Source organism: Dama dama, chromosome 16, assembly GCF_033118175.1.
Source record: "Dama dama isolate Ldn47 chromosome 16, ASM3311817v1, whole genome shotgun sequence".
Lineage (NCBI taxonomy): Eukaryota > Metazoa > Chordata > Mammalia > Artiodactyla > Cervidae > Dama > Dama dama.
The window spans coordinates 31,786,999-31,908,894 of record NC_083696.1 but is presented as its reverse complement, the minus strand read 5'-3'; the positions used below and the strand labels follow the sequence as shown (position 1 = coordinate 31,908,894).

General features: G+C 42.9%; 1 protein-coding gene across 4 annotated transcripts; it reads right to left on the bottom strand.

Moving 5' to 3' along the window:
- Window positions 1-4,802: 4,802 nt before the first annotated feature.
- On the bottom strand, window positions 4,803-59,758 carry GOLM1 (golgi membrane protein 1). Of its 4 annotated transcripts, none has more exons than XM_061163729.1 (10): window positions 59,551-59,758; window positions 48,706-48,855; window positions 46,495-46,674; window positions 29,675-29,729; window positions 26,304-26,406; window positions 18,002-18,131; window positions 14,676-14,835; window positions 13,626-13,895; window positions 11,997-12,110; window positions 4,803-7,099 (listed from the first exon to the last, which is right to left on the bottom strand). In XM_061163729.1, the coding sequence occupies exons 2-10, from the start codon at window positions 48,832-48,834 to the stop codon at window positions 7,023-7,025; spliced, it is 1,218 nt and encodes a 405-aa protein (XP_061019712.1). In that variant the 5' UTR covers window positions 48,835-48,855; window positions 59,551-59,758; the 3' UTR covers window positions 4,803-7,022. The 4 variants fall into 4 exon arrangements, with proteins under 4 accessions (XP_061019712.1, XP_061019711.1, XP_061019710.1 ...); XM_061163728.1 differs by lacking the exon at window positions 59,551-59,758 and adding an exon at window positions 59,249-59,401 and having other exon boundaries at window positions 14,685-14,835; XM_061163727.1 differs by lacking the exon at window positions 59,551-59,758 and adding an exon at window positions 59,249-59,399.
- Window positions 59,759-121,896: the final 62,138 nt, after the last annotated feature.

Sequence of the window (121,896 nt, the reverse complement as noted above, 5' to 3'; positions counted from 1 at the left end):
CTGTTTATTCAGGAGTGGCTCTCCCTAAGAGCAAAGAGTGTTCCTAAGTTTCAGCTGCAGGTTTCTAATCAGAAAAGCTGAAAGTTGCCTTTTTCAGGACTTTTTAGAAATCTACCATGCAAGGTGCAAAAAAAAAAAAAAAAAAAAATGATGGGGGAAATAAGACTGTCTCTCCCCTCAGAGATCTAATAACCGTAAGAATGCAGAAAAATCAAGAAGTCTTTATTATGCCCTGGGGAAAATGCAGTGTGCTGGTGTAGGAGACCCACCTCACATGATTAATGGAGAAAGTCACCATCTCATCCAGGTCCCAAAGGTTAACGATGATGCACTAGCTGAGCCCCTTGACAGGGACACAGATGGGCCAGGCCTGAGGTGAGAAGGTGGCAGTTGACTCAAGTATAGAGCAGGACAAGGGACTAGAGAGAGGAGCTGGAAGGAAGGGGAGACTGTTGACTGATGTTGGTGGATACTGCTGGAAGATTTGAATCAGGTAAGCAGCAGGATCAAATCAGATCTGCTTGCTCATGATTACTGGTTCAAAAGGCTGTAGGCAGTGAAGCTTGTTAGGTGAGAAGAAATGATGGTTGGTCTTAAGGTAGTGGCAGAGGGAACAGAGATGAATGGAATCAAAAGATCAGAGGTACAGGACTTGGGTGTTTGTGGGAATCAAGGGTGATGATTCATAGGTTTTATGGCTTTGACTACTAGATGAATGTGGTGCTATTTGCTTATATAGGCAAAACAGGACACAAGGTTCAGGGATAAAGATTGTTTTAGATGTTAAGATGTCTTTTTTTCTTTTGGGCTGTGCCACTTGCGAGGTCATAATTCCCTGACGGGGGATTAAATTCAGGCCCCTGGCAGTGGAAGCATAGAATTCTAACCACTGGACCACCAGAAAATGCCTTGTTGAGCTGTCTTTGAAAAACATCCTAGTGAGAGTGGCAAGTAGTTTGGTGTGAAGCTGAAAGGCACATTCTTGGGTAGACATGAACTGAAGACTTAAGTGGCTGCAGAGATGAATTGTAAATGGAGGCCTGCACTGGGGGTTGCCGGAGAAGGCAATGGCACCCCACTCCAGTACTCTTGCCTGGAAAATCCCATGGATGGAGGAGCCTGGTGAGCTGCCATCTGTGAGGTCGCACAGAGTTGGACACAACTGAGCAACTTAGCAGCGGCAGCCCCTGGGGGTTGCAGTTGCTCAGGGACTGAGATTGGTCCCAAGGAAGAGTCAGGATAGCCAAGTTCTAAGAGTGGGCCAGGGAAGAGGTGGGAGAAAGGAGCAGGTAGGAAATGAAACAAAAGTGAGCACCTTAAAATCATGCCGTGCCACCCTCTGACCAAGTTTCTGTCACTGGTTTCATAAAACTCTGGCCTTCTAAGAAATCACCTTAATTACTGGTCAAAAAAGCACCCATTTAGAAAAGTTTAGGAGAGTTTTTCTCTGGCATGAAAAGGAGGTTTAGCCAGAAAATAAGCAGTGCAGGGCCACATACAGCTAATAGACCTAAGATAAGGACCAAAATGGGCCCACTGGATCTGACAGGTTGCTGGCGACAATAGTCAGAACCTTCTTGAAGAGGAAGGGCAGAATTGGCACGTTAAAGTGTTAATGAGTGGGGTGTGAAATAATGGAATCATTCTTTAGAACTGACTTCTCCACATTCATCCTTACTCCATCCTGTTCTTGGAGGAGCTGGTATGATCATAAAAGATCAACTATTCTCTGGTTAATGATAGTCTTCACTAAGCGAAACGTGGTTTGGCCACTTCATTTCTGCCCTCTCCCCTTGGCTTCTCAAGCTGCATCTTATGTTGCTTTTCCTCTGACCAGCCAACCTCTTCTCTTGGACAGCTTCTCTTTATCCTTCAAGTTTCTGAAACATTACATCTTCAGAGAATGCTCCTGTATCTTCTGGTTTAGGCCAAACCATTTAAAAGTGCTTAGCATTTTCAGTTCAGTTCAGTCACTCAGTCATGTCCGACTCTTTGCGACCCTATGAACTGCAGCATGCCAGGCCTCCCTGTCCATCACCAACTCCCGGAATCCACCCAAACCCATGTCCATTGAGTCGGTGATGCCATCCAACCATCTCATCCTTTGTCATCCCCTTGTCCTACTGCCATCAATCTTTCCCAGCATCAGGGTCTTTTCCAGTGAGTCAGTTCTTCGCATCAGGTGGCCAAAGTATTGGAGTTTCAGCTTCAACATCAGTCCTTCCAATGAACACCCAGGACTGATCTCCTTTAGGATGGACTGGTTGGATCTCCTTGCATCCAAGGGACTCTCAAGGGTGTTCTCGAACACCACAGTTCAAAAGCATCAATTCTTCGGCACTCAGCTTTCTTTATAGTCCAACTCTCACATCCATACATGACTACTGGAAAAACCATAACCCTGACTAGACGTAACTTTGTTGACAAAGTAATGTCTCTGCTTTTTAATATGCTGTCTAGTTTTGTCATAGCTTTTCTTCCATGGAGCAAGTGTCTTAATTTCATGGCTGCAATCACCATCTGCAGTGATTTTGGAGCTCCCCAAAATAAAGTCTCTCACTGTTTCTACTATTTCCCCACTATTTGCCATGAAGTGATGGGACTGGATGCCATGATCTTAGTTTTCCGAATGTTGAGCTTTAAGCCAACTTTTTAGCATTTTCAGTTGTAGTTAATTGTTTCTATCTTCCCAGCTGTAGTATAAACTTGAGAAAAAGGCCTTCATCTTTGCGGAACCTGCTCACTCAGTTAATAAGATAGCCTGGAGGCAATTAGTTGTAAAACTGAATGAAGGTTAAAATCAAAGCCTCCAGGGCAGTAGGAAGGCTCAATTTGAGACACTTGATGGTGAGAACACAGGACACTTAAGAATGCTAGGGGAGTTTTGAAGTAGGAACCTGGAAGTGGTCAGTTGGAGTGTGGTAGCCTTGCCCATAAATGGCTTGCATCAACTGAAGAAATTGGTTGCACTGACTTAAACTATAGGAATTTTTTCTGTAGTCCTCTGCTAACAATGCCTTCTATTCTTTCCATTTAAAAAGAATGTATCAGCTTTTGGAGGACCACAAAGTTTATTATGCAAAACTGAATTTCTAAACTACTGCTAAGATACAGATGCAGTATCTGCAACCATCTGTGTAGAATTCAAACGTTTTAGGCCAAACCTTTAAGCCAAGCCTAAAGGAAAGTGTGGTGCTTTGTTTTGATCAGAGATGTGTAATCTGTTGACTTCCAGAATAACTTTTGAATGAACCCTTCTCAAAAAGCCAGAGCAAGGATGTTATTATAGCAGAATTGTCCTTCACAGGGTAAAAACTGGCAGCTGTAGACTGGTGGTTAAGGTCACAGAACTACTCTTTTAAATGATATTCAGATGTGAAATAATAATTCACATCTGTGGCCGCTTTTTTGGTGTGAGTTAAGACGTTCAGGTGAAGGTTTGAGTTCTGGATAAAGGCAGATATGTTACATCATACTGGAAGTTCCACTGTCATTTTACTACTAAGAGAGCCACATTAGTAAAAAGCAAGCTCTAACATTAGGAGCTCCTCCACAAAGACTCTGGTTTACTTCTTTTTTAAAAAAATATTTATTTATTTATTTTTAATGGTGCTGGTTGTGGCACATGGGCACTTGGGTGCTGCACATGGGCTTTGCTAGTTGTGGCCTGTGGGCTCAGTAGTTGTAGCTCACAGGCTTAGTTGTCCTGTGGCATGTCGGATCTTAGTTCCTGGAACAGGGTTAGAACCTGTGCCTCCTGCATTGGCAGGCAGACTCTTAACCACTGGACCACCAGGGAAATCCCTCTGGCTTATTTCTTAAAGCCTGAGTTTTCATCCTCATTCTTATGTGTCTATTAACATTCATTCTAAAAATGCATTTGTTTCCCTAAATCTGTTTATGAGGGTTCTAAAAGGCAAAACTTCAGTTATATGAAAAATTAGGTTACCTAGGACCACATCTCTGATCACTCAGTCTTTATTTGAACTTTAGTCAAATTTACCAAGCACCCCTCGCAATATTAGAATCTCTGTAAGGATATGAAGTGTAAGCCTGTGTCACTCAACTCAGGATTTTTATTCTACTTTAAAACATTTAATTTTATTCTAAGGAGTAAGGATTTAAAAAAAAAAAACACAGGTATTTGTCTCAGGGCCTTGGTGTATAAAAAAAGTTTATATATAGTTTACAGATGAGAATGTCTCAAGTCATATCTCTTTCCCAGAGATGAGTTTCACAGGCACATCAACAAGCACAGTGCATGGGAAGAGACCTACTTCTGGGTAATCCTTCAGTGTGCACATTACCAGAACCTTACAAACTTAGTTAAGAAGAGTGGCTTAGTTAGTACCCTTAAGAAAGTGTTGCCCTCTGAGCTGAAATAGAACACAAACATTTAAATACACAAGATAAGCCATTTCCCCAACTTTCTAATACTAATATTTTCAAAATCTAAGATGACAATGTGAAAAAAATATTAGTATAACCCAGAGTTAATGGAAACTTTAAAATTAAATATATATTTTCAAACTCATTTCAATGGCAAGTGTTAGAAGTGGACTGAGTCTCCTATAAACTATCCTTAATCTATAATCATTAGTAAAGATTACCATCTCTATTAATGATTAATTATTATTAATCATTGATAAAGATTATAATCTTTTAAGCTAAAATACATAATGAGAATAGACCAGTTCCCCCCTGGACCTTAGAAGACTCTGAAATTACAATTCTCTTCCACCATTCCAAGTTCTGTTATGAATAGATAACCACCTATTACCAAGTAAAACAATTAACGCCAGTTATCAACCTAGTTATTTAATGACACCACAATGACTTAAACAGGCAATGTTTTTTCAAATTCCATCACACAAAAGTATGCTAGGTGCAATGATTAGAGTATTCATGAAATCTAATCCAAAGCTGCTATGGCAATCTTCATCTGCAGGAAGAAAGATCAAATTAATCATCACTCCTTGTCTACACACCATTTGAAAATATAGAGGAGGGTGTGAATCAGTTTATTAAAAATTGGACTAGCTGCTGATTTTAGATGAACCCAAGACCACGTTGTCTGATAATCTATTTGATGCTTATTACACAGGTTTTATTTTTTAAATAGCTGTGGCATCTCTAGATTGTTCCTTGGAATAGTTGATCCCAAGGGAAGCCAACAGCAATAAAGCATGACTGCCTGAAGAAACACCTAAAGTACACACCTCCTGAACAAACAGCTTTCAGGTGCCTCAGTACAGGGAGATTAAATCACGATTATCTTTTATTTATATCAGCATCTCATTCCACAGAAAGGTTTAATTAATAAGGCAAACGACCATCCTTAATCCACAGTTTACAAGCTGATTCCTTAGGGTTTCAACAGCAGATGAAGGGAAAACTGAAAGCAGTTTTAAAACCTGAACAGTTTCATTTCTCAGCAACTCTAGGCACACTGATTAAACATGAGATGAATAAAGGCTAATATGCAAGACATCAACCCTAAGACTGATTGAGACTTAGACACTGGACAAGGACCTAGATGAGTATCTTATAAAGCTACTTTCACACCCTTCAGTTGCCTTTTCTGGGTGGGAAGTTATAATCTTAATGATTAGGTAGGAAAAATACCACACAGCATTCAAGTTGGAGATCATAACCTGAATGCAGACCAGGCCCCGCCCCTCAGTGGCAGCAGGAGTCCACAGCTGGCGGCGAGGCAGGCACTCTGGCTGGGCCTGGAGAAGCTTCAGAAGTCCTCTGGGCCCCAGGCTCTTCTCTGTTAATCAGGGGGTTATGTCACATGACCTGAAGCCCCTGCATCTCAAGCCCTATGACTCAGAATGCTGATTTAATAAGCATCACCACCCACTTAACCCTGCAGGGAGCCTTTCTAAAGGTCACTAATGTGAGTCTGCCAGTCATTCACAAGTCTGACAAGAGCCTGTTTATTTGCAATGTTAAGAACCAACTTAAACCTGATGTCACTATTATGACAAATTATGATTAGTCATTTTCAAATTAACTTTTGGTTTTTAAATCAGTTTGTGATGTGGTCCTTTACCACAGGGTACATGTGTAAACTGAAAAAGACAACTACTGCGTTTTTTTTTTTACTTTCTAAACTTTTCAAATCTGTATGCTGTGTGTCTCCTTCATCATCAAATTTCTCTTCTTCTAGCAGTGAAGTAGGCAGTTTGTCCACAGCACACCCAGCCACAGCGCGGTACCGCCCTCTCTGCCACACGTGCCCAAGGTCAGCCCTGCTTTGGCCCCCGATGTGTCAGAAGTCTAATCCACACTGGCTTTTCTTGGTAATGCTTTGCCCACACACACTAAGCAAGGCAAGTAGATCACAGGTATTCAAATTACAAGTCACTTATAAGCATTTTGTACATTAATGACAAGGGTTACTGTACAAGTAGCAGTCTTTTAAAAAATCCTCACACAAAACACCTCTGTGTTTAGACTTGTTTAACACCGTTGCTAGTGATGTTCATGTTAACAGTCAGTGCTCTAGGCCACTGATTGTCAGAACCAGAAGTGAGCACAGAAGAATAAACCAAAAATCACTCAGTGCCGACTGCAGGGCTGGTTCCTGTCTCAGCACTGCACGTGGCGAAGAGAATGACTCCACGTGGCGAAGAGAATGACTCCAGAGGGAACTGAAGACCAGCTCTGTGAATATGGGAGTCCCCTTCACATCAAAGGTTACACTTCACAATATGAATCCTGCTGTTGCCGCACTTGAAGGAGAACCTGTGTTCTATTTCTGGTGTTGCTCTTCTTATGAAATACCTATTAGCCAACAAATTTCAACAATTTTGACATCTCAATATAAACACTTCAAAAATACCTCTAAAACACTGTCTCAAAGACAATCTCATTTTCCTACATTGTAAATACAAACTCCACAATAATCATCTTTAGATATTTTACTTGGTACATTTCACAGTATTCAATCCCTCGTGACTATTGTAGTGATCTCTGTTCGATTCTGACACAAAAGAATGTGATTCCAGTTTGATTCAGAGTGTGTGATTCCTCTTTTCACGCTGATCAAGTAAATTTACTGTGTCTCCTTTCTGATTTTCAGCGTTAAGAACTAAAAAGGAAAGAAAGAAAACAAAATGTTCTAGTATTAAACATTTTGAGAAACCAGCCCAGGCAGGTCCCATCTGACTTGTGTCTATAGAGAGGACTGTCTCCCAGGGTAACATCATAATGTGGAACTTCATTACTAATCAAGGACAAGATAGCAAAAGAGTCCGTATGTACAGGTATCAAGAACTGTGAAATAGTGAAATGATGTTCTACAAAATGGACAGTATGAAATGTACTCATAGAATTTTTGACATGATCATGACCCTCATGCGCTGCATGAATCTGTTTACTGCACCTCTAGCAGGAAGCACACTGCCTCCTAAAAGCCATTCACAAATCAGGTTAGCTTTTGTGACTCCAAAGCTCTTCCTTTACAGAATGGATGTCTACATGTGGTTTCCACCCTCTTTATCCTACGACACCCAAAGGATGTAAAAAGACACATCACAAATATAACCTAAACCCAAGATCCTCATTTACAACTACTGCACATCTTAATGATTTTATTAAATAAATGACTGTCTTAAGTTCTCTAATAAAAGTTGGAACTAATGCCTTTTTCTTCTAATTTCCCTGGAGAAGACAGGGTCTGAAACCATCTTGATGACATAATTTTAAAATGACATTTCTTCAACCTAAAATTCTTTCTTAAAAGAGCTGACAGAACCATTTCTCTACTTTGCTCACCTCCTCAATTTGTTTAAAAACCTTAGCAGGTACAAGGTCAAATCCTTAGAAGGACACCTGGGTGTAAAGAATGAAAGATCCCAAGGCTTCACTGCAAAGTCACACACCTAACTTGTATTTGCTTGAAATTCTGACTCCTAACATGTTCATCTTTTGCATTAAAAATAATTAGCTAAAGAGTCTATGAAAATAATTTAAAAATGAACTTAAGACTTTCAGTTTTAGAAACCCCAAGCAACTCTGCCAATTGTAGTAAGTGACATGCTGGATAAAATACGAAAGACTTTTTAAGGATGCACTGCTGAATCAAACTGAACTTTCTACCAAACAACTGGCCAAAACACTTAGAAAATTATCAGTGCTATAAGTGATAAAGACAGAGGGTTCCAGGTTAAAAGACACTAAAGAGATATGATGATAAATGCAATGTATGATTCTGGATTAGATCTTGAATCAGAAAGGGGTTATTAGTTGGACAATTTAAGAAATCTGAATAATGTCTATAGATAATAGCATTATGTGACTATTAAATGTCTTCATTTTGATAACTGTACTATGGTTACATAAGATGTTAACACTTGGGGTACCTGGATGAAGGTTTATGGAAATTCTTACTAGTTTTGTTTAAATTATTTCAAAATGAAAAGTGAAAAAAAAAAATATTAAAATGCATTGCCTCTGAACACTAACAGGAAGATCAAAAATGGAGTGGAAATATTAACAACTGAAGGTAATAAGCATCAATGCCAGCTTTTGTCCTGAGGACTTTTGCTGAAGCCTGAAGACTCCGAACTCCCCTCACAGCTTCAAAAGGCCCTAAACACGAGGGCTCCCCTCAAGATGGGGAGTGAAGAAAGGGATGCCCATATAAAGGTGAACCCTAAAGTTTCACATCCTTGACTTAAAGGCAACAGGAAATAAACCTGCAATGGAAAGTCTCATGTGGTTAAAAAGAGCATTTTTAACCACATGAGATGATCGTGCAGGTGTATAATTCAAACTCTCATTTTTCTATGTGATCCCCAAAAACCCTAAAGGTGACAACCTACTTTATTAAAGGAGTTGTGAGTTTGCAGTACCCTCCTTGGGACTGGCAGAGGCAAACAACCTTCTCTCTGTAACTCAGTCCTCAAAGACTTCCCACAGATGAAGTTCCAAGGAAAGTAGTAGCTCACAGTTAAGCACAGAATACACAAACAAGGTACTGTGGAGAATCAGCAGAAATGAAATGAAACCCCACAAGTTTTCAGATACTACAACTGGAAAGCAAGGCATATGAAATAATGTTGACGGAGAAATTGAAAGCATGAGCAAGGAATAAGGACCCATAAAGAATGGCCAAGTAAGAAGTTTAGAAATTAAAACAGAGCAAAGAAGGCATAGATGAAAGAAAAATTTTTGAATTGGAAGATATTTCTGAGGAAATTATTCTCAACACAGATCAGAGAAGCAGAAATGCAAAATATGAAAAAGAGGACACAAGACATGAATAGATTGAAAAGATCTAATACACTTCTAATCTGAATTCAAGGAGGAGCCAAAAAGGAAAGAAGCATTATTCAAAGAGATGTTGGCTTGAATTTTCCAGAGAAAGTAGACTGGCTAGATTTAAAAAAAAAAAAAAAAAAAAAGCTGCTATACTTAGAACAATGTGGTACACTGTGAATCAAGAGAGAAACCAATAGAACAGAAATAGAAATTCCAAAAATCAGAACCAAGTACATATGAAAATCCAGTGTTTGATGATGGTAGCACCTCAAATCACTGACTATGAGATGGTGATCTGAGATGGTGTTGGGCCAACTGCAAACACCTTTGGAAAAAGAAAACCGGACCCATATCTCATGCCCATATACTTGAAAACATTTAGAGTGAGTCACATGAATCAAGAGATGTAAGTTACGAAAATAGAGGATTCTGGAAAGATGGCAGAAACAGTGGCGGTTTTTGAACCTCTCAGAGTCCTTATATAAAGCAGCTACTAAATTTAAAAACTCAAAAACTAGAGACCATTTACAGCAAAACTAGCTGAGCAGGAGTCCTGCAGACCCCAAAATACACACAGTCAAAAGTAACCCATGGACAGCAAACCATACACTCGCAGTGTCTGGAAAGAAAACAGAGGGAAGCAATGGAGCCTCTGATGGACCTGAGAACAACAGAAACCCTACCAACCAACAGGTTACGCCGGAAAGCACCTGGGCCAGTGGGGGAGCTGCAGCTGGGAGGGGCAGTCTCTGCTACTCCCACAGCAGGTGACCACCGAGTGCCCGTGGAAGACGAAGGAGCGGGCGGAGGTCCCTGAGACACGCTGGCAGCGGCTCCTCTCTGGGTTCTTCCCAGGCAGAGCCCCTCACAGAGAAAAGGCACCGTGTGGAGTGAAGCGGTGGCTAAGCGGGACGAAAGACTAAGGAACCAACGGTTCACAGAGAAGTGGGGCAAACCTCACTGGCCAAAGGTGGGACGATGTGAACTTCAAAAAAGATTATAAATGCAGCTGAATGAAACCCATCAAAAAGGCTTAAAAGTTTATATTTTCAAATGATCACCTTCAAAAGGTCAAAGGAAGTAATTCCTTATTGTGAAAACTGGTAAAGAGAAAGAAGCATTTATCCTGCCTATGCTATATGAACAATACCATGACTTTTCTATTTACAGAATATTTCAATTAAATGAAATAGGAATGGCTGAATTAAAATACCGCCTCCAGATATCAGCTGGTGATCTGCATGAAATAAATAGGGAGGAAAGAACACACTAAACCAAACCGTGACTAGAATCATGAATACACAATCGACACTCCCCAGACTGTGATCAAATAGCAATGGCTGGCTGGCTGAATGGACGGATGAAAGAAGGAAGGGAGAGAAGACTTGTAAATTGAGACTTAAACTCATATCAAATATAAGAAAATGGGCAAGACTAAACTATGGCATCCAGGGATGCCCACTTGGGTGATAAACCCGTAAACAAATTCAAGAGAATGCCGAATGGAAAGGTGAGGACAGGTATTGCAATACAGGGAAGGAAGGTGTTTCCTGATCAGGAAGGCGGGGTGCAGTTACAAAATGTTTAACTTCTAACAACTCGCTTGTTTTGTGTGCTTTTCTGAATCTGATTTATTTCATAAAACCAAAAGAAAAATCTGAAAAGTATACTGAACAACAAAAAAATGGGTGAATTCAACTCTAAATGAGAAAACTGTGACTCCGTATCTATAGGCAAGAAAAGACATAAAATTTTTTGAAACTTTCACATGGCAAAAAACCATAATCAAAATCAAGATAAACTGCTAGGTAGTATTGGCAATCCACATCACAGATAAAGGCCAACCTCCCCAGCATGTAAAGAGCTCTTAAAAACTGAGAAAGAAACAGCAAGAGTTTGACGGAAGAACGAACGTTAAGAAAGGAAACCTTGAGTCTACAGTGAAACTAACACAAGGGAGAGAGTATGTGTGCCTGTGTGTGTGTGCAAATGTATACACACTGGGGGTGAGGGAGTCCTTAAAGAATGACAGCTGACCATCCAGACAATGGTTTTCAATGGACAACAAAGTCACACCACTGCACAGCACCCCCTCTGGATGACATGTTAGTTACACAGGGAAAATGGACCTTTGCGGCAGAGAGACCTCGTGGGTACCACCTTAACCAAGGATCAGCCTGCCACCCTGTGCCTCCTGGTGTGAAGCTAGAAGAACACAACAGCAGCTATTAAAAAAAAAAAAAAAAAGTTCAACCAGAATCCAATCACAAGGAGACAAATCCAGAATCTGACCATCCCATAGGCCTGGACTCTTCAAAAGTTCAAAATAACAGTAACACAAAGTAACATGGAGCGCTACTATAAAAACTCGCCTGTGTACACATCACGGCATTTTGACTGGTGCTATGAAATGATCGTGCAGTGATCTACTGTTTTGAAGGGAAATTCCTAAACTTCACTGAAGCATATCCGCACTGACCCCTGAGGGGCTGATGCCCATGTTCATGTATGCAGACTTTCTGAAAGGTCCTTGTTGTGGCTTCCTGAAACCGTCACCTCTCTCCACTGCCCCTACACTCCAAGGCTTCCGGAGAAAACAGTCTTCTAATGAGGGATTACTTACAACATTATTGTTGGGATTCAGTATACAGTCATACCAAAAGTGAAGGACCACAATCAGACATGAAAGGTGACCCCCCCCAACCACCACCATTGTTAATTACCATTTCTGTTTTTATCATTCCCCGCAAGGGCTGCCTGCTTGTCTGTTTCAGATTCTGCCTCATTCTCATCCATGTTGTAGTCATCATCAGCTCCCAGTTTCTGCTGATTTCTCCCTGAAAAATTAGCACAGAGCCACAAAACATAAGCTACATCATTTCTCTCTCAATGCCATGGGAACACCAGAGCTCAGGTGCTAGGGTTATCCCAACCCTGGTTTAACAATCAGCTCTTTCTGCTTCCTCTCAGGAAATGACAGGGACACATGTGCTTGTTCCTGGTGCAAAGACCATGCAGGATTTCTCTACTTATGTATGCCCCACTCCAACTCTGAATCTATTTAAAACATGGCCCTAAATAAAGAGCTTCATTCCAGGCTGGAGTCAGGGTAACTAGTTCACAGGTTTCTGGTTAAAGGCGGTATCTCCAGAAAAGGTTCACTGCCCTTAGAGAAGGAAATGGAATGGCTATTGTGAGTCAAAGGGTAAAATTTTTCCATCAAACATACAGAATTAGCTCATTTATCACTGCATTCATCCCCAGAGAGAAGAGCAACCAGAAAAGATCAGGACAGGATGCAATCAAGAGACATACTCGGAGGGTTACTGTAAACATTTCCTATCTGTATAAACAAGATCTTCTGTTGAAAAAGCATGCCTGGAAAAGGCAGTTCTAGTTCTGTATTCCTGCGCTAACTGCCTGGAGAGGAAAGAATGCCCAGGCCTGTGTGCCGTGTGGCTTTATCCTGCTAATCAGACCGTTAGAGCTGACCTTGAACAAGGTGTGACACACAGGCGCCCGCAGTAGCTCAGGCCTACTGGCAGCTGTTACGCCCTGTGACCAACTGCGGAGTAAGCTGAAACTAGACTGCCACTCTGATCAGCCCCCAGAGTGTCCTTTTTTTTCTTTTTTTCCTCCCCAATTATTTAATTGAAAACTTGTGAGAACACACTCTTCAGAAAATCGGGGTAACTTCTGCCAGTAAGTCCTATCCCCGCCTTCTGTCACTTTATCAGGCTCAGCACACAGGTGTCTTCTAAGTGCCCCTGGCTTGGCTAGGATTAAAATGTTTTCCGTCTTTCAGAGACCAAGATACATCCCAGAATATTCTGCTCATCTCAGTTTCCCACACTTTTCTTTAAAAAAGAGAAGTCAACCAAACCAGGAAGGTGAGATTCCCATGTCACTTTTTGTTTTCCTGCAACGCTCAAACACACATGACCCTCCATCTATCTGATCCTTCCATCTGTCCTTCCTCCCTCCTTCGGCTCACCAGGTACTACCAGTGAGACGGCAGGAGGAGGTGAGGGGACAAGGAAAACGTGTGGGGTCTGCCTGCCAGGAGACCCATGTGGACTCTGCGCTCAGCTCCCATCCAAGGTCTTCCACCTGGCAAGCCCCCTAGGCTCCCTGTGAATATGATTTCTACAAGTTCCAAGTGCTAGGAGGGCTTGGCCCTTCTGTCTTGTCTCCTGCCTGACAATGGAACCAAACAGACAGAACAGACCACCAGATGGCGCCCTGCGGGTCGGGCACCTTCGTGGCCGCCCATTCTGCATCGGGAAGGACGTGCACGGGCTGGCGCCTGGTGCAGAGGACCGAGCGGGCAGTCCAGGGAGCCTCTCACCCACCTTCCCCGTCGGCGTCCTGCGCCGCCTCCTGTCCGTCGCGGATGACGAGCTGGTCCCGTTCGGGGCCCTCCGCCTCTTGATTCTCCTGGCTGGCCAGCAGGGCGGCTGGGGCCTGTGCAACTTGGCCCAGCTCTCCGGGCTCTGCATTGCCTTTTCCGCCCACTTGTCCGTCTCCTTCCACCGCCTGCCCTGGGCCTGGCTCCTTCGGCAGCGCCAGGCTGTCCCTCTGAGGCTCCTCCTCGCTGACGACCTGAATCTCCTTGGTTTCCTCTGGGCACAGGACACAGTTTGCTGTGACCTCACCATACAGAACAGAAATCCTCAGACCACTCAATTCCCAGAGCCTTCCCAAGGACTGTGGGTGGACGGGGCAGCCGATCATGTATGCCGTGGCCTAGCAGATGGCATCACTGACTCAATGGACATGAGTTTGAGCAAACTCCGGGAGATGGTGAAAGACAGAGAAGCCTGTTGTGCAGCAGTCCGTGGGGTTGCAAAGAACTGGACAAAACTGAGCAACTTAACAGCAGCAGACTCCAAGCCTCTCTGTGCCTGGAGTGTATCTTCAGAACCATGAGAGAGAGGAAATGGTTCAGAAAACAAATCCAGACCAAGTCATCTGGATTGAGCGCATCCTGCAAGTGGAGGAGTCTGTAATGCCAGGCTTATCTGATGGCCCTACTTGAGGCCAGAACCTGGGAGCCAGTCACAGCCACCCAGGACTCAGCCACGTCCCCTTAACTAAACAGTCCCACCACTGTCCTGAATAAAGGCACACCTAGACCTGCCTTTACCAAGCTGCCAAAGAATGAGGAAGTTTACAAGGGTGGGACATCAGGAAGGCAGATAAAAGCCCTGTGGCCCCGAGTCCAGGTGCCCAGAGAGACACTCACTGCCACCTGCAGCCCCACTACTGGGCTCCCCAGAAGCAGCGCGCTCTGCTGTCTGTATGGACTGGGCTGTCTGTATGGACTGGGGGCAGGAGCTGCCGCTGTGCTTTTTGTTGGCACAGGGCCCTGAGACAGCACGTCACTAGCAAGCTTCACTTACCCTTCTCACCTCGTCTCTTCAGATCGAAAGCCACCTCGGAGCTAGGGGCTGGTGTCTGGGGCTCCCTGTGGCTGGGCACGTTTCCTCTTGCTTCCGGCACCTCTGCCTGGGGCGGGCCTGCCTCCTGCGGCCTGGGCTGGGGCTCACTGGGGGCTCGGGGCTGAAACAGGAACACAGGTGGTCAGGGCAGCAGCTCTGTGACCATGAACCTTCAATAACCCTGAGCAGTGCAATGGACCACTGCATCCTTCTGATGAACAAGAACACGGAAACCCTGACTAATGCCATACCCTACCCTGGTCGTGCCCTACCACCTGGCATAAAGCAGAGATCTGAGCTTGGGCCCATATCTCCCAGAAAGAAAACTTTTAATAATGGATTAACAAGTAGGCAGAAGATCAGCAAGTAAAGAGAAGGCTTGAACAACATGACAAACCACCCAAGCAGACATCTACAGAGACCCAACCCAACAAGAGCAAAATACACACAAATGTGTATTCTTCTCAAGTGCACATGGACTGCTCTCCAGGACAGACAGATGCTGGGCCACAAAACGAACCTCAACAAATGTTAAATGACTGAAATCATACAATGTATGGTCACCAATCACAATGGGATGAAATTATAAATCAGTAACAGAATGAAGTTTTTTGAGAAATTCACAAATATTTGGAAATTAGACAATACACTCCTAAATAACCAGTGAGTCACAAGAAGTGAGCAAATGCTGTTGGAAAAAAAGGAAGCCAATATATCTGCTCAACACACATTTGCCACAATCCTTCAATGTGTAAAAAACACAAACATCTGTGAAGCACAATAAAATGAGGTATGCTTGCACAGTTAACATCAGACTTGAGAGTAAAAGAGTTAAAAGCTTTCCCCCTATGATCAAAAAGAAGACAATGATGTCTATCCTCACCACGTTAACATTTAACATTATACTGGAGGTTCTAGCTAGGGCTATTAGGCGATAAAAGAAAGAAAAGGCATCCAGATTGGAAAAGAAGATGCGAAACTACCTCTGTTTTTAGATGACATAATCTTGTATTCAAAAAATCCTAAGGAATCACAAAAAATACTACTTGAACTAATAAACAAGTTCAGAAAGGCTGATACAAAATCAATATAAAAAATGAATTATCTACACACTAGCAATAAACAGTTGAAAATGAAATTAAGGAAACAATTCCATTTATAATAACATCAAACATACTTAGAAATAAATTGAACAAAAGAAGTGCCAGAATTCTGAAAACTACAAAACATAATTGAAAAGATTTTTAAAGGACTTAAAGAAATGGAAAGAAATCCCACATTGACACATCAGAAGACAGGAGGGCAACACTTCCCAAAGGGATTTACAGACTATAATCTCTGTCCAAATCCCAGCTGGCTTGAAGACACTGACAAGTAGATCCAAAGATTCATATAAAAAGTCATCCAGTGCAGAATAGCCAAAATAATTTTGAAAAAGGACAAAGCTGGAGCAGTCAAAGCTGCTGATTTCAAAGTTTATTACAAAAATACAGTAATCCAGACTATTTAGTGCGGACATAAGGATAGAAAAAGAGATCAAAGGAACAGATGGAGAGTCCAAAAACAGACTCTCATCTTCACAGTAAACTGATTTTTCTCACAAGGATGTCAAAGCAACTTAGTGGGGAAAAGAATCATTTTTTTTTTCCCCCCAACAAATGGTGTTGAGACAACTGGATATCCACACACAAGATAATAAAGTTGAACCACTACCTCACATCATATGCAAATTAACTCAATATGAATCACAGGACTAAACAGAAGAACTAAATGCTAAGAACTTTACAAGTCTCAGGAGAAAAAACAGGAGTAAATATTCATGATGCTAGGTTAGGCAAAGCAGTTTTAGATATAACACCCATAGAACAAACAACAAAATAGATAAACTAGACTTAAAATTAGTAACTTCTCTACTTCAATGAACATCAAGAAAGTGAAATGATAACTCACAGAATGGGAAAAAATATTTGCAAATCATACAACCAATATCTCTATATGAATATATAAAGAACTCTTAACAACTCAATAATAAAAATAACTCAATTTCAAAATGGACAGAGGATACAATTTACAATTTCTCCAAAGAGAAATTACAAACAGCCAACAAAGTTACATGAAAAGATACTCAGTAACATCAACCACTGGGAAATGCAATTCAAAGCCACAAGGAGATAGCACCACATACCTACCAGGATGGTTACCATGGGAAAGACAAATGTGATAGCAAGAGTTGGCAAGGATGTGGGGAAACCGGTACCCTCATAAACTGCTGGCAGGAATGTAGAAGGGTATGATCACTTTCCGAAACAGTATGGCAGTTTCTCAATATATTGCGGAGAGTTACCACACGATCCAACAATTCCACTCCTAGGTATATACCTAGAAGTAATGAAAGCCTATGTTCACACAAAAATGTGTGCACGAGCATTCACAGCAGCATTATTCATAGTAGCCAAAAAGTGGAAATAACCCAAATGCCCATCAACTGACAAATAAATAAATCAAAATACAGTACAGTCATACAATGGAATATTACTCAGCCATATAAAGGAAGGAAGTACTCATACATGCTACAACACGGATGAATCCTGAAAGCTGTATGAAAATAACTGATAAATGTTATTGTCAGTCATAAATAAATGTCCAGATAAGGCACATCTATAAGACAGAAAATAGATCACAGCTCATCTAAGGCTCCAGGAACTGGAAGTAAAAGGGGAGTGAGCTAATGGGTATGGGATTTCTTTTGGGCGTTATGAAAAGGTTCTAAAATTGACTGTGATGATGGCCGTATCACAGTGTGATGATGATGACTTCCCATTTGTGAATATACTAAAACCACTGAACTGTAATTACATAGATGACTCTATGGTAGGCGAAATATCTCTCAATAAAATGGCTATATTTAAAACAAAGACCCCCCAGAAGGCTGTGGGCAGCACTTCCATAGGCGTGCTCACATAGGCGGCAGTCTGACAGCGTGGCTCGGATCAGCTCCATCACTGACCAGGTGCGCTGACCTTGGGACAGTATTTGACCATCTCCATGGACCTTGGTGCCCTCAAAACAGGAAAACAAAAACAACCCTCTCCCAGGGTGGCTGTGAGCTTTAAATGAAGCCTGGAGCACAGAGGTTGGGGTCAGAGGCCAGCATACTGAGTCAGAGACCCCACACCCTGGGACCAGGCTGTTGACTCTCAGGGAACTTGAGCAAACCGGACAGCAGATGCCTGCAGAGAGGGCAGGAAGACCTCTGGGAGATTCTGGCAGAAAAAGCCCAGGACTACCTGCTGGCTTTGGTCCTTCTGTTCATTGAGATCTCGGGAAGGCAGGGCCTCATTCCCCTTCATGGTGACTTCTTGTATTCGCTCTTCACACTGCTCCTTCACCTCTTTCATCTGACTGATGCACTGGTTCCTGTGAAGGTGGGAGAAAGCAAAAGAAAAGGACAGCTGTTCAGAGACACTATTTAAGCTTGGCCCTGCTGTGATGGTGAAATCCAATCCCCAGACAGACACAGCTCATTTCTTTCTTGCTTCCTGCACTTCATCTGAAAAAGACACTGAGTCAGGGCAACAGTATGTTATTAAATGACATGAAAACTGGAGTCAACTGAAACTTCCAAAAAATACATCATATTGTTCTAAAATAAATGACTTATCTGGTTAAAAAATTTTTTTAATATAATCTGTAGCATAATAAAAAAAATATATATATGTGGTCTTTGTCCCCAGCTATTGTCACAGAGCTCCTACAACCCTTGGCGTTTCCTGAGTAACAGTGTCTTCTGCTATGCATCATAAGCCCCTGCATATCATACCTGAGTTTATGCTAAGGAGCTGACTTACTGGGAGGAGCCTACACAGCTTCAGGATGGGGGCTGGTGGCCACGGCAACCAACTGTAGAATGAGAGGGTTGGAACTCACAGCCCCATTTTCTAGGAAGGAGGGAGAGACTGGAGATTGAGTTCAATCATATGGCCATTCAACCAGTCACGCCTATGTAATAAAACCTCAGATAAGCACTCTAGATCATGAGGCTTGGCGAGCTTCCCATTTGGTGAACATCTCTGTAAACCAGTAAGGAGGCAACCCAACTCTAACAGAAGCTCCTGCCTAACCCCTACCTCCACCCCAGGCCTTGCCTCATGGGTCCCTACCATTCCACTCTTGCTAAGTTGTATCCTTTATAATAAAACTGCAATTGTAAGCACAGAACTTTCCTGAGTTCTAGAGAATTATTGATCCTGAAGGGGTTGTGGCAGGCCCTGAATCTGTAGCTAGCCAAGTAAAAAGTACATGTGGCCTGGGGCCACGAGAACTTACGGCTAGCATCCAAAGGAGGGGCAGTCTTGCGGGACTGAACCCCGTAACGTGGGGTTTGTGCCACCTCTTGGTGGTGTCAAAACTGAATTGGACTTCCATTTAGGGAAGACAGAATAGATGTATTTTTCACTATTCCTTCACGAAGCACAATTAGAACTCTGGAAATTATATTTTCAACAAACAGAAGATGACTCTGAAAGATGGAGTGATGAAGGCAGACTGGTTAGGGACCACAGGATCTAGAACAACACAGTGGTGTCCCTGGAGAGTACACGGAAAGTCTGCGTTTCCACCCAACTCTGACACTAGCGAGGTCCCCCTCCATCTCCCCAGGCAGTGATGTCACTGAAGTGATGTCAGTGAAGAGCCAGGCTTTCACCACCAACTGCTTAGAGGTGTCCAAGATCATTCATCTTATCAAGAACCGGAAGATCTTAAATTGAATGGAGAGAGACAACCAACAGATACCAAACCAACATGACAGAAGAGTTGAAATGATCTGACAAAGATTTTAAAGCAGTCACTTCATTAAAAATGTTTCAATGAGTAATTAAAACATGCTTGGAACAAATGAAAAATTTAATAGTTTCATCAAGAGAAGATATAAAGAAGAACCAAATGGAAACTTAATGCCATAACTAAAATGTTAAAACTCAGAGTAGGTAAAGAACCAATGAACTGGAAGATACAATAGACATTACCCAATCTAAACAGAGAGGAAACAGACTGAGGGGAGAAAAGGACAAAGCTTCATGGACCTACCTGACAATTACAAAGGACCTAACATTCACGTCATCAGAATCTGTGTAAAAGGCTTTCTCAGCAGGTCCACATAACTAGTCACTTTCACACTCATCCTTAAGATACGACTATTAACTTGCTACCCTCCATGACTATATGATACTATCTGCCCTGCCCAGGTCACTCTGACCTCGCCAGGTTCTTTCTCTCCTAATTATCTCCTCATCTTCCTTCTCAGCTCCTTATTGCTTAGGACTCAATTCTCAATAGCCTCTCCTAAGAAGTCTTTTTTGGAGGGGTAACAGATAAGCATTGATGAAAATGATCTAGGTTAAAAAAACAATATTTAAACAGACAGGCACCTTCAAAAAGTACGTAAGTTAGCTTCAGGTTTGGCTAGGTGAAACAAAAAGGCCAAAAGATTACAATTTATATTTTCCTCACATAAAAGTAGATCAGGGTTAGTATGGCAGCTTGGAGTCATCAAAAACTCAGGTTTCTCTTTTGGTTTTAAAATCCTAGCACACCCAAAAAAAAAAAAAAAAAATCCTAGCACTGATTTCTATCCCCCATGATTACCTCATGACCCAGAATGGCTACAAGTAGTCCAGCCATCTTGTGTGAAGCCCAGGCAACAGGAAGGAAGGAGGAGAAAAGGTAAAGAAAAGGGATGTGCACTGAACTATCCTCATGTTCAGAGGTCTTCCTATAAGTCCCACCCCACAATTTCCTTTCCCCACTGGCCAGAACTTAATCACCTGGCCATACCTAACTGCAAGGTGGGACTAGAAATGTAGTATTTTTCTGGTAAAATGATAAATGGATGGATAAGCACTGACCAGTCTGTGCCACTGAGAGCTTCAAAATGTTTTGAGTTACAAAACATTGATAAAATAATTGAAGAGTATCCCAGGTTAAGAACACAACCAATTACATACTATTATGTTAATGTACATGGATTAGAGTTGAAGATAGCAGTACAGATTTATGTTTAATTTAAATACAGATAGACACACACACAAATATTTATCAATATATAACACAAGTTAGTACACACACATATATATCTCTTTGCTCCATCATCTGAGAGGACCTAGTAGCAATGATATCCTAGTAGCAAAAAGCACACCTAATACCCAGATCTTGGTTTCTAAAATACCATTCTCCAGTAAAGAGAACAAGGACTCCATGGAGAAATGGTTGACTGGATGATTCTAGGACTGGGACAAGAAATATATTAAAATAATTCTGAAGCATCTTTTGGTGCCAGATACAAAAAAGTAATTTAAAAGGGGGTTGGGACTGTTTATAATAGCCAGGACATGGAAGCAACCTAGATGTCCATCAGCAGATGAATGGATAAGGAAGCTGTGGTACATATACACCATGGAATATTACTCAGCCATTAAAAAGAATTCATTTGAATCAGCTCTAATGAGATGGATGAAACTGGAGCCCATTATACAGAGTGAAGTAAGCCAGAAAGATAAAGACCAATACAGTATACTAATGCATATATATGGAATTTAGAAAGATGGTAACGATAACCCTATATGCAAAACAGAAAAAGAGACAGAGATGTACAGAACAGACTTTTGGACTCTGTGGGAGAAGGCGAGGGTGGGATGTTCAGAGAGAACAGCATTGAAACAAGTATACTATCAAGGGTGAAACAGATCACCAGCCCAGGTTGGATGCATGAGACAAGTGCTCAGGGCTGGTGCACTGGGAAGACCCAGAGGGATGGGATGGGGAGGGAGGCGGGAGCGGGGATCGGGATGGGGAACACATGTAAATCCATGGCTGATTTGTCAATGTATGGCAAAAACCACTACAATACTGTAAAGTAATTAGCCTCCAACTAATAAAAATAAATGGAAAAAAAAAAAAGAAAGAAAGTTAAAAAAAAAAACGGAGGGGGGGCTGGGAAGACAAACCCACAATATCACAAATATGTCAACTGGATAAAGGAACTAACTGAAGAAGTTCCCAATGGCCAAAGCTGAAAAATTTAAGAAAAATAAATAAATTAGTATTGGATTATAACGTAAGTATAAAATAAACATCCACTAATCCATACTGATATCAATCATTAGACAAACAAGAAGAGTCACATCTCCTGTGCAGGAAAATTCCAGACAACTTCATGCAGACACTCCACCCTCAGGGAAGTGGAGCATAATTTCCCAATCTTTAAGCATGGTGAATTTCTTCCAAAGATGAAAGGAGAAAAAACAGAGTAACTTTACAATGAAAAAAAACCTGATAAACATGACCTCAATCAGACGCTCAACAGTGATAAGTCACACTGATGCATGTACCCTTGATGTGAAGCCATGAGAATGGCATTTCACCTCTGTGGCCTTCCCCTCAAAAACGGGCTGCCCTTGTCTCACCACGAGAAAAAACATGAGATACATCTCAATCGAAGGACTTTCTACAAAACACCTGGACAGCACTCCTCAAAACTATCAAGATCATAAAAAAATAAGTAAAGCCCGATAAAACATGATAAATACAGCATAATTACCACACTCTCTGCCTGGCATATAAGAAAAAACCTATAAATGAGCCATGCCATGATTTGTGTGCCTTTTTATTAGTGAATCTCAGTTTTCATGCTGACATGTTAGACTCCTTTTATATTATGTAATCCAGGAAGTAATTATATAAGCTTAGATTAAAACAACTATGCAACTTGTTACATTGTAAAAGACTTGTGGACTTTGCCAATTTAATAATGCCACTTGTAAAGTTAGGTTACACCTAATTAAACAAATAAATTCTTGAAAGTTAAAAAAAAGTAAAGCCTGAGAAACTATCACAGCCAAGAGAAGCCTAGGAAAACATAACAGATCAATGTAATGTATACCTGGAACAGAGAAAGGACAAAACTAGGGAGAAACTGAAGAAACACTGAGTAGAGATGAACTTCAAGATAAAAATAAGGCGGATATATTGGGTAATCAATCACGACAGGTGCTTCATCCTAACGTGAAATGTGAACAACAGGAATCTGGTGTGGGTTGTACAGGAGCTTCCCGTACTGTCTCTACAATAAGGCTGTAAATCTAAAGCTGTTCAAAAATTTTTAATTTATTTTTAAAAATTAAAAATTGAATTGGAGAACATCCGACTGGTGTCAGAAAGTTATTATTGGGACATATAATCTAATTCAGCCTGAACTCCCAATTAGACACTTCAAGACATCACTTCAGCTTCCTGCCTGGAATTTATTTTACGAATATTTCAAGTATCAGAGCTATAAAGTAATTGAATTACCCACTTGTACAAATAAAAAAGACAGAAATAAACAATGTAGGTGAGAGTGTGGAGAAAAGGGAACCCTCGTACCCTATTGGAGAAGGAAATGGCAACCCACTCCTGTATTCTTGCCTGGAGAATCCCATGGACAAGAAGCCTGGTGGGCTACAGTCCATGGGGTCACAAAGATATGACTGAGTGACTAACACTCATACCCTATTGGTGAGAATATAAATTGGTGCAACCACTACAGAAAACAGTATGGTGGTTTCTCAAAAAACTAAAAAGAGAACTACCATATGACCAATTTTACAGAAAAAAACAAAACCATTAATTCAAAAAGACACATGCACCCCAATGTTCAAGTCAGCATTATTTACAATTGCCAAGATACGGAAGCAACCTAAGTGTCCATAAATAGATGAATAGATAAAAAGTGTGATACATATATGTGTGTGTGCGCACACACAGGAATACTACTCAGTAATAAAAAAAAATGAAATTTTATCATCTTCAGCATATGGATGGACTTGGAGGGCATTATGCTAACTGAAATAAGTCAGAGAAAGACAAATACCATATGATACCACTTCTATGTTGAATCTAAAAAATACAACAAGCTACTGAATATAATATAAAAAGAAGCAGACTCACAGATATAAACTAGTTACCAGTGGGGAGAGGGAGAGGCAGAGGGGAAATATAGGAGAAATATAGTGTGGAGAGAGAGGTACAAACTATTGGGTATAAATAGGTATATATTGTACAACACAGGGAATCTAGCCACTATTCTGTAGTAACTATAAATGGAAACAGTATTGGATTATAATCCAATTCTACAATTATAAAAATTATATAATTTTTTTTAATTTAAAATTATTCCCAATATAAGAATACAGAAAATACCAAAGAGAGAGATAAGAATGTGAGGATTCCAGGAGTAGTTTTGTTATACATTTGTTTGGAGTTTCAGACAGAGAAGCAAGGGAGAATGGGGTCAGAAAGCAGTGTAAGACAGAATGGCTGGAAATTATTCAGAATTGATAAAAAAGAAAAAAAGATCTCAACAGACTTTAAAAAATAAGTATTTCCCCAAATAAAGAAATAGCAATTAAATAAATATATATACACCTACATACATACAAATAAGGAAGCTAGGAGGTGATCAGACCGACCCTGACCAGGATCACAGAGACAGAAAGCGGTAAGGCTGAACCCAGAAACCAGACTTGGGGCTCCCAGACTCCCTCCCAGAGCAGGGCTCTCTCTATCCCCTGGCTGCCTCTTTGGAACTGCAGGTATTTCAGAGCCAAGTGTAACTGTACTCAACCTCTAACTCTTGTAACAACCCTTTAGTTCAAAGGACTTACTGGGTCTCAGAGTACCACACACAGAAAGGCATCAGAACTGCAGAAAAAAAGGGAAGACAGAGCATCTGACCTTGGACAGCAATACAGAGATCAAGGAAAGACCTGGTGAAACATTCATGGAAATAAAATTCACATGAACATGCAAGCCACAGGAGGTGGACAAGTGCACAGTAGCCTAAACGGAACAAACAAAAAGATGTCTGTGTAAGGAAAGAACAAAATGTGTGCAATTCATTGTGATCAAACAACTTCCCAGAAGCTCAGGATTGGCAAGGAGCAGGTGCACAGCCATTTCCAAACCTGTAAATCCACAAAAGGGAAGCACTGTTCTCACCTGCTCTCAGCCCTTCCGAAATCAAGTACAAAGAGTCTTGCACAAGATCACGGCATCCAGTCCCATCACTTCATGGCAAACAGAAGGGGAAAACACAGAAGCAGTGACACATTTTATTTTCTTGGGCTCCAAAATCACAGGATGGCGACTGCAGCCATGAAATAAAAAGATGCTTGCTCCTCGGAAGGAAAGCTATGACAAACCTAGACAAACATCACTTTGCCGACAAAGGTCTGTATAGTCAAAGCTATGGTTTTTCCAGTGATCATGCACGGATGTAAGAGTCAGACCAGTGAAGAAGGTTGAGCACTGAAGAACTGTTGCTTTCAAACTGTGGTGCTGGAGAAGACTCTAGAGAGCTCCCTGGACTGCAAGGAGAGCAAACCAGTCAATCCTAAAGGAAATCAACCCTGAATATTCACCAGAAGTTCTATTACTGAAGCTGATGAAGCTCCAATAACTTGGCCACCTAATGTGAAGAGCTGACTCATTAGAAAAGACCCTGATGCTGGGAAAGATTAAAGGTAAAAGGAGAAGGGAGTGGCAGAGGATGAGATGGTTGGATGGCATCACTAACTCAATGGACATGAACTGGAGCGAACTCTGGGAGAGAGCAGAGGACAGAGGAGCCTAGAATGCTACAGTCCATGAGGTCACAAAGAGTCAGACACAACTTAGCGAACTGAACAATAACAACACTTCAAAGAAAAAAGAGGGCTGGGGTCATGGGCAGCTGGTTGTCTCTGAATCCCAAATTTCCTGTGTCTGGGGTATACTGTTTCTGTGAAGGAAAAGGGAGAGAAAAGTAAACAGACTATAACTTTATTCTCTACCCTCTAAATTGGTTTTTACTATCTTACTAAGGGGTTTAGCCAAACTTTTAAAATGTTTATTGTTTTCACCACCAAAGTACTCTGATATATATAAGTATAGAGTTTTTATATGCTACTGAAGTCATTAGCTTAAAACAGACTGTCCTAACTATATGCTGGAGATCTAATGTATGGCACGGAGACTACAGTTAATAACAATGCATTTTAGACTTGTAATTTGTTAGATCTTAAGTGTTCTCACCATACGCATAAAAGTAAAGACAGGGGGTTATGGATGACTGTGGGCATCATTTCACAGTGTATAGGTACATCAAAATATCATGCTTTTATGTCTTAAATACATGTAATGATTATTTATCAACCATAACTTAATAAGTTAAAAAAAAAAACCTCCATTCTCACTGTAAAAATTTGGAAAGACACTTAAAAGCCTCAAGAAAACAAAATGTCCACAATACCAATGCCCAGTGATAAATTACATTAATATTATACCAAACTCCTTAAAGTCTATGATTTTGACTTAGGTCACATCTGAGCACTTTTGGAACACATTTTTAAAGGCTTTCGATTACTGATTTACTAGAACACCTGCACTTCATAGAGGTTTCAGTTATGTATTTTAAGGTGTATGGAGTTAGTCATTTCCTGCTAAGGAGAACTGCCCTCTTGCATGATGGCTAACAGCCCCTGAGCAGTGCACACTTGATGCGGACAAACTTACAGGTCGTAGGAGAACTTCCTCTCCAGGTTGGTCTGGTTCTTCTGAAACTGGAGGACATCCTGTTGCAGCCTGCCGTAATTCTTCTGCAGGGCCTTTAACTGGTCTAAACCAAGAGGAGCACACGAAATGACTGGGGTCGCCGACATGGCCATCCCGGGCACAGCAGACACACCAACCGAACCAGGGGAACCCAAGGGGCTGGGGCAGCAAAACAAGGCAGGGAAAGAGGAAGTGATGCAGGCCCCGCCCCAGGAATGCCCCCACCCTGATCCGGGAAGCAGCCCAGAAGGTGTGTGACCCCATAGGAACCAGCACCCTGATTCCTTCCCACACATCTCTCCTAGATGTCCTTTTGACCTCCAGCCCTTACAACGCATCAGGAGGTCCTACCACCTGTTTCCCTCCTAGACGTCATAAACCCTGAACTGCTCACCACGCTGCTCTCAGCAGCTCCATGGCCTTTAGTCTGAAAAATCGACTCCGACACCTGGTCAGACCAGCAGCCTCTCCTACATCATCCCTCCACCCCCACCCTCAGCCACCAGGCTACCTGCCAGCACCCTTCTCCTGTCATTTGCTCACAGCCCAGTTATTCTCTGAGGCCCCCTGTGCACTCAGTCACCCGGCCCTCCTGCTTGGGAAACAACAGCTTTCTTTGAGGAGATCCATCAGCCCCACGGCTGTAGCCCTGGCTCATCAAAGCTCTGCAGAAACAGCAGCAGCTCACTGACCAGCAGCCCAGTTGGGGGCAGAAGGAAAAAGTGCCACAGAGGTGACCGCAGAAGGGGCTGCGGGCAGCGACAAGGGCCTGGGACGCAGCCCTGGACAGACACCTGGCTCCCCAGGGCTGGCCTCACAGTTCGGGACCTGTGAGGTTCCTGGGTTAGCGGGGAGAAGGGAGACGGGTGTGTTGGGGGAGTGGCTTAAAATTTTTAAAAAGTGAGAGACACCTTGTACTGCTGATACACACTGCAACATGGATCCATCTCGAAAGCATATGACACGCTTGAAAAGACAAAACTACGGCAGGAGAGAATGTTTCACTGGGTGCCTGAGGCCAAAGTGAGGGCGGTGGGGGGAGGAATTCCTGGAGTGGGACATGAGCTATGTCTTGACTTTATGTCAAAATACACTGAAAGGTACACTACAAAGGGTGAACTTTATTGTGTAAAAATTATACTTTGATAAACCTAACAAAAAATAAAATTTGTATCAAACCAAGCCCAGGACGATGGAATACTACTCAGCAATAAAAAGGAATGGACTATTTACTGCAGCCCCAAGAGCATGGATGAATTTCAAGATAACTATGCCGAGTGAAAGAAGGTTCACAAAAAAAGGGTATATGCCATCTGAATCCATATATACAAAATCATAAAAATTACAGACTCATCTAGAAGGACAGAGAGCAGATCAGACGGGGCCTGGGGAGGACTATCAAGGGGCCCAAAGAAGCTTCCTGGGGTGACAGATATGTTCGCCGTGTTGATACCATGGTGGTTTCCTGAAGAGCCACTTATGTCAAAACTAGTGGGACTGCACTTTAAATATGTGCAGGGGACTTCCCTGGTGGTCCAGTGGTTAAGAATCCACCTTCCAATGCAGCGGACGCAGGTTCGATCTCGAGTCGAGGAACTACATGCCATGGGGCAAGTAAGTCCATGTGCCACAGCTAGAGAGACCTTGCACGCTAGAACAAAGACCCAGTGCAGCCAAAATAATTAAATGTGTGTAGTTTATTATATGTAAATCACACCTGATTAAAGCTGTTTAAAATACTAAGTATAAGAAAGGCTGCAGGCTGTATGCCATACTTGAGGACAGACCAGCAGGTCATCAACTCTGAGAAACCGTGGCAGTCAACTAACCCATTTAACTTAGCATAACTCTGCGTTTCCCCTATAAATATTCTTAAAAGCTGGTTTGGAACTAAAATTCTAGACCAGCACTGCTGAAAAGGACAATAATAAGCCACACAGATCATTTAAAATTCCCAAGAACCACATTTTTAAAAAGTAAATAAAACCAGGTGAAATTAAGTTTAATAATATATTTCATTTAACCCAACAGATCCAAAATATGATCACGGCAACATAGAATGTAAAAAAATATGAATGAGACATTTTATACTCTTTTTTTTAATACTAAGTCTTTGAAATCTGGTGTGTATTTTACAGTTATAGCACATCTCAATTCAGATGTTAAAGAGGAATTGGGACTTCTTGATCTGAATATATACAGTTATATATACATACATAATATATGTATATTATATATACATAATATATAGTTAAAATAATATTGGTATAAGCAAGTTGTCCCAAAGATACTTAAGCTTCCCAATAACTGAGTCAAGTATCAGTTTTCATTTTAAATTGCAGAAAAGCACACAAAAATTAAAACTCCAGTTCTTCTGTCCCATGAGCCACATCACAAATGTTTACTGCCCACATGAGTCCCACATGGTGGGTCTCAGGGCTAGTATTCTGGAGCCGAGTTCTAGATTGATCTTCCCATCTTAGAGGTGGAAACTGAGGCTGAAGGCGCTGAATTTCCTAACCAGGGGCACAGGTGAGACCAGGGTCAGGTCAAGGATCACAGGACCCCGTGCTCCCTTCACCAGGTTGTAAGGCTGCAGGGGACCCTCTGGTCACACCACACAGAGGGGCTCACCCCACCCCACCTTCCCCACTGCTGCAGAAGGGCCCAAAGAAAAACAAACTCTGGCTGCCAAACTGAGTGAGAGCAGCAAAAATACGGAATTAAACTGGGCTGCATCACTTTTATATAAATTTCATGAAGAAAATCTGAATTCAGGATAACCCAATGAAAAGAGAGCATACGTATATCATATATACATGATATATATATATATATGTAAAATGGACAACACATGTATCATATATGTATTTCTTAATGTATCACAAAATGGGAACCTGAAATCTCCTCATAACAGCTTGCAATGTATTCAGTAACACTGTAAAAAGGTAAAGAGATACAGCTGGAAAAAGAATAAAGATTACTTAATTACTCCAACACTACCCATCATTACGGCTTCCCTGGTGGCTCAGTCAGTAAAGAATGTGCCTGCAATGCAGGAGACCTGGGTTCGATCCCTAGGTCAGCAAAATCCCCTGGAGAAGGGAATGGCTACCCATTCCAGGATTCTTGCCTGTAGAATCTCATGGACACAGGAGCCTGGCGGGCTACAGTCCATGGCGCTGCAAAGAGTTGGACGTGATTAAGCAACTAACACTTTCACTTTCTACCCATCATCATATTTCGATAAGAGACCCCAGAATAGGACGGAGGAAAGGTGGGTTTTTCCTACCAAACCTGACACGTGGGGTAAGGTGGGGAGTGGAACTCACCTTGCAGGGTTCTGATGAGCCTCTCGCCGGTGGTGATGTTATTCACTAAAACGGCCTGCAAAGAAGATAAACACATAAAATGAAACACTGACAACCTGACAACTTAGAAGAGCCCTGACAAGACGTGACTGTGGGAGAAAGGCTGGGGAGTAGCCCCTGCCCACTCCCCGGGATGAACTTGGATGCCCGGGTAGGAGCAATATCGGTGTCCCAGCACCAGCCTGCAGCCCAGGCAGGGGGGGCGGCTCCTCTGGCTGTCTCCACTCCATGCCCGGAGGAACAGCAACCCCACAGTAACTGCGATCTTTCTCTGGGGGAATCCAGGTACAGCCCGTCTGAACCAGAAATTAAACTGGCTGGGGGCGGGTGTTCGGCGACTGCTCCACCTGTGTTATTAGTCAAAGCTGTGGTTTTTCCAGTAGTCATGTATGGATGTGAGAGTTGGACCATAAAGGCTGCTGAGTGCCGAGGAACTGATGCTTTTAAACTGCGGTGTTGGAGAAGACTCTTGAAAGTCCCTGGACTCCAAGGAGATGAAACCAGTCCATACTAAAGGAAATCAACCCTGAATACTCATTGGAAGGTCTGATGCCTGAAGCTCCAATACTTTGGCCACCTGATGCGAAGAGCCGACTCACCGGAAAAGACTGATGCTGGGAAAGACTGAAGCAAAAGGAGAAGAAGGCAGCAGAGGATGAGATAGTTAGATAGCATCACCGACTCAACGGACATGAATTGAGCCAACTCCGGGAGATAGTGAAGGACAAGGAGACCTGGCATGCTACATACAGTCCATGGGATTGCAAAGAATCAGATACGACTGAGCGACCAACCACCACCACCACCTGTGAAGCCACCTGATCCTTTCTAACTTCCAACATTCCTCCTTCCATCCAGACTGCAAGCTCAGGGGATGGACGGATTCACCCCCAGCTAGCTACACAACGTTGGGAATGCCCACAACAGAGGACAAAGAAGCAACGGAGGCCTCAGGCAAACAATGAAAAACACAACAAAGAAGAAACGTGACCGCTGCGCTCAGTGTAACCAGCAGCCTGTACACAGGCACAGAGTCATCACCCTCAGGGGCCCCAGGGCGCACCACACCCTCAGCAGAACACAACCGCACTGTAGGGGATAGGAAACTGAGGCCCCGGTGGCTTCAGAGACTCGATGTCACGTGGCCTTCTCAACAGCAAACAGGCAGAGCCCAAGTCCGAGCCTGGCAGGCCTGCCCCAGAGGTGAAGCTCTTCCTCACTGCATGCCTGCCAAACTGGGATCTGACCCCAGGAGGACTGCGATCCAGTGACAAATGGGGACCCAAACCCCAGCAGGACAGTGATCAGTGATCCAGCGACTGTACCCGGTGCTGCCCCTGAAGGAGAGGTGACATCAAACACCAGTGTGCGTCACGCAGGTAAGTGATGTTTTGTACACAGAGCTAGGTACTGGGCCACAAGACGAAAGTTTCTTACTGTGTCATAATCAACAAAGTTTTTCGACCTGCTGGCCGTTACCTGGAGACCGGCTTCTGCCCCATTCCTGGGTAAAGGAGGACGACGACGCCCTCCCGGCACCCTTCTGTGCTTCCATTTCCCGTTGGATCTCTCTGTCCGGCCCTCAGTCTTTCTTTGTCCTGGGCTGGGCTTTCTAGAGCAAGGTGTTTATGAATACAGGGATGCACACCTAGAAACAAAATCTGGCCAAACGATTCAGGAGGTCTGGCACAACAGGAAACAAGTGACAGTGATACCATCTGTACAATTAATCTGTCAGGGAGGGAACATCACAACCATGGCCCCTGACCTTCTAGGTGGGCCAGCGGGGAGTCATATTCACACAGCTCATAGCTCCTGCTCCTCTCAGAAAAGGCTTGCACATGTTCTATTAAAATGGCAAGAGATGGCCCCAAGGCCCCACAGTCCCACTTCAGGATATATACTCAGAAGAACACAAAGCAGGATCCTGAAGATATATCTGCATCCATGGTCACAGCAGCACCCCTCACAACAGTCAAGAACTGAAGCAACCCAGGTGTCCCTCAGTGGATGAATGGATAAAGGAAATGCAACATATACAAACAATGGAATAGTACACAGCCTTTAAAAAGAATGTCACATGCTACAACATGTGCGAACCTTGAGGACATGCTAAGCCCGTGACTAAGTACAGACACTATGGAGAAAAGCATGGAAATTTCTTTAAAAACTAGAAATAGAAATACCATACAACCTAGCAATCCCAGTCATGGGCATGTATCTAGAGAAAACTATAATTCAAAAAGATATACGCATTCCATTACACACTGTAGCACTATTTACCTGACCAGGACATGGAAGCAACCTAAATGTCTACCAACAGAGGAATGAATAAAAAAGAGGTGATACATATACACAATGTAATATCACTCAGTAATAAAAGAGAACAAAGTAAGGCCATCTGCAGCAACCTGGATGGACCTAGAGATTGATATTGAGTGAAGTAAATCAGACAAAGAAAGACAAATATCATATGATATGGCTTATATGTAGAATCTAAAAAAAGAGGTGCTGTTTTTCAGATGTTAAGTCATGTCTGACTCCTTGTGACCCAATGGACTGCAGCACACCAGGCTCCCCTTCTCCCAGTCCTTCACTATCTCCCAGAGTGTGCTCAGATTCATGTCCATTGCGTCAGTGATGCTATCTAACCATTTCATTCTCTGCTACCCTTTTTCCATTTGCCCTCAATCTGTCCCAGCATCAAGGGCTTTTCCAGCGAGTTAGTTCTTCCCAACAGGTGGCCAAAAGCACTGGGAGGGATAAACTGGGAGACAGGGACTGACGTATACACACTGCTGTATATAAAATAGGTAATAAGAACCTGCTCTACGGCCTAGGGAACTCCACTCAATACTCTGTAATGGCTTATGTGGAAACAAATCTTTAAAAAAAGAGTGGCTATATGTGTATGTATAACTGATTCACGTTACTATATACCTAAAATTGACACAACACCGTAAATTTTAAAAAAATTTCAAAGAAAAAAACAAAAATGTAGCACATACATACAATGGGATAGTACACTACACACCCTTTAAAAAGAATGTCACATGTCACAACCCTGAGGACATCATGCTAAGCTAATCAAAAATGGGCAAGCACCATATGATTCTATTTATATGCAGTGTCTAAAGCAGACAAAATCATGAAAACATAAAGCAAAAAGGTGGCTGCCAAGGGCGAGGGGTGAAGTAGGTTGGACAGACTAGTGTTTAATGGGCACAGAGTCTCAGCGTTGCAAGATGAAAAAGTTCCAGATATTTCCTGCACAACACTGTGAATATATTTAACACAGCTGAACTGCACCCTTAAATCTCTACCCTGCATAAGTAACAAAACCACCTTCCCTTTGAATATCAGTGATGAAAGAGGACAGGAAAAGAAAAGGTGCACTTAAAAGATTATATGCTGATAATCTCAAAAGCCAACCTCTCTTGGGCAAATCATTTCTACAGCAATTACAGCAATCTGACTTGCCCCTGCTCCATTCACTACCCTTAGTTCCACCCCAAAAAAAAGTTCTTATTAGAGTTTGCAACTGCCTGAGGGTTTAGGAATTGTTGCAATTTGATATATCTGAAGATATTTCTGTCTCCCATGTGACTTTATTCTTCCAAAGAAAATATATTTTAGTTATCTCCCCCAACCTACTTCCTGATGCATGGAAAAACAGTCTCCATTTAAGTAAATGAGAAAAGGATCATAAAACACCACTGAGAGCTTTATGTGTGCAGTTTTATATTTACTGAAAATCTTGTTGAATCGCTTTCAGGAAAACTATGAAAATGCTTTTAGTTTTTTGAGGGGTTCAAAATAAAGGGGAAAAAATCACCAGCATTAAACAAAACTATGTTTAAATTAATTACATATTGTACCCTAAACAGCCCAGATGATTTTCGAATTTTGGTAAAGCGTGACTTTAGGGGAGCTGGACTTCCTGGTCTGTGTGACCTGTTTCCTGGGAATTCTCAGCAGCAGACAAGGAGGCAGCAAGTGCCGCCAAAATTCAATTAGACACTAGCTCAGAAGGCCTTAGAATGAATCGCCCATAAATGAATGTATCATAGCTATTCTATTCCAGAAACAAGTATAATTGATAAAACTATTTCTCCACTAGATTCCTAAGAAAATAACCTCAACATTTCATAGTAAATTTTCAAAGCAATAAATCTACAACAGCTTACCATGTTCTGAAAACCTGAAACACATACACCAGGATGGTGACAAGTTAAAGAAACAAACAAAAGGAAAATAACAAGCAAACGAAACTGACAAGGATGTGGAGAAACTGGAAACCTCCCAGCCAGTTGATGAGAATGTAAAATGGTGAAGTCGCTGCAGAAAACAATTTGGCAGCTCCTCAAAAAGCTAAACAGGGGGGGAAAAAAAAAAAAGCTAAACAGGGGCTTCCCAGGTGGCTCAGCGGTAAGAACCCACCTGCAATGCAGGAGACTTGGCAAGAGATGCAAGTATGATCTCTGGGTTGGGAAGACCCCCTGGAGAAGGGAATGGCTACCCACTCCAGTATTCTTGCCTGGAGAATCCCATGGACAGAGGAGCCTGGTGGGCTACAGTCCATGGGGTCATAAAGTGTCAGACATGATTGAGCATAGCACACAGCCTGCACAACAATGAAGACCCAGCACAGACAAAAATAAATAAGTAAAAATAGGGGGAAAAAGCTAAATAGTTATTATACAACCCAGAAATTCTCCTCCTAGGTATACACCCATGGAGTCTGTCCATGGAATTCTCCAGGCAAGAATAATGGAGTGGGTTGCCATTCCCTTCTCCAGGGGATCTTCCTGACTCCGGGACTGAACCTGGATCTCCTGCATTGCAGGCTGATTCTTTACCACCATCTGAGCTACCAGGGAAGCCCAGGTATATACCCAAGAGAACGGAAAACACATGTCTACACAAAAATTGTCCACAAATGTTCACAGCAGAATTGTTCTTCACAGCCAAAAAAAGTGGCAAGAACCCAAATGTCCAAGTGATGAATTAATAAATAAAAGTGGTCTATCCATATAATGGAATATTATTCACTCATAAAAAGAAATGAAGGAACTTCGCTGGTGGGTCAGTGGCTAAGACTTGCACTCCCAATGCAGGGGGCCTGGGTTCACTCCCTGGTCAGGGAACTAGATCCCACACGCCACAAGTAAAGATCCTGCATGCCACAACTAAGACCCAGTGCAGCCAAACAAATAAACAAATAGATATTTTTAAAAGAAAGAAAGAAATTAATTACGGACACACTATAAAATGTTATATGCCCAGTACAGGCATACCCATAGAGGAAGAAGGTAAATTAGCGGTTACTGGGGGGCTAGATGGAGGGAGGAATGGGTGAGGAGTAACAGTCCACAGGCCCACATTCCTTCTTGGGGTGATTAAAACGTTCTGGAATTAGAGAGTTTGCACAACATTAGTATGCTTGCACAACACTGTGCGTATATGAAAAACCACTGACCTGTACACTTTAAAATGATTAAAATGAAAAAAAATAATAATAATAAATAAATAAAATGATTAAAATGTGTGTGCTTTATGTTATGTGAATCTATCCCATTTAAAAGAAATCAATGAAATTAAATATTAACATTTCATCTACATATAGCCGAACTGTCATTTCAAGATGTAATCAACATAACAGCATTAATGAGATATTTTACTCTTTTTCTTTTCCTCTAACACACTTTTACGATTAAAGTGCATCTCAGTTGGGACTTCTCAGCGCTCAGCAGCCACCTGTCCGTGGAGACAGCACAGTCCCTGAGCAGTAAGAGGGGAGCAGAGAGTACGCCAGCATCAGGTAAGTGCCAGCCAGTTATTATTTATTTACAGCATCTTGACAGGATTACACACTCACACCAGCACCATTTGCCACCACAACAAGCTGCCGCCCAGACACTTCAAGCTTATGGTGCCTGTGGGCACCCTGAACACGCGTGTTCTCAGAGAAACCACGGCACAAGCAGTGAGGTGACACGTCCAGTCCAAAACCCTACAGCTGACATAAGCCACTGTTGTGATTTAAAGCATCGCGTGCAGAAATGTGAACACTGGCTGAATAGCTAATACTAAGAAATGATTGGGAGTTTTGGTTAGGGTAGTTACGAGAAAGAGATGATCCCACATCTTAGAGATACACATTGAAACAAGAACGATTCAAATAGCATGAGGTATAGTCACTGAATCTTGATGTTGGACACTGAGGGTCCATTAGATCACTCTACTTTTCATGTTGAAACTTTCTATGATTAGTCTACACACGGTACAGACTAAGATTAGTCACTAAGTCACATCCAATTCTTTAGCACCTGGTGGACTGCTGAAGGCCAGGCTTCCCTGTTCTTCACTATCTCCTGTATTCACTCAAACTCATGTCCATTCAGTCAGTGATGCTATCTAACCATCTCATCCTCTGTCACCCCCTTCTCCTGCCTGCAATCTTTCCCAGTATCAGGGTCTTTTCCAATGAGGCGGCTCTTCTCATCAGGTGGCCAAAGTATTGGAGTTTCAGCTTCAGCATCAGCCCTTCTTGTGGCACGGCCAATAATTAAAACTGAAAAGCAAACTTAAGAACAAATCCTTTTTTAAACTTTTTAAGTACAAGCCTGGTTTTAGTGGTAAAGAAAGATGAGTCAGATGATGCTGAGATGAAATTAACTTTTTTTTTTTTTTTTGCCATACCTCACACCTTGCAGGATCTCAGTTCTCTGACCAGGGATCGAACCCAGGCCATCACAGTGAAAGTTCCTAGTCTAACTACCGGACCTTCAGGGAATCCTGGAACTTTCATTTTCTGAGTGGAATCTAGGGAGGTTCAAGACCTTTTAGAGGTATAGATACTTCCTGTTTGTTACTTCTTACCTGTGGCCCTCTGTATCCGAGGGTGCCACACCCTCAATTGGTTGAACCCAGGATGTGAGGGCTGGCTGCATGCAGCCACTTGATACACACAGCCTGAGCACTGTGAAGACTGGCATCCACAGGGCGTGCAGGAACCAAACCCCCGTGGACACCCAGGGATGAATCAAATTTCAGTTCCCCAACTGAGTTGTCTTATCACAGTGTATACAGCTCCGCCAACAATTTATCAACTATCATAAGGATTTCTGGGGTGCATAAAGGGATAAAAGAGAGGAACGAGAAAGAAATAAGTAGAGAGATTGAGAGCAACAGAAAGAAGATAGGGGAGGGTGGTAATTTTTTTGAAGAAAATAAAAAGACGTGGAAGGAGATGGAAGGTTCTATGGATTCTGGTTTCAGGTCTGCTACAAATTTGCTTTATCTCTGGACACCTCACGTGACTTCTCCTGGCCCCAGCTTCCACAACTGGAACCAACCAGACGGACCTGCGACATTTAATGGGGGCACAGCATGCGCACGTGAAGGTGGGGCACTTCCTTATTTCACAGGGTCTCCCCACGGCAGCATCCTCTCCACCACAGGCCTCTGCCGAAAACCACAGCCCAGAGAGGCTCCAGGAGAGCGGGCAGGAAGCAAGCACCAGGAGGAGGCTGCACTTCCCCATGAGCGAGGCATGCAGAGAAGCCGCCCAGAGAAACTGCTGACTGACTGAGGGAGACGGATACTCATCCACAGCTCACGCGCATCCAGAGGCGGCAGGGCCGCTGAAGGGCCCCAGGACTCAGCACACCCGACCCGCCTGTGCAGCGTGGGGTCTGCACACGGCTGCCCCGGCTCCCCCAGCAGTGGGGAGAAGGCCAAGCAGGCCCCCCAAAAAAGACACGAGGGAGACGGGGAGAGGCGTGCAGGGGCAGGTGGGGAGCAGAAGGCGGCGGAGTCCAGACCACAGGGAGGAGCCGAGAGACAGACGGCACAAGTTAAGGCCAAGACCTACTCCTGGGGGTTTCAGAGACCCAGGTCACTACACGGTGTGAGAACTTGGGTTATTCAAGGTCCAGAAATGGTTTAGGGGCACATGAGGAAGGGATGAGTGAGTGCACACGTGTGCGTGTGGGAGACGTGGTGGAAGAATGTGAGTGCGCTGAGTGAAACAGCCAGACACCAGGGCACAAACACCGTGTGATCCTGCTGAGTGGGCGCTGTGAGCAGCCGCGTCCACAGACACGGAAGGCAGAGCCACAGATGCCACGCGGGGAGCGGGGACAGTCAGTGCTTCCCACGGACAGAACCTCAGGCGGGCAGACGAGAGAGCTCCGCGTGGGATGCTGGTGACAGTCGCGTGACGATGAGAATGCACTTGATGCCAGTGAACTGCACGCTGAAAAATCGTTAAAACGGTTGCTCTTAGATTAAGTACATGGCAACCCAACCCAGTATCCTGCCTGGGAAATCCCATGGACAGAGGAGCCTGGCAGGCTACAGTCCACAGGGGTCCAAAGAGCTGGACAAGAATGAGCAGTGAACACTTTCACTTTTTCTTTCAAAGCAGGACAAATGGCTAGGCTTCTTGACATTTGCTGCCTCCTTTTCAAGGGACAGAATCTTCCACAAGAGGCAACTCACAGAAACCACCGCTGCTGTGACTGAAGGGAGCAGCCGTCACCTCAGGTCCAAACAGCACACAGGGACAGGAGCCACGCGGCCTGGGGCTCTCACCACCCAACAAAACCTCTCCTACGCGTCACTTATGACAGGAAAGTCCTAGAAACGCAGGATATCTTCATGCCACACGCCTCAAATAATGCTTTCCAGAGCCTCCTCAGGCCCCACATCACCCGGCAACAGAGGATAAACCTGCGGCTCAGAGGCCGCCTCGAGGGGGACACAGGTCACACAGGCGAGTGACAACATGGGGCCAAGGCACGTGGGACGGGACCCGGCCTCCCTCCACCTCCTACTGCCTCTTCTATTGAAGCGTTTCTCTTCCTGGACACAGAACAGCTCACGTGTCGCCAAGCCCCCTCATCCTTCTTTCCACTTCACGTCTTTGTTAGGTCAGGACTGACACAGGAAGTGTATTTCCACCACAAAGGAAAGAAACGTTACTCAAACGATTTTCTTTGCACTATACTGGTGTTAGTCGCTCAAGTTATGTCCTACTCTGCGACTCTATGGACTGTAGCCTGCCAGGCTCCTCTGTCCACAGAATTCTCCAGGCGAGAAAACTGGAGTGGGTAGTCATTCCTTCTCCAGGGGATCGTCCAGTGTCAGTTTACATATATTAACAAATTAGTGAAAAATCTCATCATGTCATAGCAGATACATGACTGCAAGAAACCAACCTAGAAAGAATGTCACAGACAAAACTATGGAAAAGGAAACCACTTCTGACTCTCATTTTTGGCAAGTGAAAATGGACACAATGGCAGGAAGCTCAACCTTCCCTGAACAAAGTGCTACTCGGTAATTCAGGGCCTTCCAGACTCTTCCTCTAACCATCTCAGATATTAGGAAATTAGTACCTCAACTGCCTTTAGGACCACCACGTGGCTATGGGGCAACAACTAGTCAGGACGTCACCCAAGTTTTTGGTAAGTCTTCAGACTCACAAACATTAACTGGCTTTCTGACAACAAAATAAAAGAATGAATTGAGCCACTCTGTGCCATTCTTAATGGAGTGGACACAGATCTTTACAACAGAATCTCTGTTAACTTTTGCCAAAACTAACTAAAACCTGAGGCTCTGTTTCCAGTGAGGTCCCTTAAAAATCTGTTTTATATGTAAACATATATACATCTGTACAAAGAAAACAGTGTTTCACTGGGTGCTTGTGTGAGGATGATCTGTACCCAGACAAATGTGGTGGTTTAAAAATAACCCCTCAAGTTCCTGACACTGCCCCCCAGAATGGAGTCTAACTTCTACCCCTTCCACCTGGTCTGGCCTTAGTGACTTGCTCCTAACGAATGTACAAGAAGTAACCCTGAGCACGTCTGAGGCCTGGCCAGTGAAAGGTGTAGGGGGTTGATTAGTGTAACCCCGAATTTATGGCCACCCAGAACATGGCAATGAACCTGTTAACAACCTCATTTAGAATCAGGGTCTGAACAGATGTAAGTCAGTTGTAATAACGTCGGGGGGAGCCGAGAAGGGGGGTGGGCCCCAAATCAGAATGACTAAAGGGAAGAGGTGAAGAGACACAGACAGACACAGAGGGAAGATGGAGGCAGAGACTGGAGTAGTGTGTCTGCAGGTCAGGAGAGGCCAAAATCTGCCAGCAAACACAAGAAGCTACAAGCGCCAAAGCTCCCGAGAGCCTTCAAGGGAGCATGGCCCTGTTGACACCCTGATTTTGGATCTGGAGCCTCCTGAACAATGAAGGAGTACATTTTCATTTTAAGGCATCCAGTTCGTGGTATTTGTCTTGGCAGCTCTGGGAAACTCCTGCAAAAGATTATAGCTTCCTCCCCTTCATTGTTGGGATCCTCACCCGGGAAGCCCAGCCTCCATGCTTCAAGGAAGCCCCCAGCCATGTGGAAAGTCTCGTGTAGGTGCCGTGGCCTCACAAGACCCCTCTGAAGTCTCAGTTCCCTGACCGCGACACATGAGTGAAGGAACATTTGGGTGACTCCACCCCAAGCCTTCAAAGCACCCCGGATGTAGAGTGTGGAGTAGAACAAGCTGTTCCCTCTAGGCCCTCCCAAAGGGCAGGTTGTGAACAAAATAAATGTCTGTCATGGTTTTAAACCACTGTGTTTGGGGGCAATTTGTTATCCAACAATAAATAACAGGACAACACATATACATATAATCCTATTTACCTGACTCAAACACAGATCTTCAAAACATGGTCCCTTATGCCAATCAGATGTCAAGGCATTCTACAAAGGTCCCTTCAGCAAATATTTATGAAGAATCCTCTTATCTGGAAGTACACCCCTTCCTTCCTTCCTAGGGGAAGGTCACCTCAACATCCCTAAGATAACAATGCAGAATGAGCCAAGAGTTCCTGGGTCCCTTTAAATGGTGTGCAAAAACTAGGAGTATTCAAACACGTTTACCGTTTAAAGAAGCCACCTTATCTACAATGTTCATGACACAATACATTAATAAAAGTTTGAACACAATCATAATTTATAAATGCTACAAATAGATGGGGAAACGGTGAGAGACTTTATTTTTGGGGGTTTCAAAATCACTGCAGATGGTGACTGCAGCCATGAAATTAAAAGATGCTTACTCCTTGAAAGAAAAGTTATGACCAACCTAGACAGCATATTAAAAAGCAGAGACATTATTTTGCCAACAAAGGTCCATCTAGTCAAAGCTATGGTTTTTCCAGTACTCATATATGGATGTGAGAGTTGGACTATAAAGAAGGCTGAGCGCAGAATTATTGATGCTTCTGAACTGTGGTGTTGGAGAAGACTCCTGAGAGTCCCTTGGACTGTAAGGAAATCCAACCAGTCCATCCTAAAGGAAATCAGTCCTGAATATTCATTGGAAGGACTTATACTGAAGCTGAAACTCCAATACTCTGGCCACCTGATGCGAAGAACTGACTCATGTGAAGAGACCCTGATGTTGGGAGGGATTGAAGGAGGAAAGAGAAGGGATAACAGAGGATGAGATGGTTGGATGGCATCGCCGACTCAACAGACATGAGTCTGAGTAGGCTCTGGGAGTTGGTGATGGACAGGGAGGCTTGGCATGCTGCAGTCCATGGGGTCGCAAAGAGTCGGACACGACTGAGCTACTGGGCTGAACTCAAAGTGTAGTATTTTTTTTTTTAAAGGTTCTCAGTGGTTAATCTCCAAATGATGGAATTAGAGGTGATTTTTATATTTTCATAATTATCTTTTAAAATATTTTTGTATTTTCATAATTTTTATATTTTCATGATTCCCAACCCAGGGATTGAACCCTGGTCTCCTGCACTGTAGGCAGGTTCTTCACTGCTGAGCCACCAGGGAAACCTAATTGTCTATAATAAAAATATTTTGATATTTAAGAAAAAGACAACTTCTTTGAAAGTTACTGAAGACTGATGTATACAATCATTTCTTGTTTTAAAACAAAGCTGAATATCCCTACTAATAACATACAACTCAGGAAATGAGCTTCTACCCAGTTATATAAATACACATGAACTTGTGTAATTGCATTTATGCAATCAAACTGAATTAACCACACCTGAAATGGCAGCCCACTCCAGTATTCTTGCCTAGAGAATTCCATGAACAGAGGAGCCTGGCAGGCTACAGTCCATGGGGTTTGAAGAGTCGGACACGACTTAGCAACTAAACCACCATTCACGCAACAGGAATGCAGAAAAGAAAGAAAATGAAAATGACAATCCAATCTCCAAGGATCAGCTGAAGTCTCATCGGAAGTATTTACCATCAACCAATCAGAGTCTGTGGAATTTGGTTCAAATCACCAAGAGAGAGAACCTGACTGACCAGTCGCAGCCCTGGGAATGGGTACACTTCACTGACCCAGGCTTGTCCCTGCTTCCAATAGACTACGGCTCATGAAAATGGAACAAGCCAGCAAAGCGCAAAAAGGAAAAGTAACAGGACCACACTAGTGAGCAAGGTGGAAACAGATAATAAAAATGTAATAACACCATCCAGCAATTCAACTTTTAAGTTTACCTCTAAAACTCTTTTGACCATGACCCACAATGACAAATTTTATACAGTGCAAACATTCACATATGTATTATCTTTAATACATACACTGACACAATGATTTCACCAGAGAATATAAAACAATATAATATACTCTAATATTTTAAAATTTTTAATGTGGATCATAACCAGTAAATTATTACTCCCAGCTCATTAATGGGTCCCCAAACTGTAGTCAGAAATGTACTGCAAGCTTAGAGAAACTCACACATGTCAAGGGAGCCCTCAGAGGCAGTTAGTTCTCTGCAACAGCCAACACTAGAAACAGCTAATGGGCCCAGTGCAGAGGGTAGGTAAACTGCGGTACATTTATACAAAGAAATAGGGTACAGTGGTGATAATGGATAAACTAGATCTATATACCAATAGCCCCTTCATAGATCACAGCCATGTCCCACTGAAGGGGCCTATATAACTCAACGAAGCCATGAGCCATGCCATGCAGGGCCACCAAGATGAGCAGGTTACAGTGGAGAGTTCTGGCAAAACGTGGTCCACTGGAGGAGGGAACGGCAAACCACTCCAGTATTCCTGCTTCAAGAACTCCATGAATAGTATGAGAAGGCAAAAAGATACGACACTGGAAGATGAGCCCCCCAGGTCAGAAGGTGTCCAGTATGCTACTGGGGCAGAGCGGAGAGCGACTACTAACAGCTCCAGAAAGAATGAAGTGGCTGGGCCAAAGTGGAAATAATGTTCAGTTGTGGATGTGTCTGGTGGTGAAAGTCAAGACTGAAGCTGTAAAGAACAATATTGCATAGGAACCTGGAACATTAGGTCCATGAAACAAGGTAAATTGGACATGGTCAAGCAAGAGACAGCAAGAGTGAACATTGACATCTTAGGGATCAGTGAACTAAAACGGGTGGAAATAGGCGAATTTAATTCAATTGACCATTGTATCTATTAGTGCGGGTAAGAATCCCTTAGAAGAAATGGAGTAGCCCTCATAATCAATACAAGAGTCTGAAATGCAGTACTTAAGCGCAATCTCAAAAATGACAAAATGACCTCAGTTCATTTCCAAGGCAAACCATTCAACATCACAGTAATCTAAATCTATGCCCCAACCATCAATGCAAAAGAAGCTGAAGTTGACTGGTTCCATGAAGACCTACAAGAACTCTTGGAACTAACATCAAAAAAAGATGTTCCTTTCATCACAGGAGATTGGAATGCAAAAGTAGAAGAGATACCTGGAGTAACAAGCAAGTTTGGCATGGAATACAAAATGAAGCAGGGCAAAAAAAAAAAAACAAAAATGAAGCAGGGCAAAGACTAACAGAGTTTTGCCAAGAGAACATACTGGTCACAGCAAACATACTCTTTCAACAACAAAAGAGATGACACTACACGTGGATATCACCAAAATCAGACTGATTATATTCTTTGCAGCCAAAGATGGAGAAGCTCTATAAAGTAAACAAAAACAAGACCTGGAGCTGACTGTGTCTCAAGCCATGAGCTCCTTATTGCAAAATTCAGACTTAAATTACACAAAGAAGGGAAAGCCACTAGACCATTCAGGTATGACCTAAAGCAAATTCTTTATAATTATGCAATGTAAGTGACAAATTGATCCAAGGTATTAGATCTGGTAGACAGAGTACTTGAGGAACTATGGACGGAAGCTTGTTAACACTGAACAGGAGGTGGTGACCAAAACCATCCCAAAGGAAAAGAAAAGCAAGAAGACAAAGGGGTTGTCTGAGGAGGCCTTACAAATGGCTGAAGAAAAACGACAAGTGAAAAGCAAGGGAGAAAGGCAAAGATATACCCAACTGAATACAGAGGTCCAGAGAATAGCAAGGAGAGATAAGAAGGCCTTCTTAAATGAACAATGGATAGAGGAAAACAACAGAACGGAAAGACCAGCGATTTCTTCAAAAAAAAACCAGTGATATCAAGGAAACATTTCATACAAGGATGTGCACAATAAAAGACAGAAACAGTAAGGACCTAACAAAAGCAGAAGAGAGTAAGAAGAAGTGGCAAGAATACACAGAAGAACTATACAAAAAAATGTCTTAATGACCCAGATAACCACGACGGTGTGGTCACTCACCTACAGCTAGACATACTGGAGTGTGGACCTTAGGAAGTACTGCTACAGTAAAGCTAGTGGAGGTGACAGAATTCCAGCTGTTTTTAAAATCCTGAAAGATGATGCTGTGAAAGTGCTGCACTCAATATGCCAGCAAATTTGGAAGACTCAGCAGTGGCCACAGGACTGGCAAAGGTCAGTTCTCGTTCCAATCCCAAAGAAGGGCAATGCCAAAGAATGTTCAAAAAGAAAAAAAAAAAATTTAAAAATAAAATATAGAAAGGCCAGAGGCTCAGAGTAAAAAGTAATTCTTCCTAAGGGAAAAAAAGTCAGATTTCCAGGTAATAACAGATACACACAGGGGTGGAGAGGCAGGCAGAAAGGCACACAAAACATTCTTTTTCCTCCCTCCCTGTAGAAGGGAAACCTTGCTCAGGGTGGTTTCAGCCTGTCTGTCAGGCCCTGACAAACCACTAAACCAGCACGGTCCTTCCTACCTTGCCCGGTGCAGTCCAGACCTGATGGGGCACAACTCTGGTCTCTGCCGGGTCCCCTTTCTCAGTACAACACTCCCCAGGGCCCATCAACACGCCTCCTTCCTAACCCAGCAGAGGCCTGGGTGTCAGAGACCACTTCACGCACCCTGAAAATCCCACATGGAGTTTCTGCCAACTTCATCCCTTAAGAATAAGCCCTATGTCCTCCCAAAATGTACTTCAAGAAGTTAAGCATGTGAGAAATAGCAAGGTCATATTCTACACAGTTGAAGAGGATTTCGGGAGCACACACAGCGTCACCCACATATAAGAAAAATGAGGCAGCACCTTCCTACAACAGCATTAAAACTGGAACAATTCAGAGAAGAAACAGACATTTGTGACTATGAGAACGTACTCTTCAGATTTAAAAAAAAAAAAAAAATTTCTCACTCTTCAAACCAGTCACATAGGAGAAGTCTGAGGCCCTGTTTAGAAATGATTCATTATCTGGTAACTAGTAGGACTTTAAATAGATTTGGCTCATCTAAGCCACGTGCCTCTCTCTGGGAAATGCTTGATTTACTGGAAGGCAGTCATATCTTGAGATGTGTTATCTTGAAAATGGACTTGATTTTAGTACAAACTAGTAGCCAGGTCTTCAAAGAAATAAATGGTCATGAGTCTGCTGCCCTTTAGAAAAGAAGATATTAGTAACTCATACCATTACACAGTGTAACAAACAGGAAACCGGAGTCACACAGTCCCAAGCAAGCCAGAAAAAGCAAGACACATAAAGCTTCTCTCATTAGCAGAAGTCCCTTCTAAAATCTGTGCAGGGTCTAGTATTTTTTAAACATAAAACCCAGCACTTTCGGGTCCCCTACTTTCTTCGTGCATATTTAGTAGGAGGTCTGCATCTCCTCTCCCTGTGGGATACTCATGGGCACAACGCTGTTCCTTTGTGAGATACAAGCATCCAGCTCACAGCTGGCACAGAGGAGGTACTTAACACAAATTTGCAGAAAGTAAGAAAACAAGGTTAACAGGAGGATGAACCTGATGCTTAGACAGTTCTTTGGCATTTCTCCCTTTTATCACCACTTCAAAAGATTTTCCAACAAGCTCACCCAGGGACTACCAGCAAGATGCAGAAACGCCCAAAGCTTGAGCAAGAGGCTCATCCCACATCTGAACAGCCATGTTCTTTCACATGCAGTTTTGCACATGCGGTTTCTTTGCCCTTCCCGTCTGTGTTTCCAATTCCAGCTCATCCTTGAACACTCTACTTAATTTCACTTCTTATTGATGACCCCTCCCCACCCCAGTCAACAAAATTCACTCCTTCTAAGGGCTTCCCTGGTGACTCAGTGGTAAAGAACCTGCCTGCCAATGCAGGAGACCTGGGTTCCATCCCTGGGTCAGGAAGATTCCCTGGAGAGGAAATGGCAACTCACTCCAGTATTCTGGGAATCTGGATTCCCATCAGATTCATGGGAAATCTCATGCACAGAGGAGTCTGGTGGACTACAGTCCATGGGGTTGCCAAGAGTTGGACATGACTGAGTGACTAAACAACAGCTCACATAAACACACAGCTGCTTATCCTCCCATTGAGGAGAATTCAACAGGGTATAAATGGCATTCAGAACAGAATTAAGAGGAAAATCAAGCGGGTCTTGCCTTTTCGTCCTGGTACAACTTGTTGACGCTCTCCATCTGAAAGTTGTGGCTGGACTGGATTTTGTCCAGCTGCTCCCGCTGCTTTTCCAGCTCCCCCTGGAACTCATTCTTCTTCATCTCCACGGCCCCTCGCTCCGCAGCCGCCCTGCGGACCCTGCCTTCCAGCTCCACAATCCGCGTCTGCAAGGACACCGCAGCATAAGGACCATGTGAAGCTATCCTCAGACCAGACCGCCCCGTTCCCTCAGCAACACCACCCCACAGCCTCCAGCCAGGGTCAAGTGTGTTCACGGTGTATCCATTCACACATGGTGTGTGTCCAGGGCTAGATCTTCTAGGTGAGTGGTGCAGATGCTCCCACAGGCTATTCTAGAGGCTATTCACTTCTCTGAGCATCTGTGTGTCTACTGTGTGTCTCCATGGAAACATCATCACACTCCTCACAGGGACTCTGCCAGGCTTGCCTGAGGCAGGTATAGGCACACCTCATTTTATTGAGCTTCACAAGTATTGTATTTTTTAGAAATTGAAGGTAGGCAGCAATCCTGCATGGAACAAGTGCGTCAGCACCATTTTTTCCAACAGCATTTGCTTACTCCATATCTCTGTATCATATTTTGGTAATTCTCATAATATTTCAAATTTTTCATTATTATTATATTTGTTGTGATGATCTGAGATCATGATCTTTGAAGTTACTAAGGCTCCCTGAATGCTTAGATGATGGTCAGCATTTTTTAGCAGTATTTTAAGTTAAGGTATGTACTTTTTTTTAAGATATAACACTACTGAACACTTAATAGAGTACAGTACAGTATAAATATAACCTTTTATGCTCTGATAAAGCAAAAACTCACATGACTTGTTTTATTGCACTATTTACTTTATTGCAACAGTCTGGAACTCAATCTGTGATATGGCCAAGGTCTGCCATAAAATGGTCTGTACATAAAATGCTTTATGCTTTACCTGGTGTGAGCTGGCGCTCAAATATTTAGTTCCTTTTCCTCACTAACACAGCACTTAAACACTCTTTATAAGAAACAATTTCTGAAACAGATTGAGTTCTCTGGACACCAAAACCCCATCTGCCCAGAAAACAGGGGTCCACGGGAAACTCAGACAAAAGCGCTACAACTGCGTGGGGCAAGCACCAGAGGAGTCCAGAAACACTCCTAAGGGACGGGCTTCCTGAGGACTCAAGCTCTGCCACCAGGAAGACTGGGTTGGAGTCCCAGCTCCCCTTGTCCTTTCTCTGTCAAGTGGGGTGGGGAACAAGATCCTAGCCTGACAGAGTACAAAAGAAGGCAATGTATGCAACATACCCTTAAAGAAACATTATTCTGATACCTGTTAAAATGATAAGGAAAACTTGATTCAAGGCTGCTGCAACAGAGGTCATGACTATTGCAGTTGAGAGAGAAACCGTTCTCAATTCTGAGTACAGCAGAGACAGCTGAGGATTTACAGCCAAAGAGCAGAGAGAAGGGGTTGGTGGGTGGAAAAGTACCAAGAGGGTAGGAGGAGTCTTGCTAAAGGCAGGCCCATCAATGATAACGCATGAGGAGCTTGCTTGGGCATCACGGGTGGAGGAGTGAGTTAGCAGGATTCTCTGCTGAGCCTGGGCTAGGCAGGCCAAAAACAGGATGGGGGCCAGGACTGAAGCCTTCTCAAGAAGGGGGCTCCTCAAAGCCTGACTGAACTGTGGTCAAGGAGAGTCCTGGCCGTCGCTCAGTACTGCTGGTCCACGACGGGTGGCAATAAATAGGAAAGATAAAGTTATTAAATATCAGTAAATGATGCTGGTCAAGACTGGTACCTCTAAATACATTTCTCACACCCGCTCTCCATATACACTGCCCACACCTTCGGGTACTGAATGTGGAATGGAGGACCAGACGGGCTGTGGGCAGGGTACTTAAGTTGTTTTTCCAGAACCAGCCCCAAAGGCCTGACTAAAAATTGTTAGCTTACAGGAAGGGCAGACAGGCATCTCCCGGCAGCAAGCCTAAGAAGTCACAAGGGGGTCCTCTCCCACCCAAGAGCAGGGCTGGTGTGGGGCCAGGCCTGAGGCTGGGCGGTGGGCCCTGCAGAACATGCATTACTGTGCACAAAGCCTCAGGAGCGGATAAACCGCGAACTCCTCAGAATCCAGCACCCAGCAGCTCTAAATACTCTGTGACCTCCACACAAACAGGACCAAGAGAACACCTGGAGATCCACGCTCCGGGAGCTGGCGATCCAGTAGTTGAAGCCCAGGACAATGATACAGGCCACCAGGGCAGCCAGCACGAGCGGTGGTGACTTCATGCTCCGACGTCCGTTTCCCAATCCCATCATCTCAAGGGCCGGGCTGAGAACCTGCCGAGTAAGAACAGACACACAGGCCTCAGTACTTGGACTGCCATGCCCTGGACCTTCCACATCCATCATCACAACCAACAGGAAGGCGGCCTGCCCCGAAACAGAGGCTGATGTTTCCTCCTTGAAATGCGGCACTGGCAGCAGAGAGGACTGTACACGGCACACCCGGACCAGGTGATATGTTCCCCGGGCAGTGCGGCTAGATCCCTGGGACAGGCCTGTGGGAGTGGGCCCCGTCACAGAAACCCATCACACAGGCTCAACACCATGGGCAGGTCATAATTTCTCTTACGCCTCAGTTTTCCCATCTGAAATATGGGGATAACTATAGTTTCTACCTCCCAGGACAATTTGAGAAATCATCTCTATAAGCAGTTAACAGCAAATATTAGTGCTTCTACATCACATTAGAACAACTAGAACGACTCCAGGGACTTGCCTGGTTGTCCAGTGGTTGGGACTTCACCTTCCAATGCAAAGGGTGAGGGTTCAATCCCTGGTCAGGGAGCTAGGATCGCACATGCCTGACCACCAAAAAAACCCAGACATGGAACAGAAGCAAAAGACTTTGAAAACAGTCCACATCAAAAAGTCTTTTAAAAATGAAAGAAAGACTCCCTTTCTCATTATTCCCCAAAGAAGTCTTTTTGATCTGATTCCTAACAAGGGGAGGGATTTCTATCCTTTGATAGAATTGTCAGTGACACCCAATTACTGACATTCCCTGAGCCCAGCAGGAAAGCCTCCTGGAGGCGTGTGAAGCCAGGACCGGAAGTGCCCCGACTGCCTCAGAAAGAGGCACTGGCCCGGCTTCCTTTGAACACTGTTCTCTCCCTTCTGAGCCCGTATCTGTGCAGCACAGCCAAGTCAGGAGGAGACTTCAAGGGCTGCAGGGAGCAGCAAACTTCTGGAAAGAAACAGAAATACAGCCGACAAGGAAGGAGCCGTGTTTTTGCTCCTGGCCTTCAATCCCAAGCCCGGTCTGGCTGGGTCCCAGCCCTGCTCCAGGAAGGGTAAGGTTAGTGGACTGTTGCAAACGGCTTTCGCTGAGCCAGATCAACAGGGCCTTATCAGAAGGAAGGCAATGCACACATCACACGTAATAATGGTCTCCCTCACAACAGATACGGTTTTATGCCAAGTGAGGCCAGCAATGGAGGACGGGGAAGAGGTGGTGAGGGCAGAAGGGGAGAAGGAAACGGGGGAGGAGGGGAAGAGACAGCACCAGGTGTCTTCAGCTTCAAGGTGAAGTTCCTGCAGGTGAGGACACAGGAGAGCTGAGAGCCAGCCCTCCCCCAATGGTACTTGTAGCTGAGTCGTGTCCCTGGGAGACATCCTCTCTCTCTAGGTAAGGGTGTGGGAGCTGAGAAGGGGATGTAAGAGCAATCCAGTGGAAATCACCTAAAACAAAGCACCTCCAGAATTCCCACACATAGAACTGAGGGCTGAGTCCAGCCTCCACTGACTGGTGCCTTCTTCACTAGCTTCTGGTCTCTTGGGACAAAAGAGGAAAAAAAGTTTTAAATTTAACTGTCAGTTGCTATCAGCAAGCACTGTATGTACTAACAGACAGTGATGCTCAGAAATACTAAAGTTCCAGAAAATTCTATGGATCTGCTAAAAATGCATCTCCACCGCTTTATCATGTTTTTGATCACGAAAACAGTCTTTCTTTAAAAAAAAAAAAAATATATATATATATATATATGTGTGTGTGTGTGTGTGTAAGATTACAAATACAATTGGGGAGAAAAATCACACACAGTGAAGTGTAAAATTAAAATTAAAAGTCCTCCTCTTCCTACTCCACTGGCTATTCCTTCTATTCCAGCTGCTCTTAACCCTCAAAAGGCATTAAAATAACTTGGGACATTTCTTAAATTACCAACAAGTAGGCCCACTCCTCCTTTCTCTATGAAATAGTTTACCCGTAATTTTTGGCTATTGTTGGTGCTTTCAAAATAATCTAATCCCATCACTCTTTCATTGTTTCTAGATTTTGCTTTATTTTGAAAGACATTTCCTACTTTAAGTCTAGATATACATTTACCCATATCTCCTCAACATACCTATGGGTTTCATATTTATATTTAAATCTTTCATCCATTTGGAATTTCTTTTTGACCTAAGAAGTACAGAAATACAAGGAAAACTTTTTTTTTTTTTTTTTTGGAACGGCCAGCCAGTTCTCTGAGCACCCTCTTATGGAATAATTATTTTCACTCAGTTCTCTGAAAGGCCATCTTTGTCATATGCTTAAACCCTTCACAATACCCTTTTAGAAGGGATCCTCACTTGATCTTTTGTTATACCTGCAGATGTGAGTCAGGGTGGTTACTATAACTTTGAAAACAATGTAACTTAATTCTGACTTCAAGGAAGTATACAGATCATCATTTAACATTCTCCTTCCTTTAGCCAGTCAAAAAAGTTTAGTGAACGGCTATGACAGGACAGACTGTCGTGCTAGCAACAGGAAGCCAGGGAAGCATTAAGAGAACAAACTCAGAACCCAGTGGCCAGAGTCAGATTTGGCTCCACCTCTTAAGAACCACAGAACCCTGACTGTCTTACTCAGAGAGTTTACATGAGGAATATAGACCAGAAAAGAGAAGAGAAGTGCCTAGAACCACAACTGACACATAGTTTAAGTGGCTCAGGGAATGCTATCATATTAGAAGAGGCTTCCCTGGTGGCTCAGACAGTAAAGAATCTGCCTGTAATGTGGGAGACCTGGGTTCGATCCCTGGGTCGACCCAGCACTCGGCAGGTCAGTCGGGGTGCAGCCGCCCAGAGGGCACAATAAGGAGAGCCCTGGGCTCCCAATGGACAGAGGGCTGCCCAGGTAAGATGACCATGAAGGAGAAAGGGCCAACAGTGACCCTTCGTCCTGCAACATGCCTCACCCAAGACTTCCAGGATTGCAGAAACACTGCTGCCCAAGATGAAGGGAGTCAGGGCTGGGAAAATGCCAAAGCCTGATGAAAACTAAAGGCAGGCACTCAAAGTCAGAGTAGTCAAATGTTTCAAAGGCTCTACTCTCCTCCACTTTAGAATTTATACAGACTGGGGGTGATGGAAGTGGGTCAGAGACAGTCTGTCAGACAGATTAACAGTCATAATTTAGGCTTCAGAATGTGTTTTGTCTTATATTTGATTATAGTCACTTGACATACTGAAAAAGATTAACCTAAATCAGCTAAACTCTGTGAAATTCCAGGTGTATCTGCATTAAATGTTTCGTGGTGAGTTGGAAGAGTCGTTTTAAAAAAAATGACTGGCTTAATTAAGCAATTCAATCTACTGGTTAAAATTATTGTTGCCTTTTAAGCAAAAATTTTATAAGAGAACACAGACTTTTTTTGTTTTAATAAAAAGCGTAAGAAAATGGGCAACTGGTTAAATACACGAGCCCTTTGAACTTCCTAGTTAAATAGTCTTTCCGTTTCCTCATTTTCACATAGAGGTTTTTAATCACATAGGCAAATACACAAGCAATCAGATCAGATTGACTTGTTTGACCAATGTCATCACTGCAGGAACAATACAGCTTCTCCAAACAATGTGGGAGCTGCAGCTTTATTCCTTCTCAGAAGAAATGGCCTTACCAGGTGGGCGGAGGGCCAGAGCCGGAAGTGCCCTGAATGAAGCCGGAAGTGCCCTGGATGGAGTTCGGAAGCCACCTCAGTGAGCAAACAGATCGGAGGACGCCTCACTTAGCGCTGAGGTCTCAGGGTTGGTCACCAGCATTTTTTTGGAAGGTTCAAAGATATTCCACCCCACCCCAAGAATGTCTCCAAGGCAGGAGTCAGCATACTGAGGCCTAGAGCCATTAGCAGCCTATTGTGTAAATAAGGTTTTGGTGAACACAGCCATTCCCAGCCCTTTAAGTCCTGCCCACAGCTGCTTTCCGCCTACCAGGCAGAGTTGAACTATTAACATGGGGATTTACTCAGTTAGAATGAAGACTGAAGCAGTTAGATGTATTATTATCTGGCCCCTCTGGGGAAATCTGTAAACTCCTGTCTAAACCATTAGGGTTAAATGACAAGTCCATTGAATTCTTTTAAATTCTTAAATTCTTTTAAAAACTTACTAGGAAGTATACAATTCTCCTACTCCCACTTTCCCATCCCTCAATTTTCCCCCAATTCTAGAATCTGATAGTTTAGAAATAAAAACCTTTAACAGCATGGTAACTACAATAATACCATATCATATATCAGAAAGTTGTACGAGAGTAGATCTTAGAAATTCATAAGAAAAAAAACTTTTGTAACTATGTGCAATGATGATAACTAGATTTATTGTGGTGAGCATTTCGCAAAGTATACAAATAATGGATCTTTACACTGTATACCTGAAACTAATAGTGATGTCAGTTATGCTCAATAAAATGTTTTAAAAAGAAAAAAATGTCAAAATTCATGTGCCTATTTAGTGCTATGGAGTGAAAATACCAAAGAATGAGATGGATGAGTGAAGATGAATGAGGAGAACCAATTCCATTGTGTTTCTTCCAGCACTTGACTTTCTGCAGAAGGGCCAACTCCCCTGTGGACGCCATGGCTACATGATAGCAAGTGTTCCCAAATTCCTCCTCTTGTTAGGAGTCGGCAAGCTGAAGCCTCAGGGCAGAATCCTGCCAGCCACCTGTCTTTATACACTTTGAAAAGCTCAGGTTTCAAACTTTTTAATTGGAAAAAAAACAAAGAAGAATATTTCATAACATGAGAAGTAAGTGGAATTAAAATCTCACTGACATAAATAAAGGTCTGTTGGGACACAGCCGTCACCATTAATTTACATATTGTCATGGCTGTCAGGCTACAAGAATTGTGTAGCTATGACACAACCCACTGGGCCTGCAGAACCTAAAATACCATCTGGCTCTTTACAGAAAACGTTTGCCAACACCTGCTGTAGTTCAGTGGTTCTCAAAGTATGGTCCCTGGACCAGCAGCATCAGCATCACATGATTATAGTTCTCTGGGTGATGCTGATACAGGTCAAGATTGAGAACTGTGCCCTCCAGAGCTCACTGGACAGGTCTGAGAAGTGCCTCTTGTTCTGGTCGCACTCAATTTATTCTTAAGAAGCGGAAAGGCATGTTGAAGAGGGTGCATTGTTTATCTTCGGGGAAACATTTCTATACTGTTTAAACATTTCCATATTGTTTAAAGGTTGAGTTTGGATTCCCCAAATTTCCTTGGCTTTTGACTACAGTCCACCGGCCTCCTCTGTCCATGGGATTCTCCAGGCAAGAATACTGGAGTGGGCTGCCATTTCCTCCTCCAGGGGAGATCATCCCAACCCAGGGATAGAACTTGGGTCTCCTGCATTGGGGGCAGATTTTTTACCATCTGAGCCACCAGGGAAGCCCCAATCAGAACAAAGTGATCACTAATTCCAGAGCAACATGGCTTCTACAGGACCCTCCCTCACTGATACAGAAAACAGAGAGGAAAAATAAGGTATCATCTACCTGCTGCATGGATATAAATGACGGAGAGCATTTTGATGGGCTAGACCCTCCAGTTCTGGCAGCATCGGAATCAGAGAAATAGCTTAAATTTTTTTTTCTAAAATCATTAGTATATTAAAATTTTGTCCAAGAACTCACCAAGGCAATACTTTTAAAAACTAGTAATAGCAAATGAGCCATCCTGAAATTCCAGCCCAGCTGAGCCTCAAAAGACTGCAGTCCAGTCAACTCACAGAACCAGAAGCAATAACTAAACGATGGTTTTAAGCTTGCACAGCTGATCTGTTATGGAGCAACAGATGATCAAAACTTAAACTGTTACATGAACAAAGTTACAAAATAGTAATGTTCATATCCTATTTTTGTTGAAAAATTTTAAAAATATACTCAATAAATCAATACTTTTTCTATAATAGAAAATGTACAGCAAATGTTTATAAGGAAAGATATTTACAAGTTGGAGTAGGAGAGGAGGAAGTAGAGAGGAACAGAAAGACGACTTCATTTTTTGCTTTATATCTTTTTTTCCCTCAAGGAGCCTATCTTTAATGCAAAAGCCAAACAGTAACAATAAAAAATCAAGATGCTAGGAAGATATACAATGGTAACATTAGCAAGTTTCGAAGTTATATTTCTAGCATTCCCAGATGAAATCACAGTATTTTACAGCTTCCTCTAAAACAAAACAATGATACCATATGTATGCACTCTGAAGCAGAAAAACAAACTGAACTCATTCAAATACATTCCCAGCTCTCTTCTGTGCTGGCCCCCACCACCAGGGACACTAAGAGAACCGGGGTTCCTGTCTTGAGCCTGGGCAGGAAACTGAGAGGAAATTCAGGGCAGCCCATTTCTGACCTGGTGACGGGGTGGTTCCTCATTTCCCCCAATCTCCTGGGCTCCCCTGTGAAGGCTTATCCCTGTCTTCTAAGGCTAGTGTGAAAATTAAATGAGAGTACTTGTCACCAAGCAAATATTAACTGAAAAGAACTGCTTGGTATTAACCTTTTAAAGTCTAACTTTACTCATTAAAAAAAAAATGGGGAGTGCAATCAATTATACCTGCATTCACAGGGTGGTTCTGAGAATCAAAGGAAACAATTACCTGAGGCTGAAGTGAGAAAAACAGCTGTCTACCAGCAGGGCATATGCAGCCCAGAAGGTGTAAAAGATGCTCCACCTGGCCTGGGGGAAAAATCCTAGAAGTTACATTTATTTTTGTCCAAAAAGTAGAATAGCAACTACGTTTAGTAATGTAAATATTACACCAACAAGTTAAATATATTATGTGTACACTAATTACTTTACACTGTGTTACACTATACTGATTACACTACCCTGAAATACTAACAGTGCCAGTAAAAGCAGGGACTGTCTGCACCCTCACAAAGTCCCTTTGTCAAAAGGGTCACCTGTCACCAGCCCTCTGAGGTCCCTGACGCACTCCTCTGACTGGGCAAGCACATAATGAGATAGATGCACAAATTAAAACTAAGCTAAACCTCACAGAGGATATGAAGCTTTAAGGTTCCCATAAAAAGCACAGATTAAAGCTATACTAATAAACGCAAGCACAGGTGAACACAAGCTGGGGGTTAGGAATGCACTTCCCACCCCGAGTCAGCTTCATCTGAGCGACATCACCAATTAAAAACAATGATGATGTACTCAGACCTAACAAGATCCAGCCCAAAAAAACCTCAAAATTCAAGGAGTATTTGAAAGAGGGTTTTACCTCCACAATGAACAATGAACCCAGCCCTAAGTGTATCCTGGATCTTGAGCTACAACATTAGCACATGTAGATTAATTTATAATTAAGTAACAGACACACAAGAGGAGTGCTAAAAACTGGTCTTGATTGAGATACAATCGACATTATGGTGTACTAGTTTTAGATGTTAAAATTTTGTTTTACTAACAAGAATGAGCAAAAAAGCTTGGAAACCACAGCAAACTATTTCATTATACAGTAATTTTACATATGTGTTCTTCCTGTCAGGCACTAGTTAATCATCAAAATCTTAGTGAGAGGAAGTTTTATTAATGCAGTCTTGAAAGAGAATAAGATCACAATGTAAAAATCTGAGAAGGCGTGCATTTTCTTTCCTGAAAGTGGGGGACATTTCTTTGTGAAGCAAAATAGGCTCTCTGGGAATTTTGGAAATAATCCTTAAACTTCAAGCCAAGTCTCTCTTTCAATGTAATTTCATCAGTAACTTGAAAAAGTCTAGAAAGCAGCCACACTCTAAGACCATCTTGGGGGAGCAAGTGAAACACCATTCACACTTTGTTAGGGTGAAAGCCCCCATGGCCCGGCAGGCAAAGAATCTACCTGTCAGGAGATCAATCCCCTGGAGGAGAACATGACAACCCTCTGCAGCATTCTTGGAGGGGACAGAGGAGCCTGGCGGGCTACAAAGAGTCAGACAAGACTGAGCGACTAAGCACAAAGGTATATCAAGACCATTCCTTCTACTTTTGCGAAGTTTTAGAAAATAATGTTAACCACTTTTTTCTTTTAAACAAAAAAGTGATTTTTTTTCTTATCCCAGTTACAGATGTTGTTTCCCATTTTAAGTCATTAAAAAAGAAATCAACCTTTTCCTAAGGCAATTTACTATTTTTTTCCCTACAGAAAACAATAATACAACTGAATTAAAGCCCCAGGCACAGGGCCTCTACTCCAGTCCCCGCCTCCCCTCACAGCCCCTCCTGGACCACTCCAGGACTGTCTAAAAGCAGGGCCACACGACCTCATGTTCCCTTTCACTACACTGCCAGTGATGGGATCCGACCCTCTGCCCAGCGTGGCGAGTGGAAAGCGACACCCCACCTTCCAACTCTTCCCACACAGGCAGTTTCCCCAGGCTCTGCCTGGCCATCCTTTGTGCTTCATTCAAATGCAGAAAGCTGGCCTGCAACGTTCACGGAATCAGCAGTTCCCTCCTGGCTGGGGGAAGGTGGCCATATAAATGGACTGAAGCTGGCCCTGGGCCTGACACGGTCAACCATTCTCACTGCTGTTTCAGCCCCACTCCTGAAAAAACCAATATAAATGCAAAATGTTTTCATTCCCCCATCAATAACTGGACCAGCAATTGTAAAACAAATGGCATCCTTATTTTCTAATAGCAATGTTCCCAAATGCTGACCTCCACCCCTCACCCTCAGCATTCCTTCCTCTCTCTCTTCCTTGGTCTTTCACTTCTGAGCAAAACCAATGGGGAGAAAAGGTGATATCTTCACAGGAGAAGAAAATATGTCTTGAAGTGTTGTTTTCTTTAAACATCCTAAGAATTCAATGTCTTTTCACCACTGACACCTTAAAAATTCAGTTCTGACCTAAAAAACACAAGTCTTAGCAAGCTACTGGTTTCCATTTACAAATAAACTTATTCTTCACAGTAGCCTGCACTTACCTTAAGGGAGGGGGAGCTATGGATGGATGCACTAGGAGACCCACAAGTACCAACAAGGGATTCAACTTCTCAGGCCCCATACTACAAAAAAATTCAGAAATACTAAAACTGCCTAAATGTGAGTCAATCTCGTGGCCAGGAGCCAAAGAGTCACCGGAAAGCTGTTAAATATGTAATCAGGCTACTAGACTATCTTACTCTGCCCCTAGTAATGTCCCTCAATATTTGCATTATTTAGGGCAACTGGACCTTGGAGACCACAAACCAGCCAAAGGAAATCGCAAAGCCGTGAAAGTCACACAAGTTTGGTTTTGCATATTTGGAAACGGGCTATCTCAAGCATCCCCACGACTCGCTGAATACAATGATTCTAAAATTCCGCTGAAACGAACACTCATCGAAACAGGTTATTTTGCCTATTTTGTTTTACCGAAAGACAATCATTAAAAATACTAAGTAGGGTGTGCCATATAAAGAGTATGTAAACCCAGGAGACTATTTTTACGGCAGAGCAGAAGTTTTGTGGATCCTCCACGCCGCCAAAGGTGGGAAATACAGGTACAGAAGGAACCCGGAGCATCCCTGAGACGGGATTCGGAAGAGCTCGGGCAGCTCGCAGACCGAGGAGCCGGTGTCAAGCTCACCTGCCAGGACGCGGCCGCTGCCAACGTGGGCACCGCGGCGGCGGCCCGGGGCGGAGGGGGAAAGAGACGAGCGGCGCGGCCAGCCCGCCCTCCCCGCGTGCCGATCACGCCCGCACCGCTGCCACGAGAGCCACTTTGGGGATGCTCGCTTTTGACTCTGGATGCCGACGCGCGTGACACAGCTAAGAACAAAAAGAAAGGCCCCGCATCGCCCCAGACTGCCCTCCTCAGGGGAGCCCAGCAATGGAGCGGAGCCCGGGAGGCGGAACCCGGCGGGTCTGGGCGGCCCGGGGAAGGAGGCTCCAGGGCGGGGAGGTGCGGGGCCGGCCTCGAGCCCACTCCGGTAAAAGGCTGCGGCCCGGGCGCCAGGAGGCGGGTGTTTCCGGGGCCCGGCGCGGGGTCCTTGGGCGCGGGCCCGGGGCCGTGGAGGGACAAGGAGAGAGAAGGGGGCCAGGGCGACCGGGGGGAGGGCCGCCAGGCACGCGCGCCGCCTACTCACCTCCTGCCGCGGCTCCGGCGGCCGCTCGGCGCTGCGGGGGCCCGGCTCCCTGCTCGCCCGGGCCGCTCTCCCACCGCCGCCGGCCTCGTGCTCCCGTCCGCCCGGGGCAGCGTCCAGCGCCGCCGCGTTCGCGGCCTCCGCAGCGGCGAGTCCCCGCCTCTGGCCAGCGCCCGCGGCGCGCGGAGGAGACGGCCTCGGGAGCGCGAGGAGGCGAGGCCGGGACCGCGCCCGGACTCCCGGCCCCGCGGTGCGCGCGCCCTGGCCCGCGGCCGCTGAGCGGCGGGAGCTGGAAAAGCCTGGTCGCGCCCCCCTCTCAGCCTCCTCCCCAGCTCCTCACCGGAGGCTCCCGGCGCGCCTTCGGGACTGGGCTCCGACAGACCAGCAGAGCGGTCTCGATGCTTTCACAGGAGGTGAGAAGCGGCGGCGGAGAGAAGGGCCCCGGGAGACCGCCCTCCCCACCCCGCAACGTCCCCCACCTCCGGCCCGGAGGAATTTTCCGGAACCCAGAGCCGACCACACCCATCGTCACACTCCTGGTCTTGCTCACGTCTCCTCTGGTCTTGCTCACGTAGTCCTGGCCGAAACTGCCCAGGATAGAGGGGCCAAGGAAAAACAGGTATTTGGGGGATCTGTACTCACAAATGTGTCCTTTTTCTCCCACCAGCCCTGCCCAGGTGGGCTTGATCTCCCTCTAGCTGTTATCTCTCAGCGCTCCTTTGTTGAGCGTTGGGACACTCCACCTGTGTGCAGCAGAGGAACCCCGAAGGCTCTTGGATGCTGCCCAAGCGGGATCCTCTAGGACTTTCTCAGTATGGAGCTTGGAAATCTGAGTTTTAAACAGCACACAGGTGACCTTCTGGCACACGGAAGTTTGAGAAGCACTGTTGAGCCACACCTACCCGAGAAGATGCCACAAGATTAGTAACATATAGACTAACCATATGAGAAATGGAGTATTTCCTGCCATATCAGTAAATAAGACTGTCATAGTCATCAGCAGTTGCAGCCTGCCAACGTGAGCGTGTGTTCTAAGGGAACACAGCAAGAATACCAGCAGACTTCGGACGCTCCCTACAGTGAGCCCAAGGGAACTTGGGATGTGAAAACACAGAATCCTGGCCTGTATACATAGCTGAGATGCATATAGAAGGAATTATTTCAGTGAGCTGAGACTCTTGCATTGTCTCCTTCACAGAAAAGCACAAACTTCCTTAACGTGGGATATCTGCTTTCTTTAATTAACAATAATCTTCTGATGTTCCAACTAGCTGCCCTTTGTTGCAGAACTTCTATAAAACCTGGCTGTTCTTCTCACCTTACAGCAGTTGTCTCAGAGGCACTTGAGATACTGTCTCCCGGTCTTGAACTCCCCAGATGCCCACCAAATAAAACATAACTCTCAACTTTTAGGTTGTGAATATATTTTAGGTTGACCTGTACCAGGAAATCATAAAGCAGTGATTCTTAACTCTGGTAGCATGGGCCAGATGTTCAAATTATCGGGGAGATTTTAAAGTATCTAGATACTAGGGTCCCACCTCTAGAGTTCTGAGTCTGAACATTAGTATTTTTGTTTTAAAGCTTCTCAGATTGAACATGTGGCCAGGATTGAGAACAATTTTCCTACAGTCATCTCTTTTTGAACCTATCTAGCTCTAGTATCTGAGAAAAGAACCCCCTGGCTCACCCCTCCCAAACCCCAACTCCAAAAGACAAATGGGGACACACACAAACTCCTGAGGGAACTCTCACAGTCAAAACTGGTTTCAACCAGAACAGATTCCCCTTCAAAAAGTTAAGGTTCCTTACTACCCTCTGAGCATGCATCTCTTTAACAGCAGTTATGAGAGGTTTTATGAGTCATGAGCTGACAATAATAACCCCTTCAGAGTGATATTCTAATATATTCCAAAATGATGTTTTCATTGCCCGATGTTAGACTGCCACCTGGTCAAACTAAGTGTTCGAAAGCTGCGTGTGTGTTGACCATCAGCCCTGGCTCGTCCTTGGTCTTGACTTGCAACTCTTGCCCCCACCCACCTTCAGTGGCCATAGTCAGCGTTTTAGAACAGGCACAGTATCTTCCCTTATTGCTCTTTTTGGTTCTCCTAATAACACTTTTCCTTCTTAGACTGTGAACCATAGCTTCTGTCTCATTTGCCTAAGTATGTTCCCATTAGTGTCTGTGATTTATCAACAGCTAATTAGTCAGTGACTAAGCCAGCGATTCTTAAACACTTTATACAAGAGATCCATATGTCTAGGTACTAGGGAAGCTGGCTAAATTAACTACATCTTTACTGAGAGGGAATCATCCTTTCCAAGTTTCATGGGGATCTCTAAGGCAAAATTTGGAATTAAAGAGTAGTTCTTAAAGTTCTTTAAAGATGCAGTATTTATATATGCAGTGTTGCATATGTGAATTTGGATTTACATTGCTTATAAAGCGCTCTTCTATTTCCTCTAGGCTTCTCATCCTGAATGTTTAACCTAATCAGTTGCTCGCCCTAAAAATTCAAGTGCATAGATTTTGATTAAATAAGGGCTTCCCTGGTAGCTCAGATGGTAAAGAATTTGCCTGCCATATAGGAGACCAGGATTTGATCTCCAAGTCGGGAAGATCCCCTAGAGAAGGGAATGGCAACCCGCTCCAGTACTCTTGCCTGGAGAATCCCATGGACAGACCTTGGGGTCACAAAGAGTTGGACACGACTGAGCAACTAACACTTTCACTTTCAATGATTAAATAATATGCGAGGGGCGGTTGTGGTTGGTTGTAGTGTGCCTCTGTGTGTTGTCTGTTTAGCTTTCTTTCCTTCACTGGCTACGTTCATCTAGGAACCTACCTCCTACTCTCCAAAGGATACAGCCGTAGTTGGGCTGTCAGTCAAAGTGACTGTCCTCTCTAGCTCAAGGAATAGACCATTGTATCAGTTTTCTATTTGCTGCCATAACAAATTATCACAAACCTAGAGGGCTTCCCTGGTGACTCAGAGGTAAAGAATCTGCCTGCCAGTGCAGGAGATGCAAGTTTGATACCTGGGTCAGGAAGATCTCCTGGAAAAGGAAATGGCAACCCACTCCAGTATTCTTGTCTGGGAGATCCCATGGACAAAGGAGTCTGATGGGCTACCATCCATGGGGTTGAAAAGAGTTAGACACAACTTAGGAACAACTAAGTTGTTAACGACAACAAGAGAGTTAAGATGACACAGTTCTGTCTCAGGGAGTCAATGGTGAGAATCAGTGAATTCATATAAATTGATTTTCAGTCAGTTTGGAAAACCTAGATGCTGCAGTGGGCTAAGCAGCAGAAATCGCTGCAAAAGTGACACAGAAGATAGAGTGAGTTTAGTATATATGCCACACTGCAGCATCTGTAGGAAATACGCCCTCCAACTTACCCCACTTGTTTACAACATCGCTCAAGATACAAAGTGTCCAGAGGGAGCTTCCAGTTAGAGGGATTTGGTTCTACCCAAATCCCAGGCTAAATCCCATCTACCAGGCTAACTGGGACAACTCTGGTTTCTGTAGCTGGACATGGCCACTAATTCCTCAAAAGGAAATTGAGGTAATGCCTAAAAAAGAGGATTCTGGCAGACAAATAATCAGCAAATGTCCCCCACCAATATCGTAAGAGAAATTCAAAGAGCTGTGGAGCAAGCAGAATTCATGTCTGTCTAGGAAAATCAGGAAAGACTGAACAGAAAATGGGTGTAGGACAGGCTGTCCAACAGAAATAGATTTCAAACCATATATATAATTTAAAAATGTCCAGTAGCTGCATTAAAAAAGTAAAAAGCAAGTGAAAATAATGTTAATGTATTTTATTTAACCCACTATATTCAATATATGATCATTTCAACAAAAAGGCAAAGTGGTGTCTGACGAGGCCTTACAAATAGCTGAGAAAAGAAGAGAAGCTAAAGACGAAGGAGAAAAGGAAAGATATACCCATTTGAATGCAGAGTTCCAAAGAAGAGCAAGGAGAGATAAGAAAGCCTTCCTCAGGGATCAATGCAAAGAAATAGAGGAAAACAATAGAATGGGAAAGACTAGAGATCTCATCAAGAAAATTAGAGATACCAAGAGAACATTTCATGCAAAGATGAGCACAATAGAGGACAGAAATGGTATGGACCTAACAGAAGCAGAACATATTAAGAAGAGGTAGCAAGAATACACAGAAGAATACACAAAACAGATCTTCATAATCCAGATACCCACGATGGTGTGATCACTCACCTATAGCCAGACATCCTGGAATGCGAAGTCAAGTTGGCCTTAGGAAGCATCACTATGAGAAAGCTAGTGGAGGTGATGAAATTCCAGTTGAGCTATTTCAAATCCTAAAAGATGATGCTATGAAAGTGTTGCATTCAGTATACCAGCAAATCTGGAAAATTCAGCAGTGGCCACAGGACTGGAAAAGGTCAATTTTCATTCCAATCCCAAAGAAAGACAATGCCAAAGAATGTTCAGACTAATGCACAATTGCACTCATCTCACACACTAGCAAAGTAATGCTCAAAATTCTCCAAGCCAGATTTCAACAGTACGTGAACCGTGAACTTCCAGATGTTCAAGCTGGATTTTAAAAAGTCAGAGGAACCAGAGATCAAATTGCCAACATCCGCTGGATCGTCAAAAAAGCAAGAGAGTTCCAGAAAAATATCTACTTTTGCTTTACTGACTATGCCAAAGCCTTTGACTGTGTGATCACAATAAACTGTGGAAAATTCTGAAAGAGATGGGAATGCCAGACCACCTGACCTGCCTCTAGAGAAATCTGTGTTGCAGGTCAGGAAGCAACAGTTAAAACTGGACATGGAACAACAGACTGGTTCCAAATAGGAAAAGGAGTACATCTAGGCTGCCTATTGTCACCCTGCTTGTTTAACTTATATGCAGAGTGCATCATGAGAAACGCTGGGCTGGAGGAAGCACAAGCTGGAATCAAGTTTGCCAGGAGAAATATCAATAACCTCAGATATGCAGGTGACAACACCCTTATGGCAGAAAGCAAAGAAGAACTAAAGAGCCTCTTGATGAAAGTGAAAGAGAGTGAAAAAGTTGGCTTAAAGCTCAACATTCAGAAAACTAAGATCATGGCATCTGGTTCCACCACTTCATGGCAAGTAGATGGGGAAACAGTAGAAACAGTGTCTGACTTTATTTTGGGGGGCTCCAAAATCACTGCAGATGGTAACTGCAGGCATGAAATTAAAAGATGCTTGCTCCATGGAAGAAAAGCTATGACCAACCTAGGCAGCATATTAAAAAGCAGAGACATTACTTTGCCAACAAAGGTCCATCTAGTCAAAGCTATGGTTTTTCCAGTAGTCATGTGTGGATATGAGAGTTGGATTCTAAAGAAAGCTGTGTGCTGAAGAATTGATGCTTTTGAACTGTGGTGTTGGTGAAGACTCTTGAGAGTCCCTTGGACAGCAAGGAGATCCAACCAGTCCAACCTAAAGGAAAGCAATCCTGAATATTCATTGGAAGGACTGATGCTGAAGCTGAAACTCCAATACTTTGGCCACCTGATGCAAAGAACCAGCTCATTTGAAAAGACCCTGATGCTGGCAAAGATTGAAGGCGGGAGGAGAAGGGGATGACAGAGGATGAGATAGTTGGATGGCATCACCGACTCAATGGACCTGAGTTTGAGTAATCTCCAGGAGTTGATGATGGACAGGGAGGCCTGGCATGCTGCAGTCCATGGGGTTGCAAAGAGTCTGACACAACTAAGTGACTGAACTGAACTGCATGGGACATTTTACATGTGATAAAACATTTAACAGAAAATAAATACACTGCTTCAGTGTTTTTAATTTTTATTTATTTATTTTTGACTGCTCTGGGTCTTCATTACTGCCTGCCATTTTCTCATTGTGGTGGCTTCTGTTGTGTAGAGGGCCGGCTCTAGTGCGTGGGTTCAGTGTCCGTGGCATGCAGGATCTTCCCAGAGCAAGGACCATCCCATGTCCCCTGTGCTGGCAGGTGGATTCTTAACCACAGGACCATCAGGGAAGTCTGCTTTTTTTTTTTTAATTTCAGTATAAAAGTAAACATAAAGAAGTCAGTTTCTCCTTGACACCAGCTACATTTCAAATGCTCAATAGCTACATGTGGCTAGTGGCTACAACATTAGACAAGGAAGGTGTAGAAGGATGGTGTATCCACTTGGATCTTATCTAGAGAGAGACAAAGTACACAGTAATTTAAACAGGGTAAGTTTAAATATAAAGATTCTTTAACATTGCATCATAAGGGTCTGGCCGGTAAAAAGCAAAGAGAACTATAACTAATATAGAAACGGGGCTTCCCTGGTGGTCCAGTGGTTAAGAGTCCACCTTGCAATGCTAGGGACACCGGTTCAATCCCTGGTCTGGGATGACTCCACATGCAGCAGAGCAACCAGGCCCATGCGCCACAACTCCTGAAGCCTGCTTGCCTTGAACCTGTGGTCTGTGCAACAAGAGAAGACACCACAAAGAGAAGTCCACACCTGACATTGAAGAAGAGCCCCCCTCGCCACAACTAGAATAAGCCCATGTGCAGCAACAAAGACTCACCACAGCAAAGAAATAAAATTCTAACTAATAAATAAACCTTAAAAAAAAAAAAAAAAAAAAAAAGAATACAGAAATGGAAGGTGTTCTGAGGAGCTGTTATCATCTGCTCTCAGATCTGCCTGTCTCTCCGCCGACCACATGCATAAGATTGAGACCTCTGTGGAGAGGGCTGTGGCTTCCTGAGTGGCAGAGAGATTGCTGTGTTGTCAGTAGAACTTGCTGAAAATCTGCCCTCCAGAACTTTCTAGAAATCACCTTCTGAGCTGCCCAGGAAAGCTGTTAATGGGTCGGTTTCTCACTGGAGGTGCTCTCTTACAAAACTGCTCCGGGTGCCCAGGGAAGCTGTGGTTGCTTGGTACTTGTGCTGCAGAGGCTGGGTGCTGCAGGAGACTGGAACAGGCCTGGAAGGGTGGAGAAACACTCCAGCGTGACAAGACTGGAAAGAGAAAAGAGTGAAGCAGAACAACAGGGGACTAGTTCAGCTTGGGGAGTCATTGGAGACGGGAGGGCAGAAAAGAAATGTAAGATAGAAAGGTAGACCCAGGGGTTCTACCTTAGATGCAACAAACCATTCTATACAGTATTGTAATTTTTCCCAACTACCAGTCTGGTCACATCACCCCTCCCTTTAATAACTGCCCACAGCTTTTCCTGGCTCATATAGAATCTTAGCATTCTAGGCTATGTGTCCAAATTCCCTCAAACCAAGCCAGGCTGCATTCCACAGAGACCAGCTTTACTCTGCTATTCTGCCTAGAAGGTCCCCGTTCCCCCTTCTGTTTCTTACAACTCAGCCCGAAAGTCCCAGTTAGAACCAACTCTCGTGGTACCCACCACATTCTGCCCACCCCACAGTTGTCCTGTCCGTAAGTTCACAGTGGAAGGGACTCTCCTTTGTTAGCGTGGTCTCCGCCCCAGCACTTACACAGTAGGTGCTAGATAAATACTCCAGACTGACCGCAAGCTCCTGTGGGTAGCACAGTGCCCAGGACATTGGGAGCACTCTCCGAATACTAAATACATGAAATCAGTGGAATGGAATGGAATAGAAAGTCCTTGTTGTAAGTCTCTTGCTGTGTTTGCATTTTAGCATCCATTTTTTTCCTTCTTCAGGTACCTATTTCTCACAGACTTTTCAATCCTAAATGCCTGTAGTAAACTTAATACCCAAAAATGTATTTTGGTGTCCTAACCCTAATAATTTGTGAATATTACTGGATATGGCAAAAGATGTAATTAAATAAAGATGTTGAAAGGAGGAGCTTATTATGAATTATTCATTTGGGCCTGAAATGCAGTCACAAGTGTCCTTATAAGGGAAAAGCCGAGGGTGTTTGGACAGAAGGGAGAAAGAAGCTATGTGACCCACAGACAGAATCTGGAATGATGTGGCCACAAGCTGAGGAGTGCCTGGAGCCAACAGAAGCTGGAAGAGGTAAGCAATGGGTTCTCCCCTAGAGTCTTTGGAGAGACCATGACCTTACCTTCACGACCATGTCAGAACAAAACTCCTGTTGTTTGAAGCCAACCAGTTTTGGTACTTTGTTATGGTAACCCTGAGGAATTAATACAATGTCCAATTCCAGGGGTTATAGTGACTGGTTCATAGATGGGCACAAGACCCAGTCAGTGCAATGAGACTCTGTTACAGGACATTAGCTGGAGCTACTGGAAAACAGAGGGCTTTTTTCCACAAAGGCAACACATACTAGGAAAAGATAAGTCTAGAGCTGCTTGCAGAGTTGGACACAACTGAAGAAAGTAGGGAAAACCACTAGACCATTCAGGTATGACCTAAATCAAATCCCTTATGACTATACAGTGGAAGTGAGAAATAGATTTAAGGGACTAGATCTGATAGACAGAGAACCTGATGAACTATAGACAGAGGTTCATGACATTGTACAGGAGACAGGGATCAGGACCAGCCCCATGGAAAAGAAATGCAAAAAGGCAAAATGGTTGTCTGAGGAGGCCTTACAGATAGCTGTGAAATGAAGAGAAGTGAAAAGCAAAGGAGAAAAGGAAAGATATTCCCATTTGAATGCAGACTTCCAAAGAATAACAAGGAGAGATAAGAAAGCCTTCCTCAGCGATCAATGCAAAGAAATAGAGGAAAACAATAGAATGGGAAGACTAGAGATCTATTCAAGAAAATGAGAGATACGAAGGGAACATTTCAGGCAAAGATGGGTTCGATAAAGGACAGAAATAGTATGGACCTAACAGAACCAGAAGATATTAAGAAGAGGTGGCAAGAATACACAGAAGAATTGTACAAAAAAGATCTTCACGACCCAGATAATCACAATGGTGTGATCACTCACCTAGAGCCAGACATCCTGGAATGTGAAGTCAAGTGGGCCTTAGAAAGCATCACTACGAACAAAGCTACTGGAGGTGATGGAATTCCAGTTGAGCTATTTCAAATCCTAAAAGATGATGCTGTTAAAGTGCCGCACACAATATGCCAGCAAATTTGAACTCAGCAGTGGCCACAGGACTGGAAAAGGTCGGTTTTCATTCCAATCCCAAAGAAAGGCAATCCCAAAGAATGCTCAAACTATCACACAATTGCACTCATCTCACACGCTAGTAAAGTAATGCTCAAAATTCTCCAAGCCAGGCTTCAGCAATACGTGAACCTTGAACTTCCAGATGTTCAAACTGGTTTTAGAAAAGGCAGACAAACCAGAGATCAAATTGCCAATATCCACTGGATCATCGAAAAACCAAGAGAATTCCAGAAAAACATCTATTCCTGCTTTATTGACTATGCCAAAGACTTCGACTGTGTGGGTCACAATAAACTATGGAAAATTCTGAAAGAGATGGGAATGCCAGACCACCTGACCTGCCTCTTGAGAAACCTGTATGCAGGTCAGGAAGCAACAGTTAGAACTGGACATAGACCAACAGACTGGTTCCAAATAGGAAAAGGTGTATGTCAAGGCTGTATATTGTCACTCTGCTTATTTAACTTATATGCAGAGTACATCATGAGAAATGCTGGGCTGGAAGAAGCACAAGTGGGAATCAATATTGCTGGGAGAAATATCAATAACCTCAGATATGCAGATGACACCACCCTTATGGCAGAAAGTGAAGAAGGACTAAAGAGCCTCTTGATGAAAGTGAAAAAGGAGAGTGAAAAAGTTGGCTTAAAGCTCAACATTCAGAAAACTAAGATCATGGCATCTGGTCCCATCACCTCATGGGAAATAGATGTGGAGACAGTGGAAACAGTGTCAGACTTTATTTTTTTGGGCTCCAAAATCACTGCAGATGGTGACTGCAACCATGAAATTAAAAGATGCTTACTCCTTGGAAGGAAAGTTATGACCAACCTAGATAGCATATTAAAAAGCAGAGACATTACTTTGCCAAAAAAAAGATCCGTCTAGTCAAGGCTATGGTTTTTCCAGTGGTCATGTATGGATGTGAGAGTTGGACTATGAGGAAAGCTGAGCACTGAAGAATTGATGCTTTTGAACTGTGGTGTTGGAGAAGACTCTTGAGAGTCCCTTGGACTGCAAGGAGATCCAACCAGTCCATCCTAAGGGAGATCAGCCCTGGGTGTTCATTGGAAGGACTGATGCTGAAGCTGAAACTCCAGTACTTTGGCCACCTCACGTGAAGAGTTGACTCACTGGAAAAGACCCTAATGCTGGGGGGAATTTGGGGCAGGAGGAGAAGGGGATGACAGAGGATGAGATGGCTGGATGGCATCACCGACTTGATGGGCATGAGTCTGAGTAAACTCCAGGAGTTGGTGATGGACAGGGAGGCCTGGCATGCTGCGATTCATGGGGTCGCAAAGATTCGGACACGACTGAGTGACTGAACTGAACTGAGAAGCGCCTTAGCGTGCATGCATGCATTGGAGAAGGAAATGGCAACCCACTCCAGTATTCTTGCCTGAAGAATCCCAGGGATAGAGGAGCCTGGTGGGCTGCCGTCTATGGGGTCACAAGGAGTCAGACACGACTGAAGGGACTTAGCAGCAGCAGCAGCACAACTGCTTGAGGCCCCCAGACGGAGACACCTGCCTAATATGTTGAAAAAGACAGGCAGAGGCTAGCGTTGATGATATCATTTGATCTTCTGGACCCAGCCATAGCTGATGCCAGTCCTATCCCTGTACTTGTCAGTTATGTCAGCCAATTAATTCCCCATTTGACTTAAGCCAGTATGAGCTGGATTCCTGTCACAAGCAGCCCAAAGCATCCTGACTCACAGAGTCTTTTTGTTACCTGGGTAAGGTTGTCAGATATATATGAACTGTAGATAAACAATAGATGGGTTTTTAGTGTAAGTGTGTCCTATATACTGAATGGGTATGATACCATGTGCATATATATTTGTTATTTAACTGAAACTTAATTTAACTTGGCATCCTGTGTTTTTGGTTTGGGGGGTTTTATCTTTTATAAAAGTCTGGCAGCCCTGTGTGGGCAGAAGGGCTTTTATTGATCATCTGAAACCTCTGGAAGCCCAGCTGACTATCATACAAAGGAAGGTAGGGATCATCTTTATTCTAAGTGTGTTGTGCTTAGTCACTCAGTTGTGTCCATCTCTATGTGACCCCATGGACTGTAGCCTGCCAGGCTACTCTGCCCATGGGAATTCTCCAGGCAAGATTACTGGAGTGGGTTGCCATGTCCTCCTCCAGGGGATCTTCCCAACCCAGGGATCAAACCCAGGTCTCCCGTATCGCAGGCAGATTCTTTTTTTTTTTTTTCACAGGCAGATTCTTTACCGTTTGAGCCACCGGCGAAGCAGATGCCTCTTTTTGAATAACTGTCTTCAGTCTCCTGTATTGACCGGAGCTGTAAAACACTGTGATTATAGCCTCATCCTGTCAAGAACCTTAATATGATTTGAAATTGAGAAGGAAACATCAGTTTTTAGTAGCCTGGGCAATACTGAGCAAAGTCGTGGAAAGATTCCTGAATGGGTTGAGAGCCCAACAACATACTTTAAAGCTGATGCTCTTCCAGGGCTGCTTTTATGGTTTCCTCTGCTTGGTGTGATGTACCTGTTAGGGCGTGGCCCAGATGCAAAGGATTATGGGAGACCCAGCTGGAGGGGCGGAGGAGGGGGCCAGGCAATGCCCACTGAGCAGATGAGAAGTGCCCAAGCTAAGGGCATACTGAAATCTGGAGGCCAGCCTGAAGGCATGAAGTCTGGTATATATAAAACAGAACCCTAGCCCAGGATATACGAGAATAGTGCTGTGTGTTTTTGGCACCAAGACGCAGTGTTCAAGAAAAGGAGATTCTTCTGCTTCACTAATGCTTGCATGGCTTTGGTTCTCAAAAGCCCTTTCAAAAGACTTCCGAGGTAGATTAGTTCTCTAACCTTGAGATGTATGTCTAGAGTGAGAGACTGACAGTTTGTTTTAACTTTGCAGCAATGGTACGAATACTTGAAAACTTACAAACTTGAGAAGTTACCTGGCTCAATAACTCATCCACTATTGCTTATTTTTCAATGATGTTTGAGGATATTTCTTTAAAATACAGTTTGAAATGTCAATTATATTTCATTGATTTCTGCTTTAAAAAAAAATTTTTTTTGATTTACTTATTTGGCTGTGCCAAGTCTTAGTTGTGGCACATGGGATCTTTAATCTTTGTTGGGGCATACAGGATCTAGCTCCCCAACCAGTCATCAAACCCGGGCCCCATGCATTGGGAGCATGGAATCTTAGCCACTGAACCACCAGGGAAGTCACTCTGACTTTTGTTTTCTGTGAATTCTTTTTTTGCATACAAGTATGTGCTTGAGCAGGGTTTTCCAGGTGGCACTAGTGGTGAAGAACCCACCTGCCAACACAGGAGATGTAAGGGATGTGGGTTTGATCCCTGGGTCAGAAAGAGCCTCTGGAGGAGGGCATGGCAACCCACTCCAGTATTCTTGCCTGGAGAATCCCCATGGACAGAGGAGCCTGGAGGGCTAAGTCCATGCAGATGCAAAGAGACATGACTGAAGCAGCTTAGCAGAGCACGCACATGTGCTCAAGCACTGAGGAAGACAGTGCACGCATCCAGTCCCGCTGTCTTAGTGTCGTTCATATCCCCACTGACTTACCACCTTACCAGATCTGTCAAGTTCTCCACACCCAGCAAGATCTTCTCCCAACTTGTGTTAAGAACCACTTTGTTTCCTCCAGGGTGACATAGTGAGGTCACACCCTTGTGCATCTGGGAAAGGTCCTGGCCAGTGCATCCACTCCATGCGTGAGACTTCAAATTGCAGTTTGGGGGCGCTTGCTTGTAATCTCAGGCCACAAACTGACATCTTCATCACTTTGCACGCAAAAAGGCAGCTCTGGTTTTACTTTAACACTTTTACCACACTATTTATTTTATCTTGCAATTCACGGGATTTCATTAAACCCCAGGCAGCTGGCCAGGTCTTCAGGGGCTCAAGAATTCCAAGACCCACTCCTTCTTTTATCTAAAGTGCTGCCTGAGGAGCTGTGCTTAAGGGCAAGCATGGAATCTGGGCAGTGTCCAGGCAGATCACAAGTAAGATCAGAGGACTGCTCTGCTGCTTCTGAAGCCTGAACAGGACTTCTTCCATTTTAATTTCCCTCACAGTGGGTCAGTCTCCTTGGTCTGGAGCAGTGGTTCTCAGTTGAGGGTAGTATCCTGCATGGAGGGAGCATTTGGAAATGTAAGGAGACTTTTTTTGTGCTAAGTTATATTTTACATACAATGTTGTGTCAATTTAACATGTGCAACATGTTAATATGATTCACTTGTGTGTTGTAATATGATTTCCACTGTAGCAATTCGTAGCACCTCTACAATGTTTCGTAATTATCGTTTCTTTTTAGTAGTTGAAATAATGAAGTTCAGTCTCTTAGCAAGTTTGGTGATTGTAATCAGTTTTATTTATAATTCTGTTTTTTAACAATGACTTGGAGGGGTTGGGGAGCCATCTGCTATTGACCTTTAGTTGAGGATCCTACCCAGCAAAAAATGATCTGCCTGCAATGCAGGAGATACCAGAGATGTGAGTCCGACCCCTGGGTTGGGAAGATCCCCTGGAGGAGGGCATGGCAACCCACTCCGGTATTCTTTCCAGCAAAATCCCATAGATAGAGGAGCCTGGCAGGCTATCATCCATCGGGTTGCAAAGAGTCGGACACGACTGAAGTGACCGAGAATGCATGCAGCGCAGTGCCAATAGTGTGCCCACCCTGTCAGCTGAGAAACACTGGTCTCTGATGATCCAGTGAGCTATGCAAGGCTAGTCACTCTATGACAGGAACTCCTGGAAAAAACCTTTTTTCCCTGTAAGGTTCCACTCTATGGAATGTGAAGTTTAAGCCCATAAAGGGAGCTTTGCTTGTTTATCATTTTAGGATTAGGTTCAGCTGCTAGTGACAAGAAACCCAAATAGTAGTGAGTTAAACCCACAAAGCTTTATTCTCTTACAGGTAAGTCTTCAAGTAGATGGTCTTGGCTGAACTGACAGGCCTGCAGGGTCTGAAGGGACTTGGGCTCCACTGCTCCTAGGGGTGGCCTTCATCTACATGGTCCAGGACAGCTGTTTAAACTGAAGCTGTCACTTCCTCATTCCATCCAGATGAACGAGAAAAGGAGAAAGAAAAGCTTGTTCTTTTCCTTTGAGGATACCTCTCAAGAGTTACATATGACATTTCTGATCACCTTCCTTGGCCAGAACTTTGTCTCATGTTCATTGCTAGTAGCAAGGTAGCTGAGAAATAGAGGCTTCTATTCTGGTTAGCCATGACCCCAGATGTAGGTACCATTCCTAAAAAAGAAAAGGAAGAAGGGTTTAGCAATAGCAATCAGTTCTTCCATTCCTTCTAAGGAGGATTACCTACATCCAGAAAGTGAAGCCCCAGTATGTTATTAAAGCTGGATTTCAGTGGTCCAGCCTTGACTAAGTAGGGAAAGAAAAAAGTATTGACTTGCCTTGGCCCTAAAATTCCCTGACACTCCTCTCATTGAGACTATAGGCTGTGTCTCCTTCCCATAAAACTGGGTGGGGGTTTATGACTTCTCCAGAAAATAGAGTACAGCACAAATGATGTCATACAAGGTGACGTAGCTGCCTCTGGGTCTCTCCAGAATGTTCCCTGTTACACTCCAGCCATCACGCTGTGGGGGAGCCCAGGGCAAGTGGAGAGGCCACGTGTAGGTGTGTGACTGGAACCCCAGCTGTGGTCTCAGCCGACAGCTCCCAGAAATTGCCATGCACATGGAGGAAGCTCCAGATAACTCCCCCTCAACCCCAGAGTCAACCGCTTCTGTGATCTGAATGTGCCCCCACCAGATACCTAACCCCTGAGGCGATGTTAAAAGGAGAGGAGGCCACTAAGAGTGATGGCCTATGTATAGAGAGACCCCAGAAAGCTCCCTTCTCCTTCCACCATTGGAGGACATGGTGAGAGGTCAGCAGTCTGTAGCCTAGAAGCAGGATCTCACCAGACCCTGACCATGTAGGCCCCTGATCCTCTGACCTCCAGCACCCTGAGAAACAAATTAATGTTGTCTGTAAGCCCCCCAGTCTGTGGTATTGTGTTACAGAGGCTTGAATGGACTAAGACAGCCTTTGGCTTTTCCATCTGACTCTGACTGCAGGAGGGACTCTGCATGTCAGTCAGTCAGTTCAGTTGCTCAGTCGTATCCGACTCTTTGCGACCCCATGGACTGCAGCACACCAGGCTTCCCTGTCCATCACTAACTCCCAGAGTTTACTCAAACTCATGTCCATTGAGTCAGTGATGCCATCCAACCATCTCATCCTCTGTCATCCCTTTCTCCTCCAGCCTTTAATCTTTCCCAGCATCAGAGTCTCTTCAGATGAGTCAGTTCTTTGCATCAGATGGCCAAAGTATTAGAGTTTCACTTCAGCATCAGTCCTTCCAATGAATATTCAGGACTGATCTCCTTTAGGATGGACTGGTTGGATCTCCTTGCAGTCCAAGGGACTCTCAAGACCCTGCACGTGAAGTGCCCAGTTGCATCCAGTCAGCATAGGGGCTTTAGGAAGGATCACGGAATGTATATTGTCTCAAGCCCCCGCATTTGAGGTGGTTGGTTATGCAGCAATGGATAATCAGCACAGCCCACAGAACACTGACACTTCAGTACTGACTGGTTTTCCAGCACCTTCCTGAGGTTGGCAAGTGGAAATCAATCAGGGGAGACATCAAGGACACAGTAAATCAGGGCCTGGCGCGGCATGGTGGGGACAGAGGTGGAGATTGCAGAAAGAGAGGATGTCGCTTACGAAGCCATGCAGCTGCTCTTCATCACCAAGGGCATCTTCTTCCACTGTCAGTTTTGGTGGCGCTAGTTCATCACACAGTACATCCAGAGAAACCACATGATGTGAATCAAAAAGTTGGAAACTGGGAGCCAAAGAAAAGGAGAAAAATGCATTGTGTGCCAAGGGGCTATAACTGGAAGTAGAGAAAGACAGGAATCCAAAAAGCTAAATTATATTGTCCATTGTATATATTTACACCACATCTATTTTATCCATTCATCTATTGATAGCCATTTAGGTTCCTCTCATATCTTGGCTATTGTGAAAAAGGCTGCAATGAACATAGGGGTACATATATCTTTTTGAACTAGTGTTTTTGTTTTCTTTGGAAAAATACTCAGAATTGCTGAATCATACTGGTTTTCATACTGACTGCACCAATTTACATTCCCAGCAACAGTGCACAAGTGTTCCCTTTTCTCTACATCCTTGCCAACATTTGTTACTTGTGGTCTTTTTAAAAATAACCATTCTGTGAAGTGGGCTTCCCAGGAGGGTCAGTGGTTAAGAATCCACCTGCCAATGCAGGAGATGTAGAGACGTGGGTTCAATCTCTGGGTCAGAAAGATCCCCAGGAGGAGGAAATGACAACCCACTCCAGTATTCTTGCCTGAACAATCCCATGGACAGAGGAGCCTGGTGGTCTATAGTCCATGGGGTCACAAAGAGTTGGACATGAATGAGCGACTGAGATTGAATGCATGCATTCTGAGAAGTATGAGGTAATATCTCATTGTGGTTTTGATCTGGATTTCCCTGATCATGAATAATGTTGGGCATCTTTTCATGTGCCTTTTGGCCATTTGGGAAAATGTCTATTCAAATTCTCCAGTTTTTAAATTGTTTGTTTTTTCTGAAGTTGAGTTCTATGAAGTCTTGTATCTTTTGGATATTAACCCCTTATCAGATGTATCATTTGCAAGTATCTTCTCCCATTCAGTAGCAGCCTTTCCACTTTGTTAATAGTTTCCTTTGCTGTGCATAAGTTTTTTAGTTTGATGTAGTCCCATTTTATTTTTGATTTGTTTTTCTTACTTGAGGCATATCCCAAAAAAATGTTGCTCAGATCAATGTCAAAGAGCATACTACCTATGTTTTATTCTAATTTTATGGTTTCAGGTCTTATATTCAAGTCTTTAATCCATCTTGAGTTTGTTTCTGTACATTATGTGAGAAAGTAGTTCAGTTTGATTCTTCTGCATGTAGCTGTCCAGTGTTCCCAGCACCATTTATTGAAGAGTGTTTTTCTCCATTGTTTAATCTTGCCTCCTTTATCATAGATTAACTGACCATGTAAGTGCGGGTTCATTTTGGGGTTCTTTATTGATCTATGTGTCTGTTTTTGTGCCAGTGCTATGCTTTTTTGATTACTATAGTTTTGTAGTATAGCTTAAAATCAGATAGAATACCTCCAGCTTCGTTCTTCTTCCTGAAGAACTTTTTTGCTTATTCAAGCTCAGGACCACAAAATTTTCGGTAGATACACTTAAAAATTATTGATGACCCCAAAGAGTTTTCCATCATGTGAGTTCCACTATGAATATTTTAGAAATTAAAAAAATTTATTACCTTATTTAAAAACAATGAATTCATTACATGTTAATATAAATAATAAAATACAACCCACTGTGTGCAGTGTCACCTGGCATTCTTCACATGACTTTGTGTGAAATGAGGTTCAGAGGACCACCTTGAATGTTGACACCTCTGCCTACTCTTCTAACTGTGGCTTACCAACTGCCCTTTGTCTCCGCCTCAGGAGTCCCCTGTTTTCTCTGAGCATCTGTGACACCATGACATGCTAACTTATACCCTTCCGAGAAGAGAAGAACAGCTCTTCACAGTTGTTAACATAACCTCTAACTGAGACTCAGCCTGTTGTTTCAGTCACTGTCGCGTTTGACTTTTTTGTGACACCATTGACTTTAGCCCGCCAGGCTCTTCTGTCCGTGGGATTTCCCAGGCAAGAATACTGGAGTGTATTGCCATTTCCTTCTCCAGGCGATCTTCCTGACCCAGTGCTTGAACCCATGTCTCCTGCACTGGCAGGACTAAGCAATCAGGGAAGCCCTGAGACTCAGCATACTTTCCGTTTTAATGTGGCAATAGACTTCACTATATTCACGGTACCTATGACTTTGTAACCCAGAGAAAATACAGATACTTTGACAACATATCATAACTGTATCAAATGTCTCTAAATAACATTTATGCATGACAACCCTTTGAAATCAAAGTACTTGATCTTGTTGATGCATTAAACAAGTACATATATTACTATATCATTTGCTATATATATTACTACATGTTTGTTTTTTAATATATTAACAACTATATTTTAATATGATTGCTTTTTTTTTTCATTTTATTTTCATGAATTTAACATTTTTATTCTGAGAATGGGTTCATAGGCTCCCAATTTAGGCACTCTGTTTATTGCCTGAGGCTCTATATAGCACAGGAAAACCAGAAATAAAAAACATTTCAATTATGGGTCTTTGAATTTCCCAAGCCCCAGCACCGGGATGAAATGGAGGGATGCATGCTTGTTGAAAGAGATTTAGAAGAAATGCCTTGAAAGAAGTAAAGCCTTCTGTACCTGAACCTAGAGCTTCAGGGTTGGGGGGAGGGGATTGGGCACAGGGGTGAGACCGATGAAGTCTGGATGGGGGTACAGAATCTGAAGGGTGGATTGTACCTCCAGAGGCCATCAGCTTTCTCTTGACATCCAGGAGGCCTTATGTGGGCTTTTTCAGACCCACAGCCCACATGCTCTCCATCTGAGTGATCCTCAGAACTGCCTCACCTCAGTCTACCTTCTCAGAGACTGGCTAGGGCCCCCTTCCCCCACAGCCAGAAGCCCCCATGCTGTACCTTTTCAGCCACCAAATTGTGTTCAATTCCCAACAATCTACTTCTCCCTCTTTCGATAGCCCAAGATGCAAGCCTGTGAGTTGTAGGGTGGAGCTAAGCCCTTAGAAGGATGGTGCACTGTGGACAGAAGGTCTCCTGACCTATATTTTGGGTCATCCCTGTTTGGGTGAGGTGAAACAGAACCATCTTAAGATTTCCCTCTGGGTTAGAGAAAAACTCTATCATTCACAAGAGAGGAAAGAGGTATGGAGGTGAGTAGTAATTTTCCCAAGAGTTACTGTCTCCCTGTTTTTCAAGTCTATGAGCTGGGAAATGCGGAGTTGCCATTTTAGCCAGCCTGATGTGTCTGTGACCCAGATCCATGGTTGTGTGCAAGCATGCGATCTCCCTCTTTGTTAGTGCCGATTTCAGCAGTGTGCTCCTATTGCTAGGGTAATGAGCCAGGGAACCTTCACAAGCTGGCCAGGAAGAGCAACACAAGAACCTTCACAAGAGAAAGGATAAATCAGCGCTGTGCTATGCTCAGTCACTCAATGCATCTTACTCTGCGAATCCATGGACTATAACTCTCCAGGCTGCTATGTCCAGGGGTTTCCTAGGCAAGAATATTGGAGTGGATTGCCATTTCCTCCTCCAGGGGATCTTCCTGACTCAGGGATCTAACTCAAGTCTCTTGCGTCTCCTGCATTGGCACTACACCACCTGGGTAGCAAATCAGGGCTACAGTTTGACATTTGGAAAGGAGTAGAGTCAAGAGACATGAAAGTTTGAAATAATGATGGGAGAAACACAGCAGTGGGGCCAGCTTAACCCAGGGGAGGAGAAGGGGCACATTTTAGAAGGCTCAGAAGTAACTTGTCCTACTCCCAACTGTCTCCCTGAAAAAGCCAAACTGTCCTGGCATCTAACTTTGCAACGTTTGTACTGTATCTCCTTGTGTGTTTACTTGGTCCTCTCTCTAATGTGTATGTATTTATTTTTTGCTTTGTTTTCGTTTCTTTGTTTGTACCATGTAGCAAGCAGAATCCTAGTTCCCTGACCAGTGATCGAACCAGTGCTCCATGCAGTGGAAGACATGGAGTCCCAACCATTGGACCGTCAAGGAAGTGTCATATATGTGTGAAAGTGAAATTGTTAGTCGCTCAGTCATGTCCAGCTCTTTGCCACCCAAGGACTGTAGCCTACCAGGTGCCTCTGTCTGTGGAATTCTCCATGCAAGAATATTGGAGTGGGTTGCCATTCCTTTCTCCAGGGAATCTTCTCAACCAAGTGATTGAACCAGGGTCTCCTGCATTGCATGCAGATTATTTAATGTCTGAGCCATGTATTTTTAAGTAAACTCACCAGAGATGAAAAATACATATATCAAGACAGTAAGATGTGAAAATTGAGTTTTTAAAAAAGGTATTTCTCTTTTCCACCACCAGAATAGAGTATCATTCACATATGGATGGAGCATCTAGAAAGGTGCACATATGGCAAAGAGGGAAGTGGGGGAGAGAGGGAAGGGGGCATTGCTGAAGATCGGCTTGCAAATTGCCTAAGATTCCAGGACGAGTGATCAAGGGAAAAAATCACTGAGAACGCTGGCAACACCAAACGCTGACGAGGATGTGGAGCAACAGGAATGCTCAGTCACTGCTGGAGGGAATGCAAAATGGAACAACCACTTGGAAGACAGTTTGGTGGTTTCTTACAAAACAATATATCCTTCCCATAGGATGCAGCCACCGTGCTCCTTGGTATTTACTAAGAGAAGTTTAAACCTTATGATCACACAAAACTTGCATGTGAATATTTGCAGAAACTTTGTTCATAATTGCTAAAACTTGGCAGCAACGAAGCTGTCCTTCAGTTGTGAAATAGTGAGTGGACAAGGAATTTCCTGGTGGTTCAGTGGTTAGGGCTCTGTGTTTCCACTGCAGAGGGCACAGGTTCTATCCCTGGTGGGGGAACCAAGATCCCACATGCTGTGTGGTGCAGCCAAACAAAACAAAAGAAAATAGTAAGTAGATAAACAGTGGTACATCCAGACAATGGAATATTATTCAGCACTGAAAAGTAATGAGCTATCACACCATGGAAAGACATGAAGGAAGCTTAAATGCCTATTACTAAATGAAATAAGTCAGTCTAAAAAAGGTTACATACAGTGCAGCTGTGGAGAGAGTAAAAAAAAAATCAGTGGTTGACAGGGATTGGGTTTGGGATAGGATTAATAGGTGAGAAACACAGGATTTTTAGGGTAGTGAAAATATTCTGTAATGGTGGATACATGTCATTACACATTTTTTAAAAAAACCCATGGGATGTATAATACCCAGAGTGAACCCTAAGGTAAAACTATGGACTTTAGACATGATGTGTTAATGTAGGTGCATCAGTTGTAACAAATATATCACACTGATGGGGCTTAACAGCCCCATAGTCTCCCCATAGAGGAGACTATGCTTGGGTTGGGGGTGGGGGTGAGGAGGAAGTATATGGGAAACTTTGTTGTTGTTTAGTTGCTAAATTGTGACCCCCATGGACTGCAGCCCACCAGGCTCATCTGTCCATGGAATTTTCTTGTCAAAAGTATTGGAGTGAGTTGTCCTTTCCTTCTCCAGGGGATCATCCCAACCTAGGGATGAAACCCACGTCTCCTGCATTGGCAGGTGGATTCTTTACCGTGGAGCAACCAGGGAAACCCACAGGAAACTTTACTTTCTTCTCAATTTTACTGTGAACCTAAAACTGCTCTTTAAAACAAAGTCTTAAAAAATGATTTTAAAATGGTAGATTGTATTCTTAAAGTTAAAATGTTACTTAATCATGTTTCATCTTATATAAATTATTAAATACAAATTTGTATTAGTTTGTAAGCACTGCTGTAGCAGAGACATTACTTTGCCAACAAAGGTCCGTCTAGTCAAGGCTATGGTTTTTCCAGTAGTCATGTACGGATGTGAGAGTTGGACTATAAAGAAAGCTGAGCGCAGAAAAATTGATGCTTTTGAACTGTGGTGTTGAGAAGACTCTTGAGAGTCCCTTGGACTGCAAAGAGATCCAACCAGTCCATCCTAAAGGAGATCAGTCCTCGGTGTTCATTGGAAGCGCTGATGCTGAAGCTGAAACTTCAATACTTTGGCCACCTGATGCAAAGAGCTGACTCACTGGAAAAGACCCTGATGCTGGGAAAGATTGAGGGCAGGAGGAGAAGGGGATGACAGAGGATGAGATGGTTAGATGGCATCACCGACTCAATGGACAAGGGTTTGGGTGGACTCTGGGAGTTTGTGATGGACAGGGAGGCCTGGCGTGCTGCGGTTCATGGGGTTGCAAAGAGTCTGACACGACTGAGTGACTGAACTGAACTCAACAGACCAGGTGGCTTAAACAACAGAAGTTTATTTTGGAGGCCGGAAGTCTGAGCTCAAGGTGTCAGCAAGGCTGGTTTCCCTAGAAGCCCCTCTCCTTGGCTTATAGATGCTGTTGTCTCCACATGATCTTCCCTCTGTACCCTGACCTAATCTCCTGTTTTTATAAGGATACCAGTGATGCTAGATTAGGGCCCACCCAATAACCTGATTTTCACTTAATCACCATTTTCAAGATTGTCTTCAAATACAGCCACATTCTCAGGTGCTTGGCATGAGGACTTCAACATAATCAATTCTGAGAGGATACAGTTTAGACCATAGCATGTTTGTAAAATAAAGCAGTTTTGTTACTTGTAAGCAGTTTTCTAAAAATGGTTGTGGCAACACATAGAATTAAATAGACATAATTCCTTCACTTCATACTAAAACAAGGAGTTGCTAGCTCTGCTCTTTTAAATAAATAGCAAAATTTTGAAAAGAACACAGACCTAGAAACCTGATAAATACCAGCACAAACATCTGTGACAATAGCTAACAATTCCCAGTGATTACTATCTGTCATATCTTGAGTTAAATCCTTATTTACTCCCTGCAACAATTCCATGAAATTGAAACTATTGTTATTCTATGTTACAAGTGAGTGTAGGCTTGGAAGTGAAGTGACTGGCTCCAATCACAAAAGTGGAAGAGGGAAGGTTGAACCCCCAGTGCCCCAGGCTCCAGAAGCCAGACTAGTGGCCATTATGCATTCCTGCGTGTGGTTCACACTCTGAGGTGCTCCAGGTTCATAGACACCAGCAAGAGCCTTTCTGACCGAGGTCTCTTGGTGACCAGAAAGCATGAATTCAGGTCAGGTCTGTGCTTCCTAATGCAAGCCTGGACCACCATTCCACAGCATGATATTTTCCTATGTGCCAAAAAGTGGTGTTTACATGAGGTAGAAAAGAAGCTTTGGTAGATCAATTTCTTGTATGGAACATTTCAGTGCAGTGAAATGCACAGACACTTCCTGGGTTGACAAAAGCATTTAACTGTGTAACCACAAACCCTATTAAGATATAGAATATTACTGTCAGGACTTCCCTGGTCGTCCAGTGGTTAAGAATCCACCTTCCAATGCAGGGCACAGAGGTTTGATCCCTGACTGGGGAACTAAGATCCCACATGCTGCAGGGCAACTAAGCTGGCACGCTCTCTGTAGCCTGTGCATCACAACTCCAGACCTTGTGTGCCACAACTAAAAAGAAACCCGCGTGTCACAGTGAATAACCCGAGCTCTGCAACTACGACTCGACACAGCCAAATAAACAAAAAAAGGTATAGTACTCTTAAAAATAAATGCGTAAATGAAATTCTCTATAACTAAAAACCGACAATTCTCCCCACCAAAAGAAAGAAAGATATAGAATATTACTGCCACAGAAATTTCCCCCATGTAACCCTTACCCATAGCAGTCAGGGAACCACGGCTCTTATTTTTTTTGCACTTGGGTTCCCTCCCCACCCCCCCACCCAGGGCCTTTAAGTCATTAGTCAATATCATCAAACTCCTTCAAAGTTTAGTGGTGCTGGGGATTGAGGAAAAAAGAGACGGAAATCTGCACTTCTTAGTGTGTGTTTGGTTTTTGTTTTTTTTTTAATCTACAGAAGCTGATTATTCTGAATACTTTAACTTTACATAGAACAAAAGAGCCACCCCCAAGAAAATGACTAAAAAGGGCAGAGTCAGCCACCATTAATTATCAGCCCTCTCCAAAACACCACCAGCCAGCGCAGGCTCTAGCTTTGCCCAGGACAGCCAGCAGCTCCTATCCTATCTCGCCTGCCTGTCTCCTTCATTAGGAGTAGCTTCTTATTCCCTGTAGCCTTCTGGAGGTAAGGAAAGAGTTATGGAGCCTGTCACCTGGGGTGCCTGTTTGAAAAGTCAATGTTGGGTCCAATCTTTAGGAATATTGATTTCATGGCTAGAACGATGCCTAGAAAATCTAGATTCTAAATGAGAATCCAATGTCACTACTCTATGCTTTGAGAAATGCCACCTTGGGAGTGAAGGAGATGAAGTCTGATGCAATTTTGACAACACTCCGGTCTGAGAGAATCTTCCATCCCACCCCCTCACCGCCCCGCACCCCACACACAGAGTCAAGGGGTGTGTTAGTTTCCTGAGGCTGCCCTTACTAATGACCACGAACTGGGTGGCTTAAAAAAAAACAGAAACAGAGACTTACTTGGTGGTCCAGTGGTTAAGAAGCCACCTTCCAATGTAAGGGACACTGGTTTGATCCCTGGTCAGGGAACTAAGATCCCACATGCTGGAACTAAGACCCAGTAAAGCCAAAAATAAACAAGCAACTGTTAAAAAGACTAATACAACAAGCAAGAACACACTGTCTCACAGTTCTGGAAGCTAGAGGTCTGAATTCAAGTTGTGGGCAGGGCTATGCTTTCTCTGAAGACTCTGAAAGAGGATCTTTCCTGCCTCTTCTAGCTTCTGCGGGCTACTGGGAGTCCTTGGTGTTCCTTATCTTATAGGCACACTCCATCAAATCTCTGTCTCTGTCTTCACATGGCTTTCTTCTCCTATCATAGGGATGCCAGGGGGTGGATCTAGGGCCCAGCCTAATCCAGTATGACCTCATGTTAACTTACGTGTTTGTTACATCTGCAAAGACACTATTTCCAAATAAAGTCACATTCACAAGTATTGGAGGTTAGGACTTGAACATATCTTTTTCGGGGACACAGTTCAACCCATTACAGGTTCTATCCTCTGCTACTCAAACTATGATCCTCAGACCAGCAGCACTGATCTCGCTTAGAAGCTGCTGGGAATGCAGAATCTTGGACTCTACCCAAGACCTACTCAATCAGAAACTGCATTTTTAACAAGATGTCCAGGTAATCAATCTACACACTAAAGTTTGAGAAGTGCTGTGTTACAGGTCCAAATAGTTTGAAGTAGAAAAGGACAGATGTTCTTTTCACATCTAACCCTGGGAAATAAGGGTATGTTTTCCCTGAAATTCCCAGCTAGATTCCATTTATCTAGTTGGAATCATCTCTTTAACTCCATAGCAATACACTCTTGAGAATTTGCTCTGTGGTTTGTTTTGCAGATGGCAGAGGCTAATTCCTGTCCTCTGTTTTCTATTCTCTTCTTTCCAGCAACCTGGAATTTCAGTGGGACTTGTGACCACCCTGAATATACTCTACATTTTCCCAACTTCCCTGGAAGCAGAGCCTGCCCGTGTGGTTCAGCTATAGCCACTGTAATGTAAGGAGAAGTGCTCTATATAGTTCCTGGGACATATTCTCAAAGAGAGGGGATGTATACTTTCCTTCCTCTTTCCTCCATCCAAATGAAGCAGAATAAAGGAGATAAATATCAAAGTAGGCCTCAGTGATATAGAAACAAAACAATAGACAAAATCAATGGAAATCTGATTTCTGAGAATATTTAAAATATTGACAAACTTCTAGACAGACTGATCAAGTAAAGAAGAAAAGACACAAATTATTAATGCCAGGAATGAGATAAGTGACAACTACAGATGTTGAAAGGATAACAAGGGAATAATATAAATAATGCCAATAAATTCAACAACTTAAGTGAAATGGGCAAATTCCTAAGGGGTAGCAACTCTAGACATAGCCCTGACTCACTGAAGAAAAGCATATAAAACCAGAATAACCCTATATTTATTGAAAAAATTGAATTTGTAATTGAAAACCATCTCATAAAGAAAACTTCAAGCTGCTATGGTCTGAATGTTTGTATCCCTCCAAAATATGTATGTTGAAGCCTAGCCCCTGAGGTGATGATATGAAGAGATGGGGGCCTTTGGGTGATTAGATCATGAGGTAGAGCCCTCACGAGTGGGATTAGTACCCTTATAAGAGTGGTCTGAGACATCCTCACTATGAGGATTAGGAGAATATGTTGCCTCACCAATTTAGGGACAACGCCCCTTGTCAGCTCTGAAGCAGTTATGGAAAGAGAACGACGCCCCTTTTCCCTAGGCAACATAATTCTCCTAAAAGGAAAGGGGGGAATGAGAGTCATTTCCTAGGCGGGTTGATAAGAAGTCTAGGGGTCCCCAAGGAGAGAGGTCTGGGATATTTAAGGAGGAAGAAAGGACAAACTTTTTTACTTTTTCTCCTCTACATTCCTTAGGATTATATAACAATAATGTATCCTGCCTGAGGACAGTCTTTGGATTAAACCCTCTGGCTAATTCTGTTATCTTAAAACATAAATTATGGGAGTAGGTCTGGTCTTTACAAGGATGTATCCTGCCTGAGGACAATCTTTGGATTAAACCTTCTAGCCAACTCTGTTATCTTAAAATGTAAATTATGGGAGTGGGTTTGGTGAGGTCTTTGCAGCCTCCAGACATTCTTTGGATTCATTGGAGATTATATAACTCCATTGCTAATACTAGCAAAGGGGGTACTCTTTTGCCCCCTTCTGATGCATATGTCAGAAGCTTTCTCTATCTCCTTTATACTTAAATAAAACTTTATTACACACACACACACACACACACAAAAGAGTGGTCTGAGAAAGCTCCCTTGCTTCTTCCAACAGGTGAAGATAAAATGAGAAGTCAGCACTCTGCACCAGGAAGAGGGCCCTCACCTGAATGTGACCATGAGGGCAACTCAGTCTTGAACTTCCAGACTCCAGAACTATGAGAGATAAATTTCTGTTGGTTATAAGCCACCTAATCTATGTCATTTTGTTATAGAAGCCTGAACAGACTAAGATACAAGCCCCAGTGGCCTTACTGGTGAATTTTTTAAAAAGTATTTAAGGGAAAAATAAAAACAATACTACACAAACTCTTCCCCAAAAATTGAAGAGGAAGAATAAGCAATACTTTCTAACTCATTCTACAAGGCCAGCGTCACCCTGATCCTGACACCATCCAAGGTAATACAAGAAAAGAAAACTGCAGATCAGTATCCTTCATGAATGTAGGCACAAAAATTCTAATATTTTAACAAGTTGAATCCAACAATATATTAAAAGGATAACACAACATGACCAAGTGGGGTTTATTCCAGGAATCCAGAGTCATTCTTAGCTTTTGAAAATCAGTTTTCATTGGTAAAGAAAACTGATTTTACATGGTGGTTCAGGGTTAAGAATCTGCCTGCCAATGCAGAAGACACGGATTTGATCCCTGATCCAGAAATACCCAACGTGCAGTGGGCCAACTAAGTCCTCAGCGGCAACTACTGAAATCTGAGGACTCCAGAGCCTGTGCTCTGCAATAAGAGAAGACGTCTCACTGAGAAATCCACACTCCACAACCAGAGAGTAGCCCCTGCTCGCTGCAACTAGAGAAAGCCCGCGAGCAGCAAGTGCCTAGTGCAGCCAAATAGAAACATAAATAAATCTTTAAAAAAAAAAAAGTCAGTTATTCTTAATATACTTCACTGTACTAGCTAAAAAAGCAAAAATAAATCATATGATCACTTCAACAGATGGAGAAAAAGTATTTGACAAAACCCAGCGTTCATTTCTTATAAAAACTCTCAGCAAATTAAGAGTAAAAGGGCACTTCCGTCGAATACAGGGCATCTGCCGAAAACCTGCCTGATATCAGTAAATAGTGAAAGATTGAATACTTTCCCCCCTAAGATCAGGAATAGGACAGGGATGTCTCATCACTTTTATTTAACATTGTACTAGGGGTATACAATTGGACAAGAAAAACAAATAAAATTCATCCAGACTAGAAAAGAACAAGTAAAACTGTCTTTATTTTCAAACATGTGCATCTACCAGAGCATTCCATCAGAAAATCAGATGGAGTTTGAAAAAAGAAGCAAACAAAAAACTACTAGAACCAAGAATTTGGCCATTTCTTTAAAAGTTAAACATAAATCTACAATATGATCTAGCTATTCTACTCCTAGATATTTAACCCCCTAGAAGGGAATATTTATCCATACAAAGATTGTACATAAATGTTCACAGTTGCTTTGTTTTGTAATAGCCCAAAACAGGAAACTACCTCCATCAGTGGTTAAATGGATAAGAAAGAATAATATATTTACCTAGTAGAATAATACTCAGCAATAAAAAGGAACAAACTATTGACACATGCAATATGGATGAATCTCAAAATAATTTTTCTGAGTAAAAACCAGACAAAAAGAGTACTAAATATTGTATGATCCCACATGTATTTTAAAAGTCTACATTTTTAGAATGGAATTGTAGAAAGGTGATCAAAAGGTACAAACTTTCAGTTAGAAGATAAATAATTACCAAGGATGTAATGTATAGCATGACTATAGTTAACATTGCTCTGTGATATATAGAAAAGTTTTTAAGAAAGTAAATCTTAAGAGCTCTCATTTCATCAAAGTAAAAAATCTGTTTCTTTTTTGGTTTCTCTTTTTATTGTAATAGATCTATGTGGAATGATGATGTTAACTAAACTTAAAGAGTTAATCATTTCACAATATATGTAAATGAAACCATTACCCTATACACCTTGATGAAATAAAATTTAGATTTTAAGACAGGACAAAATTATACAAAAATTAAATATTAAATTCTCTCCAGGTGTTGCACCTCCTCCCTCCCTAACGTGCAGGGTGTATCTGTACTTCACATTAACCAGGGAGAGACTGCTCAACTGTAAATATCATTTTTTTTTTTTAAACTTTCTTCAATTCCTTAAAGAATAGTGTTCTTTCCCAGCTCTGTGGAGGATCATGGTGACTTGTTGCTTGTTTTATAGGTGCTTACCTGGACTATGTATCCTTGGTGAACTTCATATAAAATATCAGAATGTCATTTTTTATTGGAATATAATTGCTTTACAATATTGTGTTAGTCTCTTCTGTACAATGAAGTGAATCAGCAAAATGTACACATACATCTCCTCCCTCTGGGGCCTCCCTCCATCCTCAGCATGTCGTTTTGACGTGTGATCCTTTGTCTGGAAAATGCATTCATCACCTAACAGGAGGAACAGTTCTCAGGGCTTTCCGAGACTCTACTTTCCAGGTTATAATCCTCAGTTCGGTTCAAATAAAATTCCATTTCTTCCTCTTAACTTGATAGTTAATTTAATTTTCATTGGCAGCCTTAAATTTATACAGTGATGTATATCAACTCTAAATCATTAGAACTGGGGATGGTGGAGGGAGTCTAGAAAATGCAGTCTAATTTATGGGCAAAAGCACATCATTGGTTGCTAGGGGTTGAAGAGTGGGTGGGGAGGGTTAGGAGGGTCTTTTAAACATTCAGGTGAAAATTAAATTAAATTAAAAACAAACACTGGCTCGAACTATGGAAAAGTCCTAGAGGACATTCAGAGATGTGATTAGAGGTAATGCCATTCAAGAAAAAGGTTTGTCTTTCTCAGCATTTTCTTATCCTAACATGTTTATTAAGGAGGATGCTAAAAGCTGAGGCAATTATAGTAATAATAATGATGGGTGTGTTTGTTACAAGCAGATAATTTATAGACAAAAGTGGAAAATGAAGTCTCTCCTTCATGAATTTCTTCCTCAAATAAAATTCTGCCTTATTAAAAATGTGGAAGCACAGATTTTGGAAAGTAAACTAGTACTCTTTGCTTTTTTGGGAGAAATATCAGTAACCTCAGACATGCAGATGACACCACCCTTATGGCAGAAAGTGAAGAAGAACTAAAGAGCCTCCTGATGAAAGTGAAAGAGGAGAGTGAAAAAGCTGGCTTAAAGCTCAACATTCAGAAAACTAACATCATGGCATCCGGTCCCATCACTTCATGGCAGATAGATGGGGAAATGGTGGGAACAGTGGCTGAATTTGTTTTTCTGGGCTCCAAAATCACTGCAGATGGTAATTGCAGCCATGAAATAAAAAGATGCTTACTCCTTGGAAGGAAAGTTATGACCAACCTAGACAACATATTAAAAAGCCAACATATTACTTTGCCAACAAAGGTCCGTCTAGTCAAGGCTATGGTTTTTCCAGTAGTCATGTATGGATGTGAGAGTTGGACTATAAAGAAAGCTGAGCGCCGAAAAATTGATGCTCTTGAACTGTGGTGTTGGGGAAGACTCTTGAGAGTCCCTTGGACTGCAAGGAGATCCAATCAGTCCATCCTAAATTTAGGAGACCAGCCCTAGGTGTTCATTGGAAGGACTGATGTTGAAGCTGAAACTCCAATACTTTGGCCACCTGATACGAAGAAATGACTCGTTTGAAAAGACGCTGATGCTGGGAAAGATTGAGGGCAGGAGGAGGAGGGGACGACAGAGGATGAGGTGGTTGGATGGCATCACCAGCTCAATGGACATGGGTTTGGGTGGATTCTGGGAGTTGGTGATGGACAGGGAGGCCTGGCATGCTGTGGTTCATGGGGTTGCAAAGAGTTGGACATGACTGAGTGACTGAACTGAACTGAACTGAATCTTTGCTTTGTGGTATATGTATCTTCTAGGCGATGCTTAATAAAAACAAGGACTTCCCTGGCGGTCTTTGCTTCCACTGCAGGAAGCATGGGTTTGATTCCTGGTCAGGGAACCAAGATGCCTACCTAAAGCTGTGTGGTGTGGCCAAAAATTTAAAAAATAATTTTTTTGATAAATTTTTTAAATTAAAAAAATAGGAAGATAATTCTTGTAAATTCCTTGTAATTATAATGCATCTTAATGAAAAGTTAGAACTTGAACATTCAAATATTTTAAGTATCTATTTCAAAAGAGAGATGTGATTAGGCTATCTGTGTCTAATGGTGCTTATTGAGGTTGGTTCCTACTCTCACAAACACTGCATGATAGAGCCTTATCCTTCTTGATGGTCACATTTTAAAGGAAGGGCTCCCTTTGAGAAAGACATTCCTGGGTTATAGAAGATACATATACTTCTCAAAGGCATGGGAGGAAGGACTTACACTTGCAAGTTTTCTAAAGTAAGTACTCTAAGAAAAGGGCGGTCAGGGGGCTCATCAGGTCTTGGCCGGAACAAATAGTAAGTTTGTCTGGCAGCCTGAGTTTTCCCAAGCAGGAAATTAGAGGGGCTGGGTCAACCCAGGGACACAGCCGCAGGCCACTAGGGCCACGTTAGAGTTTGCTCATGTCCCTTTGTGTTGGGAAGTGGATGGAGTTTTTCGTGCTGAGAGTTTTGCAATTCCCAACCCCAATGTCAGTTATACACTTTAAATGCGTACAGTGTACTGTCTGCCAGTTATACCTCAATATGACTGCCTTAAAAAAGAAAGCACCATTATAAATCACCTCTACTTCAATGAAAAGAAAGGAAAATAAAGAAGTCTTCTTGTTGACTGAGATCTCAGATGGAGGAGGGAACCAGAAATTCAGCATCTGTCTTCTTTTTTTAATTTTTGAAATTTTTTGGCTGCACTGTGTCTTTGTTGCTGTGCCCAGGCTTTCTCTAATTTTGGTGTGTGAGCTTCTTTTTATGGGGGCTTTTCTTATTGTGGTGTATAGGTTCTAGGCGTTCGGGCTTCAGTAGTTGTGGCACATGAGCTCAATAGTTGTGGCACATGGACTTAGCTGCTTTGAGATATGTGGAATCTTCCTGGAACAGGGACTGAACCTGTGACCCCCTGCATTGGCAGGTGGTCTCATCCATTGCGCCACCAGGGAAGTCCCAGCCTCTCTCTTGATAAAGGGTTTCTTGGCTTTGGGACCAGATGTGCCCACAGCATGATATTAAACAATATGTTGCTCAGACACAAACTTTTCTAACATTCTCAGAAATAACTTAGTGTCTTTTGAAAAATCAATAGCCCCAGGATCCAAACCTTGGTTTAAACTGATTTGACAGACAATTTGATTTTTTTTTTTGCTTACCAAAATGCAAAATTTGCAATATTTCCTGATAATTTGCTCTGGAAAGTTAGCATAAACTGTACTTTAAGAAGTGGCATAAGTGGTTTTGAATTTTATTTTTTGAATCATTCACGTGAATCACACATTAAATATGTATACAGTGAAAAGTACCCTATGTTGCTCTTCATCCAACCAGCTCCCAACCTGCAAGAAGGTAATAACTGTCATTTGTTTTTTGTATATCCTTCTAGGGTCTTTTACGCACATGCTTTATTCTATTTTGTACCATTGATCACTTCGTCTACCATTATGCCGATATCATGATGTTCTAAACAGTATAGCTTTATAATATTTCTTGAAATCATGTACTGTTAGTTTCTTCTTTACCAGACTTGCTTTGGCTCTTCCAGGATCCTTGCATCTCCATTTGAATTTTAGAATCAATCTAGAATTAGGAAAAAAGCATGCTGAGATTTGGATTGGAATTGCATTGAATAAATACACACACACACTCTTTCTTCTCTATACACCAAATGAAGAATGGTACTCATAAGAGTCTTAGAAATTATTTTAAGTTAAATTCAAAAGATAGCAAAAGATAATACATTCATACTATACCAAACTCCAAATACAGCGAAAAGTATGTCCTATCACCCTCTCCCTCACCCCAATTCCTAGTTATTCAGTTTTTGTCCCTAAAGGAACTCTCTGTTACCAGTTTCTTGGGAATGTTTCTGTGTTTATTGTCGTCATATCTGCATCCTCTTCATCCTTGTCCCCCACCCCTTCAGCACAAATGGGAACACAGCAACCACACGGTCCTGCTCCCCACTTTTATCCGTGTCCAGTGTGTTCTGGGCTTGTTCCCTGTCAGCACATATGGCTCTGCTCCATTCTTTTTAGTGGCTGCATAGTCCTGAGCTCAGAGCGTCAAAGCCACGCATTTGTGTGATTCATCCTTCGTTTGCTTAGCTCTGGAGTTTGTGGCGACACTGGCCAGGTTATCAGCTCAGTGTCACTTTTCTATTACACCCCGTCTTCTTGTTGACTCGTGGGTCAAGAGATCATGAATTTACTGAGGGCAGGAACTCCAATCTCCATTGCTGTCTCCCCCACCACGGCGATGTTCTGAATTGCAGATACAAAGATCACAGCACAAGGCTGACATCCAACCAGCGTCAGTTCTGCAGAAGTGAGCAACAAGTACTCAGCAAGAATCAACATCCTTTCAACCAGTGAGAAGTTGGTATCTCATGGACAAACTCTGTATACTCGAAAGCCTGCTCTGAGGTCTGTGCTAACACCCCTCTGTTTGGGGTTCATTTACACGGGGTGTTTGTCTTCTAGAATTTCCTCATAGCATCCTTTAGAAAGGAATTTGGAAGTTGTGGAAAAATCGCTATGGGCAGCCACCAAAGGGCAAAAAGTCAGCTGTAGTTATTCACGGTCTTTTTAACAATCAAGTCATGACTACGCTGGGGCTGGGGAGGAGAGAAAACAGGTTTGTGTGAAGCATTTTCTATAGCAGAGCTCAACTGACCTGACACAGAGGGCTAGGTCACTTCTCCCCTTGAACCCTTTCTTGGGGAGTGTGTGCCTTTGTTGGGAGCCAGCTGGGCCCCCAAACACTGGCAGTGTCCTTTTGGGCAGAGTGATGGAGCAGCTGCCCATTCATAAAGAAAACTGGCTCTTTCCATGACAACCAATGTTAACTTGACTCTGTTGAGATATCTGAGTGGCCCGTGGGTCTCCTGGTCTGGCTGTAATCATGCCTGTGGCTTTTAACTGAAACAGACACAACTTGGGTCAGCTTCCCACTGGAGTTGGGACCCTGGAAGCTAAGGAACCTCTGAGTAAGGCAGGGTAGTTTTATAAGTCTCTTTTAAAATGATTTTGAAACTGATACTGTGTGTGTCTGTAAGATCTGTGCTGTTCTTATTTGCTCAGTTGTGTCCAACTCTTTGCAACCCCATAGACAGTAGCCCACCAGGCTCCTATGTCCAGGAGAATTCTCCAGGCAAGAATACTAGAGTGGGTTGCCATCCTCTCCTCCAGGAGATCGTCCCAACCCAGGGAGCGAACCCAGGTTTCCAACATTGCAGGCTGATTCTTTACTGACTGAGCCACCAAGGAAGCCCAGGAATACTCAGATGGGTAGCCTATCCCTTCTCCAGGGGATCTTCCCAACCCAGGAATTGAACCTGGGTCTCTTGCCTTGCAGGAGGATTCTTTACCAGCTGAGATCTAGCCTGGAGCAAAGAGCTGAGTTCAGTCTGTGACTTACTTTCTTGGTGGTAAGCTTTATATGTTGTTTAGCTCTTGCCTTTATTTTATTACTTTATTAAGTAGCTGTCACAAGAACAGGGACCATTTCCTTCATATTTGGAGTCTTGTTTTTACTTGATACCTCTATACACGTGTCCACTTAGAGATAAGAGCTTTGAGAATTATAAAGTATGGACCGTTTTTTGCCCTTCAGACAACACTGACATATTTCAACATTGGTAATCAGTGAAATTTGACAATATTCTTTTCAGTAGTCATCACAATATCTACAATATTTATAAATTCATAAACATAAATGGAAGTCACGACAATTTATTGACAGTGTCCTATAAATCATTAATGCACAGTGAATGTAAAATGAATTATTAGCATTCGTGAACAGTACTTGAACCTGTTGAATTTTTCATGACATTCAACATTCAGCCCCCTACACATAGAGGAGAGCAGTTTTGCTGTAGAAGATTTTGCTCTAGCTGAGGATTCAGGCTACTAAAGAATTTCAGTTTAGGCCTAGCAGATCCACCTCTTCTTGGTTATTGTTAAAGTCCACAAGATTCTGTTTCCTTGATATGCTAGACATTTGTCTTGCTAAAGCTCCATCAAGGGGACCCAAGAGAAACTCCCTGGTAATAAAACTACAACTTCTTCATGGTAATGATGAAGAGAGGATGCTTACAATGAGGCAGGCATTGGAAGATGGCCCTAGCGTGAAGTTAATGACAAGGGTGACAAGTCACAGCAAATTTATGGAACTTGTATGCACTTACTTAGTGCTGTGGGCTGAGTTGAGTCCCCGTCCAACTTCATGAAGCTCTAACCCCCACTGAAGGAAGTCAAGAGATACCTGAACTAACAGGCAAGTTTGGTCTTGGAGTACAAAATGAAGCAGGGAAAAAGCTAACAAGAGTTTTGCCAAGGTAACGCACTAGTCATAGCAAACGCCCTCTTCCAAAAACACAAGAGATGACTCTACACTGAACATTAGCAGATGGTCAAAACCAAAATCAGATTGATTATATCCCTTGCAGCTGAAAATGGATAAACTCTCTACAGACAGCAAAAATAAGATCAGGAGATGACCGTGGCTCACATCATGAGTTCCTTATTGCAAAATTCAGACTTAAATTGAAGAAAGTAGGAAAAACCACTAAGCCATTCAGGTATGACCTAAATCAAATCCCTTATGATGATACAGTGGAAGTGACATGTAGATTCAAGAGATTAGATCTGATAGAGTGCCTGAAAAACTACAGACAGAGGTTTGTAACATTGAATAGGAGGTGGTGATCAAAACCATCTTCAAGAAAAAGAAATGCAAAAAGGCAAAACGATTGTCTGAGAAGGCCTTACAAATAGCTGAGAAAAGCAGAGAAGTGAAATGGCAAAGAAGAAAACGAAAGATATATCCATCTGAATGCAAAGTTCCAAAGAACAGCAAGGAGGGATAAGACAGCCTTGTTAAGTGAACAATGCAAAGAAACAGAGGAAAACAACAGAATGGGAAAGACTAGAGATCTCTTCAAGAAAATTAGAGATACCAAGGGAACATTTCATGCAAAGATGAGCACAATAAAGGACAGAAACGGTATGGACCTAACAGAAGCAGAAGATATTAAGAAGAGGTGGCAAGAATACACAGAAGAACTGTACAAAACAGATCTTCATGACCCAGATAACCACGATGCTGTGTTCACTCACTTAGAGCTGGACATCCAGAAGTGTGAAGTCAAGTGGGTCTTAGGAAGCATCACTACGAACAAAGCTAGAGGAGGTGATGGAATTCCAGTTGAGCTATTTCAAATCCTACAAGATGATGTTGTGAAAGTGCTGCATTCAATATGCCAGCAAATTTGAAAAACTCAGCGGTGGCCACAGGACCGGAAAAGGTCAGTTTTCATTCCAATCTCAGAGAAGGGCAATGACAAAGAATGTTCAAATTACCACACAATTGCACTCATTTCACATGCTAGCAAGATAATACTCAAAATCCTTCAAGCTTGGCTTCAGCAGTACATCAACTGAGAACTTCCAAATGTGCAAGCTGGATTTAGAAGAGGCAGAGGAACCAGAGATCAAATTGCCAACACCCACTGGATCATAGAAAAAGCAAGAGTATTCCAAAAAAGCATCTACTTCTTCACTGACTATGCTAAAGCCTCTGACTGTGTGGATCATAACAAACTCAAAAATTCTTAAAGAGATGGGAACACCAGACCAACTTATCTGCCTCTTGAGAAATCTATATGCAGGTCAAGAAGCAACAGAACTGTACATGGAACAACAGACTGGTTAAAAAATGGGAAAGGAGTATGTCAAGGCTGTCTATTGTCACCCTGTTTATTTAACTCTATGCAGAGTACAGCATGTGAAATGCCAGGCTGAATGAACCTCAAGCTGGAATTACGATTGCTGGGGAAAATATCTGCATCTCAGATATGCAGATGACACCATCCAAAAGTGAAAAAGAACTAAAGAGCCTCTTGATGAAGGTGAAAGAAGAAAGTGAAAAAACTGGCTTGAAACTCAACATTCAAAAAACTAAGGGACTGTTTGTCCTTGTTTAGTGATTTATGAGCACTCTTTATACTAAGGAAATTAGGAAATGTCATATATGTTGCAAATATATTTTCTGAACTTGCATTTTTTTCCCCTCAGCTCTGAAAAGGGTTTTAATTTTCACTTAATCACACCTATCAGTTGTTTTATTTACCTGCTGTAGTCTTTAAAAGATCTTCTCTCCAAGATTATAAACATATCTTTAATGTCTATTTTTATCCCTTTTGGGGTTTGAGGTTTTACACTTGAATCATTGATACATCTCAGTAGTATGTGATGTATTCTCTAATTTTACCTAATGATGTGCACAAAGTCCAAAATGTATTAAAGAAAAATCTGCCTCAAGGTAACTCACTGTTCTGTGTATAAATGAATTTCTGGCTTGTAATATCAAAAAAATGTAAATATATCAGTGACCCTTTTCTTGAAAAGTTATTATAAAGTAACATCTTTAAAAAAAATTTTATTTATGTGTTTATTTTTGGCTACACTGGGTCTTCATTGCTGAATCGGGGCTTTCTCCAGTTGTGGCAAGCAGGGGCTACCTTTCAAGGCAGTGTTCAGGCTTTTCATAGTTGCAGTTTCATGGTATGACAGAAACTCTAGGTCCCGGGCTCAGGAGTCCTGGTGCACAGACTTGGTTGCTCTGCAACATGTGGGATCTTCCCGGACCAGGGATTGAAAGCATGTCCCCTGCATTAGCAGGCAGATTCTTAACCACTGGATCACCAGTGAAGTCCTAAAGTAACGCTTTTTTTAAAAATGAAAATGTATTCGCATGAACACTTTTCTATACACTTTACAATATAAAAAATTGAAAACAAACCATGTCTAGTAATAATTATAAATGGTGTTTTAATTTGAAATATTTCCTTTAAAATTTTAATTGTCAAGACTATATAGAAACATTAAAAATACATATGCATTATGGTAAAGAAAACACGATATTGTTGTGTTTGTCCAATGATTGTTGTTGTTCTTTAGTCGCTAACTCATGTCCAACTCTTTGTGACCCCACATACTGTAGCCCACCCGGCTCCTCTGTCCACGGAATTTCCCTGGCAAGAATACTGCAGTGGGTTGCCATTTCTTTCTCCAAGGGAATCTTCCAGACCCAGGGATTGAACCCGTGGCTCCTGCATTGGTAAGAGGATTTTTTTACCACTGATCCACTAGGAAAGCCCTACCCAGTTATTAGATGATATATATAAAGTAACATGGAAAAATGAAAATGAGCAGAAAGTTTTCCTGAAAGTTTTGTGGTTTTTTTTCCCCTGTTTTTGATTCACATTATTGTTATAATATTTATTGATGTAATAAATTTTAAAAAATCTCATCATATTTCTAATATTATCAATATCTGTAAACCATGACTGGATGAAAAGTTAAAAATGCTTTCTGGGTGACTGAGAAAAAAATTAGAGATAACTACAATGAGATCTTAGCTTAGAAAAAAAATGATATTGATGGTAGGGCTATTTGAGGCAAACAAAATCGCAATGATTTTAAGCAGAGTAAAATAAAAATACTAAATATTTAAAAATCTCATAAATCTGGAAAAAAACAAGAAAGTTGCCGCTGTGTGTGTATGCTTAGCTGTGCCCGACTCCTCGGACTGTAGCCAGCCAGGCTCCTCTGTCCGTGGGATTTTCCAGGCAAGAGTACTGGACTGAGTTACCCTCCAGCGGATCTTCCTGACCCAGGGATCAAACCGGCATCTCTTGCGTCTCCTGTGTTGGCAAGCAGATTTTTTTTTTTTACCACTGAGCCACCTGGGAACCCTGAAGTTGTCACTACCTGTATTCAATCTGGAAAATAGCCACAGAGATAGTGAAAAATAATATTGTAGAGTTTATGTTACTGTCCTTAACTGGGAAACTTAGGAGCCATGGATTTTGATAGCATAAAAGTCATGGCTTTTTTTCCCGTACAAGCCAATAGATATTTTTTTACAGTCTCCAAAAAAACTTAATGAGTTGTTTTGTTCTGGTCTTAATAGACTGTTTTTTGGTAACAGTTTTAAGTTTACAGGAAAATGGAGTGTTAACTACAGAGAGTTCCTATAAACCTCCCCATTCCCAGTTCCTTATCATTAATGCCTTGTGTTCATGTGGTTCATTTGTTGTAATTGATGTGCCAGTATTGATACAGTATTATCAACTAAAGATCATTGGTGTCATTGGAGTTCATTCCTGGTGTTCTATAGTCCTTGAGTTTTGACACATATATAATGACATGTATCCACTGTCATATCATTCAGAATAGTTTCACTGCCCTAAAAATCCTCCATGCTCTGCCAATTCATTCTTCCCTCCCACTCCCTTCTCCAACCCCAAAGACAGACTGCCTGCCTGTAATTCTGTCTCTTGATGTGTCCATGACCCACATTTGGCCACATAGACAAGGAAATCCCACCTGAGGGAGTGAGAAAATGAGACAGAAGGATATTGGGTTTCTAAATGATTACATGAGAAAGGCTGTCCCACTAACCAGGTCCACTCACTATGGGACAATTGTGTGAGAGAGGAATACACCTCTCTCCTTGAGATGTTGAACTTGGGATCTTTTTTGGCACAAAGAGCCAAGTTGGTCTGAACAATACAGGATATTCACATATTTATTGTTGTTGCTGTTTAGTTGCTAAGTTGTATCCAACTCTTTGTGACCCATGAACTGCAGCATGCCAGGCTTCCCTGTCCTTCGTTAGCTCCTAGAGTTTGGTCAAACTCATGCCCATTGAACTGGTGAAGCCAATCAACCACCTAATCCTGTCATCCCCTTCTCCTCCTGCTCTCAATCTTTCCCAGCTTTAGGGTCTTTTCCAACTAGTCAGTTCTTTACCTTAGGTGGCCAAAGTGTTGGAGCTTCAGGTTCAGCATCAGTCCTTCCAATGAATATTCAGGGTTGATTTCCTTTAGGACTGACTGGTTTGATCTCTGTGCTGTCCAAGGGACTCTCAAGAGTCTTCTCCAGCACCACAATTCAAAAGCATCAATTCTTCAGCACTCAGCCTTCTTTATGGTCCAACTCACATCCATATATGACTACTGGACAAATCATAGCTTTAACTATATGGACCTTTGTTGGCAAACTGATACCTCTGCTTTTTAATATGTTGTCTAGGTTTGTCATAGCTTTTTTCTCAAGGAGCAAGTCTTTTGATTTCGTGGTTGTAGTCACTGTCCACAATGATTTTGGAGCCCAAGAAAAGAAAATCTGTCACTGCTTCCACTTTTTCCCCATCTATTTGCCATGAAGTGATGGGAATGGATGCCATGATCTTACTGTTTTGAATGTTGAGTTTTGAGTCAGGTTTTTCACTCTTCTCTTTCATCCCCATCAAGAAGCTCTTTAGTTCTTCTTTGTTTTCTGCCATTAGAGTGCTATCATCTGCATATCTGAGGTTCTTGATACTTGTCCTGGCAATCTTGATTCCAGCTTGTGATTCATCCAGCCCAGCATCTTGCATGATGTACTCTGCCTATAAGTTAAATAATACATATTCATATGATGTATAAATATGTAATATATATATTACTGTCCTTCATTGTGTTCCAACAACACAAGAGAAGACTCTACACATGGACATCACCAGATGGCCAACACTGAAGTCAGATTGATTATATTCTTTGTAGCCAAAGATGGAGAAGTTCTATACAGTCAACAAAAGCAAGACTGGGAGCTGACTGTGGCTCAGATCATTAACCCTTATAGCCAAATTCAGACTTAAACTGAAGAAAGTAGGGGAAACCACTAGACCATTCAGGAATGACCTAAATCAAATCCCTTATGACTATACAGTGGAGGTGACAAATAGATTTAAGGGACTAGATCTGATAGACAAAGTGCCTGATGAACTATGGATGGAAGTTTGTGACATTGTACAGGAGACAGGGATCAAGACCATCCCCAAGAAAAAGAAATGCAAAAAAGCAAAATGGCTGTCTGAGGAGGCTTTACAAAAAGCTAAGAAAAGAAGAGAAGCAAAAAGCAAAGGAGAAAAGGAAAGATATTCCCATTTGAATGCAGAGTTCCAAAGAATAGCAAGGAGAGATAAGAAAGCCTTCCTCAGTGATCAATGCAAAGAAATAAAGGAAAACAATAGAATGGGAAAGACTAGAGATCTCTTCAAGAAAATTAGAGATACAAAGGGAGTATTTCATGCAAAGATGGGCTCAATAATGGACCTAACAGAAGCAGAAGATTTAAGAACAGGTGGCAAGAATACACAAGAACTGTACAAAACAGATCTTCATGACCCAGATAATCACGATGGTGTGATCACTCACCTAGAACCAGACATCCTGGAATGTGAAGTCAAGTGGGTCTTAGGAAGCATCACTACGAACAAAGCTAGTGGATGTGATGGAATTCCAGTTGAGCTATTTCACATCCTACAAGATGATGCTGTGAAAGTGCTTCACTCAATATGCCAGCAAATTTGAAAAACTCAGCAGTGGCCACAGGACTGGAAAAGGTCAGTTTTCATTCCAATCCCTAAGAAAGGCAATGCCAAAGAATGCTCAAACTATCACACAATTGCACTCATCTCACACGCTAGTAAAGTAATGCTCAAAATTCTCCAAGCCAGGCTTCAGCAATACGTGAACTGTGAACTTCCAGATGTTCAAGCTGGTTTTAGAAAAGGCAGAGGAACCAGAGATCAAATTGCCAACGTCTGCTGAATCATCAAAAAAGCAAGAGAGTTCCAGAAAAACATCTATTCCTGCTTTATTGACTATGCCAAAGCCTTGACTGTGTGGATCACAATAAACTCTGGAAAATTCTGAAAGAGATGGGAATACCAGACCCCCTGACCTGCCTCTTGAGAAACCTGTATGCAGGTCAGGAAGCAACAGTTAGAACTGGACTTGGAACAACAGACTGGTTCCAAATAGGAAAAGGAGTACGTCAAGGCTGTATATTGTCACCCTGCTTATTTAACTTATATGCAGAGTAAATCATGAGAAACTCTGGGCTGGATGAAGCACAAGCTGGAATCAAGATTGCTGGGAGAAATATTAATAACCTCAGATACACAGATGACCCCACCCTTATGGCAGAAAGTGAAGAAGGACTAAAGAGCCTCTTGATGAAAGTGAAAGAGGAGAGTGAAAAAGTTGGCTTAAAGCTCAACACTCAGAAAACTAAGATCATGGCATCTGGTCCCATTACTTCATGGCAAATAGATGGGGAAACAGTGGAAACAGTGGCAGACTTTATTTTTGGGGGGCTCCAAAATCACTGCAGATGGTGATTGCAGTCATGAAATCAAAAGATGCTTACTCTTTGGCAGGAAAGTTATGACCAGTCTAGACAGCATATTAAAAGGCCAGAAATATTACTTTGCCAACAAAGGTCTGTCTAGTCAAGGCTATGGTTTTTCCAGTGGTCATGTATGGATGTGAGAGTTGGACTATGAAGACAGCTGAGCACTGAAGAACTGATATTTTTGAACTGTGGCATTGGAGAAGACTCTGGAGAGTCCCTTGAACTGCAAAGAGACCCAACCAGTCCATCCTAAAGGAGATCAGTCCTGAATGTTAACTTGAAGTACCAATGTTGAAGCTGAAGCTCCAATACTTTGGCCACCTGATAGGAAGAGCTGACTCATTTGAAAAGATCCTGATGCTGGGCAAGATTGAAGGCTGGAGGAGAGGGATGACAGAGGCTGAGATAGTTGAATGGTACCACAGTATCAATGGTCATGATTTTGGGTAAATTCGGGGAGTTGGTGATGGACAGGGAGGCCTGGCATGCTGCAATCCATAGGGTTCCAAAGAGTTGGATATGACTGAGGGACTGAACTGAACTGATTGTGTGTGTATAGCTCACTGATATTGTGTGTGTGCGCGTGGGTCTCACCTTCTGTTTACTTTACCAGCTCATAAAAGAAAAATATTTTAATACAAGAGAGTAGAAGAGTAGGAAGATGATTACTTATCTCAGAAAAAAAACTGTCATTTTTTCCTCCATGAAAACTAATGTCCTTATTTTTCCCATTGTGCAGATGATGAACAAATGATCTGTGATGGATCAACTTCATAACATGCATTGTTCTTTGCAATGCATTATTCTTCATTATGGAGATCATATGATCTGACTTCACTGTACACAGAGGGCACACAACAACTAGAAAAAATAGGTCATCTAAGAAGGGGAGCAGAACACATTATCCCTAAATATGGCACTGAATTGGCATATGGATTATTTTGGGCTGAAGGCAATCTTGATCTAGAGAACTCAAGAAACACTTTTACTTCTCCCTTAATGACTTAAAAGTTACCAAGTACAAGTTCATACTGATCCCTATAGGAGAGGCCAATCAATCAGGAAATTAGGTGTTGGGACAAGGAATAGTGACTTTATTCAGAAAGCCAGCAGACAGAGAAGATGGTGGACTAATGTCCTAAAGAACCATCTTGCCCAGGTTTGGATGCTAATTTCTTTTATAGAGCAAAGAAGGGGTGGTGAGGAGGTAAAATAAAAAAGGCAGTAAGTTGTTGCAAATATTTCCTGATTCTGGGCAGACTTCAGAGGGGATGTGTTAATTTTTTCATGCCTGCAGCCATTCTCAGGTGGGTCTGGTCAGGATGTTTCCTGTAAGCGAAACAGTTGTTACAGTTTAAGCTCAGGCATGAGAGCCGGGTTCACACAGATGGGCCATTATGTATACATTAAGCTGTAGCGGCATCCGTTTAGTGATTAACTTGTAGTGAAAGCAATAGAATACAAAGGTTAAAGTAAAAGAAAGAGATCCAATATGGGGTCAGATCTGTTCTTCCCTATTACACATTTAGATAGGGAGGCCTCCTTCTTAACTTAAGAGGAAGTACTCTTACCAGAGATAACTGTCATCTGAAAAACTTGTCTGTATGCAGGGAGAACATCTAATTACCAAACGTCAGCTCTACTTTTTGTCCTGTGAATGACCCTCCTTCCCTTTGAAGCCCCAGACCCCTGTCCCATCATCTAGCTCAGGACGGCATATAAGCCTCAACTTGCCCTTGGGTCTAACATTCTCATGGAACTCCCATATCTATGTAATCAAGTTGGTTTTTCTCCTATTATGTTCTATGTCAATTTAGCTAATAAGCCAGTCAAAAGAACCTAGAAGGGTAAAGGAAAAGTTTTCCTTCCCTGCATCTGGACAGTCTATAATAAACCTTTTGGGAAGTGGCAGAGAGAAAAATCTTTAAGCTAAATCGTGCATTTCATCCATTCATTAAACAATCATGAATGGAATACCTTCTCTGTGTTAGGAACTATGTTCTTTGTTGGGGTCACAGAGAAGAAAAAGGGATACTTTTTGCCTTCAAGGGGCTCACATTCTCATGATTTACAATACAGCCTGATGAGTACCAAAAGACAGGTTTTAAGAATTTCAGAGGTGTCTGACTCGGCATGGGAAAAGGGAATTGTAAGAACAGGTGATACCTGAATTTTGAAAGTAGGTGAACAAAGTTGTCCTTCCCAGGTGGCTAAGTGATAAAGAATTCGCCTGCCAATGCAGTAGCCGTAGGTTTGATCCCTGGGTTGGAAATATCCCCTGGAGAAGGAAAAGACAAGGCACTTCAGTATTCTTGCCTGGGAAATCCCACGGACAGAGGAGCCTGGCAGGTTACAGTCCACGGGGTCACGAAAACATCAGACATGACTTGGGACTAAACAGCAACAACGAACAAGGTTTGGGGCTGGCGTGAGAGGCAGAGAGGCCATTCAAAGATACACAGGTGGGCAGAAAAGAACCAACCTGTGTATTACATGTGAGAATAATGATCCCTACTGGGGATTCATAAATAGCCTCTATGGAGACATATGCTCATATTAGTGAGATTTTGAGTAATTAAAAAGAAATAGGGACTTCCCTGGTGGTCCAGTGGTTTAAACAAGGAGCTTTTACCACTGAAGGTCTGGGTTTAGTCCCTGGTTGTCAAACTAAGATCCTGCAAGCCATGTGGTATGGGCAAAAAATTTTTTTAAAAAGAAGAAAAGGAAATGGAGGTATGAGTTTTTTCTTTGCTGCTGTATATTCCGATGGTTATTAAATTGCATATACTTGAGTAGAATCAGTCCTGCAAAATCAGGCGTTGTCTCCCACAATCAAGGCATAATCTGCTGAATGATTTCTTTAGCATAAAACCAATTTTCTCCCAAACACAAAAGACACACTAAACTAAATGAGCTCAACAAGAAGATCTCAGTGGGGAATTTTCTCATTATTTGTTTTACAGATGGTGAAGGTTACTTCTGCAAGCCAAACATTTAAAATTATTTTTAAAAGAACCTTGTCCTGATTCACACAGGGTATCTTCGAATAGAGGTTTCATATTCATATTCATTGAATATGGATATGAACAAAATTCATATTCAAGTGAGCCCTGATGCATAGCAGAAAATCAGACAAACACTCATCTAAATAACTAATGTTTAGGACCTGACTGGGAATCTGTAGCATCAATTTGGCTTTTACCCAATAGAAATGGGAAAGTCTTCAAGTGAGCATTTATCTTTCTGAAAACTGTAATCTTTAGAAAGATAATAATGTCCTTTATTGTTATAAAAAGTGATACTACCCTTTTGGACTTGATCATGTCTCTCCTGCATGAATGTTTCCCATATTCGCAAGTCCACTCCATGTCTGGGATGATGTACACACTTGGCTGCTTCCTCACCAGGCCCAAAACCTGAGCCCCAAAACCCTGAGCTCCCCAGGGGTGGGGAGTAATGTGATTGCAGGTGGTTGGCTAGAATCAAGGCAGAAAAAATGTCTGTGCTTGTCAGCAATTGCTGGGGAACAAGTGACAGATGACCATTTGAGCTAGGTCAGGGACAGGGGTATTATTGGAAGGGATTCACCATACATTTTACCAGACCCCCAGGAGCTCTGACCACACAGGAGAGAAGTCCATTCACACATGCTCTTCCACTTCTCTTTTATCCAGGTCTGCTCCATCTCCTCTGAGCTTTCAAACAGGTTTAATTCACATACCATAAAATTCACCCTTTTAAAGGATGCTCAGTCGTGTCCGACTGCTGGTGACCCCATGGGAAGGTCACTTTCCTTGTGGCTCAGCTGGTAAAGATCCACCTGCAATGCAGGAGACCTGGGTTCAATCCCTGGGTTGGAAAGAGCCCCTGAAGAAGAGAAAGGCTACCCACTCCAGTATTCTGGCCTGGAGAATTCCATGGACTGTATAGTCCATGGGGTTACAAACAGTCGGACACAACTGAGTGACTTTCACTTTCACTTTCAAAAGATGCTATTTGTTGGGCTTCCCTGGTGGCTCAGGGGGTAAAGAATCTCCCTGCAATGTGGGAGACCCGGATTCAATCCCTGAGTGGAGAAGATCCCCTGCAGAAGGAAATGGCAACCCACTCCAGTATTCTTGCCTGGAGAATCCCATGGACAGAGGAGCCTGGTGGGCTACATTCCATGGGGCCGCAAAGAGTCAGACGCGACTGAGCAACTACACTAATGCTACTATTTGTTTCTTTAGTATATTTCAGACTTTCAGAACTGTAACTACTATCTAATTTCCGAACCTTTCATAAATTCAAAAATAAACCCATACTCATTAGCATTCCCCGCTTATTCCCCCTCTTCTCAGCCCCTGGAAACCACGAGTTGCCATACTTTCTGAATGTCTCTATGGATTTGCCTATTCTGGAGACTTAATATAAATGAGTGGCTATGTGGCTCTTTACTAATATGACTGGTTTCTTTCACTTAGCATGTTTTCAAGGTTCATCCATATTGTAACATCTGTACTTTGTCCTTTCTGTGGCTGGAGAATATTCCTTTGTATGGATAGTTCACAATTTATTTATCCATTCACCAGCTGATGGGCCTTTCCACCCCCGGCCCCCACTTGTTGGCTATTATGAATAATGCTTCTATGAACATTTGTGTACAAGTTTTTAAGTCAACATATGTTTTAATTTCTTTTGGTATAAACCTAGGACTGGAATTGTTGAGCCATATGATAACTTGATATTTAACTTTTTGAGGAACTTCTAAATTGTTTTCTAAAGTGGCTACACCATGTTATATTCCTATATATTCTTGTAAGCACTTGTCATTGTCTGTCTTTTGTATTTTAACCTCATTGTGGTTTTTATTTGCATTTACCTAGTGACTAGTATGGTCAGTTGGGTATGTTCTTTAGAGAACTATCTATTCATATTCTTGTTTATTTTTTCAGTTGAGTTATTTTACTTTTTATTTTGTTGTTGTTCAGTCACTAAGTCAGGCCCGAATCTTTGTGACCCCATGGACTGCAGCACACCAGGCTTTTCTGTCCTTCACTGTCTCCTGGAGTTTGCTCAAACTCATGTCCATTGAGTTGGTGATGCCATTCAACCATCTCATCCTCTGTCACCCCCCTTCTCCTCCTGCCATCAATCTTTCCCAGCAGTTATAAAATTTATTTATATATATCCTAGAGAAACATCCTTTATCAGATAGATACATGCTTTCCAAATAATTTCCTTCATCCTGTAGATTACAGGTCATTTAAAAAATTTGATCTTGATAATATACTTTGAAATACAAAAAGAGTTTTAATTTTTCTGAAGTTCAATTTATCTGGTTTTTGTGGTTTATTTTTCATTTGGGCTTTTGGTATCATATCTGAGAAACCACTGTGTGAACCAAGGTCGTTAAGATTTACTCATACATTTTCTTTGTATGATTTTAGTTCTTATATGTAATTCCATGATCCATTTTGAGTTAATTTTTGTATATGGTGTGAGGTAGGGTCCCAACTTCATTCTTTTCCATATGGATACCCAGTTGTCTCAGCTCCATTTGTTGAAATGATTTCCCCACTGAATCATCTTGGCACTCTTGTAGAAAATTCATTGAACATAATGTGAATCTGGACTGCAATTCTATTCCATTCATTCATTTATGTATTCTTATGCCAGTATTACTCTGTCTTTTTTACTCTTGTTTGTCGTAAATTTTGAAGTTGGGGAATGCACTTTCTCCAACTTTGTTATTTTTTAAGATTGTTTAGGCTATTGTGGGGCCCTTGCAATATCATATACATTTTAGAATTAGCGTTTCAATTTCTGCAAAGAAGCGAGCTAGGATTTCAATAAGGATTGTGTTGAAGCTCTATATCAATTTGGGAATATTATTGTCTTAATAATATTGTCTTCCAATTAATGAACATGCAGTATCTTTGCCTTTATTTAGGTCTTCTTTGTTTCCTTTCAATAAACATTTTATAGCTTTCAGTGTATACCTTGCAGTTATTTTATTAAATTTATTCCTGAGTATTTTATTCTTTTGATGCTGTTGTAAGTGGAATTTCATTTCCAGATTGTTCATCTTGGTGTACAGTATGCAATTGATTTTTGTATATCATTCTTGTATGTTGCTACCTTGCTAAACTTGTGTATTAATTCTAATGGTGTTTGAGGATTCCTTGGGATTTTTTATATATAAGATCTTGTCTTCTGTGAATTAGGGATAGTTTAATATCTTTTTGTTCCAATCTGAATGCCTCTTATTTCTTTTCCTTGTCTAACTGTCCTGGCTAGAACCTCCATTACAATACTGAATAAAAGTGGCAAGAATAGACATCTTTGTCATTCCTGATATCAGGGGGAAGTGTTTCCATCTTTCATCATTAATGATGGCATTAGCTATGGGCTTCTTTTTTTTTTTTTTTTAACTTGGGCTTTCTCTATCTCCTCTGCCCCTTCATGATCTCAGCTCATTTTTGTGTTCTGTAGTACCAACCTGGCCCTGAATTTGCCTGATCTTTCAGTTGAAGGCCTCATCATCTTCTTATTTCTTGTTTCTCTCCAATTCTAGAAAAAACAAATCTAACTGACTCAGCCAGGTCTAGGGGTTGGTTTCTTTTTGGTCCAAACTGCTGGGGTTAGGTAGAGGGCCGGGGCAGGCGGCACACACATGGCCCCTGAGGCCTGCATCTAGGAAGATGAATTCGTCCCAGTTTTCCCAGACTTTCCCAGTTTCAGCACTGACAGGGTCTCCCAAATCAAAATGGTTGGTTACTCTGTACCTCTCTCTCAGCAACACCTGTGTGGACGTAGGTCTGTTGTGGGTCATTTAAAAGTGGGAGAGTGGGTTGGGAGGTAACCATGGACACATTTGGCACAATGTTTTCACTCTCAGAGTAAATCAGATTGATAAGTGAGTTCAAAACTGCAGTCCCAGAATTACTATCAATCCTCTTTGGGTGCTGAGTACCCAGGCTATGATAGAAGACACTTGTAGCCACGGTCCTTGGGAGGACCCAACTCACAAAACAGAAAGAAGATCTGTGCACAAAATACCTAGCGCCGTGGACTGCAATCCAGCAGCAGCTGGCCAGACCCAGCTGTCTCGATCAGCCAGCAGGGCAGTTCTGTAAAATGTGTGTTTGAACACTTCTCAGGGCTGCTCAGGGTTGGTGCCACCCGTCACTGTCTGCCTGCCTCTCTACACACGAAGATCATCTGCCTGATCCTGGAAGGTATCTGACTTTGTGGCCCCTGACCTAGAGAGTACTGTTACACAACCCCTTCTTCAGGTGCTGAGAGAAAGAAAGATTACATCCAGGGGTTGAGAACAGCTCCAGTTGCCAAAAGATCACTTATATGTTGAAAAATATTGGGTATAATTTAAGTGCATGATGTGATTGGTTAGTTAATAATACTTAACTGGATATCATCAGTATTTAAAGGGGAATTCCAAGGAAAAATTAGAACTGGCATCAATGGAAGTAGTTAGAAAATTATTAAATCCTTGGAGATTCGTACGTCAGTGGAAACAAACCCTGAGATGAGAATCTGAGAGTGAGCAGTTCAAGGGGAAGTGATCCCAGGCAACCCTGTAGGAATAGGAGCCTGACTCAGGGAAGGAAGCCAGTAAGAGGCAAATTGGCTCAGTGCTCTGGGGAAGTCTGGACGGGGCTGCAGGACAGAGCCTCATAGCTGCCCTGGGAGGTAGGGGAGGAGGCTGGGGCATTTTTTTCACCAACTCCTGTCAGCCACTGGTTGACGGCTGTTCCCTTGGGGCATAAAATCCCTGACACCTCCAGCCTGTCCCAAAGAAAGTTCTGAAGCAAACAGAAGCAGTTGCTGGGAGCTGAAATTCAGGCCACATTCTCTGGCCCGGTGCCTGCTGAGGGCAGGGTTATGGCAGCCTCTCCCGCTCACATGGTCTACTGTCACCAGAGCACCCACTTCTGACAGAGATGCCACATGTCTGTCCCGAGAGCCAGACGATTTGGAATATTAGATTTTGTCAGTCGGCATCCTTGGCTGTGAACACCAGAGTTGCCTCTAGCTGAGGAAAACTGGAAAGGAACTTATTATTGAGTATTCGGTGGCTCACAGGCTCTCTGAGGGGTGGGGGGACGGGAGCGATGGCCACTCCACAGGCTGTCCCAGGAGAGATGCCGCTGTCCTGCTGCAGGCCAGAATTGAACCTCACAGAGCCGCTGGGCAATGTCCCTCACCGCTGTCCTCGGTGGAAACACATGAAGACCACCCAAAGGAGAACAGAGGCCGCAGCAAGCGTGAACTGTAGCCGGGGAGTCCACACCTTCACTTGCACTTGGCAGAGGCTCAGGGTGGCAGGGAGTGGGGAAGCTTGAGGTGAGTCCCTTGGTGCCTGTAGGGTGTCCAATACGACTGCTTAGAAGGGCCTCTGTGGCTTTCTTGGGATGGTCCTGACTTGAAAGCAGAAGCAAAAATTAAAGAAGCTGGCAGGCCTTCCCTGGTGGTCTGATTTAGGGGAGACAGCAGCGAGCAGTCCTGAAGGGAGATCTGAGATTCCTACTCAGGAATTGAACCTGAGGAGTGTGGATGAAAACCAGCAACACTAGCCAGCAGACCACCAGGGACAGAGGCTAGAAGCAAAGTGGCCCTGGCTCTTTCCCCCATTTGAAAGCAAGAATGTTTCAAGGAGGCAAAAACTATAAAGACAGGTAAGTTTATTGTGAAAACAGAAAGTTTATTGTTACAGACATGGCACAATGCATCGGAGAGCATACAGAGAAACAGGTTGCTTATTTAAGACAGAAGCAAGGCAGAAATACACACCCGAAGAGGCCTGCGGGCGTCCTGAGTGAGGAGGAGTGCAGTAAAGAGGCGATTTAAACCACTTATATAGGTAGGGCCCCATCCCTTTTTGACCCCCAAGACGCCTTCCTGCGCATGTGCAGACAGGGGAGACTTACTTGACCTCAGAAGTGGGCACCTTATCTCTTTGCTTTAGCGGGTCTCAGCTTTTGCCCCTAGCTTTGTCCTTGGAGCATCTGGGTGAAACAAAGCTTGAATTTTACTCCACTTGACCAACAGCAGTATACGACCCAAGCCCCGCTATCTCCTACCTCAATTGAGTGGTTAAGAATTTACGTTCCAATGCAGGGGACACGGGTTCGATCCTTGGTGGGGAAGATCCCCCATGCTATGGGGCAACTAAGCCCGTGCCCCCACAACTACTGAGCCTGTGCTCCGCAACAAAAGAAACCACAGCAATGAGAAACTAGCGCCCTGCAACTAGAGAGTAGCTCCCCCTCTCTGCAACTAGAGAAGGTCCACACACAGCAACAAAGACCCAGCCCAGACAAAAATAAATAAATAAGTTAATAAGAAGCTGGTCGTTACTGATCAAGTCCTCATTGTTCTGTGGTTTGGCTTCCCTGGTAAACCAGAGGTTGTGGGTCCAGTTTTACGTATGGGCTGATCATCGTCCATTTGAATCTTTAGTCTTTCGTCCCCAAAGTCGGATGCCTCTGCGGTCAAACTCTCCTAGAATCCACATAGCGCCTGCGTCCTCAGGTCGCTGTACTTTATTACTGGTTTGGGTTCTTGGATCAGTAGAAATTGCCAAGAGGACAGATGAGAAATTCATGCAAGGCTTCACTGGAACTCCTGCTGCAGCAGGAGAGAGAGAGAACAAGCAACAGATGCTCCTTGACCTGCGGGGAGAGCGGGTCCCTGAAAGGAGTGAGGGTAGGCGGGATCGGTGGGTGGGGCAGGAGGTGGGTGGGGCCTAGGTGGTCGGCCCACCCACTTGCTTGTTGGTGCTGGGTGCAGAGATCATGCGCAGGACCCTGCTTTTGCTCCCCGCACCTCAGAAGTGGCAGTTGCATTTTGGTCTTTTTGTATCTTATGGGTTAAAATTTCCCCAACAGCACATGCATGCCACTATTTTTAGCCTCTTAGAGTTTCTTTGTAGTTTCCGACTCAAGGAGACATTTGTCTAGGTGCAGGCACAGCATCACAGTCTTTCGGGTGCCTGGTCCCAAGCTGTTTTGCTTTGAATGGACTCTCTGCTCTTGACTGGAGAGCCCAGATCAGAGGCCTGAGCTGCAGGGGGCACCTAGCTCTTTCCTGGAGGCAGGGATTCAAGACCCTGGGCAGCCACACAGCATGACCAGCATCCTCCACACAAGTATGCTAGTGACAAGAGAGTCACAACACTTTGGAGGCTGGGACTCAGAATCAATGGGTTTCTTGGATTGATGGATATAAAGAGAAATGCTTTGTGTGTACCTATTCCTCCAGGGGGTGAAACTTAAACCTCTTCTTCCAGAGAAAGTACAGAAAGTTTAAAGAAGCGTAAGAATATCCTCATGATCTCTCCACACACACAAAAAAGCTATTGTTATCATTTCGACATAAATGTATTTCTTTGGTCTTTTTTTTTTTTTTAATATGGTTGAGTTCACTCTGAATACAATTTCACATTCTGCTTTTTATTTTAAGTCAATTTAATAAGCATTTAACCACTTCCTACACGTCTTTGTATACACCATTTCATGACTTCAAACTATTTTATTGTGTGGCTATATGTATGTAATTCTTGTAGTTATTCCCAGAATGTTGGCTATTCAGATTGTCTCTCATTTTTGTTGCTATTTTGAGTATAAATCCTGTCTTTGTTTCTAAGTGGGATAGAGTTTTAGAAGAGAATTATTAAGCACAAGTCATGAATATATTTGCTTTTCTTAACCTGTAGGCCACAAGACTGTTTGCAAGGACAGATGGATGAAATACATTTGACGGTCTTTGTACTATGTGCTATTTCTGTATGAACAGCTTTCACCAGGAGAGAGGATCAGAGTAAGTGAGGACACTGTAAGGACATAAGCATTCAAAAAGAAAAGGCTTTCTGAACAAGTGTCCTGGGATGCCTTCCGGCTTTGGATTATGTTATGAATGGTTCATTACCTGATGAAGCACACTTGCAAGTGTATGTGAGAGAAGATTTTTTGCTAGCTTATGGTGTGAAAAGAAAGCATACACTCATCCTGATTCCTTGCTTTCAGAGGAATCTGAAGGAGTACAAAGGGTGGTTATTCCCTCCGAGCACATGGCTGGTAGCTTTCCTCTCTGCACCTGTCTGGGGTGCCAAATATCATCAGACTGAAAAGACTACAAGGTTTTATGGGGGAGAAGCAGAGAAACACTAGTGACTTGTCATTTACCCCAGAGTTAACGGGGAAGGTGGCTTCACCCTACCAGAGACCTTTCTTCTTTACCAGTGGTTCTCAAAGTGTGTTCCTGGATGAGGCTTCAGCACCAGAAACTACAGTTGACCCTTGAACAATGTGGGGATAAGGGGCATAGACCCCTGAGGAGTTAAAAATCTCCAAATAACTTTACGTCAGTCCTTCAAATCAAGAGTTCCAAGTCCACAAATTCAACCATCCACACATCCAATTAACCTCAGATGGTATAGTACTATAGTACATATTCAGGGAAAAATATCTGCATATAAGTGGACTCAAGCATTTCAAGCTTGTTTTGTTCTGGGGTTAACTGTAATTAGAAATGCAAATTCCCAGACCTTACTCCAGACCTATTGGATCAGAAACTCTGGGCGTGGGACAGCAGTCTGTTTTAACAGGCACTCAGGGTGATCCTGATACATCCTGAAGCCTGAGAAATATTGCTTCATATTTACCAGTTTGAATAGAAATAACGTTCTCATAAATGACCTATAGATTCTGCCTGGAGGTGGAGGGAGGTGGAGATCCTCCCTACACTCTGCTCTTATTGCATGCTCTCTGTCTCTCCTTAGGAGGGGGGCATGGCAACTCCAGGATTCTTGCCTAGAGAATCCCATGGACAGAGGAGCCTGGTGGACTACAGTCCATAGGGTTGCAAAGAGTCGGACACAACTGAAGCGACGGAGCACAAATGCACGCACCCCTCCTTAGATGATCACAGTTAGCAAAGAAAAGAGTATAAGCCCCTGTTTTTTATGGACCTTCGTTCTCACAAACAAGTATAAGTCTCTTCTTTAAAACTAGAAGATAACCTCGAACCAGCAAAGCACTTGCTATCTAGACATAAGGCTAAAGACAAGCCTCAGTGAACTTACATTTTTTCTGCTCAGTCATTGCTCAGTAAGAACTTGCCTGCTTCTAATAAACTTGTAGGTTTTACTTTTTCTTTTTTTTTTTACTGCACATTTAGAGACCAATTATGTGATTGAGTTATTTCAAGCACTTGTGAATTATTTCTTAGAAAAAATTACAAAATTGTACTGCAAAAATCAATGACAGTCACCAAGTAGTATCTGCTGTTGTAATTGAATCAGCAATGAGCTCTGGAAGACTTTCCTTAAAGGTGCATTGGATTCTGTATGGGAGAAAATCTTTTCCTCTATCCTCATATGTTCACTGATTAGGGCCTGCAAATTAAACTGACAAAAAGTAAATGAACAGGATAAAAGATTTATTTCGTATGCATGTGGGGAGCCTCACAGAAAGGAAGTGAAAACCCTACGAAGAGATTAAGTCTGGGAGACAGGGAAACCTGGCGTGCTGCAGTCCATGGGGTTACAAAGAGCAATTGAACTGACTGACTGGGAAATTTTATACCATTTTAACAAACAGGCAATAAGTTGTGGAGAAGTGACAAAGCAAAGGAAAACGCTTTGGCTTCTAGGGCTAGTAAATTGTGGGATGGTAAATATATGGGAGACATGAATGGGAGATAATGGTTATTTAGCATGATTTGTTATGCAAACTCAAGTCAGCAGCTGTCTCTAGTGATGATTCATCTCCTCTTCCTGGAACAAAAGAGGGAAGGAAGGATAGAGAGGGAAATGTTTTTGCCTGCTTCTAGGCAGAAAGGGAGAGGGGCAGAGAATACCTCCTGCATCTGTTGTTTCTCAATTGCCTCAGCTCCAAGTAATCTTTATGCCAAAGTGGAATAAAAAATTGGGGGGTTGCCATATTCTGATCTTCATCAATGCAAAGGCTATAAAAAATCCATTTGTGGTATTGGTGTTAGAACTTTTCACTGTTCTCTTGCTACTGAAGAATAACATGTTAAAAAGTGATTCCCCCCACCCCACCCCATGAAAACTCAGGTGTCTAATAATGAGAAAACAGCAGAGAAACTCAGATTAGGTTTCTTTAACTGGTTAGTGCTCCTCATGATGGTCAAGGTCATGAAAAACAAGGAAAGATCAAGAACCAGACGCAGACCAGAGGAGACGGAGGAGACATGATGGTTAAGTGCAATGTGGGGTCTGGATGGGATCCTGCAACATTAATGGAAAAACTGGTGGAATGTGAGTTAAATGTGGGGTTAATACTCGTGTGCCAATGTTAGTTTCTTTGTTTTGACAAATGTACCACAGTAATATAAGATGTTCAGCAGTATATGAACTGCAAACTTCACATACTATACAAACTGGATTTAGAAAAGGCAGAGGAACCAGAGATCAAATTGCCAACATTCTTTGGATCATGTAGAAAGCAAGGGAATTCCAGGAAAACAACTACCACTGCTTCACTTACTACATTAAAGCCTTTGACTGTGTGGGTCACAACAAACTGGAAATTATTTAGAGATGGGAGTACCAGACTACCTTGCCTGTCTCCTGAGAAACCTGTATGCAGGTCAATACGCAACAGTTAGAACAGAACATGAAACAACTGACTGATTCAAAATTGGGAAAAGAGAATGACAAGGCTGTATACTGTCACCCTGATTATTTAACTTCTACATAGATACATCATGGGAAATGCCAGGCTGAATGAATCACAAGCTGGAATCAAGATTGCCAGGAGAAATATCAATAATCTCAGATATGCAGATGTGTGATAAGTCGTGTCAGTCGTGTCCAACTCTTTGCAACCCTATGGACTGTAACCCACCAGGCTTCTCTGTCCATGGGATACCCCAGGCAGGAATACTGGAGTGGGTTGTCATTTCCTTCTCCAGGGAATCTTCTCAACTCAGGGATTGAACCTGTATCTTTTATGTTTCCTGCACTTGCAGGTGGGTTCTTTACCACTATCACCACGTGGGAAGCCCAGAGATATGCAGGTGATACCACTCTAATGGCAGAAATTTAAGAGGAACTAAAGAGCCTCTTCATGAGGTTGAAAGAGTGAAAAAGTCTTCTTGAAACTCAACATAAAAAAACAAACAAACTAAGATTATGGCATCTTGTCCCATCACTTCATGGCAAATAGAAGAGGAAAAAGTGGAAGCAGTGACAAATTTTCTTATCTTAGTTTCCAAAATCACTGTGGACAGTGACTACAGCCTTAAAATGAAAAGATGCTTACTCTTGGAAAGAAAGATATGACAAATCTAGACTGTGTATTAAAGAACAGAGGCATCACTTTGCAGACAAAGGTCTGTGTAGTTAAAGCTATGGTTTCTCCAGTAGTCATGTACAGATGTAAGAGTTAGGTCATGAAGAGGGCTGAGAGCCAAAGAATTGATGCTTTCAAATTGTGGTGCTGGAGAAGACTCTTGAGAGTCCCTTGCACTATAAGATCAAACTAGTCAATCCTCAAGGAAATCAACCCTGAATATTTATTGGAAGGACTGATGTTGAAGCTCCAATACTTTGGCTACCTGATGTGAAGAACTGACTCATTGGAACAGATCCAGATGCTGGGAAAGACTGCAAGCAAAAGGAGAAGGGGGTGCAGAAGATGAAATGGTTTGATAGCATCACTGACTCAGTGGACATGAATTTGAGCAAAGTCTGAGAGGTAGAGGAGCCTGGCACGCTGTAGTCCATGGGGTAGCAAAAAGTTGAACATGACTTAGTGACAGAACAACAAAAACAAATGTAAGATGATATCAGGGGAAATGAAAATGGATTGTATGCAAGAAAATTTTGTACAATTTATGCAATACTCCTATAAATCTAATATTATTTCAAAACAGAATTTATTTTAAAAATGCTATGGTAAATTATATTTAACAGTTAGATTATGGTTTCTAAACTTCAGTTATTTATGTACAATCATGAGTTTGATTTTTGCTATGTATTTGCACCATCTGTAATATAATAAGAAATATATATTTGATCTCTGCCCACAATTCCTGGCATAGAGCTCCTAAAGCCCTTGTAATTTTCTGAATTACAGGGGTGAAAGGAGCAACTTTTGTTATAGTGTTTGGTCTTAATCCCTGGTTTCTGACATAGAGCTCCAAGGACTCTTAGAATTTCAGAAGCCGAGGGTGTCTCTTTCCTAATTAGTTGACTCTTGCAGGAGTGGCTGTCTGGGAGCTGGTCATCAAAGGAACCAATCATGTAATTAAAAGATTGAAACTTCTGGAACTTCCCTGATGGTCTAGTGGTTAAGAATCCACCTTGCAATGCAGGAGTGCAGGTTTGATCCCTGGTCAGGGAACTAAGATCCCACTTGCTACAGAGCAACTATGCCCACTCACCATGTAGAAAAATCCAGAACGACACATGAAGATCTCACATGCCTCAACTAAGACCCGAGGCAGCCAAATTAATCAATAAATATTTTAAAAAGGAAACTTCCCATCTCATTTCTCCCTACCCTCTACCTCCAGGGAGAGGAGAGGGGCTGGAGATCCAGTGCATCATCGGTAACCCCAAAATGACAGGGTTTGCAGAGCGTCTGGGTTGGTGAACACTGATGTACTGGGAGGTGGCAATCCTGGAGAGGACACAGAAGTTCCCCAGGCCTTCCCCATACCCTGCCCCAAGCAATTCTTCCTGAGCTGCAGCTTATATAATAAACTAATAATAATAAATGTTTCCTTGAGGTCTGTGAGCCATTCAAGCAAATTATTGACCTTGGGTCTCAGGAAGCCCCAGTTTATAGCTAGCAAGTCAGAAGTATGGGCAGGTCAGATATACAGTTGGGGTCTGAAGTGGGGGCAGTCTTGTGGGACTGAGCTTTGGTCTGGTCAGGTCTGCACTAACTGGATAGTGTCAGTGAAAGTGAAAGTTGCTCAGTCGTGTCTGACTCTGCTACCCCATACTGTCCATGGAATTCTCCAGGTCAGAATAGTGGAGTGGGTAGCCTTTCCCTTCTCCAGGGAATCTTCCCAACCCAGCGATCAAACCCAGGTCTCCCGCATTTGTGGGTGGATTCTTTACCAGCTGAGCCACAAGGGAAGCCCAAGAATACTGAAGTGGGTAGCCTATCCCTTCTCCAGGGGATCCTCCCAACCCAGGAATCGAATCAGGGTCTTCTGCATCACAGGCAGATTCTTTACCAACTGAGCTATCAGGGAAGCCCAGGATAGTGTCAGAATTGAATTAAATTGCAGGACACCTGGGGCGTCCCAGGTGGTGCTAGTGGTAAGGAATCTGCCTGCCAACGCTGGAGATGCAAGAGTCGAGGGTTCCATCCCAGGGTCATGAAGATCTTTTGGAGGAGGAAATGGTAGCCCACTCCAGTATTCTTGCCTGGAGAATCCCACAGACAGAGGAGCTTGGCGGGCTACAGTACATGAGGCTGCAAAGAGTCAGACATGACTGAAGTGACTTAGCACACAGGACACCCTGTCAGAGTCTGCTGAGAACTGGAGAATTGCTTGGTGTGGAAAACCCACACTTTCGGTGTCAGAAGTTTGGTGAGTAGAGGAAGGTTTTTTCTTTTACCATCTATACTAATATTATCTACAAACTGAATATTTTAAAATAATGTAAGTATGAATATCTTTGTGTGGGGTCATTTCCTATGACCTCAATATAGTGGTATATGTTTAACGTGTTATTTAAATATTTTTCTAATACACACTTTAGAAAGGTGAGTCTTGTCTGGTTTTTTGTCTCCTGGAATCCAGACATGATGTCATGAGTTCTGTTTGATTTTTCCAGCACACGCCTCAGGACCTTGGCATTGCTCTCTCATGGAGTGGTAAGCTGTGCCCATACTTCTTTGCCTGGGAAGCTTCCCCTTGTCCTTCATCTCTCAGCTTAATCCTGACTTCCTCGGGGAAGAGCCTTGCATCTTCCTGCCTAGCCTCTTGAAGCCTTGGGTAGCTCTCCTTTCCAGCACTTGACACCAGTGTCTATTACTTGTTCACAACAGCTCTCTGCCCATTTCATATATCCTCCTCTGCCCCCAAACAATCAAGCCTCAGAAGCAGCATCAGTTCCTAAGTTCTGCTCTTCCTGGAGTCTCCTGGAAGCTCAGCATCCCCTGGCAGAGGCAGCTGCAAGGTGGCACCGTGGTATCGGTGGTGGGAAGGTGGGGCGGAGGGGGATATAATGACCCATATATAAGGGAAACATGCAGGTTGAGTGCATGGCAGAGGGGGTGAGAAAAGAACTGGATTTTCTCCTTCCAGGAGAAGGGAAGGGGTAAAGATGGAGGTGAGGAGATCTATATGCTACCCAGGCATGAAGATTCTTTGGTGTTGAAAGCAGTTAAGAAAAAGCAGACAGAAGAGAAACTCTCTACCCTTCCCCCTCTACCAGCAAGGACAGGAGGATTTCTAATATGGAGACAATTTTAAATGCTTATCAGATCAGAAGCAGCACCAGAGGAACTGAGATAATAAACCTTGCAACCTAGCCATCTTATCTCCCACGAGTTTCCCCATATTTACCTTCTCAAGAGTTGCCACTCCAGAAGCTCAAAGTCCCTTCCTCTTGTCTTGTCACTTCTCTATAAATGTATTTTTCTTTTGTCCAGCTGCTGTATAAGCCAGGTTCTAACCAGCCCTTTGAGTTACTCATCACTGAGTGCTTCAGGGTATACCTGTGATGTATGTGTTAATAAACCTCTGTTAATTTTCTCCTACTCATCTGTTCTTTGTCAATCTAATTTACAAGACCTTAGTCAATGAACCTCAGGTGGGAAGTGAAAAAAATTCATTCCCTCCTCTACAGAAATGTGGAAGAGAATGAGAATGTCTTGGGTCTGACCACTTGGGAGGATTATAACTTGGAAAAGGAGAAGAGATAAATGATATCAAGGAAGATATTCAGAGGTGAAAAACCTGGTGAGGTTATCCAGCTTTTATTTGTCAAAGAGAAAGCCATGTTCTTAATAAATACACAATTTATAGCTTCCGTGCATTATAACAGTTCTATAGTGGGTAGGTTGTGAAGAAAGTGGAATTATGAAGTAATATTCTGGTATCTGATTCTAGTTAGGGATGACACCCATTCAAGATGGATTGGAAGGTGCCCTGAATAAAGGTTTGAACATCCAGGAATGAAAGGCAAACCCATTACTGATAACACCGCCAGCTCATAAAGGGCTGGTATACTCACTAGGAATCAGAAACCCATGACCTGGAACAATCAGTTCAGTTTAGTCACTCAGTTATGTCCGACTCTGCAACCCCAGGAACCACAGCACGCCAGGCCTACCTGTCCATCACCAACTCCCAGAGTTTACCCAAACTCATGTCCACTGAGTTGGTGATGCCATCGAACCATCTCATCCTCTGTCATCCCCTTCTCCTCCTGCCTACAATCTTTCCCAACATCAGGGTCTTTTCAAATGAGTCAGCTCTTCTCATGAGGTGGCCAAAATATTGGAGTTTCAGCTTCAACATCAGTCCTTCCAATGAACACCCAGGACTAATTTCCTTTAGGATGGACTGGTTGGATCTCCTTGCAGTCCAAGGGACTCTCAAGGAACTCTGACAGGATGTGGTCCACTGGAGAAGGGAATGGCCAACCACTTCAGTATTCTTGCCTTGAGAACAGTGTGAAAAGGCAAAAAGATAGGACACTGAAAGATGAACTCCCCAGGTTGGTAGGTACCAAATATGCTACTAGAGATCAGTGGAGAAATAACTCCAGAAAGAATGAAGGGATGGAGCCAAAGAAAAAACAACACCCAGTTGAGGATGTGACTGGTGATAGAAGCAAGGTCCAATGCTGTAAAGAGCAATATTACATAGGAACCTGGAATGTTAGGTCCACGTTCAGTTTGGTTCAGTTGCTCAGTTGTGTCCAACTCTTTGTGACCCCATGAACTGCAGCACATCAGGCCTCCCTGTCCATCACCAACTCCCAGAGTCCACCCAAACCCATGTCCATTGAGTTGATGATGCCATCCAACCATCTCATCCTCTGTCGTCCCCTTCTCCTCCTGCTCTCAATCTTTCCCAGCATCAGAGTCTTTTCCAATGAGTCAGCTCTTCGCATCAGGTGGCCAAAGTATTGGAGTTTCAGCTTCAACATCAGTCCTTCCAATGAACACCTAGGACTGATCTCCTTTAGGATGGACTGGTTGGATTTCCTTGCAGTCCAAGGGACTCTCAAGAGTCTTCTCCAACACCACAGTTCAAAAGCATCAATTCTTTGGTGCTCAGCTTTCTTTATAGTCCAACTCTCACATCCATCCATGACCACTGGAAAAACCATAGCCTTGATTAGATGGAACTTTGTTGACAAAGTGATGTCTCTGCTCTTTAATATGCTGTCTAGGTTGGTCATAACTTTCATTCCAAGGAGTAAGCATCTTTTAATTTCCCGGCTGCAATCACCATCTGCAGTGATTTTGGAGCCCAGAAAAATAAAGTCAGCCACTGTTTCCACAGTTTCACCATGAATCAAGGCAAATTGGAAGTGGTCAAACAGGAAATGGCAAGAGTGAATGTCAACATTCTAGGAATCAGTGAACTAAGATGGACTGGAATGGGTGAATTTAACTCAGATGACAGTTATATCTACTACTGTGGGCAGGAATCCCTTAGAAGAAATGGAGTAGCCATCATGGTCAACAAAAGAGTCCGAAATGCAGTACTTGGATGCAGTCTCAAAAAAGACAGAATGATCTCTGTTCGTTTCCAAGGCAAACCATTCAATATCACGGTAATCCAGTCTATGCCCCAACCAGTAACGCTGAAGAAGCTGAAGTTGAATGGTTCTATGAAGACCTACAAGACCTTTTAGAACTAACACCCAATAAAGATGTCCTTTTCATTATAGGGGAATGCAAAAGTAGGAAGTCAAGAAACACCTGGAATAACAGGCAAATTTGGCCTTGGAGTACGGAATGAAGCGGGGCAAAGGCTAATAGAGTTTTGCCAAGAGAACGCACTAGTCATAGCAAACACCCTCTTCCAACAACACAAGAGAAGACTCTCCACAAGGACATCACCAGATGTCAACACTGAAATCAGACTGATTATATTCTTTGCAGCCAAAGATGGAGAAGCTCTATACAGTCAGCAAAAACAAGACCAGGAGTGGACTGTGGCTCAGATCATGAACTCCTTATTGCCAAATTCAGACTTAAATTGAAGAAAGTAGGGAAAACCACTAGGTCAGGTATGACCTAAATCAAATCCCTTATGATTATACAGTGGAAGTGAGAAATAGATTTAAGGGACTAGATCTGATAGACAAAGTGCCTGATGAACTATGGAAGGAGGTTCAAGACACTGTACAGGAGACAGGGATCAAGACCATCCCCAAGAAAAAGAAATGCAAAAAAGCAAAATGGCTGTCTGAGGAGGCTTTACAAAAAGCTGTGAAAAGAAGAGAAGCAAAAAGCAAAGAAGAAAAGGAAAGATATACCCATTTGAATGCAGAGTTCCAAAGAATAGCAAGGAGAGATACGAAAGCCTTCCTCAGCGATCTCTGCAAAGAAATAGAGGAAAACAATAGAATGGGAAAGACTAGAGATCTCTTCAAGAAAGTTAGAGATATGAAGGGAGTATTTCATGCAAAGATGGGCTCAATAAAGGACAGAAATGGTATGGACCTAACAGAAGCAGAAGATATTAAGAAGAGGGGGCAAAAAAAAAAAAAAAAAAGAAGAGGTGGCAAGAATACACAGAAGAATTATACAAAAAAGACCTTAATGACCCAGATAATCACGATGGTGTGATCACTCACCTAGAGCCAGACATCCTGGAATGTGAAGTCAAGTGGGCCTTAGGAAGCATCACTATAAATAAAGCTAGTGGAGGTGATGGAATTCCATTTGAGCTATTCCAAATTCTAAAAGATGATGCTATGA

What these genes read in the sequence shown, in the direction of transcription:
- GOLM1 (XM_061163729.1), bottom strand. Translation starts at nt 48,834, where the DNA reads ATGATGGGATTGGGAAACGGACGTCGGAGCATGAAGTCACCACCGCTC. An exon ending in CCCGGAGCGTGGATCTCCAG is followed by an intron (nt 46,675 to 48,705) that starts GTGTTCTCTTGG and finishes GTGTCCTTGCAG; the next exon opens with ACGCGGATTGTGGAGCTGGA. An exon ending in GCAGGACGCCGACGGGGAAG is followed by an intron (nt 12,111 to 13,625) that starts GTGGGTGAGAGG and finishes CTAATTTTTCAG; the next exon opens with GGAGAAATCAGCAGAAACTG.